Source organism: Balaenoptera musculus, chromosome 19 (assembly GCF_009873245.2).
Source record: "Balaenoptera musculus isolate JJ_BM4_2016_0621 chromosome 19, mBalMus1.pri.v3, whole genome shotgun sequence".
In the NCBI taxonomy this organism is placed as follows: Eukaryota; Metazoa; Chordata; class Mammalia; order Artiodactyla; family Balaenopteridae; genus Balaenoptera; species Balaenoptera musculus.
In genome coordinates this window covers 9,726,805-9,852,045 of record NC_045803.1, presented here as the reverse complement: position 1 = coordinate 9,852,045, position 125,241 = coordinate 9,726,805, and the positions used below count along the sequence as shown (strand labels likewise).

Below are 125,241 nucleotides of genomic sequence, written 5' to 3'. Positions count from 1 at the left end.
CTGCAAAGAACACAGACAGGGCAGAAGAAGAAGGAAAAGTCGAGGGACACTTCGAGGCAAGATAAGAATCAATAGATTTCGACTCTGCAGTTCCCACAGCCTCTCACCCACTCACTTGTGCTGCTCGGCCCTTGATCGTCTAGACTGAGATCTGGCTCCCATATTTGAATGGGGCCCGCCACAGGGCTATACCCTGAGTGCCACAGCCCCGCTTGGCCCTGGTCCCACATAACTACCCCTCATGTGCAACCCCACCTCCCGATCTTCTCTTTATTTTTATTTTACTTGATTTATTTATTTGTGGCGTGCGGTGTCTTATTTCCCCGACCAGGAATCGAACCCATGCCCCCTGCAATGGAAACTCAGAGTCTTAACCACTGGACCTTCAGGGAAGTCCCCTGATCTTCTCTTTAGCTCAGTTCTGAGCCAAGCCGCACCTGCATCCAACCCCCTTCTGGAACCATCTAATGAAGAATGACTTGAAACGGTGTCCAAATCCACCTGCTCACCCTGGAACCGAACTCCTTCCTCTCTCCTTACACTTACTTCATGGGCCAGTCCCTTCCCTTCCTGGGTCCAGACTTATATAGGGTACTTTTTGTATTGTGAAAGAAATGAAAATTATTTTCTATGTATTAATTTTATTTTAAAACAATTTTATATCAAAATTGCACACAGTAGGGTGATACTCTGCGTCACTGAATTGGGGGTGTCCCAAAACGGGCCTCAGACAATCATGGGCCCCCTTCCCCACTTGCTGTTCTAGACCCTTGGGAAGTGCTGGTGTCATGGGTGTGGCCCTCAGAGGGACCTGGGCTGAAATGACGTTCGGTTGAAGGTTCAAGCACTCCGGATGTTTCCAGGCCCCTCATTGACCAGAGCTGACTCAAGAGGAAGAAGGTCTTACAGATTGTGCACTCTGACCTTTCCCTCTATTTTGTGTTTTACCAAGTTCAGATCTGTCCGTTTCCAGAATCTTATAATGCTGCAAATTTTGGTTTATTCCAAAGAAATCCTTTTGGAGACAAGTAAATTCTTCCTGCGTGAGAGTCCCAAACTCCCACACCACAATTTACTGGCTGGTGGAAAGTCCTAGCCCTGGGCTTGGATTTTCGGGAGAGGCGACTTTTCTCTCTGCGGCGCTGGCGCCTGGGGGCTGGTCCACGCTCAGAGCCGCCCGGCCCCTCCCTGAGCCCATTGCCCGCCAGGGGGCGCGCCGACCCAACCTCCGTCTTTCGGGGGAGACTGTGCCACACCCTGTCGAGGTCAATGCAAGAAAGCTGAGCCTTGTGACTGAGACGGGTCTTTTATTCAGTGAAACCAGGAGGTCATGGTATCTTGGTATTTGTTCGTATACGGAAAAAATGGGTGTACCTTGCTACCTCTGGAAGCCAGAAAAAGGACTTATGTCCACAGTTTAGGACCATTCCTAACGCTTCAAGCTCCCACCATGACGGTGTATGTAAAGTTGAAAAATTTATAAAGTGCCTTGTGTTTGGCACCTGGTGGAGTGGCGAACATGCGGAAAGGAATGACAGATCTCATGAAGGGTCCCCAGTGGCAGCCTGGGGATTGTGCCTCATGGTGTTGGTCACAGGGGTAATTGTGAGAGGTCAGGGCCCTCGGCACCTCCAACAGCAAAATAATCTCTCGTGATTGTCCAGGGTCACAGAATGGGGACCGGTCACCCTGCTCAGGACAGATTCAGGCTGAATGTTAAGGAGGAGAAAGAATGAGGAGGGAGGATTGAGTCTGAGCATCTCTTGCCCCCAAATACCCACTCTATGTCCCAGATCTAAGGCGACACCACATCTCTCCAGGCTCATTCAGGAAGCAGCACCCAACTGTCTTCTGGTCCCCTGATCCCTTGTCAGCTGACACTGAAGAGAGAGACAGAGAGAGAGAGAGAGCAAGAGAGAGATGGACAGAGACGGAGGGATGAACAGATCGTGGGCAGAGGGGTGGAAAGAAAGACACGGAAGGGCAACAAAGAGGATGAGAGAGAAATAAAAACAAACGGAGAGGGGCTTCCCTGGTGGCGCAGTGGTTGAGAATCTGCCTGCCAATGCAGGGGACACGGGTTCGAGCCCTGGTCTGGGAAGATCCCACATGCTGCGGAGCAGCTGGGCCCGTGAGCCACAATTACTGAGCCTGCGCGTCTGGAGCCTGTGCTCCGCAACAAGAGAGGCCGCGATGGTGAGAGGCCCGCGCACCGCGATGAAGAGTGGCCCCCGCTTGCCACAGCTGGAGAAAGCCCTCGCACAGAAACGAAGACACAACACAGCCAAAAATAAATACATAAATAAATAAATTAAAAAAAAAAAAAAAAACGGAGAAAGAAGCGAGCAGAGAAGAAGGGAGAGGTGGATGGAATACAGCAGGTGGATGTGGACAGAAGGACACTGAGAAGAGCCCTGGGCCGTGGGTGGGGCGGTTGTTGAATCACAGAACAGGCATCCAGACCCTCCCCACTCCCCTGCACCCCCTCCTCCCTTGGAAATGACAGCACCTCACCTGTGACAAACCGTGTCGTCCGAGGATGGGTCCAAGTGACAATTTTGACCTTTCACCTTCACCATGGAGGACTCCTGGGGCCTCTTCACCAACCACGGGCAGCACTGCTTGAAGCAGACCCTGAAGGTGCAGTTTCCACACTTCCGGGTCCTGCCCAAGGGCACCACGGCATCGTCATAGCAACAGTACTGCAGGGGGTCATAGAACTTGTCTCCACATCTCCTGTGTGGCTGGCACAGCATTAGGTGAGTGCCTGTGGGGGACATTGGAGGAAACCGAGATGATGTGGCCCAGGCAGCAGGGCGGGTAAGTCCTAGACTGGGGTCTTCTGTGAGCTGCACCCCACCCCCAAGTTTCCACATCCCTCCTGGGCTCACCTGGGGCTCCGTGTGAGCAGAGGAGCAAAAGGATGCAGACAGCGGCCAAGACAGCGGTGCGAGGGCTTCCCTGGTGGCGCAGTGGTTAAGAATCCGCCTGCTCTACAAACAATAAACGCTGGAGAGGGTGTGGAGAAAAGGGAACCCTCTTGCACTGTTGGTGGGAATGTAAATTGATACAGCCACTATGGAGAACAGTATGGAGGTTCCTTAAAAAACTAAAAATAGAACTACCATACGACCCAGCAATCCCACTACTGGGCATATACCCTGAGAGAACCATAATTCAAAAAGAGTCATGTACCAAAATGTTCATTGCAGCTCTATTTACAACAGCCAGGACATGGAAGCAACCTAAGTGTCCATCAACAGATGAATGGATAAAGAAGATGTGGCACATATATAAATGGAATATTCCTCAGCCATAAAAAGAAACAAAATTGAGTTATTTGTAGTGAAGTGGATGGACCTAGAGACTGTCATACAGAGTGAAGTAAGTCAGAAAGAGAAAAACGAATACCGTATGCTAACACATATATATGGAATCTAAAAAAAAAATTGTTCTGAAGAACCTAGGGGCAGGACAGGTATAAAGATGCAGACGTAGAGAATGGACTTGAAGACACGGGGAGAGGGAAGGGTAAGCTGGAACGAAGTGAGAGAGTGGCATGGACATATATACACTACCAAATGTAAAACCCATAGCTAGTGGGAAGCAGCTGCATAGCACAGGGAGATCAGCTCGGTGCTTTGTGACCACCTAGAGGGGTGGGATAGGGATGGTGGGAGGGAGACGCAAGAGGGAGGAGATATGGGGATATATGTATATGTATAGCTGATTCACTTTGTTATAAAGCAGAAACTAACACACCATTGTAAAGTAATTATACCCCAATAAAGATGTTAAGAAAAAAAAGAATCCGCCTGCCAATGGAGGGGACACAGGCTTGAGCCCTGATCCGGGAAGGTCCCACATGCCGCGGAGCAACTAAGCCCGTGCGCCACGACTACTGAGCCTGCGCCCTAGAGCCCTCGAGCCAAAACTACTGAGTCCATGTGCCACAACTATTGAAGCCCACGTGCCTAGAGCCCATGCTACGCAAGAAGAGAAGCCACTGCAATGAGAAGTCTGCTCAACGCAACTAGAGAAAGCCCACACACAGCAACAAAGACCCACCACAGCCAAAAAAAACTCCCAAAACCAAAACAAAACCAAAAAACAGCTGTGGGAGAAAAAAGGGATGAAGTGAGGCTGATGGGCAGCCACTGGTCCGCCCCAGGGAGCCCAGCCGGGAAGAGAAGAAGGTCTGAGGGGGCGTCTGTCCTGACCGAGGCTCAGGGAAAGGTTGGGGCAGACCTGTGTTAGGTGTCTGGGGGTTATGGGTCTGTGGACGTTGAAGGGATGCAGGCAGGACTCTTAGAAGAAATGGGTTTAGGGTTCTGAGGAATGTGGGTGTTTCCTGGGAGGGAAGAGTTTAGAGTAGGAGGCTCAGCTGGGGTCAGGGTCCAAAGAGGGCTGGGCTGATACTGGTGCCGTGTTACGTACATGACTGATATTAAAATTTAGAAGATGGGGCTTGGAGTGGGAAGCTGGGATATATATGTCATTCGGCATGAGTTTGGAAATTGATCACGGATGTGGATGGGGCCGCTCTGGGGGATATGGAGAGGGTATCGCTATGATTGAGCCACTTGCCTGGCTCGGGGATGGGGAGGAGGAGTAGGGTGAGTTAAGTAAAGATGGGATTGTGGCTGAGATTGGAGATGCGCTCCAAGAGAATCGGGGTTGGATCCTCCTTACCGAGGATGCAGCATCATGGACTCATGGCTCTGTGTTGGTTGCAGTGGAGTCGAAGGAAGTCTGGAAAATCCTGGCAGGTGCTTTTATCCTCCCCCCCGCTCCAGAAATAAGCTTGTGATGTCATCAGCTCTCCTGCCTTCCTGCCTGGCCTGCAGAGACGTGCTGGGCCCTTGGGGCAGGAACAGGTTTCAGATGTGGAGTCTGTCACGTCACTGTCGAACACGATGTCAATCCTTTGAGAGCCAGGAGAAGACCAATGATACACCATCATCCTCTCCCCCAAAAGCCTCCCTCTCACCCCCCCACAGTACAGCCTCTTTCGCAAACAGGAAAGCACAGGATGCTACTTGGGGTCCTTCCCACTCTCCCAGAATGAATCCACCCAACAGCTTTTCCATCAGATCCTACGAGTCTTCTACTTTCTGCACTTTTCTTTTGCTCGTTGCTTACCTTTTACATCCCAACAGGGGGGCCTGTCTGCTCCCTGACTTCACAGCTTCAGGCTAGGACCCCCAATGTAGGAACCGCTCACTAAACCACAGCTCAGGGTATTCAGGTGAAAGAGACTAGTTTTTGCACATTTGGAAATTCCAGATTGAACTAGGTTGGGAAGAGGGGGAAATTCCTCAGAAGGTTGCTGGAGAAGCTCATGAAACAGAAACGTGGAAAAGGCCGTGGAGGACCCCTGGGACTCACACTCTTCTCCCGTCTTCTCTGTCTCTTCATTAATGGTCATTTATTCAGGTGCATCTGAATAATCCACTTAGTGCCTTAGGTGTCCCAGCTTTGTTCAGGCACAGATGACGGAGTGGTGAGTAAGACATTCCAAAGTCATACTTTTCATGGCGTTCCTGAGAAAGAGGGAGAGAAAGACAATGAGAAAGCAAAGAATCATAGTTTGTGTTGTTGTAATCAATGTCACTCTCACTATTTCTTGTCTGCGGGAGAAATTTCACCACCATCAGTAGATTCTCAAAGGCTTTGGCTTAGTGGGCATGTTTAGTGGGAGATGGATGTGTGATTTCATCTGAGAAGAGCTGTCTTGGGGTCAGCATGTGAAGACAGAAGGTGAAGCACCCATTTATCTTCGGCACACTGTGGGGTCAGTTCTGTGGATCCAGGTCACCCTGAGCAGTGAGGACTGGGAGGTCTCTCTCCCAGATCCTGCAGGAATCCACCTCTTGGGGGGACCCCAGACTTCACCCCAGCAAGGACAAGTTTCTCTCCAGAGCTTGGAAGGGTGATCTGTCACATTTGTAGGCAGCTGTGCCCCTCTAGACCCCCTTCCTGCATGTGGACCATCCCTGCCTTCTGTGTCTCTGCTTCCCCGATGGAGCCACCAATGCTGGTTCTTCCAGACTCCCTTCCACCTGGAGCTCAGGCCCAGACTCAGGTTCCTCCTTGAAATGCTCCCATTCCAGACAAAAGCCATGTGAGTGACCCGGTGAAGCAGGAATAGAGCGTTTCCTGCATGATGAGCCGGGAACCGCGTCTGTGTCCAGACCCAGCAGAAGCAGAGGAGAGGGAAATATCCGGGTCAGCTTCAAAGCTTGTCCCCGGGCAAGTTCTGGTGTCTCTCAGGTGCAGGTAGAGGTGTCCTCTTCAGCCCAGCACTAGAGGGTGGATGTGGGGTGGGCACTAGTGCTCACAGGTCAGGGTTCCTGTTGGGAAATTGACTTTTCCTCTCTGATCCTCAGTTTTCCTTCCCTGTAAAACGGAGATGATCAGCCCCAGTTGATCCATTGTTTTTTGGTCTGAAAGAGATCACAGACACATTTAAGAGCCTGGCAATAAAGATTCGCTGAGGGCGAGCTGTGTGCCGAGCCCTGTGTTAGAGGTCGCTGGGGACGCAGTGATGACTCAGTAGAAGGTCCTGTCCCATCGTAGGGGGCTACAGACCATCCTTAGACCACGATGGCTCAGAGAGGTCAGGTTTGGGAAGGGGAAACCTAGTGGCTGTGGAAGCCCAGATCTGGGGGGAGGTCATCACGTGCCTTGGGAGTTCAGGGAGGGCTTCCTGGAAGAGGGGATACGTGAGCTAAGATTTCAAGCATGAGCCAGAACTGTATTTCAGGAAGGCTGAGCCCAGAGAGGGTGGAGGACAGGCGAGGCGGAGGGAGATGGAGGGAGTGGCGGACAGGGTCGGTCCCTTGTGAGCCTAGAGGAGGACTCAGGACTTTTTTTTTTTACAAATACTGCACAGTCAAATATTTTATTTATTTATTTGTTTGTTTATTTTTGGCTGATTTGGGTCTTTGTTGCTGCGCACGAGCTTTCTCTAGTTGCAGCGAGTGGGGGCTACTCTTCATTGCGGTGCACAGGCTTCTCATCGCGGTGGCTTCTCTTGTTGCGGAGCACGGGCTCTAGGCGCGTGGGCTTCAGTAGTTGTGGCACATGGGCTGAGTTGCTCTGCGGCATGTGGGATCTTCCTGGACCAGGGTTCAAACCCGTGTCCCCTGCATTGGCAGACGGATTCTTAACCACTGCACCACCAGGGAAGTCCCAGGACTCAGGACTTTATCCTCAGGACACTGGGCACCATGGCCAGGTCCCGAGCACGGAAGGAAAGTATTCAGATTTGTGTCTGTGCTGGGAGGAGGGTGGGCAGGAAGGTTGAGACTAGAGTTAGGAGTCCAGGGAAGATCCTGCTGTAGCAGAAATATTTGTGCAATTACCAGAGTCCTAAATGTTTTCTTTCACCCATGGGGGCAGGGATACAGCATGCTCCCCTCCCAACCCCACATCACCCTCTGGTCTCTGGCGTCCTTTCTCCTGCAGCCACTGAGTAGCTCCAAACAGCAGATTGCAACATTTTAGTAGGTTAGATAACCACTCGAGTTGGTCATAAGCTATATTATTTTTGAATTGAAAATATATAGATTAGGGAATGGATTTCAACAATTAAACATTGTGTCCTGAAACTTGCCCTCAAGGATGTTGGAAGCCAGGTAATGATGTAATATTTATTTTTTCCCAGAGAGTTGCAGCCTATTGATTAATAAAGTCTTGAATGGAGGAGGCTCGAGGCAAGGGTGGATTCCTCCTTTGATGAGTGCTACAAACTTAGCTGCCCCGTCATGTTTTACAGGTTGGGGCACATTGCTCATGACCTTGATTCCATTCACTTCCTGTGATGGCTCCAGGCAGGACAGGAGCCAGGTCTGGTTGCCTCTGCTTAAATCTGGAGTGCAGTAGATGCCTGGACGGCAACCAGGGTGAGGGAGAAAGGATGTTTTCTAGGGCAGGGTTAGGATTCCGTCTCTGAAGAGGGACTGCACTCCAGGGCCTGGAGCCTTGTGTCTCAGGAGAGCTGAGTCAATAACGGGCAGGAGAGTGAAAGGAGATCAGGACAGGGTAGGGGGGCCTGGGTGCTGATGGGAGAGCAGTGCCGGTTCTGAGATCTGTAGATACCAAGAGCCACTAACTCAACAGCGTTGAGACTTTGGGATGAGATAGCCCTGGGTTCACATCCTGCCTTGGCCCCTTTCTCAAGGTAACAAAAAAGCCTTTGCACAAAGTCCTGTCCAATCCTACCACCAGCGCCCTCGGAGACTCCCATCCTACTGTGCCCACCATGGGACCTCCCTGTCTGGGGACAGCTCTGTCTTCTGCAAGAGGACCCAGATCTGGGAGGGACCTGACCTGTGTTGGTTGAGCCATCATTTGGGGTCGGGACCTGCCTCTACTTACGGCTAGAGAAAGTTCTCCTTCTCTTGGCAGTGAGTGTAAGATCCTGACTTCAAACAGCCACTTGTTTTATTCTCTCATTCTGTTCCCTGAATCCAAGGAAGACACTGACCTGAGGTCTTACTGCTGGTCAGTGACTCAGGCTGGACTAGATCCCAGGTCTCCTGAACCCCAGTCCGGGGGCGTCCAAACATCCCTGGCCCAGCCCATCTAGGAAGGACAGACTCTGCTCATAGACAACCCTGGGGAAGACCCAGGTTAACGTTCCCATGTGTCCCTTCTTGGGGCTGGCAGAGCTGGGCTCCTGGATGTGAAACCCAGGGTGATGCTGTCAGTTCCTGCTCTCCCTGGATTTCCCACTGGCTTCCTTGTTGCCCCAGGAATAAATAGACTTGACCTTCCTCCTGGCAGTATCTGGGTGTTATTTCCATCTGGCCTTAGGGAGCCCCTCCCAGGAAACAAGCAGGAATGAGGTAGACTTTCAGGTGTATGGAGAGCAGGTCAGGTATGCAGGAGAAGGGGCTGGGGCTCCCCAGAGCCAGGAGGTTCCTCCTCTGCTGGCTGATGGGGAGGCTGCGTCAACCCTTTGCACCAGCCATATCCCTGGGATTACAGAAACAGACCCCTGCTCCCTGCAAAGTGACTTCAAGTGATGAAAGAACGGGTGACCTGGCTTGACCCAGCCCTGGCTGGATCCTCCACATGATATAGTGAATTAAGAGCCTACGTGTCATAGGAGTGCTGGAGGAACAGGCTCTAGGCTGTGTCTCCATGAATGATACCCAGGACAGAACTCCTGAGCTGTGATCCAGGATCTGGATGCCCTTGTTTCTGCTCAACGGCTTTTCAGCACCTCAAAGCTATTGCCTAAACTCACGGTTGCTGCTGGGGAAACACCTGGTGACTCCATGGCTGTGATGCCCAGAGCTTCAAATACATCCAGAATCCCAGCTGCAAGGCCATGTGGGAAAGGCAGTCTGAAGCTTCCCAGCCTCTGCAGACAAGGAGGCCCTCAGTGGAGGGCAATGATGCCAATTGTCTTGCCCATTCCTCATGGTTCCCCCTTGCCCCCGACTTATTATAACTGCTCATTACAACCCAAAATGTCTCCCATGGCTCAACCGCCAAGTCCTCAGCTGTATGCCTCACCACTCTCTTCCCTCTTCCTGGGCCTCAGCATCAGTGTCTGTGCCCCCCACATCCACAGGTTCCAGGGTTCATGCATGATGGTTTCTGTCTGACCCTCTCCCCACTCTCTTCATGTGCATTCTATTCACTGCCCCTGCCCCCACCCTGCACCAGCTTTCAGTTGAAATGTTGCCCTCATGAAATATCCCTGAACTCTGAGGATGAGGTCTGTAACCTCATTACATCCTGATAGCACCTTGGATGTCTTCTCTTGAGCACTTTTCACAGCTTTTTTGTGTGTGTGACTTTGTTGTCAAGGAAGACACTTGAGAATTAGGGCCAGCTGTACTTCTGATCCTCAGTGAGAAGGGAAGGAGTTGTTTCTGGGACCAAACAGATCAAGGGTTTCAGATTTAGGGGAACCACACCAACCTTCGCTCTGCACGAGCAGTTGGGAATCAAAATCACACTATAAAGGGAAGATACTCAGAGAAAGTATCATTCCAGAAACAGATCGAATTGGTCAGCACTAGAGGTGTGGACAGTTCCTTCTGTTCTTTGGACACACACCCCCCATTCAAATGTTTTTACTTTTCTTTTTTAGGTGTGTGGAAAAATACACCTAACATAAAATTTACTGTTTTAACCCTTGTAAATTGTACAGTTCAGTGACATTTTGTACATTCAAGATGTTGTATAACCATCACCAGAATATTTTCATCACCCCAAAAGGAAAATCTCATACTCATTAAGCAATCACTGCCCATTCCACTGTCCTCCCAGCCCCTATAAACCACTGATCTGCTTTCTGTCTCATATTCACCTACTTTGAAGTTTTCATATAAATGATGAAAGATGTGGTGGTTTGTGTCTGGCTTCGTTCACTCATCACAATGTTTTCAAGGTTCATCCATGTTGCAGCACGTATCAGCACGTCATTTCTTAAGAGAAATAATATTTCATTGTATGGGCATACCACATCTTTTTATCCATTCATCATTTGGTGGACATTTGTGATGTTTCCACCTTTTGACTCTTGTGAAAAATGCTACTATGAACATTTATGTACAAGTGATTGTTTGAACATCTGTTTCAATTCTTTTGGTTATAATCCAGGAGCAGATTTGTTTGTTCACATGTTTAATTTAGTGAGAAACGAACAGTTTTCCACAGTAGTTGCACCATTTTGCATTTTCACGAGCAAAGTGTGCGGTTTGCAATTTCTACATACCCTTGTGAACACACTTTTTTTTTATCATTTAAAAAGTACCACCATTCTAGTGGCTATAAAGTGGTAATTCCTAGTAATTTTGATTTGAATTTCCCTTAAAACATGACTTTGATCATGTTATCATGTGCTTATTGGATATTTGGATATCTTTTTGGAGAGATATCTATTAAGTCCTTTGCCAATTTTAAAATTGTATTATTTATCTTTTTGTTATTCAGTTGGAGTTCTTTATATATTCTGGAGACTATATTCCAGATCGTTATTAGCTATATGATTTTCAATATTTTCTTTTATTCTGTGAGTTGTATTTTCACTTTCTTGACAGTATCCTTTGATACCCAAAACTTTAAAAAATTTTAAAGTCCAATATATGCTGGGTTTTTTTTCCCCTTTGCCTCTATGCTTTTTTTTTTTTTTTAGAATTTTATTTATTTATCTATTTATTTATTTATTTATTTATGGCTGTGTTGGGTCTTCGTTTCTGTGCAAGGGCTTTCTCCAGTTGCGGCGAGCGGGGGCCACTCTTCATCGCGGTGCGCGGGCCTCTCACTATCGCGGTCTCTCTTGCTGCAGAGCACAGGCTCCAGACGCGCAGGCTCAGTAATTGTGGCTCACGGGCCCAGCTGCTCCGCAGCATGTGGGATCCTCCCAGACCAGGGCTCAAACCCGTGTACCCTGCATTGGCAGACAGACTCTCAACCACTGCGCCACCAGGGAAGCCCCTGTCTCTATGCTTTTGGTGTCATATCTAAGAAACCGTTCTGAAATCCAAGGTCATGAAGGCTTACTCCTATGTTTTCTCCTAGGACTTTTCTAGTTTTAACTCTTACATTTAGGCCTTTCATCAACTTTGATTTAGTTTTGTTTATGGTGTGAGGTAGAGGTCCAACTTCATCCTTTTGCCTGTGGATATGCATTTGACCCAGTCTGCCACATGTTGAAAACTTCCTCCCACTTTGTATGGTCTTGGGACCCTCATTAAAAATCAATTGTCCAGGGGCTTCCCTGGTGGCGCAGTGGTTGGGAGTCTGCCTGCCAATGCAGGGGACACGGGTTCGAGCCCTGGTCTGGGAGGATCCCACATGCTGCGGAGCAGCTGGGCCCGTGAGCCACAATTACTGAGCCTGCGCGTCTGGAGCCTGTGCTCTGCAGCAAGAGAGACCGCGATAGTGAGAGGCCCGCGCACCGCGATGAAGAGTGGCCCCCGCTCGCCGCAACTGGAGAAAGCCCTTGCACACAAACGAAGACCCAACACAGCCATAAATAAATAAATAAACAAATACTTAAAAAAAAAAATTGTCCAGGACTTCCCTGGTGGCGCAGTGGTTTAGAATCCACCTGCCAATGCAGGGGACACTGGTTCGAGCCCTGGTCTGGGAAGATCCCACATGCTGCGGAGCAACTAAGCCCGTGTGCCACAACTACTGAAGCCCATGCGCCTAGAGCCTGTGAGCCACAACTACTGAGCCCACGTGCCACAACTACTGAAGCCCGCACACCTAGAGCCCGTGCTCCGCAACAAGACAAGCCACCGCAATGAGAAGCCCACGCACCGCAGCAAAGAGTAGCCCCGCTCGCCACAACAAAGACCCAGCGCAGCCAAAAATGAATGTAAATATATAAATTTATATATATAAAAAAAATCAATTGGCCAAAGTCCATTTCTCCATCAGTCTGGAAGGACATTGTTGTTGAACTGTCAAGGCGAAAAACTACCATGGCTTCCAGTTCTTTGACAAAACCCTCAGATGTGTGACGTTCTGGCCAAGAATCTGTGATTTCATATTGTTGGAGCATTCATTGTCTCCCTGAGAGTTGCAAATGCAGATTTCTACAGAAATTATTTTTTAAAAAGAGACTCTTTTTTAAAAAATTAATTAATTTATTTATTTGGCTGTGTCAGGTCTTAGTTGCGGCACATGGGCTCTTTGTTGCGGTGCTCGGGCTTCTCTCTAGTTGTGGCACGCAGGCTCTAGAGTGCGCGGGCTCAACAGTTGTGGTGCGTGGGCTTAGTTGCCCCACGGCATGTGGGATCTTAGTTCTCCAACCAGGGATTGAGCTCGCGTCCCCCGCATTGGGAGGCGGATTCTTAACCACTGGACCACCAGGGAAGTCTGTCTACAGAAATTATGATTCTATAAAAGATTTTGAGGAGATGAGGAAGGCTGGTATCTTTCAGAGTGCAAAGTGATTTTGGAATGCAAAGAATTTCTTTGGGTTGAGTTCTGTGGAAGTTTGTCACTTACCTGTGTTTCTGAACTATGAAACTATGAACTATGAATATCTGGGCTAAGGAATAGCTTCTCTTGATAAATAAAGAATTAACAAAAAAATCAATTGGCCATAAATGCATGAGTTTATTTCTGGAAACTCAATTCCATTCCATTGATCTATATGTCTATCATTATGCTGGTACCACACTGTTTTGATTACTGTAGCTTTATAGTAAGTTTAAAATTGGGACTTGTGTGTCTACCAAGAGTGTTCTTTTAAGGATTCTTTGAGGTATTCAGAGTCCCTTGCAATTCCATATGAATTTGAGAAGGCGCTTTCACATTACTGGAAGAAGGAAAAATGTCATTGGGGTTTTGCAAAGGATTGCATTGAATCTGTTGATTGCTTTGGGAATAATCTAAACAATATAAATGATAACTGATTTGGGAGATGTGAAGAATATGAATGAGAGAATGGGAGAAATTGTGCTGGGTACTTGGTAAGCAATAGATGACTTTAGAGGTGATTGATGTGACCAAGATAGTTACCATACTTTTATTTGTTTTGTTGCCATTCTGGACAAAAAATCCACACCAGATTTTAAATAGATCTGAGGGAGAGGGGAGTAGTTTTTCCTCTGAGAGAAGCCAGTTGGGATCAGAAGATGAAAGAGCCGCTCCCCTGAGGGAGGCTGACAGTGCACATTTTTGCCTATACTTATTTTTTTAAAAAATTTATTTATTTTTGGCTGCATTGGGTCTTCGTTGCTGCACGTGGGCTGCTCATTGTGGTGGCTTTTCTTGTTGTGGAGCACAGGCTCTAGGTGCGCTGGCTTCAGTAGTTGTGGCTTGCGGGGTCTAGAGCGCAGGCTCAGTAGTTGTGGCGCACGGGCTTAGTTGCTCTGTGGCATGTGGGATCTTCCCAGACCAGGACTCGAACCCCCGTCCCCTGCATTGGCAGGTGGATTCTTAACCACTGAGCCACTAGGGAAGCCACTTGCCTATACTTCTTTTCGCTTTTTTTGAGACGCATGATGCATGTATCTCAAAGATGCATTATGATGTAATGTCTATTTTTCCTAATAGATGCAGCCAGGCAATCAGTAAACTCAAGAATAGAGAAGATTCTGAGCCCCATCCCAACTTGCTCACTCCTGGCAGGGCCCTGATGCTGTTGGTAGCCTGGGTTTCCAGCCCCCAACACAGGGTTGAGTCCTATGTTTGTGGGGTGGGGAAGCAGGGGAGAGATGGCTGGGAGGGAGGTCCTTCTGCAAAAAGGGACCCTGAGGCCTTCCCCAGTGTATGAGATCCCACCGGGCCTTGCTGAGGAACAGTATTACAGGGAGGACAAGAGGGATGTCTGGAGAGAGGGAGAGGTTTGAACTTCAGGTGCCAGTTCTCAGTATGTCAGTATGTCACAAAGACGTGTTGAGTTACATACACTCTGAACACATTTTATTCCTTCATCCATTTATGATTTCATTCATTCATTCATGCATTCTTTCAATATTCCCTGAGCACCTGCTCTGCCACCAGCCTTGTGCTATCTGATGATGGGGACACAGTGGTGACTTAGTCCCAGACCCTTTCCTTCTGACTCCCATGTCCAGTTGGGGCACAGACAATAATGAACCAGAGTGAGCAGGTCTGGGAAGAAAGGCCAAGGGTGATAGGGAGGGCTTCCTGGAGGAGGGCACATCTGAGCTGTGATTTTAAGAATGAGCAAGAATTGTGACTATTTCAGAGGGGGCTCAGCCCTGGGAGGGCAGAGGGCAGGACAGGGCCAGTCACCCTGTGGGCCTTGGTGAGGATTCTGGCTTAATCTGAGTGCACTGTGAGCCAAGAACACATCCTAAACAAGGAATGAAAGTGGTGAGATTTGGGTCTGTGGGAAATCCTAGTGTCTGTCTCCTGTGAGGGGGGTGGACAGAAGGGTGGACAGACAGGAAGCAGGAAACCAGAGAGGATGCTTCTGGAGCAGAAATAATCATGCAATTACCAGAGTTCTAAATGTCTGCCCTCTCTCAAGGGGGTGGGATATATAGCACACTCGTTTCCCAGAACCATTTCTTCCCCTGTTCTTCAGACCTCCCCTCCTCCTACAGCTGCAGGGTAGAAAAGTGTTCTCCAAACTGTGGTTTGTGATGCTGTTTCAGGTTGTAAAACCAATGAATTTATCTTAATGAGTTCTTTTAAAATGAAAAGAGAATTGATGGAAGATAGAATAGTGTGCACTGCAGAGAATCTTAACTCACATGAGGATGTAATATCTATCTTTCCCAGTGAGTCACATACAATGGTTAATAAACACACACGATTGGAAAGACTCCAGACACAGGCTTGTCTTCTGCTTTCCTAAGAGCCAGTGACTTAGCTGTCCCATCACGTCTTCCCCAAAAATGGGTTCAGCTCTCACATCCTCCATCCCAGATGCTTCCTGGGATGGCTGAAGGTAGGCTTGGCACCCAGCCTGGCATCTCTACCGAAAAGAGGGGCGAGATAGGTCTGAATACCTGCCAGTTCCAGAGAGAAGCTGGTTGCCCAGGGCAGGCTTGGGGTTGGCATCCCTTGAGAGGAGCCCAGCCCCCTCCCCTCCCCCCATCTGGAGCCTCATCTCTCCAGGGGGCTGAGTCAGGACCTGGGTGGAAAAGTGAGAGGAGATCAGGGCAGGGCTAGAGGGTGGGTCTCAGAGCCTGTACTGGTGGGAGGACATTGAGGGCCAGGCCAGGGCTCCATGGACACTGAGAACACCAGACTCAACAGTGATGAGGCTTCAGGGTCAGAGAGCCTTGGGTTTGAATTGCTATACTTTCTCAAACGGCCGAATAGGCCATTTACAGGTAACACTATTCATGTCCTTGTATAAGAGGAGGACTTGCTTTCTCATATTTGACTCTGACAGTTTTTTTTTTTTTTTTTTTTGGCTGCTTCGGGTCTTAGCTGTGGCATGTGGGATCTTCATTGAGGCATGTAGGATCTTTCGCTGTGGCGCGTGGGCTCCTCTCTAGTTGTGGCACACCGGCTCCAGAGCAGGTGGACTCTGTAGTTTGTGGCACGTGAGCTCTCTAGTTGAGGCGCCTGGGCTCAGTAGTTGTGGCTCGTGGGCTTAGTTTCCCCGTGGCATGTGGGATCTTAGTTCCCTGACCAGGGATCAAACCCGTGTCCCCTGCGTTGGAAGGTGGTTTCTTTACCACTGGACCACCAGGGAAGTTCCTGAGCTGTTTTGCAGGTACTGAAAGCCCCACCACGTGGAAGAAGTTAACTGTTTGCTGACCAGAAGCACATAGATCCCAGACCAGTTGGAACCAGAAGGTTGATGATGTTGACTCCTGATTACCTCACCACCTACCAATCAGAAGAATGCCCACGAGCTGATCACGCACCCTACAACCCCCCTTCCTCACCCTGTCTTTAAAAATCTTTCCCTGAAAGCCATTGGGGAGTTTGGGTCTTTTAAGCACTAGCTGCCCATTCTCCTTGCTTGGCGCCCTGCAGTAAATTCTGCACTTTCCTTCATCACAACCTGGTGTCAGTAGATTGGCTTTACTGCACACAGGCGAGCAGGCCCAAGTTTGGTTCTGTAACACTAGGTGATGTGAGGACACAGTGCCAACTCAGTAGCAGATCCTGTGCCATCACTGGGGACACAGATCCAGCCTCTGACTCAGGGAGGTCAGGGCTGGTTGGGAAGCCATAGGTGGGGAAGACCAAGTCCTACCTGGAGAAAGTCTGCGATGATGATACTGGAGAAGTGGCATCTTCCCTGAGATTTCAAGGATGAGCTAGAATTGTGGCTGATTCAGTGAATCTGGAGCCTCTAAGAGCAGAGGGTGGGGCCAGGAGAGGGGCTGGAGGTGGCAGGGCTGGTCATCTCGTGAGGCTTTCAGATACTCTGGGTTTGATCCTGAGCTCACGGGGCACTGTGGAGGGATCATAAGCAGGGGATGAAGGTGGTCAAATCTGTGTCTGTGGAACTTCCCTGTGTCTGTCTGCTGTGAGGAAGGTGGACAGGAGAGTTAGTAGAAGCAGGAGACCAGGGAGAAGGCTTCTGAAGCAGAAATCACGACCTTATAGCAGAGAACTGACCACCCCCTTTCTCCTGACAGAAGATGCAGTAATTCCACATCCTCTTGCGGGACCATTTCCCCATCTGCTCTTCTGGCCCCATCCCTTACAGCAGCAGGTAGAACAATATTTCCCAAGGAAAAGACTGGGGGATCCTGGTAGGATGTAAAACCAATTCACTTGGGCATAAACAATAGTATGTTTTACTTGAATAAGAATAGACTAGAATACAGGAGAGTGTGCTCTGAACAGAATGCTGTGCTATACTGTTTAATGCACTTTCTCCTGTGACTGTGTATAAACCACATAATGATGTAATATCTATTTTCCCCAGTGAGTCACAGACAAGTGGTTAGAACACTTGAGAATAGAGAAGGTTTGGGGATCACCTCCTCTTTTCCTAAGAATCACTAACGGACTTCCCTGGTGGTGCAGTGGTTAAGAATCCGCCTGCTAGTGCAGGGGACACGGGTTCAAGCCCTGGTCCGGGAAGATCTCACATGCCGCGAAGCAACTAAGCCCGTGCGCCACAACTACTGAGCCTGCGCTCTAGAACCCACGAGCCACAACTACTGAAGCCCACGTGCCTAGAGCCCGTGCTCTGCAACAAAAGAAGCCACCACAGTGAGAAGCCCACGCACCGCAACGAAGACCCAACGCAGCCAAAATAAAATTAAATAAATAAATAAACTTTAAAAAAAGAAAAAAAAGAAGAATCACTAACTTATCTGCTCCATCTAATAAAGGGGTTCGGGAATTCCCTGGGGGTCCAGTGTTTAGGTCTCCGTGGTTTCTACTGCAGGGGGCGCAGGTTCCATCCCCGGTCAGGGAACTAGGATCCTGCGTGCTGCGCTGCATGGTCTAAATAAATAAATAAATAAATAAAGGGGTTCATCTCTTTGGTCCTCAGTGTCAGGATTTTCCTGGAGGAATGCAAACCTGGTGTCTCGACCAAAAAGAGAAGTTAGGCCAGGACTGGATCCCAGCCAGGGTGAGAGAGAGAAGCTCAGTCCCCAGGCCAGGGTCGGGGTTAGCATCTCTGTGGAGCGAGGAGTCCAGCCCACCCTCCCTGGCCTGGAGTCTGATCTCTCAGAGCAGCTGAGTCAGGCCCTGGGGTAGGAAAGTGGAGAGAGATCCTGACACTGCAGGGGAGACTCAGAGGCTGTGCTGTTAGGAGGGCAGCGGGGACCAGGCCAGGGCTCGATGGACACTGAGAGCCCCTGATTTGACAGTGATGAGGCTTTGTGCTGGCAACCTGCTTGTATCCCTTCTCCAGTGTCATAAAAGCCATTACACACAGCACTGTCCGATCTCACCACCAGCTCCCTCAGAGGCCCCATCCTATTCTGCCCACCTGGGTCCTCTCTGTGTGGGAGCGGCTCTGTCTTCTGCTCCTGAGCCCGGCTTTGGGAGGCAGGGCCGAGGCTGCAGAGTGGAAGCTGTCTCAGGTGCTGGGACTCTCTGCCTCCACCATGTCTAAAGGATTCTGGGTTTCTGGACAGTAAGGGTGAGATCAATTGGCCATTTATTGAATTCTCTCAACCTGCTCCCTGGATTCAAGCAAGACAGTGACCTGAGGTCCCATGCTGGTCAGTGATACAGGCTGGAATAGCTTTCAGGTCTCCTGAATCCCAGTCCAAGAGCCTCCAAACCCCCTAGGAAGGACAGGCTGGACCTGGTCAGACACCCCTGAACAAGACCTGGCTTGTCCTTCCCACAGCTCTTAGTCAAGGATGGCGGAGCTGGGTTCCTGGATGTGAAACCCAGGAAGATGCTGTCAGTTCCTGTTTTTTTAAAAAAAGATATTTATTTATCTATCTATCTATCTGCGCCAGGTCTTAGTTGCGGCATGCAGGATCTAGTCCCCTGACCAGGGATCAAACCTGGGTCCCTTGCGTTGGGAGTGCAGAGTCTTAACCACTGGACAAGCAGAGAAGTCCCCACCAGTTCCTGTCTTCACCTGCTTCTTCGCTGGATTCCCCTTTGCCCCAAGAATAAATTTACTGAATCTTCCTCCTGGAAGCATCTAGGTGTTATTTTTATCTGGCCACAGGGAACCTCTCTCAGGAAACAGGCAGGAAAGAGGTGGACTTCTAGGAGTACAGAGAGAATGTCAGGTATGCAGGAGGAGGGGCTGGGGGTAGGAAAATGACCTAGAGAAAGGCACTTGTTTTCTAGGACTTACAAAGGTCTTTGAATGCTTTTGTTTGTTTGTTTATTTATGGTCGCGTTGGGTCTTTGTCTCTGCGCCTGGGCTTTCTCTAGTTGCGACCAGCTGGGGCTACTCTTCCTTGTAGATGGGCTTAGTTGCTCCACGGCATGTGGGATCTTCCCGGACCAGGGCTCGAATCCACGTCCCCTGCATTGGCAGGCGGATTCTTAACCACTGCACCACCAGGGAAGTCCCCCTTTGAATGCTTTTGTTTGTGTGTCAATACGAGACACAGAATTTTCTTTCTTTCTTTTTGCTGTATACTTCCTATTTTTAAAAAATTTTATTGAAGTATAGTTGATTTACAATGTTGTGTTAATTTCTGCTCTTCAGCAAAGTGACTCAGTTATACACATATATATTCTTTTTCATATTTTTTTCCATTATGGTTTATTACAGGATATTGAAGATAATTCCCTGCGCTATACAACAGGACCTTGTTTTTTATCCATCCTATCTATGATAGTTTGCATCTGCTAACCCCAAACTCCCAGTCCTTCCCTCCCCCACCCCTCCTCCACACGTCTGTTCTCTATGTCTGTGAGTCTGTTTCTGTTTCCTAGATATGTTCATTTGAACACAGAAATTTCTTAAAATAATTCTTATCATTACTACACCAGCTGGGCAGGGCTTATCGCTCTTAGTATCCTACTGTGCTTCTGTTACTTTAAACAATGCTGAGACTCAATCTTGTTCATCGATTCACACCCCCATTCCCATTCCCACTAATGTTTTGAGCCACGATCATTTACCCCTTTTAGGTGCCTCTCCAGCCCCCAGATGGCCGAGGAGGAGACAACGACTCTCCCCAGCCGGGAGCTCAGGTGTGGGTCCTGGACGAGGGCAGCAAATGCATGAAGGACCCTGGGCTTCAGCCTCCTTCGCTGTCTGATGTGATTCACTCCAATCACCCAGGGCTTCTTTGGAGATGAAGATGATCCCTGGGAGGAAATGGGGTGACTGGGGGGCAGGGTCACCTCAGCAATTGTGCCTCATCCTCACATTTGTTCAGACACAGACTCACGCTCTCAGCCCCACCAGACACAACCAATAAATGCCCGACATTCCTTTAAACTTGGTCGACATGTCCATGCTCTTTCGTCCTTTTCCAATTCAGTTTATTTTGTGTGTGTGTTTATTTATTTATTTATTCTTAATTGAAGTGTAGTTGGTTTACAATGTTGTGTTAATTACTGCTGTACAGCAAAGTGACTCAGTTATATATATATATTTTTCTTTTCCTTATTCTTTTCCATTATGGTTTATCACAGGATTTTTTAAAAAATAAATAAATTTATTTATTTATGGCTGCATTGGGTCTTCGTTGCTGTGCACAGGCTTTCTCTAGTTGCGGCGAACGGGGGCTACTCTTCCTTGCGGTGCACGGGCTTCTCATTGCGGTGGCTTCTCTTGTTGCGCAGCACGGGCTCTAGGCATGCGGGCTTCAGTAGTTGTGGCATGCAGGGTCGGTAGTTGTGGCTTGCGGGCTCTAGAGCGCAGGCTCAGTAGTTGTGGCACATGGGCTTAGTTGCTCCGCGGCATGTGGGATCTTCTCAGACTAGGGCTTGAACACGTGTCCCCTGCATTGGCAGGTGGATTCTTAACCACTGCACCACCAGGGAAGTCCCTATCATAGGATACTGAATATAGTTCCCTGTGCTATACAGTAGGACCTTGTTGTTTATCCATTCTATATATACCAGTTTGCATCTGCTAATCACAAACTCCCAATCCATCCCTCTCCCACCCTCCTCCCGCTTGGCAGCCACAAGTCTGTTCTCTATGTCCTTGATTCTGTTTCTGTTTCATAGATAGGTTCATTTGTGTCGTATTTTAGATTCCACATGTAAGTGATATCATATGGTATTTGTCTTTCTCTTTCTGACTTACTTCACTTAGTATGATAGTCTCTAGTTGCAGCCATGTTGCTGCAAATGGCGTTATTTTGTTCTTTTTTATGGCTGACTAGTATTCCATTGTATATATGTACCACATCTTCTTTATCCATTCATCTGTTGATGGACCTTTAGGTTGTTTCCATGTCTTGGCTATTGTGAATAGTGCTGCTATGAACACAGGGGTGCATGTATCTTTTTGAATTATAGTTTTGTCTGGATATATGCCCAAGAGTGGGATTGCTGGATCATATGGCAACTCTACTTTTAGTTTCTTTGAGTACCCTCCATACTGTTTTCCACAGTGGCTGCACCAGTTTACATTCCCACCAACAGTGTAGGAGGGTTCCCTTTTCTCCACACCCTCTCCAGCATTTGTTATTTGTAGACTTTTTAATGATGGCCATTCTGACAAGTGGGAGGTGGTACCTCATTGTAGTTTTGATTTGCATTTCTCTAATAATTAGTGATGTTGATCAGTTCATCTTTTACAAGCAGAACTAGTGATTCTGTGAGGGAGGGATTTCTGTCCTTGAGGGCATGCCCCTCAAGTGCTGTGTGTTCAACTTCCAAACTTGTCTAAGTCACCTCTGATTTGGTGTTGAGTCATCCATGGAATATACATGTCCCTCATGCTGTAAAGACCGATTGCTTAATGAGAATACACAGCATCTCTGTGTGTCTCAACAGACCTACTCTCCCCCTCTCACATCACCTTATACCCTGTCAAAACCTTCACCCTGCTGCCCTGCTTCCTTTACCCACTGATCGGATATCCCAAGATGGTGCCCCCAACATCAGATTATTATCTGGTCCTAGATTAGATTTATCAGAAATCCCTCTTCTCCAAGTTGATCTTACTCTTTATGTCCAAGGCTCTTACCTTCAAGAAGAGTTGGAATTTTCCAGGTGGGATACACCATCCCTAATCAACACAACCTCTTGAATATCGAGCCCTCCCATATGCTAAATGAGCTCAGGTGGGTGAATGATTCACTCTCTCTCCAAATCGCATAAGGGCAGAGGAATGAAGGTTAACATCTATACTGACAGTCTCTATGCCTTTGGGGTATTAAAGGACTTTGGTATGTTATGGAAACAGACAGGATTTATGACAGCACCTGGTACCCCCTCTATCTGCTAGATTGGATACTACTGAATTCATGAATATTTGAATAAAGCCAATAAGGTCTTTAAAATGTACTCAGTTGAATTTTGTTTTTTAACACTTCTTCCCTCCAGGGACAGGAAAGGAAAATACAAGCCCTCTTTCTGTTACAGGATCAGGGAACCAGGTCACTATTATGAAAATTGGTCCCCCCACCCCAAAAAAAAGAAGAAGAAGAAGAATCAAACATTTATCTTGCCTTTCACATAAGATCTGGACCTCAGGGCGTACAGTTAATTGAGAAAGAATTTTTGCTTTATAGAAGTAATCCAAATTAAAAAGGTAGGAAAAAAGGGCAGAATTACATTATTACCATTTTGTGACTCAAATGAATGAATGTGTCTAAGCAGTAACCATCAATGAATGGCTGCCAACAGGGTAACTTGGGAGAGAACTGGATGTTATGTGCTCCTGGTGGAAGCACAGAACACACACACACACACACACACACACACACACACACACACACATCCCAAAATTATACACGAGGATCCTATTCACGCTGGCTATTTTGTCTTCTAAAAATGTCCCATTGATTTTTGAGAACATCTCTATTCTTTGCATTAACAAGATATGCCAGACTCACTTGGTACTTTACTTACCTAGACCTGGAATCAGCCATTTCCCCAAGGAGCCTGGGATCCTCGGATCCTCATGTGAGGGATGGTCTTTTGAAACCAGTAGAGATCTCCAGTTCTCATCCACTGCCCCAGCATTCTTTCCTCAACCATCCATATTTCTGACTTTATCCTTTCATAGAGAAAACCACAGTACTTCATAACACATCAATTGACCTCATAATGTTTTCAGTTCTACACACAAAATATGAAGATACTTACTTTGGATAGAATCTGATTCATAAATCTTTCTCATATATACCTTTATAAGGCATTACTTATCAACCTGTTTAAGCTTATTTGTCTATATTTTTTTTCTAATAATGTTGTGGCTTTTCTTTGTTATATACCATTCTTTCCCCTATCACTTTATGATTTTATGAGGGCTGTGAAGTTGGCATCTAACTAATTTTTTTCAAATTAGTAGGCATGTCAGATGCTATTTTAAAATACTCCATTTATCTCCATTGATTTGAATTTTATCTTCACCACATAATAAATGCACAATATAAATTAACCAGCTTTTTACTTGGCTTCAGCTCACCTCATATGCATCTGTTTACCTGTGAAATCATCACCCTGCTTTTAATTAACATAGATTTACGCCATGCTTTGATTTGATATTAGCATTGCAAGTCATTCTTGCCTATTTTCCCAATCCTACTTTCTCTGCCTATCTTTGAGAATATTTTTTTCCCCAAAAATTCACAGTTTGATTTTCAAATTGTATGAAAAACTGGTTAGAATGGCACTAGATATGTTTTTATATGTTGCAGCATTTTATTTTTTTATTTTTATGTTAACAAGGAAGTGATATTTTATTTTTTTATTTTTATTTTTTTTAACATCTTTATTGGAGTATAATTACTTTACAATGTTCTCTTAGCTTCTGCTGTGTAACAAAGTGAATCAGCTATATGTATACATATATCCCCATATCCCCTCCCTCTCACCCTCCCTATCTCACCCCTCTAGGTGGTCACAAAGCACCAAGCTGATCTCCCTGTGCTATGCGGTTGCTTCCCACTAGCTATCTATTTTACATTTGGTAGTGTATATATGTCCATGCTACTCTCTCACTTCGTCCCAGCTTACCCTTCCCCCTCCCCGTGTCCTCAAGTCCATTCTCTACGTCCAGTGCAGCATTTTAAAAAGAAATTCTTCCCATCCAGGAGTATGATCTATTTTACAATATTTGGTAAGTATCTTCCTCAGGGGAGTATTATGTGGTGTTGTCTATGGAAGATAAAGTAACAATTGTCTGTCTTTACTTCTGGATTTACACAGAGGACTTTTTAAGAAAGAACTTAATTTGCATAGACATTCCACACCAATGTATGAAAGTAATATCATTTTTTAATCTTTGTATTTTTTTAATTTAAATTTTATTTTATACTGGAGTATAGCTGATTTAGAATATTGTGTTTGTTTCAGGTGTACGGCAAAGTGATTCAGTTATACATATACTTATATCCATTCTTTTTCAGATTCTTTTCTTTCTTTTTTAAAAAAATATTTATTTATTTATTTGGTTGCACTGTATCTTAGTTGCGGTGGGCTCCTTAGTTGCAGCTCCAGGGCTCCTTAGTTGTGGCAGGTGAGCTCCTTAGTTGTGGCATGCGAACTCTTAATTGCGGCATGCGTGTGGGATCTAGTTCCCTGACCAGGGATGGAACCTGGGCCCCCTGTACTGGGAGCGTGGAGTCTTATCTTCTTATCTGGGAAGTCCCCAGATTCTTTTCCCATATAGGTTATTACAGAATACTGAGGGACTTCCCTGGTCCAGTGGTTAAGACCTTGTCTTCCAGTGCAGAGGGTGAGGGTTCGATCCCTGGTTGAGGAGCTGAGATCCCACATGCCTCGAGGCCAAAAAACCAAAACATAAAATAGAAACAAATATAAAATAGTAACAAATTCAATAAAGACTTTAAAAATGGTCCACATCAAAAAAAAATCTTTTAAAAAAAGGAATATTGAGTAGAGTTCCCTATAGTATACAGTAGGTCCTTGTTGGTTATTTATTTTATATTTAGTAGTGTGCATATGTTAATACCAAACTCCTAATTTATCCCTCCTCCCCACATTTCCCCAGTAATATCATTTTGAAGTCAAGTGAGGGGTATTAATAGGCTCAAATTATTAAAAGTGATCAAAGTTAATTTCATGGATAATGAGACAAATCATAATCACATGTCACCGGAAAGGATGCAATAAGAAGACTGAATCCCTTGTGCGGCATTCCTACCAGAGGTGTACATCCTGTAGTGAATGATGAGAAAACATCAGACAAACCCAAATCGAGGGATGTTCTACAAAATAACTGGCCTGGGACTTCCCTGGTGGTCCAGTGGTTAGGACTCCGTGCGTCCACTTCAGGGGACGTGGGATCGATTCCTGGTCGGGGAACTAAGATCCCACATCCTGCGCGGTGCAGCCAAAAAATAGAATAATAATAATAAAATAAATAATAATTGGCCTGCAAGCTTCAAAAGGGTGAAGGTCATGAAAGTCAAATAAGACATGACAATTAAATGTAGTGGGTGGTTCTGACTTGGGCCCTGTTGTTATAAAGGGGGACAATTTGTAAAACCTGAATGCAGTCTGAGGCTTAAAATGTAGTGATGTATCATGTGAATTTCCTGATATTGAAGGTAGTTATGTAGGAAAAGCGGCCCTTGTTTGCAATAATTACACACAAAATATTCAAAGGTGAGGTGATGAGGCATTATGTCGGCCACTTACTCTCAGTGGCTCTGGAAACCGAAGCGAGGTAATAATATTTATGTTATAGGATAGATGTGAGGATTAAATGATATGATGTGAAATCTTGTAACGTTCCTTGGCACATAATATTTCACGAAATTGAAGGTGTTCTTATTATGTAAAATCAAAACACTAAAAATATGTAATCAATGTGACCTTTACCTGTAGCTATTTCTTCACAAACACACACGCACACACTTTTTAGGTATGTATGTTTGAGTGTGTATATCATCACATCCACCAGGGGGCGCGTCAGGCTTAGGTTACGGCTTCATTGTTTTTCAGTTTAGGTAGACCACTTGTTCTCATGTGCTTTGGTCTCAGAACGTCTTTATACTCTTAAAAAATGTTGAGGGGGGCTTCCCTGGTGGCGCAGTGGTTGAGAATCTGCCTGCCAATGCAGGGGACACGGGTTCGAGCCCTGGTCTGGGAAGATGCCACATGCCGCGGAGCAACTAGGCCCCTGAGCCACAATTACTGAGCCTGCGCGTCTGGAGCCTGTGCTCCACAACAAGAGAGGCCGCGATAGTAAGAGGCCTGCGCACCGCGATGAAGAGTGGCCCCCGCTCTCCGCAACTGGAGAAAGCCCTCGCACAGAAACGAAGACCCAACACAGCAATCAATCAATCAATCAATCAATCAATCAATAAATCATACAACATACATCATACATACATCCATCCATACATCCATCCATACATCCATCCATACATACATCCATACAAGTTAAAAATACATCCATACATACATCCATACAAGTTAAAAAAAAAAATGTTGAGGACCCCCAGAGAGTCTTTGCTTGTGTGGGTAATACACAATATGGTGTACTGTTCAACCAGCCTTCTGAAAAAAATCCATGATATAATGTTTCTATGGTGTAAATACTTCACCATGGCCCATTTCATGCTATCAAAGTTTTAACAACTGGTACACATGATCGTAAATTTAACAATTCACTCTCCCAAGCCAGTAAGGGCTGGCACCAGCACACCACAGGGTAGTTATTCATATTTACCTTATATAAATTTAAACTGATAATTTTTAAAGATTTATTTATTCATTGAAAAGTAGCAATGATAAATCCATTACATGTTAATATCAGAGCAATGATATCATCAGACATCACATAGCTTCTGGAAAACTTTACCTTATAGTAGGAAGAAGAGGAAAGCCAATAACATCTTAGTAGTCTTATGAGAATAGTTTTGACCTTGTGGAGCTCGTAAAAGGATCTCAGAGACTCCAAGGGGTCTGCAGACCATACTTGGGAATCACTGGCTTAGTAATATAATATAATAATCTTAAATCTATTCAATCCAGTACCCCCTTTAAAAATAATAGATTTTTATAGTATTCCTTTTATTACCAGGAAACAAGTTTCATGTACAGCATAACTTATTTGTACATATAATTTCTAACTTAAAATTATTGCAATACGTTATCTGTAGTTTAGAAAAGAAACAAAAGAAAAATACACTCTACAATCCTTTACTAGACATGTGTGTTTAGGAACGAAGCATGTGTTTGGTTTTTAGAAAGGTGGCTTGTGTATATGGCATATATGAGGTCAGCCCAGCTAGGTTCAGGGTGGCTCCTGGAATCAAACAGATCAATATTTCCACAGTGAAATGTGGGCTGTTTATCCCACCACAGTGGGATAAATATAGATTACCAAAATGGCCCGGGTCGGGTCAGGTTTTTCTGTCAAGTACACTAGACAACAATCTCTCCTTTTCAGAGCTATTTGGATCTTGGAATTGTGGATGACTGATGGTGAGCCTGTAATCTATGATTAAATAAGAAGTGTTCCATTAGGTCAATGTTCTCAGACATTACAGGGCCCGATGTTCCTGCTTTTGATGAATTATAAGTTTAGATTTAAGGTGAAGAAGACAAGATTCAAATTTTTATCTTTATATTTGACATTTTGAAATAAGGGCTAAATAAAAAACAGTCATATGTCTATGAAGAGAGAAACCAAAACAGAGTGACCAGCTAGATTGTCTGGGATTCAAATACCCTAAAGACGGAGAATGTCAGTGATATGATTCTCTGACATGGTGAGCACTCCTAATACCAACTTTTGCCCCAAACAGGGTATGATCTTCCCTTGATGCACATGTAGTTGCTTTCCTGGAAAATTCAGAGTATATTAAAATAGTGTAAAGTTTTTGCTGTTTATATGTAAAATGGGAGCCGCTGTAGCTTAAGATGATCCTTAACAGATTCTTCCTGCACCTACGAAACTCGGGCAGGAACCCAGGAAACCCCTCCTGGTCTGGGCTGCACAGTGCATTGCAAGAATCTGGGTTCCCTGGCCCTGGCCACCAAATACCAGAAGCCCTACAGATTGACATACATCTCCCGGGACTGCCCCAGCTACTGATGTGCCAGTGAGGTGGGGGACTCAGGGCACTGGGAGGGGCCTCCTGGCCTCCCAGAGTCGAGTGAGAGATTGTCCTGTAGGGGGCGCCAAAGCGCTGAGCACGCGAGCAGGGGACTCCAGCCACAGTGCAGATGCGGGGCAGTTACCTGCATCTACACCAACATACACATCAGCGTCTGAATAGGGAACCATGACATGCAAGATTTTACATGTGTGTGATTATAGTCGTGCGTGTGTTTCACATGTTTTATTGATGACAGGTGCCCTTATTTACAGAACCCAGATATATGTCACTATCTGTGTGTGCAACTACAAGCATCCACGTGCTAACGTCGACAAGCAGGCTCACATCAAGGCATGCCTAAGGCCAAGACATATATCTTTTTTTTTTTATATAAGTTTATTTATTTTTGGCTGTGTTGGGTCTTCATTGCTGCGCGAGGGCTTTCTCTAGTTGCGGTGAGAGGGGTTACTCTTCGCTGCGGTGGGTGAGCTTCTCATTGCGGTGGCTTCTCTTGTTGCAGAGCACGGGCTCTAGGTGCACAGGCTTCAGTAGCTGTGGCTCATGGGCTCTAGGGCGCAGGCTCAGTAGTTGTGATGCACCGGCTTAGTTGCTCCGCGGCATGTGGGATCTTCCCAGGGCTCGAACCTGTGTCCCCTGCATTGGCAGGCGGATTCTTAACCACTGCACCACCAGGGAAGCCCCAAGACATATATCTTGACCATGGTATGTACTGACACGTCTACTTGTCAGAATCCACGTGTTGCTACTGACTTGTGTGTTAATGGCAACCTGTTACATGACACCTATGTGTGTGACATCAAAATGCACATGGACATGTATGCCTGTGGACATGTGGGTAGTGACCGTGCCTGTCTGAGCCTTGTCTGTCCACCCTCCAGGATGGAGCCCCTTGGCTAGCAGGGGAGTGGAGATTTGGAAACAATAATGCAATCTACCACAGGGTATATTATTTTTTTATTAAATGCATTATTCAGAAATGACTCTCGGGCTTCCCTGGTGGCACACTGGTTAAGAATCCACCTGCCAATGCAGAGGACATGGGTTCAAGCCCTGGGCCGGGAAGATCCCACATGCTGCGGAGCAACTAAGCCCGTGCACCACAACTGCTGAGCCTGCTGCGCTCTAGAGCCCACGAGCCACAACTACTGAGCCTGCGTGCCACAACTACTGAAGCCCACGCACCTAGAGCCCGTACTCCGCAACAAGAGAAGCCACCGCAATGAGAAGCCTGCGCACCGCAACGAAGAGTAGCCCCCGCTCGCCACAACTAGAGAAAGCCCGCGCGCAGCAACAGAGACCCAACTCAACCAATAAATAAATAATAAAACTTAAAAAAAAAAAAAGAAAAAAGAAATGACTCTCTGAGTCACAGAGAAGTTAAATAACATGGTCAAGGTCACACAGCTGGCAAGTGATGGAGCCAAAAGCCTGTCTCTAGAACCATATACTGAAACCACTAAACTACAGGAAAATAATGGAGCCCACTTAATGGGGCTGTCGTGATGTTCCAGTCAAAGCAGAATAGCACTGGGCACAGAACCCTCGCCCTACTTACATCCATCATCTGATTCCAGGTTGGCCTTGGCTTGAGTTTGGAGGGATTTTCTGCCCCTGGCAGTGTTCCAGGAATGCCAGCTGACCTTTATAAACCCATACTATGAGGAGTCAGAGCCAGGGGAAGGGAGAGCAGAGAGAAAATCAGATCACAAGAGGCAGCCGTAGAGAGGTTAGGAGCAATTCCCCCCAGTCTTGGGCAGTAGGGAGAGTGAGTCTTACAGAGGTGAACATCAGCAAGTGAAATATCTGAGCAGATGTACAGAAAACAGTAGCCAGAGATGCTGACTTGTCAGATTGGGTGTGTGCCTGGTTCTGGGGTTTTGTTGCTGAACCCTATTTCCCTGTCAATAAATCAAGCACTTTTTTCTCCAATATCCCAAAGCCTAAGACTCTACCTCCATGGTGCTGCTCATAGGCAGAGCTCCAAGATAATGTTCTATAAAGAATGTGGCAGATATTTCTCCAAAATGGCCACAGTAATATTTCCAGTTCCACATGCTCTTCCTGTGGAAGCTTGACCTTTCCCATCAAGAAGTAGAGTCTGGGGACTTCCCTGGCGTTCCAGTGGTTAAGACCCCATGCTTCCAATGCAGGGGGCCTGGGTTTGATCCCTGGTCAGGGAATTAGATCCTGCATGCCTCAACTAAAGATCCTGCATGCTACAACGAAGATCCCGTGTGCCACAACTAAACCCGGTGCAACCTAATTAATTAATTAATTTTTAAAAAAATGAAGTAGAGTCTATTTCCCTCCACTGGGCAGGACTTTGTGATTGCCTTGATGAAAAGAATTGACACTGCATGACTCCCAAGGCTAGGTCATAAAGGAGACACAGCTTCTGCCTGTCTCCTCACTCACTCTCCCTCTCCCTTGGGGCTTGGCTGCCATGATGTGAGGAAGCCCAAGCAGCTACATGGAAAGGTCACATGTAGATGTTCCAGCCACAGCGCCCAGGTGAGGTCTCAGCTGACAGGCAGCATCAACCACCTGGCATGTGAGTGAGGAAGCATCAGATCATTCCTGCCGACAGTCTTTAAGCTGCCCCAGCTGATGCCAAGTGGAGCAGAGATGAGTTGTCCCCACTGAGCCTTGCCCAGATTGCAGATTCATGAGCAAAATAAATCTCGTTTGGGTGGTTTGTTTTGTAAACAAGAGAGCTTCCAGTTCTTTCCAACTTGTGGGGAAAGAGGACTTCATTCAGACTTAACTCAGATGTCACTTTCCTGCTCAAAAGCCTTCTATGTTTCTATCTCCCTCAGAGTGAAAGCCAACACATAACCTAAAAAAATTCACCCTACATGATCTTTCCACATCACTGTCCACTTCCTCCCCACATCATCTCTCTGATCTCATCTCCCAATCGTCCCATCCATCCCTGTGCTCTAGCCACACTGGTCTCCTTGCTGATCCCTGAACTTACCAGGCAAATCCCACCTCAGCACATTTACACTTTTTTTTTCCCACCGTAGATTAGCCTTGCCCATTCTGGAACTTCATGGAATTGAAATCACATAGTAATTCTCTTTTGTGTCTGTCTTCTTTCATTCTGCATAATGATTTTGAGAATCATCTGTGTTGTATGTGTATCAATAGTTCATTCTTTTTTCTTACTGAGTAGTATTCATTGTATGGGTGTACCACAGTTTGTTTATCCATATTAGTATATTAATATGTTGATGTATGGGTGAACCTCAATATCTTTTCAATCTGTCTCCTCTCCTTTACTTCCATTGCCCCTTCTCTGGCCCAGGCGTCTCTTCTTTACACCCAGATCTGCACCCCAGCCTCCTTCCTGTTTTCTGACCTTCAGTCTCACTCCTGTTATCCACTCTCCACATAGCAACCAGAGGAATCTTTATAAGGCACACATTGTGTTCCTGTCCTGCTCAAAACTCTGCCATGGCTCCCCAGTGCTACCAGGATATTGCCCAAACTTCTTTCATGGCTTTCAGGTCTGGTTTGATCTCACCTGCATGCACCATTCCACCATCACTGCCTACCTCCTCTCTTTACACTCCACGTTGTAGCCACAGGTACCTTTCAAATATCTCAAGGTCCCAAGCTCTTTTTTTGCCTCCAAGCCACTGCATTCTCTTCCCTCTGCCCAGAATACTTTCTCTCTCCCTTTCTCTCTCTTTTTTTATAAATTTTTATTTTATTTATTTATTTTTGGCTGTGTTGGGTCTTCGTTGTGCGGGCTTTCTCTAGTTGCCGCCAGCGGGGGCTACTCTTCCTTGCACTGCGCGGGCTTCTCATTGCGGCGGCTTCTCTTGTTGCAGAGCACGAGCTCTAGGCGTACAGGCTTCAGTAGTTGTGGCACTCAGGCTCAGTAGTTGTGGCGCACGGGCTTAGTTGTTCCACGGCATGTGGGATCTTCTCAGATGAGGGCTTAAACCTGTGTCCCCTGCATTGGCAGGCGGATTCGTAACCACTGCGCCACCAGGGAAGCCCTCTCTCCCCCTCTCTTTACCTTCTTCACTCTTATTCATCCTTCAAGTCTCTGTTCAGAGGTCTCCTCCTTAGGAAACCTTCTTGACAATCCCCCCAGGCTGGGTGAGGTGTCTCCACCGAGCTCCCATAGTTCCTGGTGGCTCGGATCACTCTGCATTTTAATAATGAAAAGCTCTCCCCTAAGCTTCAGCTCAGAAACAAAACTTGTCTCTCCAGACAAACAAGAACATATCCTTTTTTAAAAAAATTAATTAATTTATTTAGTTTTGGCTGTGTTGGGTCTTCGTTACTGTGCGCGGGCTTTCTCTAGTTGCAGCGAGCGGGGACTACTCTTCGTTGCGGTGCGCGGGCTTCTCATTGTGGTGGCTTCTCTTGTTGCAGAGCACAGGCTCTAGGTGTGCGGGCTCAGGAGTTGTGGCTCGTGGGCTGTAGAGCGCAGGCTCAGTAGTTGTGGCGCACTGGGCTTAGTTGCTCCGCGGCATGTGGGATCTTCCTGGACCAGGGCTTGTACCCGTGTCCCCTGCATTGGCAGGAGGATTCTTAACCACTGCACCACCAGGGAAGCCCCAAACAAGAACATATCCTTTTAGCAAAAATTGGAAACCGTTTCGAAAAACACATTTTCCATATCACCTTTGTTGCCAGGAACCATCAAGTGAAGTTTAACACTAACCTAGATCATAGACGCCTGGCACATCTGTGTATATAAGTTTTAGTCCTGTTTTAATGTTTGTTTAACAAATGCCAGTTTTCCTTGGGCACCATAAATCCTCAGATTGGCTATATGCTATGACTCAGATAGCCTCTGCTTCCTCGGATAGGACCTGCTTCTCCTGCAGCCCTTCCTAATTTTGACCTCTCATTCACATGTCTCTGTACTGAGGCTCAGGAGATATTCTCTCAGTTTATCAAGATTCTTTTAGGGGTAAGCAGCTGAAATCAACTCAACTAATCTAAGCACAAAGTAAATGAATAAAACAATATTTATCAACAACAGCAACAACCAAAAAACCCATAATGGTTCTAAGATTAAAACGGACTTCAGGTATGGCTGGATCCAGGCACCTAAGTGCTAGCGTTAGGACTGTCTTTCACAAACTTTCATTTCTGCTTTCCTCTGCATTGACATTCAGCATAAAGCCTCTTCTTTCATGGTAACGGAGTCCCATGAGCTCCAGGCTCACATCCCACCAGCTTGGCAACTCCAGTAGAAAGAGAACCTCTTTTGTGATAGTTGCAGCAAATGTCTCAGGGTTGGTTCTCACTGGACTAGATTAGGTCACATGCCTTCCCTGAACCAATCACTGTGATCAGGAAAACAGAATAAACTGGCTAGGTCTAGTCCCTGGAGCTGGTGAGCGGAGGGTTATGGCCAGCCCTATTCAAATTAAATAGACTGAGAGGGGAGAGAAGTGGTTCCCCAAAAGAAAACTGAGTGGGACACTAGGGTGGGCAAAAACCACAGACTTCTGCTATAGTGTCCTCTTCCCTGTCCAAAGCTGCAGCCTGAACATTGGTCTGCTGTGGATTAGAACCCAACCACCACCAACACACACACACACACACACACACACACACACACACACACACACACACACACACACACACCCTGTTCCTTATCCAATTGTAACACTTTCACCACTCCTTGGTGACCTTGCGCCTCTCCCTTCTTACTTCACTGGTAGAAAGATCATTTCTCCGCTCTTTTGAAAAGTGGGTGTGATTGAGTTTTACATATTTACTTGACATAAACTTGATCACTCACCAGTGAGAACCTGAAAAGGGAGTTAGAGAGGCAAGGAGGTGGGGCTGGGGTAGAGAGGGTGCCAGACCGGAGGAGTGGGGAGCTGAGGGATTGGGCACGGGATGGAGGGGTGAAGGTGGAAGGAAGGGGCAGGGGACTGAGAGGGAACGATGGGGTACAGAGCGGGGAGGGATTGTAGAACTGGGGTGGGGTCGGGAGTTGGGGGCGGAGAGGAAAAGCGGAGGACTCAGTGGATAGGGAAAGAGAGGAGGCGGAGCTGGGCGACTCAGGAGGCAGGGCTGGGCCACTGGAGGGGGTGGGATTGGAGGTCGGAGGGGCCCACCCGGGGGTAGGAAATGGAGGAGTGAGCCGGGGGTGCGAGTTAGAGGGTGGAGGCTGGAGTGAACTAGGTGGGTTCAGAAGAGTACTGGTGTCGGAACTTGGCGGGAGATACTGGGCCAGAAGGCGCGGCCAGCCGACCTTGCTTGCACCGTGCTGGCGACACTGCTGAGAAGTCCGCGGCAAGGAGTATGGCTGGGGGGGGGTGTATTCCACGGCACCCGCCCCCCTCTACACACACACACACACACACACACACACACACACACACACACCTCTCTCTCTCTCTCTGCCCCCCACCCCGCCCCCCCGGCATTCCAAGTCTTCGTCTCTTGTCCCGCCTCTTTCATGGAAGTGACAGACCGGTCAACCAACCAGAGTCGCGGGCCGGGCGCTGCGCAGCCAACCGCTCGGCGGGGGGAGGAGCTGGGGAGGGGGCTCGCAGGGCAGGGGAGGGGGCTAGGGGCCTCGAAGGGCTCCGGAGCGGCGACTGGCGAGTCATGGCGCTGGGGCTACAGCGCGTAAGGTACTGGGCTTTGGGGGCAGGAATGATAAGAACTGGGGGGGCTCCTCTTCCAGCGACCCCTGAGCCGGGTGAGGAAGGCGCGGGTGCAAGCCTAGGGCCCCTCGGACTCGCAGTTGGAGACACATCCCCGCCGCACCCTCCACCCTAGGGGACTGCAGGGGTGGGGGCATTTCCCCAAGTCCAGGCTGCCACGCCCCTCTAGCCAGGAGCGACATCGGGGTCGTGATCCCAGATTTCCTGCTGTTCCGGGTTCGCTTCCCCTCCTGACTGGGGGTGAAACTCGGGGTCCCCACGGAATTGGGGGTGGTTGCGTTTGAGCAGTTCCCAGGCTTCTGCGGGAGGCATTCTCCCCTCACATACTGACCCTTCTGGCCTCCGAGCCCCCAGAATTGAGGTTGTTCTTTGACACCAGACCCCTAGGGTCCTAGGGGATCTGGGGTACCCCCACATTGAGCCTTCCCAGATATAGGGAGTCCCTTGGAATGGGGAGTCAGCTTCTGAGTTCAAGAGAAGAGAGATCCTCTTTAACTGGACCCTCCCTGACAGTCTCCCAAACCTTGAGTTGCCTAGAAATAGGCAGAGATGGTCACCTTTCAGAAACCACCCTGGGACCCTTCCCAGGGGCCTTCTGGAAGGTAGGGTCACCCCCTTTAAGAACAAGAAAACAGCCTGACCCACTTCCCAAAGTCTAGCCTCTTATCTCCTCCACTCCCACCCACTCCCTGTGACAGTGGGAAGGGGCACCCAAGCCTTATTTGGGGAAGACTCCAGAGAGGGTGCTGTGCCTGGTTCAGTGCAAGCTGTGGGAAGCGCCCCCTGCCGCAGTGCCCAGCTGGGGTCATCCTGGGCAGGTGGTGGGTTTCTGTGTTCCCTTCCCAGCAGGTGCAGATCTGCTGGGGCAGCACAGGGAACTCGTGCTCTGGGTCCACTGCCAGGGGGTCCTATCTGCCCATGTTTTCATGGGACCCCGGAAAATATCCCACGCCCTTGGTTTCTCCTGTCCAATCTGAGGCGTCCAGGAAGCCTCACCCCCTTCCCTCCTCCCTGGCTTCGCAGGTCTGATTGGATCCTTCCACACCCCCATGTTTTCACCCCCCCCCCACTTATACACCCCCCCAATTCTATTCTAGTCTCTGGCTCTGGGCCTGCCAGGGAACTCTATCCCACCCCTTCTAGGCCAGCCCTGGCCTAGCCCCTCCCAGCACCCCTTCCTGGCTAGGTGGGGGCCCCTCTTGGCTGAGCTGGGGCGCTCCCCCCTCCCCATCCAAGGCCAGCCCTCTCCTGTGGTGTCATCCGAGCCCATGCACCACCCACTCATAACTCGCACCCAGATCCCGGCCACGCTCCATCCCCTCCTGCACCCCTAGGATGGCGCTAGGGCCAAAGAGGGTCAGGGTGATGGTGAGTGGGCCCCCCATACTCCCTTACCCCCTTCCCTTCTTCCATCCTTGCCATCCCACCCCAGGCAAGGATGATTCTTGGGAAGTCCCTGATGGGCACTCAGCCCAGGGTGCCCCTCCGGTCAGAGGGTTCCCAGAGAATATAGGGCTTTGGGTACAGGCACCCCACTGGATTATCATGTCCTTAGGAATGAGCAGAGTCAGGGGTAGAGAGACTCCCACCGACCCCCACCCGAAGTCCCTTCTCAAACCCAAACCCTCTTAGGCCACCTTGGGGCAATGCCAAGAGGAATCCCTGCATGGATTCAACCTAAGCCCCTGCCCAAATCGTCTACACTTTTTGCAAGACCCCCAGTACCCAGCTGAATATCAGGAGAGAGAGGCCCAGGAGCAGCCTGAATGTGGGGAAAGGTGTCCCCACTTCTCCATGCCTTTGCTCTCGGGTGGCAAGTTCTTCAGGGCAGGGAAGAGGTGGGCTTCTCCCTCTCCTGGTTGGGGGGGGGCACCAAGCCCTAGTCCCCGTTCCCAGGCCTTACCCTGGGGCCTCCCAGCCTGGCTCCACCCCCGTTCTCTACTGGAACACAGAGGAAGGGTGGCAGGGTTCCAGCTGCACGTCCCAACCTGGGCACAGTGCCAAGGGGACGGACCAGGGCTGGGCATGGGGCCAGCTGGGGAGACTGGCCAGCTGGGGAAATCCGGAGGCAGCAGTGGTGGGACAAGGGGAAGGGACTGGGGCCAATGGACAGAAGAGGGGCAGGACAGGGGTCTGTTGGGTGGCACGCCCACTAAGGCATGGCATTTAAGAGCACAGGCCCCCAAATCAGGGTTCAAATTGCAGCTCACCCGCTTCCTGGCTGTGTGGCTTTGTGCCAGCAACTGCTCTCTGAGCCTTAGTTTTGTAGCCTGGAAAATGAGGGTTATCCCTCCCCTCCCCTGCACCCGCTCAAGATGAGAAGCGGTGAGGGGACAGATCTTCGGGGCAGGATACCCGATAGGTGAGCAATAAACTGTGTTCAAGTCAGACAGGGTTCTGGGTAGAAGCAGATACGTGGTCAGACTAACAGAAGCGTTGAGCATGGTTGCGCACTGGTGGAGGGCCCTGGGATTACCAGCTCGGTTCCTTGGGTGGGTGATGCAATTGCTCAGAGCCTTGGTTTCTGACTCTGTAAAAGGGAGATCACTTTTCCAGGTTCTTAGGGTTTGTTGAAAGGATTTAATGGGGTCTGTAAGCTCATGAGTGTTTGACCCACCAAAGCTATCATTATTATTAGTATCACTATGATTTAGTCTTCTTCCCAAGGTGTTGTGTAAGTCACGTGTGTACTTGCACACATACACACACCGCACCATGGCGTTACCACTGAAGCCCGAGGGTTTCTCCAGTGCCTACGACGCTCCTAAGCCTTCCATCCCTGATGTGGACAAAGGGGGAATAATAAAAGTTGAACCTTTATATAGTGCCGACCAATTGCCAGGCCCGGTTCTAAGCCCTTGACATATATTAACTCATTTAATCTTCACAACAGCCCCATGAGTTTGTGTTGTTCTTAGGCTCAGGGAGGCTGTGCAACTTGTCCAGAGTCACACAGCTAATAAGTAATGGAGTTGAGATTGGAACCCTGCACCAGAGGAACTAGCCCTGACTCTGTTTAAAGGGAAAGGCCAGAGACCAGGCATCTGTGGAGCAAGTGAGAGGCCATACTTCCTGTCAGAACATCCGGAGAACAGGCTGGGAGCTAGAAGGAGGGTCCCGCTGTAGCCACCAGCTAGCTTCTTCTATGGAGGGAGGAGTCATTTGGCCACAGAGAGGATTATAGAGCCCAGCTGCCCGGGAGGTGGGGGGGCCAACCCCACCCTCCAGCCCCGTTCCTGTCCCTGCTCCCTGTTCCCTCTGTCTGGGCCCCCAGCTCAGTGAGGCCTGCCCACCCCCACCCTCTGGGCAGGAAGACAAACAGGGCTGGAACAGAACGGGACAGGAGGACGGAATGTCCCCTGGGCAGAGCAGGACTGGAGGCCCCTGCCCCCCATCAGCCAGGAGGGAGGGGATGAGGGCAACTGCTGGCTCCCTCCACCCAGCTGCCCCCTTCTGTGCCTCCCACCCACTTGCACTGAGGAGTTCTTTCCCATCTGGAGAGTCAGGAGAGTCCGCTCCCCTCCCTCCATCATGCCTGTGGGTGGGGCTGCAGGTCTCCTGCTTGGGGGTGAGGTTGACGCCCCAGAAGTGGCCTCTGGCTTTTAGGAAGGGGCAGCTTCCCCTCCTAGAGTTTTGCGTCCGTGGAGGTTGGCGGGGACATCACAAGAAAGGAATTAGAAGAATAAAGGCTTTGGAACTTCACTGCCTGACTTCACATCCCAGCTCCACCACTTAATGGCTTTGTGACTTTTGGGGCAAAGGACTTCACTTTTCAGAGCCTCAGTTTCCCCTTTGTGAAATGGAGGTTTAAAGTGCTCTCTGCCTAGGGCTTTCTTAGGATTGAATGAGTACACATAGGCTGAGTCCTTACTTAGTGCAATGCCAGACCCATAAATGCTTAGCAACTTAGAGCTGCTTATTAATGGTTTTATCAATAGTATCAGTATAGATAAGATTACATATACTATACTATATGTAACATACTCTATAATTTTTTTCCCCAAAACTATAATTTGGATTCAGACAGACCTGGAGTTTGACTTTTTTAATTTTTTTTTTTTTTAGTTTATTTTTATTTATTTATTTTTGGCTGCATTGGGTCTTCGTGGCTGTGCACGGGCTTTCCCTAGTTGTGGCAAGCGGGGGCTGCTCAGCAGTTGTGGCGCAGGGGCTCAGCCGCTCCACAGCATGTGGGATCCTCCCAGGCCAGGGCTCGAACCCGTGTCCCCAGCACTGGCAGGCAGATTCCTAACCACTGCGCCACCAGGGAAGTCCCTGGAGTTTGACTTTTAAGACAGTGGCAGAGACAGGGAGAAGTACTAAAATCTGGAGATAAACCCAGGGCCATACAACAGAGGAAACTGAAGAGTTCAGGAAGACCAGCATTCAAACCCTGGCTTCACTCCTTGTGGGCAAGCACTGCACCTCTCTGTGCCTGGGCTTCATCTGTTCAATGGGGAAAATGTTACTACCTTCCTTCTAGGGATGTCTGAGCTAAACGGGTTAATGTAAGTTACACACTTGGCACAGGGTCTGACCTAATAGTAAAAGCTGGATAAGTGGCAGATATTTCTGAAAAAAAATGACACTCATCCTTCTCCTCCCAACCCCACATGCAGAATTCAGGCATTTGAAGTGGATTAAAGGGCAGGGATGAGTGGTTAGCCATTGGCCCTGGGGTTGGTTTGCTGTGTCACCCTGGCAGGGCCCCTTTTGGTGGGTCGTTGGACTTTGAGATCTGTACTCCAAGATTCTGAGGACTCAGCTCAGCTGAGGAGGGGAAAGGGCAGAAGAGGGGGTTCTGGGAGGCTGTAGGGCAGGGGGCCTGGGGGGCTGCAGGCATCTTCTTGCGCCCTCCCTTCCCTGGCTCCTGGCCAGCTCTGCCAGCCCCCTCCCAGCCGGAGGCCTCCCTGTTCCCCAGGCTTCCCAAGCCCGGAGAATAAACAGCAGATAAGTCAGGGAGGGGACAGAGCGGCCCTGGGCACGCCTCGGAGAGGAGTGAAGTACCGGAGGGCGGCATGGGCTGGCGCGGGGACAGATAAAACCTGAGGCAAGGAGCGACTCCGCAGTATAATCCACCCAGGCCCAGAGAGCTCCGGCAACTCGCCAGGGCCACACTGCGAGGCCAGCACAGTCGCGGCTCTGCCCTCCCTCTCTGAACCCGAGCCCCATGTGGCAGCAACCCACGTGCTTGTCCCATTCAACTCTTTCCCTTCCCGGGGCGCCGCCAGTGAACGCTGCCCATGCCCGCAGGTCGAGCACGGAGCTGCGCAAGGAGAAGTCCCGGGATGCGGCCCGCAGCCGGCGCAGCCAGGAGACCGAGGTGCTGTACCAGCTGGCGCACACGCTGCCCTTCGCGCGCGGGGTGAGCGCCCACCTGGACAAGGCCTCCATCATGCGCCTCACCATCAGCTACCTGCGCATGCACCAACTCTGCGCCGCAGGTGAGGCCCGCCCCCGGGAATTCCCACCTCAGCAAGACCCCGCCCTCGGAAAGGTACATCCCAGGGAGGCCCCTCCTCCGGGAAGCCTCATCTCCACAAGGCCCCGCCCCCCGATGTCTTCCCGGCGAAGCCCCACCCCTCTGGAATCTACTTAGTGGGAGAGGCCCCGCCCCCTTCAAGTTCTGGGCCAATCGGAACCCAGTTTCTTAGGAATCCCCGCCCCCTTAGAAGTCTATCATTTGTGAGGCCCCGCCCGTTGGAATGCGCCCTTAGGAAGCTCCCTCTCCTTAGAGTTAGAACCCTAGGGAATAGGAGGCCGGCTAACTCCCTAAGGCATCTGGACCCTTAGGATTTGGTCTCCTGGGAGATCTTCTGGGCTAGGCTTCCTTCCCTTATAATCAATATACCCAGGAGGCTTCACTGCCCAATATTTAATTACTTGAGAGAGTCCCGCTTCACCTCCTCAGGTCCCTAGTTCTATTGCTTGTCCCCTTAGTAGCCATCCCCTTGAATTCCCTCCCTGTTAGAATTCTCTGTAGGACGCCTTCACACACACAGACACACACACACACACACACACACACACACACACACACACACACACACACACACACACACACACACACACACACACACCCTTGGAATCCCAGGACCCTGAAAAGCTTTTATTATGGGGAAAGTGGACTCATCCTCTGGCAGGCTCTGCCCATTAGATTAGAATTCTGCCTCCTTAGAATTCTGTTGCTTGGGAGTCCCTGCTTCTTTAGAATCCCGCCGATCTGGAAGGTCCTGCCCCAAGAATTCTGAACCCCTGGGAAGGTTGGCCCCCTTGGAATTCTGACTCCTCCTAGAATTTTGACCCCTGGAAATTTCATCCCCTTAAGATTCTGCCCTCCTTAGAGTTCTATTCCCTTAGGAAACCCCTATCTCCTTAGAATTCTGTACCCCTGGGAGGCTCTGCTCCCTTAGAATTCCAGTCCTTGGTGGTCCTGCCCTCTTCCTTGGACTCCAAGCCACTGGGATGTGCCCCACTCACCTGGAGGTACCTATAAGTTCCTCTGAGTGAAGGAAAGCAGAGGGAGGCTAGCCAGGGTGGGCTTACCGCTGACTAGAGATGCCCCATCCATCCTGGTCCGGACACCAGGGGAGTGGAACCAGGTGGGAGCAGGGGGCGAGCCACTGGATGCCTGCTACCTGAAGGCCCTGGAGGGCTTCGTTATGGTGCTCACCGCCGAGGGAGACATGGCTTACTTGTCAGAGAATGTCAGCAAACACCTGGGCCTCAGTCAGGTAAGAGGAGCTGCCTGCTTTGGGCAGGTGATGCTGGGATACAGAGGTGACCAGAACCACCTTAGCCCTATTTTTACAAGGCCCACAGTGCAGAGGGGAGACAAATATGTCACCAGACAGGAAGATTCAGAATGGTCAGGGCTGGGGTGCGGCAGCCTAGGGGGCTGTACAAGCCGGGGGTGGAGGGTGGTACCTGACCCAGCCTGGGTGGGAATTGAGGGCTTCCTGGAGGAGAAGACATCTGAGCTGAAACCTGAAGGGCTTAGCCAGTCAAAGGGTATGGCGAATGGTTGGGACCAGAGAAGACTGGCAATGTACATGGCCAAGGGAACAGAATATGCAAAGACACAGATGTGAGATAAAACAGAGCATTTGGGGGAAATAAAGACGTTGATCCAAGCTAGGTGCAGAGTGCAATGAGAGAAAGTGAGAGAGAAAAGGCTAGAGAGGACATAATTTAGGACCAAAAGAGAAGGTTTATCTCTAGGGCACTGGGGAGCCATGGAAAGATTTTAAGCAGGGGAGAGGTTGTGTCAGAAAGGTGGAATCAGAATTTTATTTTATTTAGAAAGATCCCTCTAGGTACTTCACAGAGATAGAATTAGAGGGAGCGAGACTAGCGACTGGAAAATCCATAAGGAAGTGGATGCAGGGCCCCAAGTGGGAGAAAAGAAGTAGAATTAGGGACCTGGGGATGGGAAGACAAACAAGAGACACTTAGAGAGTAGAACTAATTTCAGCTGATCCTTACAGCAATACCATTCTTCTTCTTAGCTCACATAAATGGGCTCCACAGTTGGCATCCATTCCTTTCCCCTGCCTTGTTATCCCACTCTTGGTACCAATTTCTCCGTTAGTTTGAGCTCTTGGGCTCAGACAGGTGAATGTCTCAAGATCCCAAAGCTAGGAAGTGGCAGAGCTCAGATTCAAATCCAACTACAAGGTCTCACTCCTCCCCGATTCAGCATGAGCTCTGGACTGTGAGCTCTGTGGGTCCCCTTTCATCTGTGTCACCTCCTCCCAGCACCAGGCTCATTTCCTGAATTGAAATAAGGAGTTGGGTCTTCGGCTTGCACAACAAATGGAATTGGAATAGGGTCTCACCTCAGGGCCTTTGCACTTGCTGTTCCCTCTTTCCGGAACACTCTACTCCAGAGAGCCACCTCACTGGCTTTGTTCAGCAATTTGTGTAAATGTCACTTCTTCAAGAAACTGTCCCTGACTACTGCCTCTAAGATAGCATCCCATCATTTCATCATCTTACCTTGCTTTAGTTTTCTTCATATCACTTAGTATATTGTTTTATGCATGTGTGTTGTTTTGTTTGTTCATTGGCTGTCTCCCGCCACTAGCCAGTAAGCTCTGAGAGGCAGGGATTTTGTCTTCGTAGCCACTGCTGTGCCCGTACCATGTAGAAGGGTGCCCAGCAAATTATATGCCGAAGAAAGGAATGAATGAATGAATGAATGAATGAATGAATAAGGAGAATGGGGAAATGATCCAGACTCATGAATTAGGACAGGATGATGAGGGTGGGAGGGAGGAGATGGGTCAGAGGCCCTGGTAAAAATGCTTTTCCTCTAAGACACCCCCTGCCTCCCTCCCTCCCAGCTTGAGCTGATCGGACACAGTATCTTTGATTTTATCCATCCCTGTGACCAAGAGGAGCTTCAGGACGCCCTGACCCCCCGGCAGAGTGAGTCCTTGGAGATCTCTGCCCCCAAATTACAGAAACTGAGGCTCCACCCTTCCTTCAGCATATCTCCTCCCCCTCTGAAATACTGGACTGAGAAAAATGGGATGAAGAGGACGTGGCCCTGCCCCAGGGGAATACAGGGACATGGCTCCACCCTGGGGGTCTAAAGGAGCATAGCATACCCCGTGGAGACCCTCTGTGGGTCGGAAGTCTCAATTTGGGGGATGAGGCTGGGGAGAGTTTAGTAACCAGGGTGCTGGAGGGACTGGGCCCTGTCCCAAGCTGCCCGGTGACCTGCTTCTCCCCTCCCCCTCCCCGCTCCCATGGCCCTCCTCAGGCCTGTCCAGAAAGAAGCCGGAGGCCCCCACCGAGCGGTGCTTCTCCTTGCGCATGAAGAGCACCCTCACCAGCCGCGGGCGCACCCTCAACCTCAAGGCGGCCACCTGGAAGGTGGGCAGGGCCTGGCCTGGAGGAGGGCGAGGGACCTGCTGGGGCTGGACCTGAGCGCTGAAGTTCTCACAGTGGCTTGGAGTCCGGGAGTCTCCTGGGCCAGGGATCCAGTGGGGCATTCTCAGGCTGGGTCTAGTGCATCCTTTGGGTACCTAGCAGGTTGGGCATCTGGGGGTCCTTGTATCCTTTCTTAGTCTGGGTCTCTGTGGGTCTGGGGCTGGGGGTCCTCAGCGTCCTGGGCCTGGAGTCTCCATGGGGTTGGAATCTGGGGTCCTCAGAGCTCCCTGAGTCTTAAGAATCTAGAGATTGTCAGAAGCTTCTTAGGTTGGGTCTCTGTGGGGTTGGGGCTGGGGGTCCTCAGCGTCCTGGGCCTGGAGTCTCCATGGGGTTGGAATCTGGGGTCCTCAGAGCTCCCTGAGTCTTAAGAATCTCGAGATTGTCAGAAGCTTCTTAGGTTGGGTCTCTGTGGGGTTGGGGTCTGGGGGTCCTCAGAGCTCCCTGAGCTGGGTCTCTAGAATCCTCAGGGGTTTCTACTTCTCAGCTTCCTGAGGGGAGGGGCCCGCAGGGATATACCTCCCAGCCCCTTGGGTAGCCCTAGGCCCAGGTGTATCATTGCCTCGCTCCCTGCCCACCAGGTACTGCACTGTTCTGGACACATGAGGGCCTACAAGCCCCCTGCACAGTCTTCCCCGGCCGGGAGCCCCAACTTGGAGCCCCCCCTGCAATGCCTGGTGCTAATCTGTGAAGCCATCCCCCACCCTGGCAGCTTGGAGCCCCCGTTGGGCCGGGGGGCCTTCCTCAGCCGCCACAGCCTGGACATGAAGTTCACCTACTGTGACGAGAGGTGGGCAGGAGCCAGGGGCCCACCCACCACCTGCCAGCCTGGCTCCTCCTCTTCCTTTCTGCCCAAGTTCATTCACGTCTCCTCTCCTACCCCCCAGCTTCTCTCTCTCCTCTGTTTCTATCTCTCTGACTCCATCTATCTCTGTCTTTGTGTATCTCTCTGTCTCTGAATTGTCTGTGGGTCTTCGTATCTGGGTTCAGACTGCTTGGGTTCAAATGCTGGCTGTGCACCCTTGGCCAAATGACTTCACCTCTCTGTGCCACACTTTCCTCATCCGTCTTATGGGGTGATAGCAGAACCTACTTTGAACAGTTGTTCTGAGCATTCAGTGAGTTGCCTGGTACAAAGCACTCTAGAAGTGCCTATTTTTTAAAATCATTATCATCGTGATTACTTTTTATTTCTATTCATTCTTTTTTATCTTTCTTTTTGTGACTTTCTTTCTTTCTCTTCCCGCCTCCTTTTTCTTTCACGTTCTTTTTTGTCTTTTGTTTTTGTGGTTCTTTTAATATTTATTTCTTTATCTTTGGGCTGCCTCAGGTCCTAGTTGTGGCACGCGGGATCTTTCATTGCGGTGCGTGGGCTTCTCTCTAGTTGTGGCACGCGGGCTCCAGAGTGCGTGGGCTCTGTGGTTGCGGCATGCAGGCTCTTTAGCTGTGGCACACAGGCTTAGTTGTTCCACGCATGTGGGATCCTAGTTCCCCGACCAGGGATCGAACCTGCGTCCCCTGCATTGGAAGGAGGATTCTTAACCACTGGACCACCAGGGAAGTCCCCTTTTTTGTCTTTCTTTTCATCACTCTTCCCATTTTTACCTTCTCTCTCCCCCCCTATTAGCTTCCTATGGCTGCTGTATCATGTTACCACAAACGTAGTGGCTCAGAACAATACAAATTCTCTATCTCAGTGTTCTGGAGGTGAGAAGTCTGAAATGAGTCTTATGAGGCTGAAATCGAGGGCTATGTTCCTTCTGGAGGCTCCAGGGAGGAATCTGTGTCCTTGCCACGAGAACTTTTGGAGACCTCCTACATTCCTTGGCTCGTGGCCCCTCTCTCTACCTTCACAGCGCATCACTTCGGCCTCTGCCTCCATCGTCACATCTAGTCTCACTCTGATCACCTACTCCCCTCCTACAAGGACTCCTGTGATTACGCTGGGCCCACCCAGATAATCCAGGATCATCTCCACATCTCAAGATGCTTAACTTCATCACACCTGCAAAGTCCCTTTTGCCATGTAAGGTAGCATATGCACAGGTTCCGGGAATTAGGACGGAGACATCTCCAGGGGCCATTCTTCAACCGGCCACACCCCTTTTTCTATTTCTTACTCCCCCTTTTCTCTCTGTTGCAACCCTGTCTCTCTCTGTCTCGCTGGCTTCATCCCCGTGTCCCCCTCTCCTTCCTTTCACCCACCCTCCACTTTCGCCAGTTGAACTGACCGGGCTCCACTGCACCCACTTCAGGATTGCGGAGGTTGCTGGCTACAGCCCTGATGACCTGATTGGCTGTTCTGCCTATGAGTACATCCATGCGCTGGACTCAGATGCAGTCGGCCAGAGCGTCCATACCTGTACGTGTTCAGGTTCCGTTTCCAGTGCTGCATGGCCCCAGCCAACACCAGCCGCCTGCCTCCCCAAGTCCCAAGGAACCTTCTCTTCCCTGGCCCCTTCATACCCAGCACCCTGCTCCCACGGCCTTCTCTCCCCAGTTGCCCTAACCCCTCCCCATGCCCCTCCCCAGTGCTGAGCAAGGGCCAGGCAGTAACGGGGCAGTACCGCTTCCTGGCCCGGAGTGGTGGCTACCTGTGGACCCAGACCCAGGCCACAGTGGTGTCGGGGGGCCGGGGCCCCCAGTCTGAGAGTATCGTCTGCGTCCATTTCCTGATCAGGTAAGCGGGAAGGAGGTGGGGTGACTGTGTGTGTGGTTCTCGTCTGGTCTGCATATGTGTGAACAGGTGTGTGTGTGTGTGTGTATATGCACAGGTGTGCATGTGTATGGTGCACACGTGTGTGAGAGGGAATGTGCACAGGTACACATATGTCGAACACGTGTGACTGGCCACACACGTATCTGCATGTAGACACAAATGTGTGTGAGCGTGTAATTTAAACTAAAAGGATTCTATATTCAAGTTAAAGTAAGAAATCTAGCTGAATCTTGGGGGCTTTTTTTGCTTTTTAAAAATTGATGTGTAATTTACATAGAGAAGTTTCATTCTTTTTGGTATACGCTTCTATGAGTTTCGACAAATGCGTGGAATCGTGTAACCCCGACCATAATCAAGCTATAGAGTAGGGAATTCCCTGGCGATCCAGTGGTTATGACTCCGTACTCTCACTGCCAGGGGCCTGGGTTCAATCCCTGGTCAGGGAACTAAGATCCTACAAGCCACGCAGTGTGGCCCCCCAAAAAAGCTATAGAGTAGTTTCATCACCCAAAAAAATTCTTTCACAGTGAACCCCACTCCACACCCCCAGTCATCTCTGGCAACCACTGATCTGTTCTCTGACTCTAGAATTTTGCCTTTTCCAGAATGTCATGTACACGAAATTCTATAGTATGTAGGCTTTGAGCCTGGCTTCTTTCACTTAGCCTAATATATTTAAAATTTATCTATGTTGAGGTGTGTATCAATACGTTCCTTTTTGATGCTAGGTAATCTTCTATGGTATGAATATGTATGGACCACGGTTTATCCATTCGCCAGTTGGAGGATATTTGGACTGTTGCCTATTTTGGGCAATTATGAAAAAAGCTACTGTAAACATTCTCATCCAGGATTTTGTGAGATCATATGTTTTTGTTTCTCTTGGGCAAACACCTAAGAATAAAATGGATGGGTCATATGGTCAGTGTATGTTTAACTTCCTAAGAAACTGCCAAACTGCTTTCCAGAGTGGCTGTGCCCTCTTGCATTCCCATCAGCAACGCGTGAGGGTTCCAGTTCCTCCACATCTTTGCCAGCATTTGTATTGTCTGTTTTTGTCTTGTTTTGTCTTCATTGGGTGACATTCTAATGGGTGTGTAGTGGTGAATCATAGTCTTTCCCCCGCTTCCATCATGCATCTTAGAAGTTTTTCACCATGACAACATTGTGACGAGGGCAGCAAATTATTACCTAAGACCGAGACTTACAGCTATTCTTTGAAGATTATCTTCCAGGACATGGCATTCATTTCTAAAGCCATAGGAGTTTCCCTGGGTGTTTTTGATCAAGAACAGATTCTATTAGAAAAGAGAGGTTGGGAACAGGAATATTCATATAAGTTTTCATACACAAGAAAACAAGGCTGATCATCTTTGGAATGTTCTCTCCTTAACACCCTTTCAAATCAGAATCTTTGAATAACTTGTTGCCTTGGGAAGAAGTCTCCTCACTGTCAGAGCTAAGGAGAGCGGACCCACCCCCATCTCTTCCGGCAAGCTCCTTTTATTCATTATGAAGACTTGCCTTTTGATGGCCAGGCCCTGGAATTTCAATCTGGCGAGTTCAGTTTTACTGGCAGAAAATGGGTGAAGAAAGAATAGGTGTTTACTTAGTAACAGTGAGATAAGAAGCATATGGTATGAATCATGCTTAGTGCTGTGTACATACTGTGTGGCGTGCAGCTGCGTGGCTCTTTGTGCGTGCCCAGGTGCTGACACTTTGTAGAATCCATCCCTCCTTCCACACCTAAGCCTCCTTCCGTTGCAGTGAGCACCTGCTCCATAAAAATACAACTCACTTGCACGGGGCACTTACAACATTCCAGGCCCTGGGCTTTGTGCTCACAACCACCCCATGAGGTATAGCAATTATTTCGATCCCCATTTTTGAGGAGAGAAAACTGAGGACCAGAGAGGGGAAGTCATTTGCCTGATGTCACACAGCTAGTAAATGTCAGAGCTGGGTTTTGACCCAAGGTTGGTCAGGAGGCTACGCTAATAACTACCAAACCACACAACCTTATTTGCTCAAGCCAGAAACCTAGAAGTCTCTCCTGCATCCTTTTTCTCATCCCCTCCTATCCCCATCCACTCTATCCGCCTCTGGGATAGATCTTGAGTTTGTTTCCCTTCTCTCTGTCTCCATGGCCACCACCATCTCACACCTTATTTATAGCATTAACCTCCTAACTGAGATCTAAAGCTGGTTTGGATTCCACTGATCACACAACTGCCGAGGTCAGGGGGCAGGTTCTGAAATACAAATTGGTTCATGTCTCTCCCCTGCTCAAAGCCCTTCTGTGGTTCTCCAGTATCCAGGAGAGAAAGCCCAAGAACCTTAACTTTGGCTCATCTGGCCCCGTGTGACCTGACTCCTGCATGCCTCCCCTTGTCACTGCAAACTTCAGGACCTTTGCACATGCGGTTTCCTCTGCCAGCATGCTCCTCCCCCTTCCCGCCTCCTCTTTCTCCTGAATGACGCCCCCTCATCCTTCTGGTTTCAGCTCAGACATTACTTACTGAGAGACCCTTTCCTGAACCCCTACAGGAGGTCGTATCTCCCCATTTTCCCTCCTGGTCCTGTCCTTTTGCTTCAGAGCAGTGAAAACCATTTGTAATTATTTATTTGTGTGTTTAACCAGGCCTTCTTCCTTGATTGCCCTTTTCAAAATTGCATATCTCCTTCTCCGCCTTTTTTTCCCCTAATACTTACTGTCCTATAAAAGGGTGACATGGGAATTCCCTGGTGGTCCAGTGGTTAGGACTCTGCACTTTCACTGCTGAGGGCCTGGGTTTGATCCCAGATCAGGAAAGTAAAATCCCTCAAGCCAGCCCCACAGAAAAAAAAAAAAAAAAGTGTGACATGAGCCACATATATTATTTTGAATTTTCTAATAGCCATTAAAAAAGTAAAAAGGGGGAAAGTGGGGGGTGAGGGGTGGGGGATGGGATGAATTGGGAGATTGGGATTGACATCTATACACTAATATGTATAAAATAGATAACTAATAAGAACCTGCTGTATAGCACAGGGAACTCTACGTCACTTCGCTGTGCAGTAGAAACTAACACAACATTGTAAAACAACTATACCCGCCCCCCCAAAAAAAGTAAAAAGAAACAGGTGAAATTAGTTTCAATAATACTTTATTAAATACAATAATATATCACATCAATAATACATTGTTAAATCAGTAATACATTATTAATTAATGTAATTAATAATACACTATTCAGTGTATTATACATTGTAATATAGGTATATGTGCGTGTATTCTAATACATCCAAAAATGTCATTTCAACATGTAATCAATATTAAAAATTATTAATGAGATATTTTAGATTCTTTTTCATACTCAATTTTTTCAATCTGGGGTGTATTTTATACTGACAGTACATCTCAATTCCAACCAGCCATGTTTCAAGTGCTTCATTAGTGGAAATATACATTTTGTAACTAGATAGATACATTTACCAACAAATAATATCTTTTATTGAAGGTCTGTCTTTTCCCAATAGCATTTAAGCCCCATGAGAGCAGGAAGTTTTGTCTGTCTTGTGCGCTGCTGAATCTCCAGCGCCTAGAACAGTGTCTGGCACACAGTAGTTGCTCAATAAACAATAATGGCAAATACTTACATAGAGCTCACCCCGTGCCAGGCACGGTTCTATGCATTTGACATACACTAACTCATTTAGGCCTCACGACAACCTGGGGAGGAGGTACTATTATTATTCCCTCTTTACAGAAGAGGAAAATGAGGCCCAGAGAGGTTCAGCCATATGCTCAAGGTCACACAGCTCATAAGTGGCAGAGCTGGAACTTGAACCCAGGCTGCTGGCTGCAGAGCCCTTGCTCTTAACCACTAAGTATTACTGGTTGTGTAGGAAATGTCTGTGGAATGAATGAACGCGTGCATTTCATGTGGCATGTATGCATATGTGTGAGCCCAAGTGTATAGAGCATGTGTGCATATCTGATGTATACACTTGGGCGTATATGGGAGTTCCTGTTTGTGCCTGTAAGTGCCGAGGGTGCATACACGTGTGACTGTGTGACCTTATGTTTTTCAAGAGGGGTGGGGTGGCTTTGGATCCAGCCTAAATTGGAATGTTTCCAGCTCAGAAGGGGTGGGTGAGGATGGGGAAGGGTCACAGCTTCTCAAAGAGCTGGTAGAAGGACCACCCACATTCTGACCTGGATATTGTTCTGCAAATGAGATGCAAATGAAGGTCTGGTCCTCCACCCCAGACCCATTCTCCAGAAGCCAATTTGCAGAGAGAACATTTGAGTTGCTTCTGCAGCTACAGACTGGGGAGGGAGGGGGCGGCAGGAAGGCGCGAGGGACATAAGGATGTATTTATAAATTCGTTCCCTTGAATGTGACAAATGCCTATGAATAGAAACGTCATAAATAAAATCTCTTATTCATAAAAATATATCCCCATAAATTCTTCATATTTGGCAACATAAGAATATAGTAAGTACGTATTCCTCATCAATACATTTATAAGAATGTATTTATAAGTAAATATCTATAAAGAGAATATTTAGTTCTCATGCCTTTCACTCTCCCTGCTCTCTGCCCCTCATGGCCCCTCAGTCTCTCCTCTCTCTCTCTCTCTCCCCAGGCTGTGCTAAATGCCAACTCTTTTTTTCTGCCTTTCCTTCCACAGAGGGAGCTTGGGAAGACACACTTCACTTTCTTTTCAATGCTATTATAATAAAAAGCATTCAACAAAATTTAAATCTTTAAAACAAGTCAATGTGGCAAAGTATTTTCTGCACAATGCCCACCAGCCCCCGGATGAGACTGCCCTCTTCTAACGGGACATCATATGTGGGGGCTGCTACCTGACTCCCACTCCCCTTTCTGCCCTGTACCCCAGCCGGGTGGAAGAGACCGAAGTGGTGCTGTCCCTGGAGCAAACGGAGCGACACTCTCGCAGACACGTTCAGCGGGGCACCCCCTCTCAGAAGGATGCCCCTAATCCTGGTGACAGCCTTGGTATGGGGCAGGGCTGGGGCTGGGAGGGGTTGTGTCCCCAGGATGCTCGGAAGAAAGCCCAAGTGCCTTAATGCCACTCGCTTGGCCCTGTGTGACCTGCTTCCCTCCCCTTCTTACTCTCTGAGCCACACCAGCTTCCTTAGTGCTCTGGGAACAAACCAAACTCTTTCATGCCTCAGGGCCTTTGCACATGTAGTTTCCTCCGCCCAGAACGCCCTTCTCTCTTCCCTCCTCCCTCTTCTCCTCTGTCCCCAGGATGATTGCTTCAGTCTTGTTGCTCTCTGCTCTGAATCCTGCTGTGGCTTCCAATCGCCCCCACTTTCCATTTGTTCCGTGCTCCCACTTCACTGTTCTTTGGCTTCCGGTAATCTTGACCCTTCCACGTCTGGCTCCTTTCTACCTCTTCCTTCTCCTCTGCTTAACACCCCACCCCCTCCAATCCTGGATGGATGAGTTTCCCTCCCTGTTTGTTCTTCAGGGCCTCACCGTCTCCAAACTGGTGCTGGCAACCCATGCTCCTGGGTGTGGTAATGAGGTCCCCCATATCCTTTCCTTTTCTGGCTTAGAACTGGCTCGGGGCCACATCTTGACCTCCAGGGACCTTAGAATCTCCTTGAGGATCATGGGCCAGTCTTTTCTCCTAACATGACAGCCCCCCAGGCTGAATGTTATTCTGTGCCACCGGAGAACCGGGTCAGTCACGTGCCATGGTCCAGCCATGTCAATTTTAAATATTAGAACATTTCCCCACCATTGGGCAACTGCTACAGTCTCCAGCCTACTGTGTGCCCTCACCCCATGTTAGCCCCTCCAGGGCAACTGAAGGGACAGCAGGAGTTCTCCAGGATTCAGCAGCACTGTGAACGGGGTCTACGCTGATGACCTAGTCAGCTATGCTCCCGGGGGTTGACAGAGGGCTCTGCCCCTCCGCCCTGGGTGACCATCCTGTGTCCTCCCCATCTTGATGTGTCCTGCAGACACCTCTGGTCCCCGGATCCTAGCCTTCCTGCACCCCCCTGCCCTGAGTGAGGCCGCCCTGGCCGCTGACCCCCGTCGTTTCTGTAGCCCTGACCTCCGTCGCCTCCTGGCACCGATCCTGGATGGGACTTCAGTAGCCGCTACCCCCAGCGCACCCCCAGCCCCACGACGCCCCCGAAGTCCTCTTCCGGTAAGCAGTCCCCTCCACTTCAGCCCTCAGGATCTAGGCTGTTTTGGCCTTTGGCTTGAACCTTGCTATTCTCTGGGCCTCAGTTTCTCCATCTATGTAGTGGAAAGGCTGGGATGAGATGAGTCTGGGGTTCCTTCAAGACCTAGACTCCAGATTCTTCAGCTGTTATCTGGACCAAAACCTAGGATGTTTGGGACTGGCATGGGTGACCCCCTCATTGCTTGTGACCAAGCATCCAGGTTTTCTGAAGTTTGAATTCAGAGAGTCCAGAATGTCTAATGTCTTAAACTGCACAAACCTGGATTCAAATCCTGACTCTGCCATTTATAGCTGTGTTACCCTGGACACGTGGGGCCTCGGTTTCTTCACCTGCAAAATTCAGATAACAGCAAGTAGCCACCTCATTGGTTATTGTGAGGGTTCAACGAAATCATTCATGAGAAGCACTTAGTAAAGGCTTCAAGAGACCTTAACGGTTACTGTTTTTACTTAAGGGTCCAGACAGTCTGACCTTTGACTCAGGGGTCCATATTATCTGGTCTTGACTTTCCTTATTGCCACCTTTGTGACCCCCCCCCCAAAATATCTTCTCTCCACCGGAGAAATAGACTGTGACATTTGACCTCACCCTTTACCCTTGGGAAGCTGGACTGGGCATTGTTTTCCTCCAGACTCCAAGACATTTAACCCCAGAGGGCCAGAATATCTTGGCCTCAGGCTTTGGTCTTTCGAACCTTTGATGTTTGCTCTGTCAATCTACACCCAGAGGGACTTCCCTGGTAGCGCAGTGGTTAAGAATCCACCTGCCAATGCAGGGGACACTGGTTCGAGCCCTGGTCCAGGAAGATCCCACATGCCACAGAGCAGCTAAGCCTGTGCGCCACAACTACTGAGCCTGTGCTCTAGAGCCCCTGCACCACAACTACTGAGCCCGCGTGCTGCAACTACTGAAGCCCGCGCGCCTAGAGCCCGCGCTCCACAACAAGAGAAGCCACCACAATGAGAAGCCCGCGCACCGCAATGAAGTGTAGCCCCCGCTCACCGCAACTAGAGAAAGCCCGCATGCAGCAACGAAGACCCAACATAGCCAAAAATAAATAAAATAAGATAAATAAATTTATGTATAAAAAAAATTTATGCCCAGGCACTCAGACTTTTGAACACCCAGGTGCAGAAACTCACATTTGCTATTTGACCCCTTTGGTGTCCCAGCTGTCTGACATTTGACCCTCACTTCTACTCCTGAGCTCAAATGTTTAAACTGCCTTACTGCTTAACATCTCCCAGGCTCAAGATTTCCTTAAGTCTCTATTCTCTCTCCCCACAGGCTGATCTCCCTGATGAACTACTTGTGGATGTGGAGAATGCACACAAACTCTTTGCCTCTGGGAAAGACCTTGAGGCAGTGGAGACAGATCTAGATATAGCTCAGGTAAGGGCTGGCATGGAAGGAACAGTCTTTACCTCTGGGTTCTGGGTGACATATCTAAGTTTTAGAGAAGGATGGTGGAATGGTTAAGGGGATGAGTGGATGGATGGATAGATGGGTCATTGAATTCACTAGGTGGATGATGGTAGAGAGATGGATGGATAATGCTTAGGTATTTGGATGGATGGATGGATGGATGATGTATGTTTGGATGGGTAGCTGGATAGATAGACCGTTGGATGGATGATAGATGGATAATGTTTGGATGATTGATGGTCTGGAGAGATAAATGACAGTGGCATGGATGTATTAGCTATATATCACTGTGTAACAAATTACCCCAAAACTCAGTACCTTCAAACAAACATTTATGGGACTTCCCTGGCAGTCCAGTAGTTGAGACTTCACCTTCCAATGCAGGGGGTGCAGGTTCAATCCCTGGTCGGAGAGCTAAGATCCCACATGCCTCAGGGCCAAAAAACCAAAACATAAAACAGATGCAATATTGCTACATATTCAATAAAGACTTTAAAAATGGTCCACATCAAAAAAAAAAAAAAACTTAAAAAAAAACCCCAAACATTTATTATGTCACACAATTTCTGAGAATCAGGAATCTGGGAGCAGCTTAGCTGGATGGTTTTTTCTGAGTCTCTCATGAGGTTGAAGTCAAGCTCTCAGGCAGGGCCATAGTCATCTGGGGCTAGAGGATTCAATTCCAAACTCACACACATGGTTGTTGGCAGGCCTCAGTCCCGCACTGGCTTTGGCTGGAGGCCTCAGTTCCTCACCATGCGGGCCTGCATAGAGGCTGCCTAAGCATTCTCACAACATGGCAGCTGGCTTCCCCCAAGGCAAGTAATCCAAGAGACAGAGAGTGAACCTAAGACAGAAGATGCAGTCTTTTATAACCTAATCTCAGAAGTGACATACCATCACTTTTGCTGTATTGTATTGGTCCTACAGACCAACCCTGGTACAATGTGGAAGGCAGCCACAAACAAGTGGGAACACCAAAAGGCAAGGACCATTGGGATTTATGTCTCTCCTTCACACAAAACTCACTCACCCCCTCCCGAGTCCCCTAAAGTCTCTTCCCACTACACCATCAACTTTAAGTCCAGAATCTCGTCACCTCAGTCAGGTCTGGGTGTGGCAAAGCACCTCAAATACAGTTCCTCTCAATCTGTTGGTCTGTGAACTAAAGAGACAAGTTGTCTGCCACCCACATACCCAACATCCAGTGATGGAACAGGCAGAGAATAACTGCCAAAAACACTCCTATTCAAAAAAAAGGGGAAAGGAGAGCACACAGGTATCACTGGTCCACAGCAGTTTTGAAATCCAGTTGGGCAAATATCAAAAGTTCCTTGGTCAGAACCCATTCTGACTCAAAAACATCCCAGTTTTTCTCCATGGTTCTTAGCTCCACCCTCTGGGCTCTTGGCAATTCACTCTGAGTCATCCTTCCTTTTTCATAAAAAGGTAACATGTATTTGCAGCTGAGTGGTTTTCATAACCTGCTTCCTGCTTTTAGAACTTTGATGGCCCAAAGGCCTCTTTTCATTTTGTACCATCTTTGTCGCTTTCAGGCCAAGCTGGCAATGCTTCTGTGCATATAAGTCTCTTAAAAAAACAAAAAACAAAAAACTTTGTATGTCTTAAATGAACCTCTTTGGAGTTCACTCCATTAGACAAAAGCCATACCCACAAATCTCTGAGATAAACCCTTCCCTACCTCGGGCTTCCGTTGAGATGGCTGAGTGACAGTGCCCTGAGGTTTAATAGAAGCCCTATTGTTTGATTGAGAAGACCTATGAGGCACATCCTTAAACCCTAGAGTACCTTTTGTCTGACTGAGGATATTCTAGGCACCACCTTTTGTCTTTCTGAGGTCTTAACAAGGAATTTTATAAACGCACCCTGGGCTTAATCTTTAGACCATGCTTTCCCGAGAGTGCCCTTCTTTGCTCAGAAACTATTTCTTAATTTTAGCATCACTTGCCATCTGGGGAATTCCCAGAGTCAGCCAAACCCAAGGGGAGGGGCACAATCCTCCAGACTGTCAAGTCTGCCCAAGACTTCTGACGTCAGCCACAAGTTTGGGGGTCCCCAGGGCTACCCTCACTTCAGAGCAGCTGCCTACAAATTCAGAGATTCTCATGGGCTCCCTCAGGTTTTATAATTTACTAGAACTAGTCATAAAACTAAGGAAAGCACTGTATTTATGATTACAGTCTTATTATAGCAAAAGAATATTATAGCCAAAGGAAGAAATTCATAGGGTGGAATCTGGGGCTGGGAAAGTCCCAAGTTCAAAGCTTTCATGTCCCCAGGGATGGTATTACCCTCCTGGCATTGATGTGTGGAAACATGCCTATGGAATACTGCCAGTCCTAGAAGCTCACCCCAGCTTTGGTCTCCAGAGTTTTTATTGAGGTTTCATTGTGTAGGCATGATCAACTGAGTTATTGCCAATGTAGTTGAATTCCACCTCCATCTCCACCTTCCCCAGCACACACACACATTTTCCTTGGAGGTCAGGCTGATTTCACGTGGCCCAAAGCCCCAGCCCTCAAATCCCATGGTTGGCCTTTCGGGCATGGATAGTCCCCGTCCTGAGTTGTCTTGTCAGAATAAACTATCAGGTGTGGTCCAAGGGGTCCATCACGAGTAGCCAAGACACACCCACCTATCACTTGGGAAATTCCAAGGGTTTAGATGTCACCTCCCAGGAGCCAGGACAAAGGCCGAACCTCTTTTTGGGTAAAATTCTTCAGTACACAGGGAGGTTGAGAATTTTCAAGCCCTTCAAGCCCCAGCTCCTTCCTGTTTAACATTTCTTCCTTTATCTTTTCTCTCCCTTTGCCTTTTACTCCAAGTAAGCAAGAAGAAATCAGGCAGCCCCTTCAACACTTTGGCTGGAAATCTCCTTAGCTGGATCACCCAGCTTACTAGTTACATTTTCTACTTTCCACAAAAGTGCAGGTGACAGTGTTGCTAAACTTTCAGCCACTTCCCAGCAAAAACCTTTCCTCCAGCTTCGGATAACGTGTTCCTCACTTGCCTTCAAGCCCTCCGTGGCAGGCTCCTCATGGTTCAAATTTTGACCAATGCCTTGTTCAAGGCAATCTAGGCCTCCTCTAACAGGCCCTTCAAAGTCCTTCCAGCCCTTGCTCACTGCCCAGTGCAAAAGCCACTCTCCCATTTTAGGTTTTTGTTACAGCCACACCCCACACTCCTTATCAAAATCTTATTTGCTATCTATTTCTGGATAACAAATTACTGTAAAACTTCGAAGGTTAATACAAGCGTGTATTACTTCATATACCTTCTGAGGGTCAGGGGTTTGGGAGTCACTTAGCTGGGTGGCTTTTGCTCAGGGTCTCTCATGAGGTTGCAGTCAAGATGTCACGCAGGGTTGCAGTCATCTGAAGGCTTGACTGGGACTAGAAGATCCACTTCCCAGATCCCTCTCTTGGCTGTTGGCAAGAGGTCTGTTTCTTGCCTTGTGGGCCTCTCCAGAGGGCTCCCCTCAAGAGCCAGTGACCTGAGAGAGAGAGAGCACAGCAACAACGGAAGCCACAGTATCGTTACAACCTAATGTTGGAAGTCACACACCATCATCTCCTCAATATCCTATTGTTACCAGGTCAGCCCTAGTCACCATAGTAGGGGACTAAACTAGGGTGTGAAAACCAAGAGGTGAGGATCCTTGGGGGCCATCTTGGCAACTGGCTACCACAGAGTCCTTCTACCCATTTTACAGATGAGGAAACTGAGGCTCAGACTCTTGACCTCAGGCACACAACTCAGAAGTGGTGGAGCTGGGACTCTAGCCCGGGCCCACCCAAGGCCAAGGCTCATGCTCTTAACTCCCTCCTGCCCTCCGCAGGACGTCGATGCTCTGGACTTGGAGATGCTGGCCCCCTACATCTCCATGGATGATGACTTCCAGCTCAACTCCAGTGAGCAGCTACCCAGGGCCTACCACAGACCTCCAGGGGCTGTCCCCCGGCCCCGTGCACGGAGCTTCCACGGCATGTCGCCCCCAACCCCTGAGCCCTCCCTGCTGCCCCGCTGGGGGAGTGACCCCCGGCTGAGCTGTTCCAGCCCCTCCAGAGGGGACCCCTCAGCATCCTCCCCCATGGCTGGGGCTCGGAAGAGGTGAGCCACAGTAGATGTGGGATGTAAAGAAGCGTAGAGGGAATTCCCTGGCAGTCCAGTGGTTAGGACTCCGTGCTTTGACTGCTGAGGGTGTGGGTTCAATCCCTGGTCGGGGAACTAAGATACTGTGAGCAGTGGCGTGGCAAAAAAAAAAAAAAAAAAAAGAAGTATAGAGAAGGTCCCTGGCCCCATCTCTCTCCTGCCTCCTACTTCAGCCTCATCCCTTATTATTCCTTCTACCCTGACGTCTGCTCCAGCCAGGCCCTCAGTGTCCCCAGCACATGTCATGTTTGTTTCAAACTTTATGTCTTTGCCTCGGCTGTGCCTTCCTTCTGGAGTGCCCTCCACTGTTCTCATTGTTTATCCAAATCCCACCAGTCAACCACGGCCCTCTCCTTTAGAATATATTTCTATCTGGCCTAGTAACAATTTTTGTCATAGTGAAGAGGACATCGCCACGGTGTCAGAGAAACTGCCTAGAACTAAGTTCCCTAACACCTTTGAATATCTGTTGAAAGCCATGGACCCTTCCCCAGAAGATTTACACACACATATAGACACATGATTTTGCATATAATTTCAGAGGATCCATGTCCCCCTTCCAAAGATGTTACACTACTAATACTCAAGTTTTTGCTCTCCAAATTGTAGGCATGTGCCCATTTAGTCTCCAGGATGGTCTCGTTACTATCCTTATAAGGCTTTCATGGATACATCTCATTATTTTCCAAGGCTTTCAGTTTGGAGTTGGATATACAGTGGGTGCCTAATAACGATTTGTGAAGTGAGAGAGGGAGGAAATTAGTGAATATAGTAGTTGGATGGATGGATGGATGGATGGATGGATGGGGGAGTGGGTGGCTGAGTGGATGGATAGATAGGTGGACGAATGGAAGGATAGACGGACGGTGGTTGTATAGGTGGGTGGGTGATGGATCACTGGGGAGATGAATGGGAAGATGGATTTGCAGATGGATGAGTGGATGGATTGGTGGCTGTATGAGTAAAGGAATAAATAGGTGCTTGGGGGAGTGAATGAACGCTCATCACCTGCTCACACTGGTGCCCACACCTGCCCAGGTTTGCTGGGTTCTGAGATTCTTGCCTGTCTTCCTCCAGGGCCCTGGCCCAGAGCTCAGAGGACGAGGCAGAGGGGGTGGAGCTGCTGGGAGTGAGACCCCCCAAACGGTCCCCCAGCCCAGAACCCGGAAACTTCCTGCTGCCTCCCCTCAGCCTGGTATGTGTGGGGATTCGTGGGATTCTCTGGCCCTCAGAACCCAGCAGGCTTAAACCTAGTTTTTATAGATGGAAAAACAAGAGAGGCGGGGCCTGGCTGAAGGTCAAATGGACGGTCAGCCATCCAGCTAGGGCTAGGACCTTGATCTGCTGGTTCAGGCAACAGGTATCGAAGGGCTTTGCAAATAGACGTAAGTTGGTGGTAAGTGCTAAGAAGAAAAAATAAGCAGGGTAAGGGGAGAAATGACAAGGGTGAATATCTCTAGGAATCTTCTCTGCTCCCATGGAACACTCCCTCCCAAACCTAGCACAGGTCTTGGCCTTGGATTATTAGTGTAGCTCTAAGAGTACAGACACTAGAGTCAGACTGACTTGGGTTCGAGTCCCAGGTCCGTCACTCAGTAACTGTGAGACCTTGGGTGGGTGACGTCACCACTCTCAGCCTCAGTCTCCTCATCTGGGAAGTAGCAGATAGTTACATTTCATAGGACTGGCCTGAGACGTAATGAAATCAGGCCCTTAGCTGCTCCTTAGTGGGCTACTGATAAATGGGCGTATAAAAGCCAACCAAACAAGAGAGCACCTCGGGCTCCTCACTCTGAACAGGGCTGTTTGAACATGAGAGTATGGTTGGTAATATCAACAGCTCTTATTTATTGAGTGCCTACCACGTGCCAGACGCTGACTGCACAAAGTGCCTTGCATGATTATTCAATCCCTACAGCCACTCTTGAAATATTATCATTATTATTATTATTATTCACATTTACATACAAGAGGGTAAGCAACTGCATCAGTCAGAGACTGGACAGGAAACAGAGAACATGTTCAAATGGGGTGTTGAGGAGAATTTAGTAACAGGACTGTTGGCAAAGGTGTAGGCATCACCCCGGGGTTAGCAACACCATCCCTAGCCTAAAGGCACAGGGCAGGGTGGTGCTCACTGGATCCTGGAGAGAGTAGGGTCCACCTTGTAAGAGCTGAAACCTTCCGTGGCGGGACACAGCCAACCCAAGATGACCCAGCAGGGAAGCAGCTAGAAGATCAAATACCCCTTGTCTTCCTCCTCCCACCTGCTGGTATCTCCCATCATGTGAACCTCAAAGGAACACACAGAGCAAGGTTGCATGTTGATGGAGTCAACATGTGACACGCACAGGTCAGCCCGCTGGGGCACCGAAGAAGGGGAGAACAAGGCTCTGGAGGGACCCATGGAGGACGTCTGGGACAGTGACTCACCCAAATTCACAGCCAATAAGCGGCCACTGAACACCACAGTGCCCGTAACCACTGCCCCATCCTGCCTCCTTGGATGTGGTGGTGATGATGATGATGGTGATGATGGTGATGATTATGATGATGATGGCGGCTTTGTCTGTGTCCCCTAGAGTTTCCTTCTGACAGGAGGACCAGCCCCAGGGAGCCAGCAGGATCCCAGCACCCACCTCCTAGAACTGAATGAGCCCCTGGGTGAGTAGCAACCTGGGTAGACAGAGAGGCTCTGGGTCCCCATCTCCTGTGGGAGGTGCCTTAGGTGGCTGAGAGAGGGTGGGGTGATTCTGAGGCTGGTGGGGGGCTGTCCGTGCCTGGACATGACCTTAGTGGAAACAGGCAGCCCCTCCCTCTTCTCAGGGACACCGTGGGAGGAAAGAGAGGCCCTGAGGGAGGCAGGGGCTGGCCAAAGCTGTCCCTTGAGGTGGAAGCCGAGCCCGGGCCCGAGTCTAGGTCTCCCCAAGCCTGTGTCTGATTGTCCCTTGGTCATTCCCAGCTGTGTGGCTTTGGGAGATAGTTTCTGCTTCTAGAGTCTCGGTTTCCCCATTCTTGTCAGTGGGGCGCCTATTTTCTGTAAGGAAAAACCCCAATGAACTTTTTGGCCCACCCAATATAAGAGTTCATACTTTAAGGAGATGTTTTGAGGACTTGTGGAGATGCCGCCCAGGAAGAGCTTAGCACGAGACCTGCTTCACAATAAACGCTCAAGAAGTGTCGCCCTTGAGGTGATGCTGGTCCCAGAAAACCTCCCCCCCCGCCCCACAACCCCGCAGAGTATGAGACAAGCTGCTTTGTCTGTGCTGCTGTCATCACCTTCCAGCACAACTATGAACAGCCATAGCTCCACCTGAAACCCGCAGGCATTGGCCATGAGGGAGCTTTCCAAAGCACGAATCTGACCCTGGCCTTCCTCTGCTCAGAGCTCTTCTATGCCTCCCTAGCGCCCTTCAGAGAAAGATCAAGCCCCTCATCTTGGACTCCAGTCTCTGCGGGGTCTGACTGTTGCCTCGTCTCACACTGCACTCCGCTTCACATCCTCCATTTCAGCCACAGTCACTAGCCTTTAATTCATTCTTTCCATCATGTGTGTAGCAAATATTCACTAAACACACAGTAAGTGCCAGGCACTGTCCTAAGAGCTGAAGACAAAACTGGGAACAAAACACACGGAATACCCCTGCCCTCACAGAGCTGACATGCTAGTGAGGGAGATAGTCCAGAACAAAGAAACAAATGCAGTAAAGAGTACATGTGATGAAAAATAGTGCTACTTGGGAAAATAATGTGTGCAGAGGAAAAAGGAGTTCTGCGGTGGGGGGATTTCCATTTTAGACAGTATGATTAGGGGTGGTCTCATGGAGAAGGTGCCATTTGAACAAAGACCTGAAGGAGGTGAGGGAGTGAGTTGTGACAATTTCTGGGGGAAGAGCATCCCAGGCAGAGGGAACAGCAAATGCAAAGGTCCTGAGGTAGGAGTGTATCTGTCTTCTATGGGGAAAAATCAGGCCAGTGTGGCTAAAGCACAGAGAAGAGAGGAGAGAAGCAGATTCCACAGGGCCACTGTGGGGCATTGTGAGGACTGTGAAGTCATCTTGCTTGAGGAGCCTGCCTCAGGGCCTTTGCATATGCTGATCCCTCTGCCTGGAATGCTTTTCCCTCCAATCTTTGTCTAATTACCACATCCTTTAGATCTCAGATCAAATACAACTCCCTCCACAGAGCCGTCCCTCATTTCCCAAGCTATGGTTTGAAACACTCATCACAATCTACATTCACATAGGAGTTTGTAACATTATTTTATTACTGTCTGTCTACTCCTCACAGGGCAGAGGCCTGGCCTGTCTTGGTCATTGTGCTTCACCGTGTGTGCAAGGCTGGGCAGTGGCTGGGCACAGAGCAGGGCCTCAGTACATATTTGTAAATGAAGAGCTAACGTTTATCTAGAGCTCATTCTGTGCCAAGCTTTGTGCTAAATCTGTTATGTACATGATCCAACTGACGCCCCTCACTGGAATGTCAGCCCCACGAGGGCAGGAAGTTTCATTTGTCCTGTTCACTACTGTGTCCCCAGTGCCTGGCACACAGTAGGTGCTCAACAAATATTTTTTGAATGAGTGAATTCTCATGAATGAAGTAGGTCTAAGTATCCCTGTTTCCCAGATGACCACAGCTCACTGGGCGCTGTTCAAAGCACTTTACGTGGATTCACTCATTTACTCCTCACTGACAGCCCTGTGGGAGGCAGGGGAGGTATTGTTGTTAGCCCATTTTACAGATGAGGTAACTGAGGCACAGAGAGGTAAAGTCACCTGTCCCAGTTCATACAGCAAGCAAATAGCAGAGCCTGGATTCAAACTCAGGTGGCATCTGGCTCCAGGCTTCTTAACATCTGGACACCCGAGATTCAGAGAACAGCACTTGCCCAAGATTTCATTCCTATTTGAATCTGGGCACGACTGCCTCACCAGCCATGCTTTTAACTGTCTGAAGACGGGTTGGGGTGATAACTCCCCACTGGTTTACCTTCCATCTTCCCCCACAGGCCTGGGCCCCTCCCTGCTCTCTCTCTACCCGGACGAGGACACCACCCAGCCCAGGAGCCACTTTCAGCCAGCGGCAGGCTTGGCCCAGGCCAACTGAGCCAGGTCCTCTTCCCATCTCCCTTCTCCCCCCCGCCAAGAAAGGACGTCAATCATACTCCAAGCCGGCAGCCAATGCACAGGATGGAGGTGCCGGGAGAGGGGTTCCCTCTCTCCTCTCGGTGACCCCCGCCCGCCTCAGGCCTACCTCAGTCCCCACCCCTCTGCCCCACCCCCACTGTCTGGGGGTGCTCCGGGGTGGTCTCAGCTCAGTGACCTCTGGGAGGGGGTCCCTGGCCCTCTCCTGCTTCTCTCAGGACTTCCCTTGGGGTTCTCAGTACCGGTTACCTCATCCTTTTCTCCAATTCTCTTGGCTTTATTTTCGGTAATTAGGGGTGGGGGAGTTTGGGGCTCAGATCTGCATTTCTGGGCTTGGGGGAGTATTGATAACCATAAGCACCTTGCTTTCTATCCATCTTTCTTTCATTCTTATTTTTATTTTTGTTGCTTTCATGATATGTTCTTCATCGCTACAAACTGCCTGGGGTCCATAAGAATGTGGGACTCTGATCTCCCCACCAACTCAGGTGTCAATGGGGACGGGAGGCCTCTGGGCCAGACCTCACCCCCGGCGACTCCTGATTGAGCCCTTAGCCTCCCAAGCGGCCACCCAGCTCTGCCCACCCCTCCGCTCTGGACTTCTGCTGGCTCCTGCCTGACCTGGACCCCGACTCCATAGGTGGTCTTCCTATCCCAGGTGTAGCTTCCAGACCATACCACCTCCACCCCTTTCTGGTTCTAGACCACACAGCTTTCGACCTACTCTGGTTCTAGACTGTGCCACTCCCGGCCTTCTCTGGTTCTAGGCTGCAAAACCCCCAACGTGGTCTGGTTTAGACCTTGCATCCTCCAAACTGCTGAGATTCCAGATCTCACCGTCTTCAGCTTTTTCTCCTTCTGGACCTCACAATCTCCAACTCTATCTTTCTACTTCACGCTCTCCAAAGTTGTCTGGTTCTAGGCCTCACAACCTCCAACTCTCTCAGGCCTAGGACCACCAGAATCCTCTGGCTCTAGAACTCACTCTCTGCCTTCCTCTGGTTCTAGGGCTCTCCCCACAGATCTCCCTTGTTCTCAGTGGCGCACTTTCCCACTCCTGCTGATTCCAGCTCTTACAACCAGATTTCTTCTGATGTTGGAACCCCACATCCCCAAGCTTGGAATTGGTTCTAGTCTTCCTGATCTGTAATGCATTTCGTTCCAAATCTAGACTTTGTAATGTCTCAATCATTTTGATTCATGATGCCCAGCTCATCCCTTTTCAACTCTACACTCGAGACTTGCTTCTCCCGTCAAAAAGAAGTAAAATGGGTTTCATGTCTTGACCTTATAACCAGTACTTTCAGAACCAGACACAATGTTCCAGTTCTCTTTTGCTCTCGACCTCATCATCGCTACCACTGACTGGTCCTGGACTATACAACCTTTACACTTTGCAATTTCCAGGGCCCTCTGATTCCAGATCTGATGATCTCCCTTTCTTCTGGTTCTAGTAATGGGCTTCAAATGTCTTCTGATTCCAGACCTCGTCCTATAAATTTCCTTGGTTCTAGACCTCACAATCTCCAATTCCCCCTTATTCCACATCTTATGACTCCAAACTACCGTGCATCTAGAACTCAGCCTTCAAACATCTTCTGATTACAGACCTTGCCTTATAAATTTTTCTGGTTCTAGACCTTACAGCTTTAAATTCCTGATTTTAGACCTTACAACTCCCAAATCCCTCTGGTGCTAGAACTTGGTCTTCAGACTTTTTCAAATTCTAGTCCTTACTCTGTATCTCTGGTTCTAGACCTCACAGCGTCCAAGTGCCTCTGATTTCAGATCCAAATTCTTCTGGCTCTAGAACTCAGCCTCCAAAGGCTTCTGATTTTAGAATCTGGACCTTGCCCTGTAGGTTCCTCTAGGTCTGAACCTTAAGACCTCTGACTCCCTCACTCCAGACCCCACCCTCCTAACTCTATTCTGGGCTTCCCGCCCAACTCAACTTGCTCTAATTACTACTCTCTGCCTTAAGTCTTCCCATTCCAGATCCCTACCCTCCAGGTCCTTGAGCTAATGGACTTCATGCTCAAGCCTCTCCATTCTCAGTCTCATATCCCTAAAAGTTCTCTGTCCTAGAACCCCCTCCCTCCCCACCTCAGCCCTCCAGATATGTACTTACTTTTACTTAACCCCAGGTATCTGGGGAACCTGGGGCTCCCTCACAATCCAGGTGACTTCCCCAGCCGCACAGGCACACGCACAGCCCTATCTGCATATCATGGGGTGGGGAGAGAGACCAGGACTCCTCAGTACTCCACCACCACCTATGTGTCCCCGTCCCCTTCCCCCAACCTTCTTTCGACGATGGTGCTATTCTTGGTCTCCCACAGGAAAAGGCCTCCCTCTCTCAACCCAATTCACCCCCTTTATGGAAGGCACTTCTCACTGTTTTGTAAAGGGATGGCCTGTCCAGATCGGTGCTATGAGGGGAAGGGTCTGACCCCTCCCTCTCTCAGGGGGTGACCTAGGCCCTCTATGGAGGGAACTGTGTGGGCTGGGGGAGGGGAGGGGACTGGACCAGCCATGCTGGCTCTGACACCCACTGATCTCTAAACCCCCATAAAGATCTCACCTTGGTAGGCACCAGAGCTCTGTGTGTTGACTCATCTGTGGGGTCGCTTCATGGGGTGTGGGTGCACCGGATGACTGGGTGTCCACGTCACTTTGTGATATAGGTCTATGTAACGTTGTGTGGCTGGTGATGTTTTCGTTCTGTGTGGGTCATTGTGACATAATTCTGTGAACCTGTGTATGGGGAGGGTTGTAATTCCTCCTACATGTGTTAGCGTCTGGGTGAAATGATTCAGCCTTATGTGTGTTTCTCATTACTTTGGATTTCTGTGTTCCTGAGTGTAGGAGGCATTGCGATTTTTCTTTTTTTTTTGGTACCTGTGTGTTGTTTGTGTGGTGGTGTGATTCTGGATGCACGTATGGGGCTGTTTGACAGTATAATTCTGTGTACTGATGTCTGTCTGTGTGACATGATTCTCTGTACTTGAGTGTGTGTGTGTGTGCACGCACACGTGCAAAAGAGAGATTTTGTGTCTACAGATTCATGTGTGGACGGGTGTGCTGTTCTGTCATGTCACCCTCATAACCCCTCTCCTATGTTCCACAAAATAATCTTTTCAAAGGAAGAAAACCACTTTTAGGGATTCCCTGGTGGTCCAGTGGTTAGGACTTGGCACTTTCACTGCCATTGCCCGGGTTCAATCCCTGCTTGGGGTGAACTAAGATCCCGCAAGCCACAAGGTGTGGCAAAAAATAAATAAATAAATAAAAATTTAAAAAAAGAAAAGAAAGCCACTTTTAAGCCTTCGCACTTGCTGTTCCTTCTGCCTTAAATGCCTTTTTCTCTTCTCCCCTCTCTTCACCTGATTATCTCCTACTCATACGTTAGATCTTGGTTCAGACATCCCCTCCTCCAAGAAGTCTTTCCTGCCTACCTCAGCTGGGTGAGGTCCTCCCACAACCTCCTGAGAGCTGCCCGCACCCCCGCCCCCACCGCATCAGCTCTAGGTACTCTGTCCCACTTTGAGTACTTATAACGGAGTGGATATAAAAAGTACTTACACTGTGTCAGGCCCTCTGTCACTTTACTTACGTGATCTTATCAAACTCTCCTCTCATCCTATACAATAGACAGTTATTATCCCCATTTTGCAGAGAATGAAACTGAGGTTCCAAGAGGACGATCCCTTGCCCGAGGTCACACAGCAGGGAAGGGCTGTGCTGGACTGGAATCCAGGATTCAAATCCATTATGGCATTCTTCCCACACACACCAAAAAAAAAAAAAAAAAATCTCAAAAATCTAACCCACAGCGTAGGCTCTGGAGCATACAGGAACAGTAGACTAGGAATTAAGAGCACAGGAATTAGGTGGGACAGGTTCAAGTTCTGGCTCTGCCACTTTCTTATTGTATGACCTTGGGCAAATACGTTGACCTCTGCAAATCTCAGTGTCCTTATCTGTAAAATGGAGATGATACTAGTATTTACCTTCTCGGGTGATTGTTGGATGTGGTAGGGTCAGATTGCCAGGACAAGAAGTTTTGGGGGTGGGATAGCTCGTGCTATCCCCAGGAGGGGCGCCAGAGCGGAGCCTTAAAGGATTTAGTGCTACAGTTCGGTATTGAGTAGCGGCTGTGGGTTTAGGAAGGATAGTCTGGAACGGTGTACAGTGAATGAAGATTGGGGATGGGAGTGGCATCTGGAGATGTTGCCTGAGGCTAAACTATTCAGGGTCTCTTAGGTCATCAGAAAAAGTCTGGGTTTTCTCCTAAGGGCACTGAGGAGCCATGGAAGGCTGGTGACTGGGGGGTGAGGAAGGAGAAAGGAAATGGTGCAACAAACTTCTAACCCTAGCTCAGGGCTAGGGGATCCAGGGCACCTTTAATTAATAACTTAGAAACACTGGCCCTTTCTGGTGTTGGTTTGAGAAACCGCCCATTTTTCAGAGAGGGGTAAGTGAGGCCCTAGAGAGGAAGGGAAGATTTCTTTGTTTAAGGTCACGCAGGTAAAGTGACAGAAGGGCTGGACCCCCGGCTCCGGTTCCGCGTTGGGCATGGTGCTGCCTCGCAGAAAAGCCACACCCACCAGCAGCATTCGCAACCCACCTACCAACGGGAGAAGACGGCAGGGAAATCCCACTTTAAGACCCCGAGAAACTTCTGCAGCTCGGAACACGGAACTTTGGGAGCCGGAGCCACGCCGGGCCTTTTTTGCCCGCGCGCCCCTTTTCGCCTTCCCCATTGGCTCATGCTAGGAAGGGCGCCGTCAGGGGGCCCTCTGGTCACCTTCTCCGCGCGCTCTACGGCTAAAGCGCCCTGCGCAGGCGCGCGAAGGGAGCCTTCAGGGCCCGCGCTTTACGACACTTGTGCAGCAGCGGCAGCGGCAACTCGGCACTCCTTCGCGACGATTCGGCCGGGTGCCGCTGGCCGCGGTTGCCAGGGTGGGGGGTCGCTTTGCGGCATGGCGATGGCGGAGGGCGAGCGGACTGAGTGTGCTGAGCCCCCCCGGGATGAGCCCCCGGCTGATGGCGCTCTGAAGCGGGCAGAGGAGCTCAAGACACAGGCCAACGACTACTTCAAAGGTGCGCCCGCCCTGGAGGGAGCGAAGGAGGGTGGAGAGCGGCCCAGGTCATGGGGTGCCGGGCCCGCGCGGAACCATGGCAACGAGGAGCGGCAGCCTGGGCGCGGGGCAGGCACTACCAAGTGACTGGGCGTGGGGAGGCCGAGGATGGCGCTACCAAGGGGCGACAGAGGGGCCTTCTGAGAGAAGGGATGACACCTAGAAGTGGCGTACGGAGCGGGTGCTAAGTGGGGAGACTGAGGAAGGCGCTTCCAAGTGTGAAACGGGAGGGGGACGGGAATGAGGGCACTACCAAATGTGAGACCCCAGAGGTGCCAGCTTATGGTGAGACCTGAAGAGGGCGCTACCAAGTAGTGACATGGGGCGGAGCAGTGATGGCGCTACCAAGTGGAGAGACACCAAGTGGGGGGGAGGGGGGAACTGTCCCAATAGAGCAGGAAATCATGGGAGTGGAGAATAGATCATTAGATGGGAGGGCAAGGAAGTAGGAGATTTGGGGTTACACCAGGAGAAGGGAGGTTCTGGGAGTAGAGGTGAGGCAATCCCAAGAATAGTATGACTTAGGATCTTGGGAAAGAAAGATGTGGGGGCACCCATTCATTCATTAATTCATTACGTTTATTGAGCATCTGCTATGTGCTAAGGACCATGCTCGACTTTAGGGATGTAGCAGCAGATGAGACAGATGTAGCCCTGCCCTTATATAGCTTGTAATTTAGCAGAAGAATCAGACATTGAGTAAACACACATAAATAACAAAATATTTAGAAGCTGTGATGAGTCCTTTGGAAAAACCCCAACGGAGTGTGAAGTAGAGAATAAGGATTAGAGGCTACTACTTTAGAGAGGGCGGTCAAGGAAGATCGTACTGAGAAGGCATTTAAGTTGAGAAGGAGAATTGGGAAGGAGTGGCCCAGGTGGGTGGAGCTGCCTGTGCAAAGGCCCTGAGATCGGGAATGAAAAGAGACTGGCTGGCTTAGCTGGAACTTTAACGAGTTAGTAGGGAAACAGGTACAAGGTAAGCTTAGGACAGGGGCCGGATCACGTAGGGTGTCACAAGTCACTGCATAGACTAGTGTGAATTTGACTCTGCTATCCAAGAGGAGACACTGAGTAGGTAGACGGGCCAGTCTGGAACTCTTTGGAGAGGAATTCGGGCATGATCAGACTATGCGCGGACTGGAACACCCTGGAAATGGGTGAGGTCTCCTCAGAAGAGAAGGGGCCTAGTACGGAACCTCAAGGGATTCTAAGATTTAGAACAGAAGAGGCTGAGTAGGAGTGGTCAGTGAGGTGGAAGGAAAATCAGGAAAACTGAGAGAAGAGAGTGCTTCTAGAAGGAGGGGCTGTACCTGAGGTCGGATGCTGCCAAAGCGAGCACCGAGCATTGACCGTTGGATTTGCCTCCATAACATGTTGGTGGGAGCCTTGACCAGAGCGGTTTCTAGGGGATGATGGCGATGGTAGCCAGAGGGAAGGGCGCTGAAGAGTGAATGGGAAAGGAGGAAGTGGAGACAGCAAGTGTTGACAAGGGTTTTGAGAATTTTGGTTCTGAGAGGGAGTGGAGAAATGGGGGGGGAGGGTGCCTTTTTTTAAGAATAGAAGAGACTAAGAGTATGGTCCTATAGAGAGAGAGTTGATCCTGCAGGAGAGAGAGGAGAGCTACAGCAGCAGAGCCCTGGAGGAGGGGTGGGGCACGGGAGGAATCCAGAGCATTAGTGGAGAGCTGTCCTCTGGTGGGAGCACGAACAGATTTTAAGAGTGGGAAAGTCAGGTCAGGCCGGAGCAGCGAGAAGGAGGTGGGACTGGTGAGAGGTGAGGCTGGAAGGTAGAGCCCTGGAGGCAGGTCAGGGACGTGATCCCGAGGGTGGTAGGAAGCCAAGGAAGGTTTGAAGGGAGGAGCGACACAGTCTGATTAGCGCGTTTGAAGGCGATCCCTCAGCGGCCTTGCAGAGACTGGATCCGAGGGCAAGGCTGGAGACCAGGAAGGAGACTAGAATGGTGGACAGGTGAGTGGGGAGGGGGGTGCTGCCCACTAGGCTGGAGAGACGGAAATCGACTCAAGAAATGTTTCAGAGGGAGAATGACAGCGGCCACCTGGAGAGAGGGAGGAGGGAACCCCAGGCAGGAAGAGCTGGATGACAAAGGCACAGAGGTGAGCCTGGCACCAAGGAAGTGAGTGGGGCTGGAGTGTAAGAGGCCAGAGGAGTTTACTGTGAGGCTGCAGGCAGGAGCCTGAGCTTTCCGCTTGAGGACTCGAGGAGCCGTGGATGGTTCTGAGTGGGGAAGGACTGGATTGGGTTTGTGCTTCAGGAAGACCCCTCTGGAGGGGCAGGAGGGGGCATACGCTGGGAGAGCTGGGAGGAGGCTGGGCAGGAGAGGATGAAGGCCGGACCAGGGCAGAGAGGGGTTCTCGGCTTGGAAGTGAGAGAATAGATTTGAGAGATGTTCTGGAGGCTGACTTGACAGGACAGGGTGACTGCCTGGCTTTGGGGCTTGAGGGATCAGGTGTCCAGGACAGGGTCCAGTCTCCAGCTGGCGGAGGTGTGGAAGGTGGGGCTGTTCCTGAAATGGGGATCGAGAGGGGCAGCAAGTATGGGGGTGATGCTGTAGCGAGGGAAGAATTCTGGGAAACAGTGGGCCATCGGGAAGGGCTCCTTGCCCTCCAGGACCTGGGATCTGAGCTCTTAGGAGGCCTGAGACTGGGCAGGTAGCCAGGGGTCCTGGCATTGAGCTGGAACGGAGGGGAATGCCCCTTCTGGTCCAGGTCCCTTGCTGTTTGGCAGGCAGCTGCAGGCACAGAGCCCCAGTCTCCAGGGCTGGGGGAATAACAATAAAAAGAATAATTACAGCTCGCCTTAATTGAGCCCCCATGGTGGCCAGGTACACCACTTTGTTTAATCCTCCCCCGAGCACTAGGTGGGAGCGGGCCTGTTTGTTTTATAGAGGAAGCTGAGGCTCTGAGAAGTGAAACCGCTTGCCCAAGGTCAGAGTGTGTGAGCGGCACAGCCCGGATATCCCCCTTCCTCACCACGTGCTTGGCGCCCACGTTCAGAGTCCTTACCCACAGCCTCACCTGGAGCTGTCCTGGCCCCAGTGGGAGAAGAGGGGCCCCAGGGGCTCAACATGGTGGGAGAAGAGGGGCCCCAGGGGCTCAACGTGGTGGGAGAAGAGGGGCCCCAGGCCCCCTGCCCCCGCCAGCATGGCTGGATCACTTCTGTGAACTCAGGCCCATTCCAGAGGCCCTGGTGGGGCAGAGCCTGATCCCCAATGTCGTTCAGCTCTCTTCCCCTCTTTCTGGGCCTCATTGACCCCCACCCCCTTCTGTAAAAAGAGAGGGGTTCTATTTGACCCCCCAGGAGGCCTCTGAGTCTAAGAGTTTGTAGACAGGCTTAAGAGCTCCGGCTGCCTGGGTTCAAATCTTGTTTCTTCCTCTTACCTGCTGTGTGACCCCTGGGCAAACCTTAACTTCTCTGTGCCTCAGTTTCCCCTTCTAAAATGGGGCCTCTCTTGAGGATTAAATGCGCTCATATTTGTCGAGCACATAGAGCAGGGCTGGGATCTGGTGCCACTGGGTAGCTGTGTGAAGCACAGGCCCCTCCTGTTTCCTCTGCTCTAGTCTCTTCCTTTCATTTAGTCATTTATTCACTTCTTTTACAAGCCTCTGCTGACCTCTTTCTCTGCTGTAGCCACATTTCATCCAGGAGTTCCTTTAACCCTCACAAGCAACCCATGAGGCAGGGCCGACTGTGGTTCCCGCAGTTCAGATGAGCAAGCTGAGGCTGAGAGAGGGGAGGCTGTCTGCCCAAGGTCTCGTGGTTGGGATCCTCAGAGCCAGATGTCAGGCTCCGAGACACCAGGCTCCCCACCCCATGCCGAACGGCCCGGCAAGAGCGCTGGCCAGTCGGCCTCTGGAGCCCAGCCGGGAGGCTGGAAGGAGCCCTCGAAGGTGTTGGTGTTCCAGGGAGGGTCAGTCAGACTCGGGCTGCCTGGTTCTGCCCTTGCGTGTTTCTGGGAAGTCCTGGGCCTGCCCTCCAGCGCTCACCATCCTGGGGGACACACCCATCGCCTAACGGTGACTACCCAGAGGGGGCAGGGCTGGGATAGGGGAGCCCAGGGGCCGAGGCAGCCGGAGAGGTGCCTGACCCAGCCTGGGTGTCAAGGAAGGCTTCCCAAAGGAGGTGACATCCGGGCCATTTGAAAGATTGCCAGACATTAGCCTGCAGAAGGAATCGCTGTTATATTGTTCCTGGCATCTCCCAGCACCTGGCTTCTTTCTCTAGTGTAGGTGTGTCCTGTCTTTCTCTTTCTTTCATTCCTTCCTTCCTTCATTCAGGAACCATTCATGGAGCCTGGAATCCTCTTCTTCCATTCTTTTCACCTGACTCACTCTTCCTCCTCCTCCAGGTCTCAGCTCCAGCATCCCCTCTGGGTTGCCCCAGCTGTAAACACTCTGGGGGTGGATCTGTGTGTGCTGTGTCACTCCCACCCCCCAGTTGGACTGTGCGCCCCAGGAGGGCAGGGCTGGGGGCTGCTGTGTCCTCAGACAGGGCAAGGGTTCAAAGAAGTAAGACAAACAGGGCCCCTGCCCTTATGGGGCTTAGGTTCAAATTGCGACGATGGATTATAAGCAAACAAAACAAAGGAAAGCCATGGTTTATCAGATGGCTCTGGAGAAAAGAATAGTGGGAGTTAGGGCAGGAATTTTCATTTTAGGCTCAGTGTCTGGAGGACTCTCTGAAACTTTAGACCAGAGTGGGCACGTAAGTTGCCCAAGGACACACAGCTAGTAAGGAGTGGAGCCAGGGATTGGGCCCAGGCTACCTGCCCCTGTGTCTGTGCCTGTCTCTATGCCAGGCTCCCACTGAGAGGCCACCTGGTACGGAGGATGAGAGTGGGAGCATTTGGGTCTTGGCCTGGCTCAGAATTCCTGCCTGCCACTTTGTGTGATGGGGTTTCCCTCTTAGAGCCTCGTCTGGAGAATGGGGCTAAAGCAGCTGTCCTCAGGGTTGCCATGAGGGTTCAGTGAGGCGACTCAGGTACCAAGAGCCCCACGTGGCACCTGGCACATCATGGCCCCCGCAGTTCGGGCACACCTCCTAGCTTTGGTCTCCTGCCTGTTGAATGGCCACATGGGCGGGGCCCAAGACAGCTCTGCAGATACAAACTGAGTGTTTGACCTTGAACAAGACCTCTGTGGCTTGCTGTAAAGTGAGCACCAGGCGGTGCTTATGCCGTGGGGATGTGAGGATTCCACGGGCCGAGATGTAACGTGCAAGGCATGGCCGTAGCTCATTTCAAATAAAATTGACCTTTCCCCTTGGCCAGATGTCACCTCCTGTCACTCCACACTTAGAACATTGATGTCCACACCCAGCTCTGGCTGTGGTCTTTGGGATCTGTCCTGCCAGCCTCCCTGCCCTCATCTCCTGCCCTCCCCCAGCTCACTCCACCCCAGCCACACCACCCCCTTGCTGGTCCTGGAAATAATACTCTGTCACCCCTTCCCCCGCCCCCCCCCCCAGGGCCTTTGCACCTGCTGTTCCTTCTGTTGGGAAAGCTCTTCCTCTGGTCTGGTTTGTCACTTCCTTTGGGTATCTGCTGAAATGTCCCCTTCTTGAGACCTAAGTAGGTTCCTTTTCCTTTCCCACTTCCTATTCTCCTACTAGAACCTCTCTTCGGGCTTGTTTACTTGCTTTGGGGGGCTGGACAACCAAGGGGCTCAGGGCAGACTCACATTTGCTGGTTCACAGCTCAGGTCTGGCACTCAGTAACATATCCTCTCCAGGCCATGGGGAACGTTCAGTAAGACCCTCCTGAAGTCCTGGAAGAAGTATTGTCCACCTGGGGCCTTGTGGGGGGTGATGGTTGGGTGGATGGGTGTGTGGAAGTGATTTGGGGTCTTAGGGATTTGGGCCTGAGGAGACAAGGCCTGTGCTAGGGTGGGACAAGTCAGGACAGGGAAGGGGGGTGGGCTGAAGAGACGTTTCTGAGCTCAGCTGTGGACCTCAGTTTCCCCATCTGTAAATTGGGGGACTGGGCGAGTACCCAGCCTAGGGGCCTCTTCTGGCTGGGCGGTGGCAGCCTTGCCTCATGCGTCTCCTCCTCCATCTTCACAGCCAAGGACTACGAGAACGCGATCAAGTTCTACAGCCAGGCCATCGAGCTGAGCCCCAGCAATGCCATCTACTATGGCAACCGCAGCCTGGCCTACCTGCGCACTGAGTGCTATGGCTACGCGCTGGCCGACGCCACGCGGGCCATCGAGATGGACAAGAGGTACATCAAGGGCTACTACCGCCGGGCCGCCAGCAACATGGCACTGGGCAAGTTCCGGGCCGCCCTGCGCGACTATGAGACGGTGAGCCGGGCCTCGGGGGGCGAGCCAGCTTGCAGCTTCTGAGCCGGGCGGGTGCTGAGGGCCGGGCGGGGCGGGCTGGGGGAGGACGGCCTCTGGGTGTGCGGCTGGACTAGATGGGGAAGGTCTGCGGAGGCCATTCACACGTTTACTCACCGCCTGCTCATCCAACAGATGCCAGCCGGGCTTGTAGCCCAGCTCTGCCATCGTTGCCTGGTGACCTGGGACAAGTTGCCTGGCCTCTCTGTGCCTTCTTTCCCACATCTGTGAAATGGGAGGACAGTAAGACCTACCTCTCAGGGTTGCCGTGAAGAATAAATGAGCCTCTGCTTTCCAAGTGTTTAGAACAGCCCCTAGCATGTAGTCATGCTAGGGGCTGTTCTGTAATAATTAAGTATTATGATAATTGTTGCTGTTATTGTTGGTGAACAAGAGGCACACAGCTCTTCTGGTGGAGCTTATAATTCGGAGGAGGGCAAAAAACAAACCCGTCATTGTGAGGGTACACAGAATCGTTGCAGGTGAGGATATGGGCCTGGGAGAAAATAGACTAGGGTGATATGCTGTAGAGGGACAGCAAACGGGGGGTGTGTTTTAACGAGGTGACAAGGGAGGGGACCCAGAGGACGGCAAGAATTCACCAGTTCACTCGCTCATCTGCCACCCCATCACTGTAAGTGCTCTGATGATAGCCCTAGTGGTAAGGACCCCCAGAGCACACGCCTTCGTGCCAGGCATGCGCTATATGCTTCTCGTCAGCTGGCCGAGTGACTTGCGCGGCAGCCCTGCGAGGTGGGAACTGTGATTACTCCTATCGTACAGATGGGGTGACTGAGGCCCAGACGGCTCAAGTCCCCTGCCACCAGCACGCAGCAGGCGAGCGGCAGAGCTGGGGTCTGAACGCAGGCAGCCCAGCCCTCCGGCCTGCGTCTTTCCCACTCGAGAGAGTCGCTCCTCGAGAGTAGGGGTTTTGTTTATTCTGGTCATTGGCTTGGTGCTTGGCATCCAACAGGGGCTTAGTGTTCGTTGAATGAATGATCATTCTGCCCCCCTCCCCGCAACGCACCCGGCACTCCCTCCTTTCATGTCATTCGTCACGCACTCTGAGCGGCTTCTGTTGTGTCGGGAGAGGCGACAGGGGAGGCTGAGAGCCACAGGCTGCAGATGGAGGGAGCCAGGTCAGACGGCTGGGGCTGGCTGCTGGCCCCGAGAGGAGGGCGGCTGTCAGGCCAAGTGCAGGCTCGAGCCAGGCGCTGGGCCAGGGGCACCTGTGTCAGGGTGGGGCAGAGGCCTGGAGGAGGAGATAATTCAGAGACTGAGGGGCGGAATGGAGGAGGGGGCTGGGGTGACCCCCCGGGAGGAGGAGGGAGGAAGGAGCAGCGGAACAGAGCCCTTACAAGCGTGGGCTCCCAGGCCGTTCCCCAGCCAAGCCTCTCCCTTGTCCCTTGGCGTCCTCATTTGGAGAATGGTGACAAGAGGAGTGGCCACCTCCTGGGCGGCTGTTGGGCTCTGGTGAAGTGGTGTGCGTAAAGATCATAGGGCTGGAGGGCTCAGTAATGAGTAACTCGGAAGACAGGTGGGGTTGGATGGGGGCAGGGCTTTCCTGCAGGTCCCCAAATGGGGGGAGGGGCCTGGAGGAGATGGGAGGGGGCAGGAGATGAGAGGAACCCCAAGCACAGGTCTGCGGCACAGCTCTGGCCCAGACTGGGGCCTCGCCCCGCATATTCCATGAGGCTGAGAGGTCACTTGCAGCCGTCTTGTGGACATACTGCTTCTGAGTTTTCTCCCGGGCCTTGCAGATGCCCTGGGGGCTGGGTCACGGCCCATTTCCCTGTGAGGGCTCTGCCAGCAGCCCTGGGGAGCCCCTGCACGAGCCTGAGATCCTTGCCCGCCTGGGCCAGCTGCCTGCCTGCAGGCCGTCCTTTCTGACATGTTTCGTCAGACTCTGGGTGCAGGGCAGAGGGGCTGGGCCCTGGGGTGACTCCCCATCCAGAGTCTCTACCTCCAGGGCTATCTTGTGACATGCTGGAGTTTCACGGAGGATGTGCCAGGCCCCCTCTTAAATCATGGCATCCTTGGAGGCGGAACCAAGATGTGACCTTGGTTAAACAAAGAGCCTGAGGCTCTGTCTCACAGCAGCCTGGGCCCTCAGGTGAAGGACCTTTCTTTTCTCAGCCTCAGTTTCCTCACCTGCCTACTCACTGTGGGCCTAGCTCTGCTGTGAGCTCTTGACGTACTTTTTACAAGAAGGAAAATGCGTTCAATCCACTTTACAAGAAGGAAAAAGAGGTCTAGAGAGAGGAAGTCCCTCCTCCAAGGTCACCCAGCAGCGAAGTGGCAGGGCTGAGACTTGAACCCATAGTCCATGCTTGTAATGGTTAGTGGGCCGTGAAGTCAGTGTAACAGTTGGAGACCAGCACTTTTGTCTTCATCAAATAGAATAGAGAAGAAGACAGCAGTTCATTGTTTGGAGGAAGTACGTATATATTTGTGAAAGTATTTTTCATTTATGTGAATACGGATGTGTATTAGATTTGATAAAATATCTATTTCTTACTGTGAGTCATAGTCTCAGGTTCCGAAGGTCACTCATGCAGGGGCTGGAGGCACCGGCTCCACGGTCAGGACGCCCGGCTATGAGCTGTGTATCTCTGAGAGCTTTGGATCTTCGGCCTCAGTGTCCTCATCTGTAAACGGAAGAGAACAGCAGAGCCTGCCTCAGTGGCCTTGTGAGGATTCGGCAAGAGTAGTACGTTCAGAGTAGGGCCTGCCCCTGCTCAGTACTGGGTGCGCTTTCTCCTGGGGGTGTCTGGGGAAGAGCCTGCGGCCCCCAGGAAGGGCTGTGTGCAGGCACAGGGCCTTGTTAGGGGGCGGGGGGGTGGGGGCATCTCTCTTCTGCTCTCCCTCCAGGGCAGGAGCTGATCTCCCCTTTCCATGGGTCCATGTTGAATCCCCCCCACCAACGCCCCTCATCTCCAAGCTCATCCTTTCCGGGAGACTCTGGCTCCAGGATTCCCCGCCCCCTTATTGGGTCCTCTTCTCAGAAGATTCCACCTGTGTTCTTTCCCGTCTGTGGCTGGAACTCAGGTGGTGAGTCACACGGGCCCGGGCCGGATCTGGGGGACTCCTTCAGCACTCCTCACCCTCTCCTGGGATTTTTGGGGTTTGGTTTGTAATATGGTTTGCGTTTGGGTTTCTTCTTACAGCATAGCCCAACACAGTCAGTTAGCAATGCGTTTTGCCTCGCTAGCCTGTACGAATGCCCGTCCCGCTAAGGTATGGACGTATGATAGTAACAGGAACGGTCACAGCTGACACCTGACACGGCGCTCTCAGGGGCCGGGCGCGCTGGTGACCTTCGTGCTGTGGTAACTCATGTGATCTTCATGACAACCCTACGCAGTGGGGACTCTTACTATCCCTGATTTACAGGTGAGAAGACCGAGGCCCAGAGAGTAGTCACTGCCCCAAGGTCCCGCAGCCAGGAAGGGACAGCCTGGTCCCAGACTTGTTGACATAATCATCGCCCTTAGCTCAGGCAGCGTACTCCGATGGTCTCACTCTGATTTATTATGGAAGGAATGTTGGTGTGACCTCCTAGATGAATTCACTGGAGGGTCTCGACCCGTGGGGTGAAAACGCTAGTGTCCTGCTTCCCACTGCCTCCCCCAGACCCCTGGCTTCTTTGGTTGCCCGTGTGCCACGGGCAGGCACGGCCTCTCTCTGGGCTGCATCCCATCACCTCTGCATTGGAAATAATCGTAATGGCCCGCCACACGTTGTCATGTGGGTCCCCTGAAGTCAGCTTTTGCTCCCAGACTGCAGTCCTTCACCTCAGTTCTAAACCCAAGCCGTTGTGAAAAATAGTCTGGTAAGTTTGGGCAACTCATTTGGTGGCAAAATCTGACCTGAACTAATAGGCCGTTGATGGTCTTGTTTGCCCCCATGTAGTGCGACTAGAAGTTTCACTGCAGAAACGGGAGTGTGTGTGGTTACCAGGTGCCACCCGGACTTGCTGGAGGTGTCCTGTAACATACAGCACGCGGGTGCACTGTGTCACCTTTCTAAAATCCGAAGAGTTCCCAATTCCCAAACACGCGCAGCCCCCATGGCTTCACGTGGGGATCACAAGCCTATGTTATCGTTTCATTGATTCGAGTCATTGTAGTTACTGCCTGTGAATACTCCCAGCTGAAAATACCACTTTTTAAAAGCAGCTTTTTATTTTGAGAGCGTTGTAGCTTCACACGCAGCCGTAAGAAGTAATACAGAGATCCCACTCTCCCAGTTTTCCCAGTGACATATCTGGCATCACTATCAGAATCTGGATACTGACACGGATACAACCCAGATCCCACTTGTTAAAGAAAAGTCCAGCATTCGGTTCTGACCCAACAGGCCTTGGGACCCACTAGGCCCCTCCAACCTGGAGCAAACGACCTTCCCCAGGAGCAGGAGCCTGGCAGGGTCACTTCCCTTTCCCAGCCAGGCAGCCAGTTATAGGAGCAGTCGCAGCAGCCCCAGGCCCTGGAACAGGCACTCGCTCGCTGCTGGGCCCTGCGATGGGCCTGATGTTAAATTCTCACAGCCACCCTCCACCTCTCCAACCTCCCTCGCTTTCTAGAAGCTGAGGGAGGCTGGAGAGGTAGGGCTGCCTGCCCTGGAAGGCCTGGATGCAGACCCTGGAGGCCTGGCCCCAGAGCCTGCACTCGTGACCACGACGGTGTGTCCCTGGAGGGCGTGCGGGGCACTGTGGGGACGGTGGCAGCGGAGGGGGGGGAGCACATCCCAGCGTGCCTAGGGGAGCAGGACCTTAAGCAGGGAGAGAACTGAATCCTGTCTTCTCGGGTCAGTGCCCTCACCTCTCTGGGCCTCAGTTTCCTAATCTGTCACATGGAGATGTGATAACATCACACAGAGCTGCGCTAAGGATACAGTGAGCCAGGTAATCGCTTACAGCGCCAGGCACACGGTGAGTGCTGGAACGCTTAGCTGTGTGCTGTCGCTGCTGCCGCCCCTTTGTTCCCGGGTCGTCGGTGTCTGCCTGCATCCCGCACCCCAGCCTGTGAGCTCTCCCAGAGCAGGGTGGTGGCTCAGAGGGGGTGCTTAGTGGGGCATCCATCCACTCCGGGCATTCGTTCACAGCTGGGACACGGCCTCAGCCCTGCCCTCATGGCCATGGCGGCCTTCCAGTGGGGAGGCAGACCGTCTCCAGCAGTGCTCAGGGCTGGGGCGGGCGGGGGGAGCCCAGGGCCCTGTGTGAGCCCAGAGGGGGTGCCTGACCCAGCCTGGGGGAGAGGGGAAAGGGGAGCTGAGACCTGGAGGAGGAGGAGGGGCTAGAAAGTCGCTGGAGGTAGAAATGAGGTGTTCTGGGCCGGGGGCAGCCTGTACAAGGCCTGGAGGTGAGAAGGAGCTGGCGCACTTGGGGACTTGGGAGTTTGGTCTGGCTGGTAGTGCTGGGCAAACAGGGAACGTGGAGGGGTGGGCGGGCCTCTGTGGGCCAGGCCCAGTGGTGGTTTGGACTTCGTCCTGGGGTGTGGACTCGTAAGGTCTCCTTGGTGGGGAGGACTCCAGGGAAGGTCTGGTGCTGCCTTTCTCCCAAGCCTGGCACCGCACCCCTACCCCGGGTGGAGCTGCCTGGCAGGGTGCCTTAGCCTGAGCCTGCCCTGAACCAGCTTCCTGCCCCACCGCCTGGCCTGCACACCCATTCTCAGGGGCGTGAGCCACACCGACCCTCAGGGGTTATTAGCAGATGCCTTTTCCCAGGCTTCTGACTCACTCTGCCAGGCTTTCCACCGGGGGGCATCCCTGCCCTTGAGGGCCAGTCCTGGCACCCCCCTTTCTGCCCCCCAGCACAGGAGCTGTGGGAGTCCGCTCCTGGGGAGGCCAACAGAGTGCGCAGGTCAGGCAGGGTCCACTAATAATTACAGGAACAGTTACAGATAACTAAACTGAGGCTCAGAGGGGTGAATTCACTTGCCCAGGGTCACCCAGCAAGTAAGTAGCAGAGCTGGGATCTGAATGCAGCCCTGCCTGCCTCTCAGCTTGGAGGATCGGAGTTTGTAGGAAGCGGGATAGAAGGTAGGGAGAGCGGAGAGGACAGGCTCCTTTTCCTGAGAACTAAGTGTGTCCCAAAGCCGTGTGCCTGCTGCTTCCTCCATACGAGCTCGTTTAATGAATGCAGCAGCCCACGAAAGGGGGCCGTGAAGAGCAGCCTGCGCTAATGTGGACTTGACTCCCGCCTGGCACCGCTGCACACGCCTCACAAGTGTTCACTTGTTTAGTCCTCCCGGCCCCCTAGGGTAGATGCACTGTCACCTCTACCTTACACAGGAGGAAACTGAGGGAACTCACTTGTCCTGGGTCTCCCCAGCGCCCAAGGTTGAACAAGGGCCACGTCACCACTAGGTGCCCCCTGCTGCCCGCGGAGCCCAGGCTGCATGCCAGGCCCTGTGTATCACCCCCAACAGCCCTGGCAGGTGGAGCCTGTCATCTCCCCCATCTTGCAGATGAGAAAACTTAGGCTCAGCGAGGCCGGGTTATCCAGCAAGTCATTGCCTCTTCAGATGAGTCTGGGCTGTAAATTAGGACTTTGGATCCGGCCCACCCTTTCCTGTCAATCCCACCCCCCTTGGCATTGACTGTAACGGTATCAGTAAAGTGCACCTCAGCCCGCTCTGATTCCAATGAGGAAGCTGAAGCGGGGCCAGTTTTATTTTGATGATGGTCAGAGCTACGATTTATTAAGAGCATCTGCGTGGGTTAGCACGTTTACCCACCCGGCAGCCCTGTGTGGGCAGCTCTGTCAGGCCCAGTTTGGGGATGCAGAGGCCGAGGCCTAGAGGTGAGGCGAGCCCAGGCTTGCACCCCTAGTGCACCCGGCGCGGCTGCTCTGCTCAGCAGTCGTGAAGCCCCGGGCCAGGCAGGCCGAGGGCAGCCGCGGCGTCCCCGTCTCCCTATGGCTCCTCTGCCCCGACCCCGGCCTGGCTGTTCATGCCTCTTTCCTTCCCTCCCCTCTCACCCACCCATGCACCCAGGTGGTGAAGGTGAAGCCCCACGACAAGGATGCCAAGATGAAATACCAGGAGTGCAACAAGATCGTGAAGCAGAAGGCCTTCGAGCGGGCCATCGCAGGCGACGAGCACAGGCGCTCCGTCGTGGACTCGCTCGACATCGAGAGCATGAGTGAGTCAGGGCGGGGTGCCCCGCTGTGCCCGGCCCAGAGCGTTCCTCGTCTTTGCCTGAGCCCTCCATTCCCAGTGCATGCTGGGGCGCCGGGGGGATGGGGCTCTGGTGCCTCTGGTGCCTGTCCGCACACACTGCCTGTTGCTCCTTCGCCTGCGCTTCTGGGGACTCCACAGTCCAGAGCTGGGGCTGGAGGTCCCGGGTTTGGGCGAGCTTCCCTGCTGTACCACCCACCCTGCCCTCCGCAGTTGCACTCACCCGTCACGGGCCTCCTGTGTCTGGTTTGTCCGTAGGTCCTCTGGGCGCTCAGCTGAGTCTGTCATTCATTCCACAGATGGTTATTGGGCACCTAGTAGGTGCCACTGTTCTAGGCACTGGGGATACAGCTGAGAACAAAACAGTCCCTGCCCTCCTGGAGCTGGTGTCCTAGTGGGGAGAGAGGATTGACTAGTCAGTTAACGGTGTTAAGTGCCGTCAAGTCAAGTCGGGGAGAGGGCCTTTGAGCTGACCTGAACGGAAGGAGCGGGCCATGAGAGGACCCGGCCGGGGAGTGGCATCTTCTCTCACTCCATCCCCCTCTCAACCTGTGTGTCCAGCGCCGTGTCTGCCCCGTGCCTGGGAGCCAGGCCCCACTTCCCGCCCTCACGGTGGCCATGGTCTCTGACTCTCCCCCCACTCACACACCAGCCATCGAGGACGAGTACAGCGGACCCAAGCTTGAGGGCGGCAGAGTGACAGTCACTTTCATGAACGAGCTCATGCAGTGGTACAAGGACCAGAAGAAACTGCACCGGAAATGCGCCTACCAGGTAACGCCCCTGCCGAGGGCTGAACGCGCTTGTGACCCCAGGATAGCATCACAGCCGGGCCTGAACCCCATCACAGGGCGCGAGAGGAGAAGGGTGGTACCGGCAGCGAACACTTGCTGAGCCCGTGGTGTGCCGGGCACCCTGCAAATGAATTCTTTATTTCTAGCATTTCCATTGGGTTATTTTTTTCAATAGCTTTCATCTCTCTTCCCCATATGTTCATGCATGTCATTTACCTTTTCTGCTAGATCCTTTAACACATTTTTTTCATAGTTATTTTAAAGTCTCTGTCTGGATATATTCCACCATCTCTGGGTCTGCTTCTGTTGTGTGCTCTCTGCGTCTTATAATTTTTTATCGTATGCCAGACATTTTGTGTAAAAGAGTAGTAGCGACCGAGACAAAACTTTCCTTCAGGTAACGGCAGGACCTGATTCTGTCGGGCTGCTATTGTGAGGGTCTGTGTCCACCTCATCTGCAGTTTAGGGGCAGGTCTTATTAGACTTAGTTCACCGCCGGTTTCAGATGTTTTCGGAGTGGAATCAGGACTCTCCCATCAGCAGGGCTTGGGATCTTAGTCCTGGCAAAATCCCAGGGATGTCTTTATGCTGTAAAGTCTCCAGCTTTTGGAACTGGAGGAAAGCGCTCTGATTTTCAGCCCTGCTGCCAAGATGGGGTGGCTGGGGAGTTCTCCGCCCTTAGTCTCACCCCCACTTTTGTGCCTCAGATGGCCTCTCTCTACCACGCCGCCTTGCGCCTCGCCTTCTGGGTGGCCGTGGGAGAGAATCCGAGGGCGAGGGCGGAGGCCTTCTGCGGCGGGGCCCCTCGGGGCTCTGTAATGCCAGCCCACGCAGGCACGAGGGTTCTGCCGGCTTCCCCTCTTCTCAGCCTTGAAGGGTCTTGCCCTCCTGGTGCGCTGCCAGGAGGAATGCACTCACGGTCCCTTTCTCCCAGGGAAGGGTTGATTAATTTAGGTTTCTTTGTGTCCTTGCTCTCAGATGTTTCAGGGGTTTTTTTGTTTGTTTGTTTTTGTTTTTGTTTTTGGCTTGTTCTCGTCATTAGGGCAAGAATGACAGTCTTTTACAAACTCTTTACATTCTGACCTGAAGTGGACATCTCCTACTTTTTTTTTTTTTTTTTTTTTCCAGGCCCTGCTGTGCAGCTTGTGGGATTCTTTTTTTTTTTTTTTTTTTTTTTTTTTAGTGTTTCTTTTTTTTTTTTTTTTACATCTTTATTGAAGTATAATTGCCTTACAATGGTGTGTTAGCTTCTGCTTTATAACAAAGTTAATCAGTTATACATATACAATATGTTCCCATATCTCTTCCCTCTTGCATCTCCCTCCCTCCCACCCTCCCCATCCCACCCCTCTAGGTGGTCACAAAGCACCGAGCTGATCTCCCTGTGCTATGCGGCTGCTTCCCACTAGCTATCTATTTTACATTTGGTAGTGTATATATGTCCATGACACTCTCTCACCCTGTCACATCTCACCCCACCCCCTCCCCATATCCTCAAGTCCATTCTCTAGTAGGTCTGTGTCTTTATTCCCGTCTTGCCACTAGGTTCTTCATGGCTTTTTTTCCCCTTAGATTCCGTATATATGTGTTAGCATACTGTATTTGTTTTTCTCTTTCTGACTTACTTCACTCTGTATGACAGACTCTAACTCCATCCACCTCATTACAAATACCTCCATTTCATTTCTTTTTATGGCTGAGTAATATTCCATTGTATATATGTGCCACATCTTCTTTATCCATTCATCTGTCGATGGACATTTAGGTTGCTTCCATGTCCTGGCTATTGTAAATAGAGCTGCAATGAACATTTTGGTACATGACTCTTTTTGAACTATGGTTTTCTCAGGGTATATGCCCAGTAGTGGGATTGCTGGATCGTATGGTAGTTCTATTTGTAGTTTTTTAAGGAACCTCCATACTGTTCTCCATAGTGGCTGTATCAATTTACATTCCCACCAACAGTGCAAGAGAGTTCCCTTTCCTCCACACCCTCTCCAGCATTTATTGTTTCTAGATTTTTTGATGATGGCCATTCTGACCGGTGTGAGATGATATCTCATTGTAGTTTTGATTTGCATTTCTCTAATGATTAATGATGTTGAGCATTCTTTCATGTGTCTGTAGGCCATCTGTATATCTTCTTTGGAGAAATGTCTATTTAGGTCTTCTGCCCATTTTTGGATTGGGTTGTTCGTTTTTTTGTTATTGAGCTGCATGAGCTGCTTGTAAATCTTGGAGATTAATCCTTTGTCAGTTGCTTCATTTGCAAATATTTTCTCCCATTCTGATGGTTGTCTTTTGGTCTTGTTTATGGTTTCCTTTGCTGTGCAAAAGCTTTTAAGTTTCATTAGGTCCCATTTATTTATTTGTGTTCTTATTTCCATTTCTCTGGGAGCTGGGTCAAAAAGAATCTTGCTGTGATATATGTCATAGAGTGTTCTGCCTATGTTTTCCTCTAAGAGTTTAATAGTGTCTGGTCTTACACTTAGGTCTTTAATCCATTTTGAGTTTATTTTTGTGCATGGTGTCAGGGAGTGTTCTAATTTCATACTTTTACATGTACCTGTCCAATTTTCCCAGCACCACTTATTGAAGAGGCTGTCTTTTCTCCACTGTATATGCTTGCCTCCTTTATCAAAGATAAGGTGACCATATGTGCGTGGGTTTATCTCTGGGCTTTCTATCCTGTTCCATTGATCAATATTTCTGTTTTTGTGCCAGTACCAAACTGTCTTGATTACTGTAGCTTTGTAATATAGTCTGAAGTCAGGGAGTCTGATTCCCCCAGCTCCATTTTTCGTTCTCAAGATTGCTTTGGCTATTCGGGGTCTTTTGTGTTTCCATACAAATTGTGAAATTTTTTGTTCTAGTTCTGTGAAAAATGCCAGTGGTAGTTTGATAGGGATTGCATTGAATCTGTAGATTGCTTTGGGTAGTAGAGTCATTTTCACAATGTTGATTCTTCCAATCCAGGAACATGGTATATCTTTCCATCTATTTGTATCATCTTTAATTTCTTTCATCAGTGTCTTATAATTTTCTGCATACAGGTCTTTTGTCTCCTTAGGTAGGTTTATTCCTAGATATTTTATTCTTTTTGTTGCAATGGTAAATGGGAGTGTTTTCTTAATTTCACTTTCAGATTTTTCGTCATTAGTGTATAGAAATGCAAGAGATTTCTGTGCATTAATTTTGTATCCTGCTACTTTACCAAATTCATTGATTAGCTCTAGGAGTTTTCTGGTAGCATCTTTAGGATTCTCTATGTATAGTATCATGTCATCTGCAAACAGTGACAGCTTTACTTCTTCTTTTCCGATTTGGATTCCTTTTATTTCTTTTTCTTCTCTGATTGCTGTGGCTAACACTTCCAAAACTATGTTGAATAATAGTGGTGAGAGTGGGCAACCTTGTCTTGTTCCTGATCTTAGTGGAAATGGTTTCAGTTTTTCACCATTGAGGACAATGTTGGCTGTGGGTTTGTCATATATGGCCTTTATTATGTTGAGGAAAGTTCCCTCTATGCCTACTTTCTGCAGGGCTTTTATCATAAATGGGTGTTGAATTTTGTCGAAAGCTTTCTCTGCATCTATTGAGATGATCATATGGTTTTTCTCCTTCAATTTGTTAATATGGTGTATCACATTGATTGATTTACGTATATTGAAGAATCCTTGCATTCCTGGGATAAACCCCACTTGATCATGGTGTATGATCCTTTTAATGTGCTGTTGGATTCTGTTTGCGAGTATTTTGTTGAGGATTTTTGCATCTATGTTCATCAGTGATATTGGCCTCTAGTTTTCTTTCTTTGTGACATCTTTGTCTGGTTTTGGTATCAGGGTGATGGTGGCCTCGTAGAATGAGTTTGGGAGTGTTCCTCCCTCTGCAATATTTTGGAAGAGTTTGAGAAGGATAGGTGTTAGCTCTTCTCTAAATGTTTGATAGAATTCACCCGTGAAGCCATCTGGTCCTGGGCTTTTGTTTGTTGGAAGGTTTTTAATCACAGTTTCAATTTCAGTGCTTGTGATTGGTCTGTTCATATTTTCTATTTCTTCCTGGTTCAGTCTCGGCAGTTTGTGCATTTCTAAGAATCTGTCCATTTCTTCCAGGTTGTCCATTTTATTGGCGTAGAGTTGCTTGTAGTAATCTCTCATGATCTTTTGTATTTCTGCAGTGTCAGTGGTTACTTCTCCTTTTTCATTTCTAATTCTATTGATTTGAGTCTTCTCCCTTTTTCTCTTGATGAGTCTGGCTAATGGTTTATCAATTTTGTTTATCTTCTCAAAGAACCAGCTTTTAGTTTTATTGATTTTTGCTATTGTTTCCTTCATTTCTTTTTCATTTATTTCTGACCTGATCTTTATGATTTCTTTCCTTCTGCTAGCTTTGGGGTTTTTTTGTTCTTCTTTCTCTAATTGCTTTAGGTGCAAGGTTAGGTTGTTTATTCGAGATGTTTCCTGTTTCTTGAGGTAGGCTTGTATTGCTATAAACTTCCCTCTTAGCACTGCTTTTGCTGCGTCCCATAGGTTTTGGGTCGTCGTATCTCCATTGTCATTTGTTTCTAGGTATTTTTTGATTTCCCCTTTGATTTCTTCAGTGATCACTTCGTTATTAAGTAGTGTATTGTGTAGCCTCCATGTGTTTGTATTTTTTACACATCTTTTCCTGTAATTGATATCTAGTCTCATAGCGTTGTGGTCGGAAAAGATACTTGATACGATTTCAATTTTCTTAAATTTACCAAGGCTTGATTTGTGACCCAAGATATGATCTATCCTGGAGAATGTTCCATGCGCACTTGAGAAAAATGTGTATTCTGTTGTTTTGGGGTGGAATGTCCTATAAATATCAATTAAGTCCATCTTAATTCCCCGACCAGGGATTGAACCCAGGCCCTGGCAGTGAAAGTGCCAAGTCCTAACCACTGGACCACCAGGGAATTCCCTCCTTTTTTCTTTCACACTCTGTTTTCCCAGCTTTGTATTTAGAACATTGTCAAGCCTACAGAAAAGTCAAAAGAACAGTGCGGTTAACATCATACCCCTTTCACCTAGGTTCACCGTTAACATTTTGACACATTCACGTCATCTTTCTATGTATATGGGTGTGTATATACACATACACTTTTTTCTTTTTCCTGAACTATTTGACAGTGAGTTGCATCATAATCTGTATCCCCTAAAAACAGGACGTTCTACGTGACTATGATTTAGTCATCCCACCTTAGTAATTTAGTACCAATACAATAATACTGACTAATGCAAACAGTCCACAGGCTGTCCATAAGATCTGCAGACATTGTCAGGTGTACATGACATTGTCAAGGTCATCTTCAATCTGAAAGAACTAATACTCTGTGTTTCTAGACAAATATTTTAATTTTCCCCAGTTTTTCCCCCCAGACATTCTTTTTAGCTGTTTTAAAAAAAAAAAAAAAAAAAAAAAAAAACCAAAATCTGGGGAATTCCCTGGCAGTCCAGTGGTTAGGACTCTGTGCTTTCACTTCTGTGCCGAGGACCTGTGTTCAATCCCTGGTTGGGGAGCTAAGAATCCCACAAGCTGTGCGGCGTGGCCAAAAATAATAATAATAAAAAAATGAAATCCAGAATCCATTGAAGGATCAATTACTGCATATGACCTGCCTTTTTAACCTTTTTTTCATCTAGCGCAGTCTCAAGCCTTTTTGGGAGATTTTCGTGACATTGACATTTAGACATTTCCAAGCCAGTTGTTTTATAAAATTTTCCACATCTGGCTTCATCCTGTGTGTTTCTTCATGATGCTGATTGATTTTGGTTTTTTTTTAACATCTTTATTGGAGTATAATTGCTTTACAGTAGTGTGTTAGTGTCTGCTTTATAACAAAATGAATCAGCTATACATATATCCCTATATCTCCTCCCTCTTGCGTCTCCCTCCCACCCTCCCCATCCCACCCCTCTAGGTGGTCACAAAGCACGGAGCTGATCTCCCTGTGCTATGCGGCTGCTTCCCACTAGCTATCTATTTTACATTTGGTAGTATATATAAGTCCATGCCACTCTCTCACTTCGTCCCAGCTTACCCTTCCCCCTCCCTGTGTCCTCAGGTCCATTCTCTATGTCTGCATCTTTATTCCTGTCCTGCCCCTAGGTTCTTCAGAACCAATTTTTTTTTTTTTAGATTCCATATATATGTGTTAACATACAGTATTTTTTTTTCTCTTTCTGACTTACTTGACTCTGTATGACAGTCTCTAGGTCCATCCATGCTGACTGTTTTAAGAGAAACCAAGAATGTAGGTTTTCCCATGAAATAATCCTGATGTTTAAATGCCGCATAGGACACGCGGGTCACAGCTTGGGGGCCGCCTCTGTTCCCGGCCAGCACCCGCGCGGCCAGACCTCGCCTGCCCCTTCGTCTCCTCTCCCCGCCTCTCCCTCACCCTCAGCCCAGCAGCGTCTCCTGGCCAGTACAGTCTCTCTGGGGCTGGGGTGGGCGGCAGGCCCTCCAGCTGGCCCCACTCACAGCCTGCCCTGCCTTCCAGATTCTGGTACAGGTCAAAGAGGTCCTCTCCAAGCTGAGCACGCTCGTGGAGACCACGCTTAAAGAGGTGCGCGCTGGGGGCGGTGTGCGGGCGGGCGGGCCGGGGCGGGCGGCTCCCTGGCTGGGGAGGGGCCACGGAGCTCAGAAACTCACAGACCCACCGGGCTTGGTCTGCCTTCTCTCTCCCTGATGTCTGCCCTCCTCCCCCACCCTGTCCCTCTCCTCCTGGCTGTCTCTCTCCTCCCCTCTTCATTTCTGTGCCTTCTGCCTGTGTGTTTTGCATGGTCCTTCTCGGTCTGCTGTGACCTCTCACCCCTCCCCTCCCCCCTGCCCCCTCCCCACATCTCTCTCTGGGCCCCTCCCTCTCCGGTGGCCTCTTTTCTTCCAGACAGAGAAGATTACAGTGTGCGGGGACACCCACGGCCAGTTCTATGACCTCCTCAACATATTTGAGCTCAACGGTTTACCCTCGGACACCAACCCCTACGTATCCTTCCTCGGAAGGGCGGGCCCCTCCCCTGCCCCGCCTCCCGGGTGTGGGGTGCAGGAGGGAGAGGAACCCCTTTCTGGGAGGCAGGCGTGAGCCTGAGAAGGGAGAGGCCTGAGTGCTTGCTCTGGCACTGAGCTGGGGTGGAGCGGCTGGCGGCCTTGCGCTCCGGGCTCTGGGGCCAGACAGGCCAGGGCCAGTCCCCGCCTGCTGTGTGACCTGGGCAGGTGGCCAGGGTGTCCGAGCCCCAGCTTCTCCCCGGCTTGAAACAGGGCTGGATGTGTGTGGTACAGGAGCATATACGTGGGGCGCCTGGCCCTGCCCACACCTGGCTTCCCTCTTGGCTGTGCCGTTTTCCAGCTATGGCTGTGGCAGGTCACTTCACCTCGCAGTTCCTCGGGTTCCTTGTTTGTAAAATGGGGAGAAGAGATAGTGGTAAAGTGGGCTTCCCTCATCGGGCTACTGAGAGGAATAGTGTGTTAATACCTGTGACGTGCTCAGTGGCCCGCGGTCCATGCTGAATAAGTATTTGCTGATGTTATAATTGCCTGATGAATGGCCACTGGGTGGGGCTACCAGGCCTGTGCAGTGTCGGGTGGGAGGGCCTGTGTCCCGTTTGCCCTGTGGCTTTGGGCCTGTATTGGGAGGAGAGCTGAAGCCGGCTGACCACCTGGGGTCTCCCCCTCTGCCATCAGTTTCCCTGAGGAGCAGACGAGGTTGGAGACCTTACTACCACCCCGAGGCTCAGAGAGGCCAAGCTGCTGGGCCAGACCCACACAGTGAGGAGAGACGAAAGCCCAGATGCCCCAAGCCCTGCTGGCATTCTCGACCCCAGGGCAGTGCCGAGAGGATCCGGGGTGTGGAGGGGCTAAGGAGGGAGCACTCCCCCCCACCCTTGTTTTCCTTAGCAGGGCAGATATTTAATGGCGACTTCGTGGACCGCGGCTCCTTCTCTGTAGAAGTGATCCTCACCCTTTTCGGCTTTAAGCTCCTGTACCCTGATCACTTTCACCTACTTCGAGGTGAGCTGGAAGGCAGCAGGGTCTGGGGTCAGTGTGGGGACCTGGGCAGAGCCCTCGCTTTTTCCTCTGTGAGCCTCCCATTTCTTATCTAAGAAGTGGGGATACCAGTTGCAGTTGTGTTTGTTTTGTGTCTTCACTGAGATCATGCACGGGCCTGCCCTGTAAGGTCGGGCAGGTTGTGCACTGTGCAGCGGCATCACGTTAATGGAGCTCTGTGGGCCCCGGTGAGGACTTGGTCATGGGAAGGCTCTGATCAGAGGAGGGTCAGGAGCTCTCTCTGGTGTTAAGAGGATCCCTTGGGCCTCCGTGTGGGGAACAAGCCAAGGGCTGAGAGTGGGAGCAGGGAGACTGGTGGTGGCTGGACCCGGGTGGGAACAGTGGTTGGATTGGGGCTCACTTTTCAAAGAACCCAGAGTGTTTGCCAGTGGGCTGGATGAGGGTGTGAGAGAAAGAAGGGGTCAAAGGGGGAACTCCAAGGTTTTGACTGGAGCATTTGGAGGCCTGTGGCTGCCACTGACGGACGGGGGGGCAGGAGGAGCAGGGTGTGGGCTGGGGGATGGGCAGCTTGGCTCTGGACGTGGCTGTGAGGCTGAGAGGAGCGGTCTGGGGGCGCCCGGGGGGCTGTAAAGTGTGGGTTCCTCAGCGTGCATGTGGTACTGGGCAGGATGAGCTCACCAGGGAGTGAGGGCCGCCGGCGGAGGACCTGCCTCCTGAGAGGTGGGGCGCTGAGCGGGAGATGCAGCCAGGAGAGGACGAGAACCAGGAGGAAGTGAGGGCAGCGGGCTGGGTTGGGGGCTCCTGGGGGCATGAGTGCTGACACCGGGCAGGTTCACAGCCAGGTTCGGGGAGTTCTTGCAGCAGGACCTGGCATGTGGCAGATGCTCAGTGGGGGCCTGGCAGCTTCCTTGTCTCCCCCAAGCCCCAGGAGGGAGGAATGAGGTTGCGGGTGGGAAGATAAGAGCACGGCGTGGGGCTGGCCCACAGCAGGCATTCTGCAGGGGGCCTCTTTTTTGTCAATACCTCCCCCTCCTTGGTACTTCCAGCCGGAAACGTATGGCAAGTCCTTCAAGAAGGAGCCCAAGGCTCACCGGGGCAAGGGACACGCTTCTGGTCACTTGGGGTCAGGGCCAGGGCTGAACCCAGGCCTCACCCACTCCGTGATGATCAGTGCAGGCCTGGGCCTTGTGGCCATGTGCCTTCTCGGCCTGTTTGCCCCTCTAGAAAGGGGACTGAAAACTGTGTCTCCACCCTGCCGGGTTTCTGAGAGGGACCAGTGAGCTGCTGTGTGGGTGCCACTGGCTTGGGGCCACCGGCCTGTCCTCCTCGGCCTTGGCCGGGGTCTGAGCCAGAGGGTGCCCAGCGGTGCTGAGGTTTCTCTTTGTCCTGCTGTCGGCCAGGCAACCATGAGACAGACAACATGAACCAGATCTACGGCTTTGAGGGTGAGGTGAAGGCCAAGTACACAGCCCAGATGTACGAGCTCTTCAGCGAGGTGTTCGAGTGGCTCCCACTGGCCCAGTGTATCAACGGCAAAGTGCTGGTGAGGCAGGCCCGCCCCCGCCGCTGCCGCTGCCGCCGCCATGCGGTGCAGCGAGCCAGAGGGTTGGGGTGTGGCTGGCCCCTGCCCTCACGCTGCTGTTCCCTCCTGAACCCCAGATCATGCACGGGGGCTTGTTCAGTGAAGACGGCGTCACCCTGGACGACATCAGGAAGATCGAGCGGAGTCGGCAGCCCCCAGATTCAGGTGCCTGGGGACAGCCCCTCCCTCCTGGGGCTCGGGGGCTCCAGCCCTGCCCCGATGGGCTTTGCGCCCTCGGCAGGAGACAGCAAGGCTGAGCCTCAGTTTCCTGACCTGTAACTTGGGTCAGTGCACCTCCCTCGTGAGGCAGTGCTGGCCGGGGAGCATGAGTGTCCGCAGCACACAGCGGTCATTTATTTGTGAGTTCACCGGCTGCCCCTGGAGTGACGTGTGGGGACAGACAGCGGAGTGTTAACCGCACACAGCTGTGGGGAGAGGGTGTGGCTGGAGTGGGGAGGTAGCGGGCCGTGGGGGGGCCTCCTGGGGGCACCACGCGAACGCCGACGGGGCGGGAGGAGGAGGTGCCTTCTCGCAGGAGCGCGACCGGGCAAGCGCGGGGCGCGGAGGGGCTGGTGAGGCCAGAGCCTGTCCGGCCTCAGGTCCGGGTGGAGAGCTTGGTCTTTGTTCCTAGGGCAGTGGGAGCCACAGAGGCTTGAGCAACAGAGGGACCTGGTCAGAACTGCAGTGTTTAAAGCTCCCTCCAGGGACTTCCCTGGCCCCAGGGCGCTCCAGTGGTTGGGACTCTGCGCTCCTCTGTAGGGGGCTCGGGTTCCATCCCTGGTGGGGGAGCTATGATCCTGCATGCTGTGTGGTGCGGCTAAAAAAAACAACCAAACAAAAAAAACGCTCCCTCCAGCTTTGAGGCCCTAACCGATTGAATGGGGTCTGTTCCCGGGGGGAGGTCAGCGGGGAGGCGGGCAGCAGCTCAGGGTCCTGTCCCACGTGCCCCATGCCCGCTCCGCGGTGGATGGCCCCTCCCCTGCCCTCCGTCAGGCCCCGACGCTCCCCTCTGCTCCCTTCCAGGTCCCATGTGCGACCTGCTCTGGTCGGACCCGCAGCCGCAGGTCAGTCTGCCCGGGGCCGTGGCCGGCAGGTGCGGGCTGTGGGCAGAGCGGGCGGGCTGGAGGGGCAGCGGGCACCCTGAGCTCCCTGTCTCCCCAGAACGGGCGCTCGGTCAGCAAGCGGGGTGTGAGTTGCCAGTTCGGGCCCGACGTCACCAAGGCCTTCCTGGAGGAGAACAACCTGGACTACATCATCCGTAGCCACGAGGTCAAGGCCGAGGGCTATGAGGTGGCGCACAGCGGCCGCTGCGTCACCGTCTTCTCTGCCCCCAACTACTGGTATGTCCCCGCCTGCCCCACCCATCTGGGCCTGTCTTCTCCGCCCACTGGTGGTTTTCTTTTTTTAACTTTTTGTGATAGAAAATTCCAAGGATACATACGAGTAGATAAAATAGTGTGATGAACGCCCACGTACCTGTCACCCAGGTTCAGCAGTTACCAGCTCTCACCACCCCTACCCCTGCCGTGGGCTATTGTAAAGCAAACCCCAGGCATTCTCTCTTCTGCCCGTTGTTGCCCTAGTGTATTTCTGAAAGAAGGAGCTCTTCTTTTCTGTATGTAACTGTGATACCACTGTCACACCTTGAAAAGAGGTCACCTGAACCCAGCCAGCGTTCCATTTCCCCACGTCTCTCATCAATGTCTCATTTTAGTCGATTTCTTCCAAGCGGGACCCAAACAAGGGCCACGCTTTCAGTCTGCTGATCTTCGAGCTGCCTGTTCTTCTTGCCCTCCCCCTGCTGGGTTTTGGTTGAAGAAACCAGAGTCTCTTGTGCTCTGGCCGTTCCATCCCCAGGTGGCCAGACACCACGTTCCTCTGTCCCCTGTGTTTCCTGTTGACTAGAGCCAGGGCATGGTCAGCCTGGAGACCAGGTTTTGGCAAGAGTCCTGCCTCTGTGGGGCTGCCCGTGCCCTCTGCCCACCCTGTCAGGAAGGCCCTCTGCCAGCCCTGCTCCCTGGGCCCTCTTCTCCCCGCCCCCGGCTCCCACGTGGCCCTCTCTCCCCCTCATCCTCACTCCTTCTGCCTGGGCCCCCTGGGCCCCTCTTCACCTGGATTCCTCTCTCTTGCCTGGTCAGCCTCTCTGTCCGTCTGTGTCCTTGACTCTGTCCAGGGCTCTTCTCCCTCCCTCTCCCTGCTCCTCCTCCTCCTTGATGCCCCAGGCCCACCCAGCCTCTGATGGACCACACCGGCCCCTCTGCCCTTGTCCCCGCAGCGACCAGATGGGGAACAAAGCTGCCTACATCCACCTCCGGGGCTCTGACCTGCGGCCCCAGTTCCACCAGTTCACAGCAGTGGTGAGTCACCCCCTTGGGTCCCCTGCTCTCCCTGGCCTGGGCCCTGGAGGGAAGAGGCTCTTATGAGTGCATAACGGCTCTCAGGGGTAGGGCTGGTTTCTGCATCTGGTGCTCAGAAGACCCTCCTCCACGCGCCGGCCCATTTCTGTCCGTGTCTAACCTGTGTGCCTCTGGTTTCTCAGCCTCATCCCGACGTCAAGCCCATGGCCTACGCCAGCACGCTGCTGCAGTTAGGGATGATGTGAGGCCCACGTGACAGGGCCCCTGCTCCCCATCCGACCCCAGGCCCGGCCCAGGGCAACGTTGGACCCCCCTTTTACTTTGTAAAGTTTGTATTTATTCCCCTTTAGGTTTGCAGAGGGGGTGGGGGGCTGGCCAGATGGTCTGCTCCCTGGACAAAGAAGAAGGAGGTGGAGAGGCGGAGGGTGGGGCACCGAGCGGGCATTCTGGAGGGAGGCCAGCACTGCTGGGTGGGGCGGGGCCCAGAGGCTTCCCCGCCCCCTTGCTTGCGTGGCCCCTCCCCTGCTAAAGCAATAGGTCCCCGCCATAGGAAGACCCCTGGAAGGAGGGTCATCAGGGAGGCCTCACCTGCACCTCACCCGCTCCTGGCAGCCGCAGGGCGGGGCTAGGCTGGGGCTCACCCCCTTCCTGGCTCTTTTATGTCTGTAATTAAATATGTTAAAATAAAGTCATTATTGTAAGTCAGCTTGTCTCCGATGGTGGAGCCTTGGGAGCTGCTGGGGATGGGGGTGACCGCTTCATAAAGTCCCATCCCCTCATCTCTCATCTCCCTGGGGCACCCTGGAGCTGGACAGGCCGGTCTTGGGGCCAGCCAGCCCAGCAGCCCCTTTGCCCATCATAGAGGGCTCCTGAGGGAGAGCTGCTGCCTGGGACAGAGAGTGCCCATCAACGGCTCACGTGCAGCGGGGGAGACCAGGGCAGAGCAAAAGCTAGCAGAAGCTGCTCCTTGCCTCTGCCGATCCCCGTCGGCAAGTGTTCACTGAGGCTGCTCACGGCCCAGCGGGGCAGACCCCTCTTGGGCAGGCCGGCCTCGGTCCTTGCATCACACAGTGAAGCAGACGTCTCCACCCGCCATGGAAGCCTGGAGGTATTTTCTACCACTTCCCCTTTTATTCTCCGTCAGAGGTTACTGTTGCATCCCCTTCAGGCTGCTCTCCCTGGCTTGGGCCACTGGAGAGATGTCTGTTTTTAAGTCTGAGCTCTTTTGGATCCACCTTTTCCAGATGACAGCAGATGGAGGGTGGAGTCCAGTGAGTACCTTGACCCCTCAGGTTGCCCACCCCGTGCCGGGGACAGAAATGAGGCGATCTCAGTCCTGATTCTGTTTGGGCATTCAGAGAGGCCCTGCGGGTAGGTCCTCTTCTCCACGGCAAGTCGGCATTGCAGTGGGTGTGAATGAACCACCTTCCAGGGGTATGCACTGGGCTGGGGAAAATAGGCACGAATCCCAATGTGCCAATTGCATTTCCTTCCCATGGGAAACAGGTGTTCTGAGGAGTCCTTCAGACCTACAGGGGGAATTCCGGCAGGTGAGACGCCCGACATCCTGGGTGTTGTGGTTACTCCTGCTGGTAACCCAGGAGTTCAGGAGTCCCCAGGCCCACCCTCATGTTCAGTCATCTGCTAGAAGAACTCACAGAACCCAGAAAAGCTGTTATACACACGGTTACAGTTTATCACAGCAAGGAAAAAAAAAAATCAGCAAAGAGAAGAGGCACACAGGGCGGAGCCCAGGAGAGACCAGCCACGGGCTCCGGGCTCCGGTTGTCTCTGCCAGTGAAGTCACACGGATGGCGCTGGTTTCTCCCAGCAACCACGTGACAACACGCACAGGGAAGGTCACCTGGGCTTTGGTTTAAAGGGTCTTTACTGGGCTTGGTCACGTTGGCCACCCATCCCACACGGCTGACCTTAGTCCCCAGAGAGACTAGCTGATGCCATGTGGCCCAGGGTCCCCAGCATAAATCTCGGGTATGTATAGGCCACCCAAAGTAAAAAAAGACCCTTATCTGGGAGGATGTTCCCAGGGCTTAGAGCCCCGCCTTGGCCAGACCTTTCTTTGGGCGAGGTGAATCCTTTACTGCACAGCAAACCCTAAGACTCACTTTAAAAACACACACACACACCCATCTTTCTCTGTTTCATGGGTTGACAAGGCGGCCGTGCAGTTCTCACTTGAAGTCTCAGGCATTTGTGGTCAGGTGGCCTCTGGGCCTGGACTCACCTGAAGACTGGCCTGGCTGGACGTCCAGGATGGCTCACTCCCACGCCTGGCGGCCGGGGCGGGCTGCTGGCTGGGAACTGTGGCTGGAGTGCCCACACTGGCCTTCCCTGTGGCCCGGGCTTCTCACAGCGTGGCAGCCGGGACCCACCAGGGAGCATCCTGGATGCCCAGACAGAAGCCACAGGACCTCACGACCTGCTCTCGGAAGTCCCGATGCATCCCCTCCCCCACATCGTGTCCATCGACCAAGTCATATAGACCGACCCAGATTCAAGGGGCTGGGGAAATAGATGGGAGACACTGGACCAGTCCCCTCCCCAGAATGCTGCCTGCCACGCGAGGCCTCACCAAGACCCATGTTGACTGCACATTCAGAGGAAGTTTTTTAATAATTTACTTAAATTTCTGTTTAAAAGTAAATTTATTGGTTGGTCTCAAGTTGCTTAGAATTCACTTTAAGCCCAGAGATGCAATTATTCCTATAGAAAGAGGCGCGTAGCTAGCATTTAATTTGTCAGCTGTTCGGTTTGGCTTTTTATTTTAAGGATGACTCGATTCCAGACTGCATACTGCTGGCAGTCCTCTTAAAATAGCGACGGTTTCTTTTTTTCTTTTTTAACTCTGTATTTGGAAACAACTTTAAACGTAAAAAGTGGCAAGAAAGGTCCGAAGAACACCCCTGTGTACCATTTGCCTGGATTCACCTATTACAAAACATTTTGTTCCATTTGCTTGCACTGGTGTGTGTGTGTGTCTCTGTATGTATCACACACACACTTTTTTCCTGAGTCATTTGAGGGTAAATTGCATGGCATACCTCATGATCCTTTATCCTTATGCACTTCAGTGTGTTTTTCCTAAGATTAAGGATGCTTTCACATAATCACACTACAGTTATCCACTAGTAAATTTAACATTGCTGTGCTATTTGTATTTATCCTACTGACTGTATTCCAGTTGCATCTGTTGACCCGATCAATAATGCCCTGGGTTACATTTAGTTCTCCTGTCTCTTTGGTCTCTAATCGGAAACATTTCCTCAGCCTCTTTATCTTTTATGGTATTGACATTTGTGAAGAAGACAACTCTCCCCATCCTCTTTGTTTAAAGAATGTTTATTTGGGGTCTGTCTCATGTTTTTCTGATGTTTCTTCCTGATCAGACTCTGGTAGTGGATCTCCAGCCAGAACAGTACATAGTGAGGTACTAAAAGGCCCTGTATTTGTCATGTATGTTGCAAATAATTTTCTCCCATTTTTTTTTTCAATACTAGTATTGTGGGAAAAAAAAAAACAAAACCACATCACATAAAATTTACTATATCCCAACCTGTCTTTTATCTTTAGGCTTTGCTTGTGGGGTTTTTGCCATGTAAGAGTTTACTTATTTATTTTTTTATTTTTCACCGTGCAGCTTATGGGATCTTAGTTCCCCAACCAGGGATTGAACCCGGGCCCCCGGCAGTAAAAGTGACAAGCCCTAACCACTGGACCACCAGGGAATTCCCTATTTTTAAGAAATCAAATGTATTGGTTTTTCTTTTATTGCTTCTGGCTTGTGAGTCAGAGTTAGAACGCCTTTCCCTCCACCCAGATTTCAGGGAAATTCCCTCAGGTTTCCTTCTGGTGTTTGCACGATGAGGGTGAGGAAACTGAGGCCACTTGCCCGGAGCACACAGAATAAGCAAGGAGTCAGGATTTGGACCCCCAGGTCTGCCTACATCCAGAGTTAATATGACCACAAGGCTAAAGGCCCAAAGAATGAGGGAGCCAGCTTGAGGAATTGGAGAATGAACATGGGCAGAAGCAGCTGAAGCCTGAGAGTGTCGGGAAGGCTGGCGTGAGCGTGCGTCTCGGGATGACTAAAGGGGCAGCCTCAGGGGGCCTCATGCTTTGCAGCTTGTACTTTAAAATCCAGCAGTCACGGGGACATTGGAACCCTCCCATGTTCATGGTGGGAATGGAAACTTCCACTGCTGCTGTGGCACACCGTTTAGTAGTTCCTCAAGAGGTTAAACAGAAATACCATTCCTAGGTACAGTCCTGATGCACAGCAATTCCACCCCTAGGTATATGCCTAAAGGAAGTGAAAACAGGTGTTCAAAGAAAAACTAGTACACGAAGGTTCATAGCAGCATTATTCACTATAGCCAAAAGGCAGAAATTACCCAAATGCCCACCAACAGATGAATGGATTAAAAAATGTGGTCTATTCATACAATGGAATATCAACTCAACCTTAAAAAGGAATGAAGTTCTGATCCATGTTACAACAGAACCCTTGAAAACATGATGCTAACTGAAGAAGCGGGACGCAAAAGGCCACACACTGTACGATTCCATTGATCTGAAATGTCCAGAAGAGGCAAATCCATAGAGACAGAAAGAAGATTAGTGGTTGCCAGGGGCTGGAGGGCAGGGAGAAAGGGGAGTGACTGCATAACAGATACGAGGGTTTTTTAAGGGTGGAAATATTTTGGAACTAGATAGACGTGGAAGTTGCACAACACAGTGAATGTACTAAATGCACTTGAATTGTGCACTTTAAAATGGTTTAAATGGTAAATTGTATGCTATGTATTTTTTCCACAATAAAAAATAAACGCATTCACTTTAAAAACAGGGATGTGGGATGCAAATGTGGGGGGAAAGAAGTCAGGCAGGGCAGGGGTGGGGGGGACACCACCCACCCTGGCCTCGCAGAGACCCTGGGCAGGATAGCAATCTGCCCAGACCTGTGGGCTCTCTCCCACCAACATTGAGTTAGGTCTCGAGAGAAGACCTTCAAGGAAACCCTTGCATCTGTGCAAGCTTCAGTTTCCTCACCTATGAAATGGACACCTTTTCAGGCAACTCATAAAGTAATTGCTACATGGCCGTCTCTAAGGACTTTACATGCATGAACATTTAATTCTTATGCCAACACTATGAATAGACGCACTTTTTAAAAAAATTTATTGAAGTGTAGTTGATTTACAATGTTAATTTCTGCTGTACAGCAAAGTAATTCAGTTATACATAAACATTCTTTTTCATATTCTTTTCCATCATGATTTATCACAGGGTATTGAATATACTTCCCTGTGCTTTGCAGAAGGACCTTGTTTATCCATCCTATATATACTAGTTTGCATCTGCTAATCCCAATCCCAAATCCTTCCCTCTCCCCACCCTTGGCAACCACAAGTCTATTCTCTATGTTTATGAGTCTGTTTCTGTTTCATAGATAAGTTCATTTGTGTGAATAGGCACGCTTTCTGATGCCCATTTTACAGATAAGCAAACTGAAGGACAGAGAGGTTAAGTTATGTGTCCCAGGTCACAGAGCCAGCAAGCAGCAGAGCTGGAATTTGAACGCAGAGCTGGGCTCAAGTCTGTGCCTTTAACCAGTCTGCAGTAATATTGAGCACTCCCTGTGTCAGGCGCATTGCAGGCATGAACACATTGGCTCCTCATAACAAGAATCACCATTTTACAGATGAGGAGACTGAGGCACAGAGTCAGGCAGCAGTTTACCTGAGGACACAACTAGGAAGGGGCAGAGCTTCTTGAATGGGAGATAATGAGACCTTTGACGCTAATGCTAAAAGCAGAACATTTGGGGGAAAGCTTTTGACCCCTTTCAGCAAACAAAACAGACAAACTAAATTTTCACGATGATGAGACACAGAATATGTAAAGATTTAAGTTAAATAAGAATTCATCCCACCTGGATGATCTCTTTCTTTCCTTTTAGGACAGATGGTTTGCAGTCTTACCGCGGATAATAAAGGCTTATAAATCCCTCAGAGCTTTGCAGTTCTCAAAGCATTTTTGTTAACCATCTGTCCTTTCAAGATTTCTCATTAGGTACTTTTGTGACTGTCTATTCTACAGCTCTAGGGGGCGCTGTTAACGTCGTGGTGTTCTATATTCATTACAACACCGTTCCAGCAGATGGCAGTAAAGTACCGGGGTAAAGGGAGTACCTTTTCTCTATTCTGCATTTTTTTCCCTAATCATTTGTATGACACACATATTTCTAATTTGCATCACTTGGTTTCAACTACCAATTTTAACTGATCCTGAATCGAAGTATTTGGCATTTACCCTTTTCTATGTCCCCTCCTATCTGGGCCTGTTTTCCTGTCCCTAAGACAGGGATGTTTAAAGGAGTTTTCTTGGGACCTCTTTCCCAGAGCTGCCCCATGACTCATTCGGAGCTGGATTAAAGGCCCTGGCTGCTGGATCCCCAAGCGGCTTGGTGGGCACTCCCCTCCTGACTTTCCCTAGTGGCCCAGCGCCCCCTCTCTCAGCCCTTTCTAGCTCCCTCCTCTTTCCTGGGCTCCAAACCCCTGTGTCTAACTTGAAGACAGTTATCAGCATGGGAAGGGGAGGCAGACGGCCTTGGACTGCTGTCAGTGCATGAAGGCAAAACAGGATTTATACAAGAAAGATAAGAGAAAGCTTCAGACGGTTTGGGGACGAGTTTTGTTTTTACACTTTGGTGGTGGGGGGCAAAATGATTATCTAGCAACTAGAAAAGAGCAGGCTTTCTGAGGCCATTAAAGAAAGCCATTTCAGATACTTGGGATTCTCCAGAAAACCTTGAGAGTTTGGCTGTGGAGCATTTGTGGGAGGCTGTGTCTGTGACATCTGCGGCGACCTCCCTCTGGCAGTGCCCCATGGTTAGCCCAGGTTGGCTCCATTCCTGTATCAGGGTTTCCTCAAGATCTGTGTTATCTCTGTCTGTAGGTTTCCGTCTAAGTACATCTGCATCCATATCTACACTGACAGCTGTATCCTTATCTAGAGCTACAGCCGTATCTACAGCTGCGTCCTTATCTGTATGTATATCTACAATGATATCCAGATCCAATCTATGTCCAGATTTGTGTTAGTTTCCTAAGGCTGCCGTAACAAATCCCCACAAACTGGGTGGCTTAAAACAACAGAAATGTATTCTCTCACAATTCTGGAGGCCGGAAGTTTGAAATGAAGATGTCAGCAGGGCTCTAGGGGAGACTTCATCCTCGCCTCTTCCAGCTTCTCTCTCGTGGCATTTCTTGGCTCCAATCTCTGCCTCCATCTTTACATGGGCTTCTCTTCTTTCTCTCATAATAACACTTGTCATTGGATTTAGGGCCCACTTGGATAATTCAGGATGATCTCATCCCTTTTTTTTTAATATGGAATATGGTTTTATTTTTTTATTGAAGTATAGTTGATTTACAATGTGTTAGTTTCAGGTGTACAGCAAAGTGATTCAGTTATACATATATTCTTTTTCAGATTCTTTTCCATTATAGGTTATTACAAGTTATTGAATATAGTTCCCTGTGCTATGCAGTAGATCCTTGTTGTTTATCTCAGGATGATCTCATCTTGAGATCTTTAATTACATTTGCAAAGACCTTTTTTCCAAATGAAGTCACAATCGCAGATTCCAGGGGTTGGGTTAGGATGTGGACATATATTTTTTGGGGGGGGTTACCATTCAACTCACTATAATATATATCTGTCTATGTCTGTATCTAAGTCTATATCCATACCTATAACCATATCCTTATCTATGTCCATATCTATAGCTGCATCCTTATCTACATCTATATCCATATGTATATCCTTATTTACATTTATATCTATATCATTATCTATATCTATGTAACAGAGGTTATAAGTATACAACCAAAGAACAATAGGAATTATTTTTTGGTTGAAGAATCCTAGCTCATTGTGTGTGTGTGTGTGTGTGTGTGAGATTTTATATTTATCCAAATTCTTTCCATTAGCCTATATTACTTTTGTAATAAAAAACAAATCTATTACCATATTGAGGAAGACAGGTAAACCTTCACTATGTCTAAAACTGACCCAATCATCCTCTCATCCCAAGCCTCCTCCTCCTCCTCCTCTTCTGCCCCATCTCAGGGGCGGCTACCCCGCTCTCTCTGTCATCCAGGGCATGATCCTGGCCTTGCCCTGGCTCCTCCCCTCCCCTCAGCCCCTCCCACACAGCTCTAGGCAGTGACCCTCCCATCTTCCCCACGTTTGCCCCATTTGGGGCTCAGCACCTGTCACCCTGGCCGAGGTTTCTTGCCAAGACGGAGCGTTGATGATGCCCTTCCCCGTTCTAAGCAATTCCATAGCCCCCAGTGTTCCCAGGATAAAACCCCTAGCAGAGCCCACAAGGACCAGGACAGTCTGGCCTCACTTTGCCACAAAGCCCTCACCCCGATTAAACCTAAATTGAAGAATTTGAGTCTTATATATCTAAATAGATTATTTCATTTTTAGACTTAAAAACACCCTCTATACCACATGCTCTGTCTGTATGCATGCATTTGGATATAAATATTAAATATGAGGGAGAGGGGGTGCATGGAATTCATCAAATTAAAAATGAAACCAACCTGAGCATTAAAAAATAGTACATGGTAACTGGAGAAATGAATAAGGACAAAAAGATAAACCTGAGGTAGCAAGAGTGGCCCAACATCACTGATCTGAAATACCTGTAAAAACTCAAATAAGTGTTTGGAGATTCAAGCAAGAAAATCATCTGCTCTGACTTGGTCAGACTTCCCAGAGTTCCTGCTGAGTCTCAGCCCAGGAGCCAGCACTCACACAGCAACTTGTAAATCCTCTTCCACACTCAAGCATGTCTTCTGGTGAACACTGGAAAGGCTGCCCTCTGGAGAGGCACTTGCAGTGCATTTTTCTGTGTGTGGAGCAAAAGATTCCACAGTCATTGCCATTTTTCTGTTGTGGAATACACTTTGTAACATCAGTCTGCCAACCCTGGAAAAATTCAGATCTTTTTCCTCTGGCTTCAGACAGCAAGTACTTTCTTATATTCTCTACACAAAAGTTAAAATGAATGCCTTGGGAGTCATCAAATGAAATAATTTGATTAGAGAGTGTCACAGGAATGACAGATCATGGACTTCTAGGTGAATGGAATCAACAGAGGACTCCTTTTAAACAAATCCACCTTTTACGGTCCATCTTTTTGCTCCATGATATCCTTTGGTTACCAGCTGTCTATGAAAAAAAAGTTGTTGAAGTGACCATGGTTCCCAGAAGATTCTGTTCCAAATTTTCCTTACAGGGACTTCCCTGGCGGTCCAGTGGTTAAGACTCCGCGCTTCCACTGCAGCGAGCGCGGGTTCCATCCCTGGTCAGGGAACTAAGATCCTGTATGCCGCGCAGTGCGACCAAAAAAAAAAGAATGACCTTACGGCTGTGGCCTGTAGTCAGAACTCTTCTCTCTACAGATTCTTATTCAAGCCAACATCTTCCCACAATTTATTACCTGCCCGTGACAGATGCTCACACTGGGGTCAGGAAGGTGGAGTTAGTCGTGTCCACTCTGGAGCGGGGCAAACAGACTCCGGCTTCTTCTCTGCCAGCCGCCGCCAGAGGGCGCACTGCGGAGAATTGTCTCCAAAATGGCCAGTGTCAATTCTTTCCCTCCCTGTCTATGCCTGGTATTTCTCCCATCGAGAGGTGGAGTCTGTTTCCCCTCCGCTTGAATCTGGCCTTATGTCCTGGTTTGACTAACAAGTCAAGTCCAGTCAATCACTCCCTTCCCCAAACCCTTTAATGGCTTCCAATGTCAATTAAGGTCAAAGCCACAGACCTTATGGTGCTCTAGACCTGCTCTGTCCAATAGTGTAACCAATGGCCACAAGGTGCAATTTAAATGTAATTAAAATTAAAGAAGATTGAACGTCCATTTCCTCAGCCATACCAGCCACATTACACGTGCTCAAGAGCCACACACGTGGCCATGGCTACCATACCAGGCAAGTATAGAAAGTTCTCTTGGACAGCACTGGTCTACTCACTCTGTCCCTATGTCCCCTCTCTGCTTCATTGTCCACCACTCGCACGTGATTTCAGCCACCCAGGTATCCATGCTGTTCAGGGGACACGCCAGGCATATTCCTGCCTCAGAGCCTTTGCACTTGCTCTTCCCGCTGCCTGGAGTGCCCTTCCCCAGGATATTTGCAGGGCTCTGTCCTTCACTTTGTGTGGGTCTTTCTTCGAATGTCACATTTCTAGGAGGGCTTCCCTGACCACCCTGTTAAAAATGTAACCCTCCCCGCACATCCCCACTTTATTTCAGACCTCTGATTGCCACTTGGCACACTTATTTGTTTCTAAACAGTGCACTGACTGTGTTTGTCTGGTGGGTTAATAGAGGGCATTGGGGACACGGGTATTGGAGGCAAAGAGCAAAAAGGGGAAGGTCAGGTTGCCCAAAGAAGCGCAGCCGCTGCTCCCGGAGGCCCTGTCCCACGTCACTGCTGCTGCCACCACAGCCTGAGTCCCCCTCCTCCCGCTCCCAAGTGCCACCAGTGTTCATGGGCCAGCAGCGGCGGCGCAGCGGGCAGAGGACTCGGGACGGTGGCTGAGGCCGAGGGGCCTCTGCGAGGGGGGAAGGGCAGCAGAGCCGCTCAGGCTCCGCGCGGCGGGCAGGGCGGCTCTGAGGTCCGTCGGGTCCCCCACCCCCGGCCCCTGCCGCGTCTCCAGCGCCGTCACAGTGCCCGCCCACGTGGCCGCGCAGATTCTAGTTGTTGAGTGACTGACGGAGTGAACCGCGCGGACTTGGCAACCCGAGCCCAGATGCGCCGGGCGAGGAGGGTGGTAGAACGCTACGCGGGGGTGGGAGCCAGCCGAGGGGGCGCGGGGAGGAGCGTCTCCCGCCGTCTCCGCGCGTCGAAGTCCTACGATCCCGCCTGGACAGCGCGGCGCGCGGAGCCCGCAGAGGCCCTGCAGCAGCGGGTTGGGCCCCGAGAGGGAAGCCCCGGCGCTGCCGCGGGCCCCGAGGAGGACGGAGGAGACGCGGCGGCCTCGGGCGGGAAAAGAAGGCGGCGTCCCGGGAAAGGCCCGAGGGAGCCGCGGATCCAGGCCCCGCCGGGGCTGTGGCAGGAAGCGGGACGGACAAGCGCAGACCCTCGCGGAGCATCATCGGGGGACAAATCATAAGCTTCCTAGACAAGTACAAGCTTCTCCCCTGTGCTGTGGTGACTGCAGAGCAGAAAATTCAGGAGGGCAGGGGCCTGAGGAGGCTGGGGCGGGAGAGGGTTCGCGGTCATCACCTAGTTATGGTTGTTCAGAGAAGCCCTCACTAAAAATGTAGGTGGCTTCTGAGAAAAGACCCGAAGGAGGGGAGGGGTGAGGCCGGAGGATGCAGGAGGGAATCGCACTCAGGAGGCAGGAACAGCTGGTGCAAAAGGCCCGAGCCGGGGCTGTGGTGATCGGGGTTTATTCGCATGTAACCCCTGACCCCTTTGGTGCCAGGATTCCTTGCTTGCAGAGGTCTCTGGGGTAGGGGGCAGGTCGCGGCGTGCAGATAGGCCGGGAGCGTGCCCCAGGCTCGGACCTCGAGGAGGCACTGTCCCGACCCTTGACCGGATCAAACAGACGGGGGCGCCCTGAGACTCCCAGGGATGTGACTTGGTCCTAGAAGAGCCGGAGTGAGAAGCCAGGACTCCAGGAACAGAAAAGAACCCCCCTTTCCCGCCATCAGGTTCCCCAAAGCCTTATGCCCACAAGGCCCCGCCTTCCTCATTGCTGGCCCCGCCCCTCACACAGGACGCCCCGCCCCTCCTTCGTCTAAGCCTGCAGAGATGGTGTCAACTCAGGCAAGTTGCCGTAGCCCATTTATCCACCAGGTGGCGCTTCAAGACCGATGGTTAAAATCGCGTCAGCGGTGTCTCTCAGGGTGCGCCCACGGTCTCCACCAGGAGGCGCTCTAGGACTGACGGTTAAAATCATGAGGTTGACGGCGTTTCCTGAGCGTTCAAGGTGTGCGGGGCCCTGGCCCGCCGTCTTAAGCTCCAAAGCTCCGCCTGTGTTTTGTTTTGTTAATAAATTTATTTATTTATTTATTTTTTGGCTGTGTTGGGTCTTCGTTGCTGTGCGCAGGCGGGGGTTACTCTTTGTTGCGGAGCACAGGCTCTAGGCACAGGGGATTCAGTAGTTGTGGCATGCAGCTCAGTAGTTGTGGCTCGCAGGCTCTAGAGCGCAGGCTCAGTAGTTGTGGCACATGAGCTTAGTTGCTCTGGGGCATGTGGGATCTTCTCGGCTCAAACCCGAGAAGATCGGGTTTGTCCCCTCGGCCCTGTCCCCTTCGTTGGCAGGCGGATTCTTAACCACTGCACCCCAGGGAAGTCCCTCTGCCTGTGTTTTGAACGCCAGGCTGCAGAAAGTGGACTTTCCTCTAGGGCAGTGGTTCTCAAAGTAAGATCCTGAGATCAGCTGCATCAACTTAGAAATGCATATTCTCGGGCCCACCTCCAACCTACAGAATCAGAAACTCTGAGGGAGGTGCCCAACAATCTGTGTTTTAAAAGGCTCTCCAGGTGATTCTGACGCATGACCTGTTTGAGAACGCCTGCTGTGGGGTCTGAATCTCCCCTGGAGCCCTAGGGTAGCGGTTCTCAGCCCCTGGTACACTGACACATTATCTTCTTCAATCCTTACATCTGAACTGAGAGGAAAGCTCTATTATGATCCCCCTTTCAGATGAGTAAGTGGAGGCCCAGAGAGGTTAAGTAGCAGCCCAGGGTCACACAGCTTATAAGTGGCAGTGCCAGGGTGAGCCAGGCTCCAAATCTCTCTTCCAGAAATCCCTCTTCATCTTATCCCCCCAACGATTTCCTCTTTTCCTGTCACACCACCATGGGCCCTGGGGTGGGGGACTCAGGAAGTCTTCACCTGTCACAGGGTGGTATCTATCCCCTCCACGTCTGTGACTCGCTGTTTTTCTCCGTGGTGATGGTTGAATGGCGGCTAGGCCAGTCCAGATAAGCGCTGGTTTGGAGTCAAAACTCCAGTTCTGGGGTTTCTGCCCTGAAAATCTTGGCACATTTGAAACCACAGCCTGGAAGGCACCAACAGGCTGAATTTGGGGACTGGGTCCTGCTGGTGCCATTTGAAGCCCCCTTGGATTAAAAGTAATAGTGAACGCCCTGTCTCAGGTTACCCAAGGGACCTCCCACCTTGGGGGCCTCACTGGATCCTCATGCTGGGGACCCTGAGGATGGCAGGGCAGAGAAGCCTGTGTCCACTCAAAGGAGGGACAGAGATTCAGTAAGGGACAAATTTGTCCAGAGTCTCAGGGCCACTCAGAAGGGGTGTGAAGATGAGAACCTTGTGTGTGAGTTGACAAGTGTGTCTCTGAGTGTGTGTGTGTGTTTGCACATGTTGGTGGTGGGTGAAACTGCATGTGCATACATCAGTGCCCCAGTGTGGATGCCAGCGTGTGTTTGTGTCTCAACCATTAGGTGTATGTGGGTGCATGTGTCCATGTGAATGTGTGTTTGTGAGTGTGTGTATGAGTGGGTGTGTATGTCTACCCACAGAATTGTGTGGGTGTATGTATAAATCTGTGTTGATTGTAGGCTCGTGTGTGTGTGTGCATGTGTGTGTGTGTGTGTGTGTGTGTGTCTGGGCTGACAGGTGTTGGTGCATGGTATATTATTTCATTTCATTTCATTTTTTATTTTATTTTATTTTATTCTATTCCATTTTATTTTTCTTCAACCTGATAAAGGGCATCTGATAAAAAAAAATACTACATCATAAACTTCATCATACTTGATTGAAGTGTTTCCTCCTAGGATTGTGAACAAGGCGAGGATGCCCAATCTCCCCATATCTATTTAACATCATATTGAAAGTCCTAGCAGGTGCATGGTGTTTTTTTGTTTTTGTTTTTGTTTTTTTAAATTAATTAATTTATTTATTTTTGGCTGTGTTGGGTCTTCGTTTCTGTGCGAGGGCTTTCTCTAGTTGTGGCGAGTGCGGGCTACTCTTCATCACGGTGCGCGGGCCTCTCACTGTCACAGCCTCTCTTGTTGCGGAGCACGGGCTCCAGTCGCGCAGGCTCAGTAGTTGTGGCTCACGGGCCCAGTTGCTCCGCGGCGTGTGGGATCTTCCCAGACCAGGGCACGAACCCGTGTCCCCTGCATTGGCAGGCAGATTCTCAACCACTGCGCCACCAGGGAAGCCCCTGTATGGTGTTTTAAAAGGTGGGTAATGATTTGTGTGTTTGTAAATGAGTCTTGGTGCCTCCGTGTGTGTCTGCATGTCTGTGGCTGTGTGAATGCCTGTGTGTGTCTGTGGCTGTGTGAATGCCTGTGTGTATGTGTGTGATTGTGGGTGTGTGTGTGTGATTGTGGGTGTGTGTGTGTGATTGTGGGTGTGTGGGTGTGAGGGAGGGAGTGAACAATTTCCTCAGGGAGAACGGTTTCAAGATTAACAAGGGTGGGTCCGTTCATGTGACCAAGGCACAGAAGGACACTCAGCTGGCTTTGAGCAGGGTTTACCGGAAACTGCCATAGCATGAGTTCCTCTCTGAGCTCCTTGGGGCGGCGGTCCCCCCTCCCAGCTCCCTGAACTCCTCCCAGGGTCTCTCCCCATCTCTGCTTCTCCCACACCCTCCCACCTTGCAGATTCCCAAATAGGTGAGGCCCCCTGAGTCTGTGGCCAGCACCTCCCCTCCCCCCAATCCTGGCACTCAAGCCTCCTCTCTGTGGGCCCCAGAGATGGTCCCTGTGCTGTAAGGGGTTAACTCAGTGGGCTTGGCCCCTGCACATTCAAAAAAAAGAACTGGCCTCCTGGGAGGGAACCTCTAAGCCCTTGGAATGTACTGCCTGATAAGAATGTCTTTGTTTCCCCGGGGCCTTGGGGCAGAGAGTCTATGCTAACAATTCGATTTATGCTGAATGCCTGTGTTTGTTCATGGGGCGGTCTTGGGTCAGGCTGCTGAGTTTGATCTCTGGAGGGGCTGGAGACTGAGTAACCGGGCTTACGTGACCAACCCCTAATAAAAACTACAGACACCAAGGCTCAGGCAAGCTCTTCAGGATACCTCTGACCCCCTAGAAAAGTCAGGATCACGTCCCAGTTTTTAAAAAGTCCCCTAGTTCATTAAAAAATGAAGATGTGTTGGGGAGTTCCCTGGTGGCCTAGTGGTTAGGATTCGGCACTTTCACTGCCATGGCCAAGGTTCAGTCCCTGGTGGGGGAACTGAGATCCCACAAATTGTGCGGCCAAAAAAAAAAAAAGAAGATGTGTCGAAATATTCTGAGCACACCACTAAACAGTGGTCTAATTTGACCAGTTGCATTTAAGGAAGGAAGACTTGAGTACACACTACAAATAAAGACAATCACTGCTGTGCACAAGACAATTAGCGGGCTCAGAAAAAAGTGAGGTTTTCTAGTGCAATGCAGGCTGGCCTGGGGCTTGGGTTTCAAGCCTCAGGGTGGCTTACCTGCGTGGGCAGAACATCAGAAACACCGGAAATGCCATTGCTGGGAGAGTGGCTGAAAATGATGGTGCAACACCACGCTGGTGTCTTATGCACCCGGAATGTATGGACTGGGGTCCTTTGGAGTAAGTGCAGAGAGAGGCAAGAAAAGTTGTATGTCATAGGATCTCCTTTTTTTTTTTTTTTGTCAAAAATAAAATACTCCAAATAACCTCTGTATCTCTATGAGTCCATGAACAATGAGAAAATGTGAACGACTGTGTCAGGCTATAGAGGTGAGGGTTACAGCGTAGCCAAATCTTGGCTCTGTGACTTGTGTGACCTCAGATGACCTCTCTGGGCCTCAGTTTCCTCATCTGTAAAATGGAGATAATAGTATCTGCCTTGCAGGGCGACTGGGAGACATGTAAAGGGCTTCTAGTAGCTCCTGGCCCACAGTAAGTGCTCAATAAGTACAGAAGTTACTAGTTAACCTGCTTATGCAGGGAAAAGGGGGCATTTATAGGGGAATGGGGTGGGGTGGGGGGTGGATCTAAACCACAAAGGGCACGAAGGATCACCACCTATGCGATCACGTTTATCCAGTCATGTAAAGTGATGTGTGTGCAGAAGGAAATTAAGCAGAACTACTTTTTAAAAGAAAAATTGTAAGATGATCCTCTTCTTTTCAAGCTGTCAGAGTCTCTCTGAGCCCACTTCTGAAACTTCCAAAAAAGCCTTTTCTGCTTAAGGCGGTGTATTGGATTGAAGAGTGTCTTTTAAAAATTCAGGTCCAGGGAGTTCCCTGGCGGTCCAGTGGTTAGGGCTCTGAGGTTTCACTGCTGAGGGTTCGATCCCTGGTCGGGAAACTAAGATCCTGCAAGCCACGCAGCGCGGCCAAGGAAAAAAAATTCAGGGTCACCCAGTACCTTGGAGTGCAATGTTATTTGGAAATAGGGTGTTTGTGGATGTAATTCTTTTTTTTTTTTTCATTTATTTATTTATGGCTGCGTTGGGTCTTCGTTGCTGCGTGCGGGCTTTCTCTAGCTGCAGCGAGCGGGGGCTACTCTTTGTTGCGGTGCACGGGCTTCTTATTGCGGTGGCTTCTCTTGTGGAGCATGCGCTCTAGGTGCACGGGCTTCAGTAGTTGTGGCACATAGGCTCAGTAGTTGTGGCTCGTGGGCTCTAGAGCACAGGATCAGTAGTCGTGGCACACTGGCCTAGTTGCTCCGCGGCAAGTGGGATCTTCCTGGACCAGGGCTTGAACCTGTGAACCCTGCATTGGCAGGCGGATTCTTAACCACTGTGCCACTAGGGAAGCCCTGAGGATGTAATTCTTTAAGGATCTCTAGATGGGCTCCAAATCCAATGTGACTGCTGTCTTTATAAAGGGAGGAGACGGGAATTTGGGCACAGTGAGACACAGAGGAGACAGCCACGTGAAGACAGAGGCAGAGATGGGGTGATGCTGCCACAAGCCCAGGACCACCTGGGGCCACCAGAAGCAGGTGTGCTGATCACAGCCAATCAGAGAAACAACGGGCTCTGGCCACCTGCCATAAACTGGGGGGCTTAAGACAACAGAAATGTATTCTCTTACAGTTCTGGAGGCTGGAAGTCTGAAATCAAGATGTTGTCAGGGCCACGCTCCATCCAAAGGTTCTAGGGAGGGGTCCTTCCTTGCCTCTTCCAACTTCCAGTGTTTGCAGGTAATCCTGGGCTTTACTTAGTTTATATTATAGCTGAGTCACTCCCATCTCCGCCTCTGTCATCACGTGGCCTTCTTCCTTTTGTATCTGTGTGTCTCTCCTCTTATCAGGACACCACTCTGAATTTATTTATTAATTATTATTATTATATGATTGTTATTATTTTGGCTGCGCGGTGTGCGGGGTCCTAGTTCTCTGACCAGGGATCGAACCCATGCCCCCTGCAGTAGAAGCACAGAGTCTTAACCACTGGATCACCAGGGAAGTCCCTCATCATGGTTTTAATATTCATGTCCCTGACAAGGAATGATGTTGAGGATCTTTTCATGTGCTTTGGATGAATAGCTATATTTTAAATCTTGTCTTAGTTTGTAATTACAAAAAAATAAAGAAAAAGATATGAGACTCTTACATCCCCAAATCAAAACATTTTCCTTAACAATGAAAACAGCTAAATTTTACAGAGAGCCAATGAAGTGTCCCGAGTTGTAGGAGACTTTTGCACGAATCTGTTTGTATGAATTAACTCATTGCATCGCTAACAACAGCCTTACATTGTTAATTATAGCACATGCTTATTGAGCATTTATGATGGGCCATTCTCAGAGTTTTACTTGAATTAACTCCTCTAATTCTCATTTCCTTGTTGGGTACTAGTCTTATAATTCTTATTTTATAGATGAGGAAACTGAGGCACAGAGAAGTTAATTGCTCATCCAAAATCACCCATCCAGGAAGTATTGACACTCAGAGAATCTAACTTCAGAGATGGTACTCCTAATTACTATGCTCTACTGCCTTAAAAAATTGGGATGGATACATGGATAGATGATAGAACTAAAGTATTGTTTACTGAAAATAGCAGGTGTAGAACAGTGCTTGCCATCTCCCTTGGCATCATCTGGGAGCTGGTTAAACAACAGGCGCCAGCCTAGAACTACTGCCTCAGGATCTGCGTTTTAACCAGGCACCGAGGCGATCTGGATGCACGTTACCATTTGTGCATTACCATCTGAATTACCAAAAAAAGAGAAAATATGTGTATGGATGAACAAAGGATTTTGTTTTCATTGTGTTCCTGTAAAAAAAAGAGAACAGCACATGGGACTTCCCCGGTGGCGCAGTGGTTAAGAACCTGCCTTCCAATGCAGGGGACACGGGTTCGAGCCCTGGTCTGGGAAGATCCCACATGCCGCGGAGCAACTAAGCCCGTGAGCCACAACTACTGAGCCCACATGCCACAACTACTGAAGCCCACGCGCCTAGAGCCCATGCTCCGCAACAAGAGAAGCCACCGCACTGAGAAGCCCTCACACCGCAACGAAGAGTAGCCCCTGCTCACCGCAACTAGAGAAAGCCCGGGCGCAGCAATGAAGACCCAACACAGCCAAAAATAAATTAATTAATTTAAAAAAAAAAGAGAGAACAGCACGAGTGGCCAAGAGTGTAATCTCTGGAGGCTTGATCTGGGTTCAAGTGCTAAGCTCCCCACTCCTAGGCTGTGTGAACTTAGACAAGTCATTCAGCTCCATGGGCCTCAGCTTCCACATCTGAAAATGGGGCGATGCTGGATGCAGCCCCTTCCCCGCTGGTCGCTGTGAAGTTTTAGTCCTCAGCACAGAGGACTCGGAACAGTACCCAGCCCAGAGCAAGGTCTGCCCATTCCTTGTGCCGCTTACATTTTGTAATCATGTATAAATGTACTCACAATGTAACACCTCTGTAATAAAGGGGCCAACTCCCCACCACCCACTTGGCCAGGCCACGCGCTTGTGTGGGATCTTAGTTCCCCAACCAGGGGTCCACCCAGGCCCTCCGCAGTGAAAGTGTGGAGTCCTAATCACTGGACCGCCAGGGAAGTCCCCCGACTTTCTTTTTGAGGTTTGACCATGCACAGCGTTTAGATCGCCCGCCCCATGTCTGGGAAAGCTCATAGAAAAGCCAACTCCCTCCTGTCCTTGGCAATGGTGTGAAGGTCAAGGCTTACAACCCCCAGGCCCACCTACCGTAAAGACCCAACCCACTCACTCCAATTCTGTTCAAGCCACCAGACTGCCTTGTGCCTGCCCTGGACTCTCCAGAAAGATCCAGCATGTAAGTAAGAAATCTTTTCATACACTCTTGGGGCTTGTGGTATCATAAGTCTCGACATCCCAACTGATTCGGGGTGAGCGTTTGATCCACCCAACCACAAAACCACCTTTTATAGGGCAACCACAAAAGGACTCCACTATTAAAAACGTGTTGTCATCCAGGAATCATTTTATTTTTTTTTATTTTTATTTTTTTTTAAGAAATTCACGTTCTTTTATTTATTTATTTATGACTGTGTTGAGTCTTCGTTTCTGTGCGAGGGCTTTCTCTAGTTGCGGCAAGTGGGGACCACTCTTCATCACGGTGTGCGGGCCTCTCACCATCGCGGCCTCTCTTGTTGCGGAGCACAGGCTCCAGACGCGCAGGCTCAGTAATTGTGGCTCACGGGCTTAGTTGCTCCACGGCATGTGGGATCTTCCCAGACCAGGGCTCGAACCCGTGTCCCCTGCATTGGCAGGCAGACTCTCAACCACTGCGCCACCAGGGAAGCCCTAATCATTTTATTTTAATTGACATATATTTGATTTACAATGTCATGTTCATTTCTGCTGTACAGCAAAGTGACTCAGTTATACATATATATGTATTCTATTCCATATTCTTTTCCATTATGTTTTATCGCAAGATACTGAATATAGTTCCCTGTGCTATACAGCAGGACCTTGTTGTTTATCCATCCTATATAAACTAGTTTGCATCTGCTAATCCCAGACTCCCAGTCCTTCTCGGTTTTGCTTATAATGACCAGAGACTCATAAACTCGTAGGATGTCGCAGCAGGGAGAGAGTTAACTGACATCTACGGCAGTGATTCTCACGGTGTGTTCCTCGGAGCAGCTGCAGCAGCCTGGGTCCTTTCTACCCTGGAAACTACAGACTCAGAACCCCAGATAAAGGATGATTTAAAGATGTTGATGGTGATTCTTTTTATTTATTTATTTATTTATTTTTGGCGGCACCGTGTGGCTTGTGGGAATCTCAGTTTCCCAACCAGGCAGGGACTGAACCCGGGCCACAGCAGTGAAAGCCCGGAATCCTACCCACTAGGCCACCAGAGAACTCCCAGGATGGTGATTCTTAACCTTGGCTACTCATTGGAATTCCCTGGGGAGCATGTTAAAAATTGGAATGCCCTGGCCACACCCCCAGAGAGTTTGAACCTGTTGGTCTGGGATGGGGCGTAGGCATCACAATTGGAAAAGCTCTCCAGGTGACTCTAACGTGTGACCAGGGCTTCGAACCATTTCTACTGCAATCCTCCAATTTCAGAGGCAAAAAGCTGAAGCCAGATAAGGGAAGGATCTTGCTAAGGTCACAGGGCAAGTTGGTGACAGAACAGCAGCAGAACGCAGGAGTCCTGATTGCCGCTCAAAGCTTCCTTTCATTCTATATGGCGGCCCTGGGCCCTGTCGGTGGTGGTGTTGTTTTAAAAGTGATAATAATTATTATTATGTGCCATGGGAAGACTGATATGGCTTACTTTGAAGGCTTCTACATTCTTTTTTTTTTTTTAAGATTTTTTTTTTGATGTGGACCATTTTCAAAGTCTTTATTGAATCTGTTACAATGTTGCTTCTGTTTTATGTTTTGGTTTTTCAGCCCTGAGGCATGTGGGATCTTAGCTCCCCTACCAGGGCTCGAACCCACACCTCCTGCATTGGAAGGCAAAGTCTTAACCACTGGACTGCCAGGGAAGTCCCCAAAAGGCTTCTACATTCTTTGAGTTAAAACCAATAATCTAACTTTAATAAGCAAAATGTTCTACAGCAAAATGTTTAAATGGTGTGTATGTGGCAAAACGATGGCTAATTTTTCCATGTTTATCGAGGTTTTTCTGTAGTAATCATATATTACTTACATCGTTAGATAAAGAATGTCTATATAAATGACACTGGGGATAAAAAAACAAAAACAAGTAACTAGGGTGAGGCGGCCACGGAGCATTTTAATGGAAACGCCAGCTCTAGCCAGGAAAAAAAAAAAGAAAGATGTACAAATGATTCATTTTTCCCTTCAACCTCTAAGCTCAAAACCTTCTTGGTGTGTGAGTGGGTGGCCCTGGAGGGTGGCCTCATTCCTGCATAAACCTTATTTCAGTTGGAATAAAATCTCTCTAGTCGTCGGTCAGATGTATGTTCCTCATTACCACGACCCCTCTCCTAATGTCCTCCTCCGTAGCCCAATTCCTTGCATTTAGGGCTTAAATATGTCATTTTTAAAAACCATTTTTAATTAAAGTATAGCTAATTTACAATGTTGTGTTAGCTTCAGGTGTACAGCAAAGTGATTCAGATATATATATATATATTTTTTTCCATTGTAGGTTATTGCAAGACATTGGATATAGTTCCCTGTGCTGTACAGTAGGTCTTTGTCGTTTATCTCTTTTATACATAGTAGTGTGTATATGTTAATCCCAAACTCTTAATTTATCTCCTCCTCCCACCTCCCGCTATCCCCCCTGGTAACCCTAAGTTTGTTTTCTATGTCTGTAAGTCTATTTCTATTTTGTAAATAAGTTTATTTATATCATTTTTTTTAGATTCCACATATAAATGATATCTTATGATATTTGTCTTTCTCTGTCTCACATACTTCACTTGATATGATAATCTCTAGGTCCATCCATTTTGCTGCAAATAGCATTCTTTTTATGGCTGAGTAATATTACGTTGTATATATATATCTTCTTTATCCATTCATCTGTTGATGGACATTTAGGTTGCTTCCACATCTTGGCTATTGTAAATAGTGCTGCTATGAACACTGGGGTGCATGTATTTTTTCGAATTAGAGTTTTCTCCAGATATATGCCCAAGGGTGGGATTGCTGGATCATATGGCAACTCTATTTTTTGTTTTTTAAGGAACTTCCATACTGTTATCTATAGTGGCTGCACCAATTTACATTCCCAGCAACAGTGTAGGAGGACACACCCAAAGATGTGTGATTTTTCCCTCCACGTGATATCTTTCAAGCCCACAAGGGAATATGATCTACCTCTCTTCATGTTGTTTATTAAATTTGGCTTACCAGTTGTCTTTCTGCTGTGTTGCCATCTTCAAGTAGACATTTATAATGTTTGGCAAACGTAAACATAATTTAGTATTCAAAGAATTTGAAGACAACAATACACATCTTCTTTCAGAAAAATAAGTAAAATAGTTTATTCTCTTCTGTCCTTTAGTTAAGGACTTCAGACAAGAAAGCAGGATTAGTCACCAGCCAAGACTATTCTCACCACGTGACACTTTCCAGACACCAGGAAGAAATATGAGCAGCCTCCACAACATAAACGAGAGAAGCTTCACCTGACTGTTTTGTGCATTTGGTCTTTTTAAAATGCGCACTTGTACCGCTGGGTTCAGATTTTCATCCGTGGAACGTTCTAGAAAATAGACATAACGTTCATTCCATTGCTGTACCCGAATGAGTAGCTGCTTGTAAAAAACATTTTTAAAAGTCATGGAATATGTATCATGCATACAGACATGTGCCCCAAACACAGTTTAACAAAAAACATGGCAAATTCCATGATACTATGACCCATCAAGAAACGGTCAATTCAGAAGCCCCACGTGTCCTACTCATCACAAACTCCTCCCTCCCCCCAGGGTAAATCATACCCCGCTTTGTGATAAACACTTCCTTGCTTTTCTATAGATATGTATGTTTATTACCAAGCTACGCATCTCTCAACACTATAGATTTGACTATTTTTGAATGTTATATTCATGCAATCTTACTGTATAGATTATTTTGCCATGTGGCTGTTTTTCAGGAAAAATAAATTAAGCAAAGAAAAAGAACATGGGGCCTCCCAGTTTCCTGGCCATGTTTCCTCCCTTGGAACCTTGTTCCTTCCCTTTAGAGAATGGAGACAGCTGCTGGGTATTTTTTTGTCAGGAGAAAGTTCAGGGCCTGCAGCTGGTGGCTGTAACCTGAGCCCCAGCTCAGATGAGAACACCTCTCTCCCCCCAACACATAATCCTAAGGTTTTGTCGATTATTTCCAGAGAGGAAGAGAGCGAGAACTCAGAATGGCCCTGGGAGGGGATAGAGTTGCCAGTTCCGTGGTACTGAAGCATGAGGCTGTATTTTATTTTATTTTTAAAGTTTGGTGTTTTTTTTTGATGTGGACCATTTTTAAAGTTTTTATTGAATTTGTTACAATATTGCTTCTGTTTTATGTTTTGGTTTTTTGGCCCCGAGGCGTGTGGGATCTTAGCTCCCCAACCAGGGATCGAACCCTCATCCCCTGCATTGGAAGGCGAAGTCTTAACCACTGGACCACCAGGGAAGTCCTAAGGCTGTATTTTAGATTCCTGTTCCATGCAATGAAAATGTACAAACCAGATGCAGTGTCTTTGGAAAAGCATCATCGTTTCAAACAAGTTGAAAAGTCACATCTGATTTCAAGCAACGTAGAAACAAAACCTACCCAGTGACTCTGCTCAGCCCTCCATTTGAAATAGCAAAAAAATCAGCAAAAAACACCCTACGTATCCATCCATAGGGGAGTAGCTAATTAACCTATGTCAGTGGCTGTCACACGTCGCTGACCATGATCCATGGTAAGAAATGCATTTTACTGTGACCCAGAAAACACACACACACACACACATGCCCCATAGAAAACAAAGCTTCCTAAAACATATTACTACACAAGATGAATTCAGATATTTTGTATTCTGTTGTTTCTGTTGGGAAAAATTGTGCAAGACCTTGAAATGTATTAAAAAGCTGACTGGTGTCTTTGCCGGAAAATTCAGGGTTTTCTGGCACCCCTTTTTGGGTTTTTAGATTCCATGGGGTCGCCGAATCTTTGAGCGCTTTACTCCTCTGTAAATTGCAAATGATTGTTGCCCAAAGACAGTAAGTGAATTTTGTCTTGGAGAACAAATTATTTCCCTCTCCTGCTGGGGGAAAAGCCAGTTTTCTATATACAAAGGAAGTTCATTTTAGCTTTCCTAATGGCTTACCTGTGTGTCTGCCCTGTGGCTTTTTCCTTTTGAGCCGGTTACTATCTGGTACTGGTACTATCTTACCGAGTCATTTGATGAGTTAAATAAAACATTTGGCGTGTGTCCATTTTATGGTTGTATGAGAGTTGAGATTTTACCTTTAAAAAGATGGTCACGAGGTCTTCCATGCAGCATGAATTTGTGGGAGATTTTTATTGTCCTCTTTTCAGTATGTTCTTTCATAATAGCTATATATTGCTCTTTTTTTGGTGTTCTATAATCAGATTAAGACATTTATTCATACTTGCCCCCCTCACACAAATTCGGAAAAGATAAAATAAGTGCTTGTCCAGAAAATCATTCATTTCCCCATCTTGGATAATAATAGTGATGAAAGCTATGTGCTGAGTGAGTTCTACGTGCCAGGCCCCGAGATCCATATGTATCATCCCCAGAATCCTCCCAACACCCCATTTTGCAAACAGAGAAGCTGAGACTCAGAAAGATGGAGTGATGTGCTCAAGGTTTCCCAGCTCTGAGGTCATGAGCCTGACCCAAGATGACCATCACTTTAAACGTCCTCCCCTCTTGCATTAGTGTCTTTGGAGAATTTATGGCAAATCCATCCAATAAAAATATTCCCCAAGCCTTTCCTCTGTGTCCGGCCTGTGCTGGGGACACAGAGGTGACCAATGACAGCCCCAGCTCTGACCCCCCAGGATTCGCAATCCAGTGGGGGAGACAGACCCATCTCCAGGCAGTGATGACCCAGAGTGTGCAGAGTTGGGACGAAGGAGCCTCAAGGGGGCGCTGGACCCAGCTTGGGCAGTCAGGGAGGGCTTCCTGGAGGAAGCTGAGCCCTGAAGGACAAGAAGGTGTGATCCAGGTCAAGTGTGACCAAGGCTTTGCAGAGAGAAGCCCAGGGCACTGTGAGAGTCCAGAAAAACTTACAGTGAGTGGAGGAATCCAAGCTGAAAAAGAAAGGTAAATTCCAGATCCTCCCCAGAACTGGTCTTGGATAATCACATATCAGGACTGGCCATGAGGTTTGGTCTCTGGTTGGCAGGTGATGGAACAGAGGAGGAGGGTCTCTGATGAGAGCAGCTGGCAGTCTCTGTCAGGCCCAGCCCTACTCAGGGAGCTCTGTGGATCTTTGTTTTCCCAAATCTACTCTGCTCAGTTCCAGAGCCAGGGTCACCAAGCTGCCCTTATCCTCTTTGCTTGGGGTCCAAGTCCCCGGTCAGGGACACAGCAAGCCAGACAGATGTAAGTTCAAATCCTGGCTCCCGGGACTTCTCTGGTGGTCCAGCGGTTAAGACTCTGTGCTTCCACTGCAGGGATCTCAGGTTCGATCTCTGATCTGGGAACTAAGATCCCACATGCCACATGGTGCGGCCAAAAAGTTAAAAAAAAAAATCTCACCAAATCCTGGCTCCCCTACAAGCTGGATGTGTGGTTTCTGAGCCTGAGTGTCCTCATCTATATAATGGGTTGATAATCTCTAGTCCATGTGCCTGTTGTGAGGGTTAAATTCATATCAGATCACACCTCTGCTCAGAACCCCATGGTGTCTCCCATGTTCCTCTGAGAAAAAGCCAAGTCCTCCCAAGACCCCAGTCCTTCTCTGATCACAACTCCCACCTTCTCCCCCTCCCTCCCTCTGCACCAGTCACACTAGCCTCCTTGCTGCTCCTCAAACATCTCACGATCTCCAGCCCCTGGGCTTTTGCACTGGCTGTTTCCTTGTCTGGAAAGACTCTACTCCATCTATGTGCAAGGCTCATGGATTTTATCTGTTTTGTTCACTGCTGTATAAGCAGTACTAGAACCATGCTGAATAATAATAATAGTAATTTTATATTATATTATATTAATATAACAATGATAATAGTGATGATCATAATTATTACAAGAGCCCCTAGGCATATTCACGTGCTCAGCTCCATCCCTGAGGTTACCCTGTTACCAAGTCTAGGCTTGTACTGCTTACTGCATGACAGGTCAATAAGTCGAGAGATGAATTGTTGAAGCAAGGAATAGCAACTTTATTTGGACAGCCAGCAGACGGAGAAGATGGTGGACTAGTGTCCCAAAGAACCATCTTGCCTGGGGTGGATGTTAGTTTCTTCTATAAAACAAAGAGGGGGAGGTAAGGAAGTAAAGTAAAAAAGGTGATAAGTTATTGTATTTCCTGGTTCCAGCCAGATTCCAGAGGGGATGCGTTAATTTCTTCCTTCCTGCAGCCATTCACAGGTAAGTCTGGTCAGGATGTTTCCTGTGAGCTAAACAAAGGTACTTTAGCTTAACGCTCAGGCATGGGAGACAGAGTTCCTGGAGATGGGCTATTATGTATACTTTAAGCTTACAGGCAACATCCCTTTAGTGAATAACTTATAGCAAAAGCAATAAAATACAAAGGTTAAAATAAAAGAAACAGATCCAGTATGGAGTCAGATTTGTTCTTCCTGATTACAACCCCCCTACCTCTGGCCCTCACTTTCTCTGGGTCTCAGCATGCACTATAGCCAGGCCAACAAAGGTTGTCCTAGAAGATGGCTCTCATTGGCTCTGACCATCTGATGATTCTTTTAGCGGGACCAACAAGGAGAGAGAATTCAAGAAATCCACTGGGAAAGCTTGCCAGGATAAAAAGTAAATTTTTGTGGTAAGGCCTGTTAACAAGCAGTGGAGATTTTTGAAAATGTACATGTGAAGAGTAATGGAGGGTGGTGGTGAGAAGGGGACTTGATCTGTGAATACTCCAACCTTGATTTGACTAGGGGGACCTGAGCTTAGAGAGAAGAGGCAGAGAGAGTACAGGTTCAAAAGTTTCCCTGGAATGGCCACCCACAGGATTTATGGCCACCTGGAGTGACTGGCCTCATTGACTGTCATCAAGAAAAAAAATCACCCTCTAAGGCAGGGGAGGGCGGGCGTCTCTCATGTGGAGTTTACTATTTACCTGTCTACACTGATGAATAAGCACTCCTTTGTTCTGGCTCCCTTCCCAGCACTGCAGACAGAGGCAACCCTCTTTGTTTTGTCTTATTTATTTATTTTTAAAGAGAGTGTCTCACTCTCTGGCTTCAGAGTTCCAGTGGTTGTCCAAATGGCCGGCTCCATTTCCAACCCAGGACAGTCAATGGATGCAGTCATTTATTCATTCAACAAAGAATGATCAAATGTCCCTCTATGGCGAACACTGTCTAGATTCTGGGAATCTGATGGTGAAAAAGACAGGGAAGGTGCCTACCCTTGGGGGCTTCTGTTGTCATGGGGAGTACAACTTTAGATACTGTATGTACTATCTTTAAACCACTTTGGGAATTGTTTGTTACGCAGTGATGCTAACTGATACACTAATAAGCCAACGTGATGTGATAGTGATTTTTGTGAGTGTGTGTGAGGGAGAAACTCCTGCAGTTAGGTAGAGTCTGGTAAGGCTTCTTAGAGGAGGTGACATTTGGACCAAGGCTTGAATGACAAGGAGGGAACCACACAGGGAACAGCAAGTACAAACATCCTAAGGTGAGAATAGTGGAAGATCATGGCTGAAAAAGACGTAAATGAACATGGAAATGCTTCAGTTCTTAAGCTGGGGGTGGGGTGGTGGGTAAACTGGCATGCAGGCACTCATTGTATTATTGTGTATACCTTTTTTCATATATCTAAATATTTAATAATGACAGTTTTCTAAAATTATGAGAATAATTATTTAAATAGAGAACAGGTTATATATTTATTTGGTTAAATATTTCAACAAAACAAGGACAGATAGGATGACTCTTTCTAACCAGTTAACAATATGAATTTTACCTTTTAAAAGTTGTAGTACCAGATATTATGAGAACAGTTAGGATTAAAACAATAAAATCCTGTGGGGATGCATTTTACTCTTTCTGTAAACCATGTTAGCAAGAAAAACGAAAAATAAAATACCAAAGACAGAAGACATTTTCTTTCTTTCCTTAAAAAAAAAAATTCATGGAAATTAAAAAATGTAAACGACAGTAGTGAGAATAGTATAATGACCTCCACCTGTAACAATTTTTTTTCAGGGTCAACTCACAGCCAATCTTGTTCCTTCTATCCCCCTACCCTCTTGTTTTTTCTGGAGTATTTTAACAATATTTTTTTTCAAAATATAAATAAATTATGGGTATTTGGAAATAGCCTGTGTATTTTTTTTTTTTTTTTTTTTTTGCCGCACTGCACAGCTTGTGGGATCTTAATTCCCTCTGCAGTGGAAGCGTGGAGACCTAACCAGTGGACCACCAGGGAATTCCCTATAGTCTGTGTATTTTTAATGATTATATGAGATGGAGAAATATATATGCAGACTCACATCAGATGCTGAGGTTAGCAGTCTGGGGGTTAGCGGTGACGGGGAAAGCCATGTCACGGGACCTTTAGAAAGTACAAACTGAAGAAACTCTGGAGCAAGAAGGAGCTCTCATAGCACAAACCGGTTAGAACAAGCCAGATGAGTCACAGAACCACCACGGTGGGTTATTACAACTTACTCAGGAGGGGAAATCTGGGTAGGAGCCCAGAGCCCCTGGACCTTAGTATTCATGGAAATTCTGTGTGTTCTCATTTAAAATACACAAGAAGACAAAATAAAAACCTAAAGGTGAAACAGAGAGGAAGAGGATGCAAAGGTTACCCTAAAGTGCCAAGACGGGTGAAAGTGTTGGGGCTGCATGGACGCGTTGTCATGGAAACTGCAGTTGGAAGTGTTGTCATGGAAACCACAGCCAGGACTCCTACCAAAGTTGCTTCAAAACTATTTTTAGATCCACTGGTAATCATCGGTGGTTCACTGATGGGAGAAGGGGCAGGCAGCTGATTCCACTTACACACACACATACACACTCACACACGTATATATACACATGCATATATACATATGCACAAATATATATTTATAATTACCTATACATATAATTGTATATTGTATATGTAATTATAAATATATATTTGTATGTTCATATATAAATAACAAATTTAAAGTTTTTCTCTCTCACGCATTAATTTATCTCTTTAATATTTTGGAATGCTTAATTAACTCAGAATCTGCTTCTCTGATTGAACCCTGACTGAAACACTCTTAGGCATCCGTGTAGTGAAGAGTTAACTCAACAGGTCTGGGTTGTCCAAACCCCGAACCTTCTAAAGAATCAACTAGCCCTTCTCTGACTCCTGGGTAACCTCTAAGCCTTAGAGGATCCTGTACTAATAATGCAATTTATGGTGGTGGCCTTGTGCCCTGCAGCATCACTTTGACCTCTGGAGATGCTGAAGGCTGAGTGAAGTCAATCACATGTGTGCTCCATGCCTACATGATTGACCCAGAAAAAAAAAAATCCTGGACACTAAGGCTCAGGTGAGCTTCCCTGGTTGGCAATACTCTGTCACACATTGTTGCTGGGAAAAGTAAGTACTGTCCATGTAACTCCACTGGGAGAGGGTAACTGCAAGCTCGCACCTGGTCTCTCCCAGACTCTGCCCTACGCACCTTTTCCCTTTGCTGATTTCAAACTGTATCCTTTTCTTGTAATAAAGTATAATTGTGAGTACAATAATTTTTCTGAGTCCCAGGAAGACTCCCAGCAAATCATTGAAACTGAGGTTGGTCTTGTGACCCTCAACACAGTATCTCAAATTCATCACGGCCCAAACTAAACTTCTGATTCACCCTCTCCCTTCTTTCCCAAGTCTGTTCTCCATCAAACCTTCCCCATATAAAACTAAGTGCCATCATGCTCTTTCTAGTTACTCATTCCAAAACCCTGGGGTCACATTTGCTTAGTTTACCTTGCACCTCACATCTAATCAATCAGCAAAACAGCAAAGACTAGTATGAAATATTTACAGAAAAGTGCACATATCATAGGCATACAACACGTTGAATTTTCACAATCGGAACACACCTATAACCGACAACCAGAACAAGAAACAGATCTTGACTAGCTCTCCCTCCACTCGGAGGGAGACACATTTCAAGTCATTAGACATTCCACAGGAAACAACTCTCCCGACTTCTAAAAACATAGGTTAATTTTGCCTGTTTTTGTACTTCATAGAAATGGTATGATACAGTATGTGCTCTTGTGTATCTGGTTTCTTTTGCTCAAGATTTTGCAGGATTCATTTATATTGTTGTGTGTCATTGTAGATCATTCATTCTAA

At 49.5% G+C, this 125,241-nt stretch overlaps 2 protein-coding genes and 1 long non-coding RNA gene across 4 annotated transcripts; 2 read left to right on the top strand and 1 right to left on the bottom strand.

Moving 5' to 3' along the window:
• The first annotated feature begins 34,673 nt into the window (after positions 1 to 34,673).
• On the top strand, positions 34,674 to 65,474 carry HIF3A (hypoxia inducible factor 3 subunit alpha). 2 transcript variants are annotated; one of them, XM_036833639.1, is made up of 15 exons: positions 34,674 to 34,699; positions 39,986 to 40,176; positions 41,321 to 41,466; positions 43,078 to 43,162; positions 43,500 to 43,612; positions 44,248 to 44,456; positions 45,922 to 46,028; positions 46,199 to 46,346; positions 51,276 to 51,394; positions 52,372 to 52,562; positions 53,890 to 53,994; positions 57,887 to 58,158; positions 59,278 to 59,395; positions 60,783 to 60,864; positions 63,209 to 65,474. In XM_036833639.1, the coding sequence occupies exons 1-15, from the start codon at positions 34,674 to 34,676 to the stop codon at positions 63,304 to 63,306; spliced, it is 2,010 nt and encodes a 669-aa protein (XP_036689534.1). In that variant the 3' UTR covers positions 63,307 to 65,474. The 2 variants fall into 2 exon arrangements, with proteins under 2 accessions (XP_036689534.1, XP_036689533.1); XM_036833638.1 differs by lacking the exon at positions 34,674 to 34,699 and having other exon boundaries at positions 39,580 to 40,176.
• Positions 54,572 to 65,562, bottom strand: LOC118885193. The gene is made up of 3 exons (XR_005017460.1): positions 65,473 to 65,562; positions 57,323 to 57,541; positions 54,572 to 54,874 (listed from the first exon to the last, which is right to left on the bottom strand). It is a non-coding gene; the product is annotated as an uncharacterized LOC118885193 (long non-coding RNA).
• A 2,689-nt stretch (positions 65,563 to 68,251) lies between these two features.
• On the top strand, positions 68,252 to 95,500 carry PPP5C (protein phosphatase 5 catalytic subunit). Its single transcript, XM_036833640.1, has 13 exons — positions 68,252 to 68,447; positions 74,566 to 74,807; positions 81,842 to 81,989; positions 82,677 to 82,798; positions 89,351 to 89,416; positions 89,738 to 89,836; positions 90,753 to 90,858; positions 92,256 to 92,398; positions 92,515 to 92,602; positions 93,461 to 93,501; positions 93,599 to 93,777; positions 94,713 to 94,794; positions 94,977 to 95,500. Exons 1-13 carry the CDS (start codon positions 68,327 to 68,329, stop codon positions 95,037 to 95,039), a joined length of 1,500 nt encoding a protein of 499 aa, XP_036689535.1. The 5' UTR covers positions 68,252 to 68,326; the 3' UTR covers positions 95,040 to 95,500.
• The last annotated feature ends 29,741 nt before the right edge of the window (positions 95,501 to 125,241 follow it).

Excerpts from the sequence above, each read along its gene's own strand:
- HIF3A (XM_036833638.1), top strand. The coding sequence starts at position 39,903 with ATGTGGCAGCAACCCACGTGCTTGTCCCATTCAACTCTTTCCCTTCCC. Across the intron at positions 43,163-43,499 it reads CGCCCTGACCCCCCGGCAGA|GCCTGTCCAGAAAGAAGCCG; the intron begins GTGAGTCCTTGG and ends GGCCCTCCTCAG. Across the intron at positions 60,865-63,208 it reads AGAACTGAATGAGCCCCTGG|GCCTGGGCCCCTCCCTGCTC; the intron begins GTGAGTAGCAAC and ends CTTCCCCCACAG.
- PPP5C (XM_036833640.1), top strand. The coding sequence starts at position 68,327 with ATGGCGATGGCGGAGGGCGAGCGGACTGAGTGTGCTGAGCCCCCCCGG. Across the intron at positions 81,990-82,676 it reads GCTCGACATCGAGAGCATGA|CCATCGAGGACGAGTACAGC; the intron begins GTGAGTCAGGGC and ends CTCACACACCAG. Across the intron at positions 93,778-94,712 it reads TTCTCTGCCCCCAACTACTG|CGACCAGATGGGGAACAAAG; the intron begins GTATGTCCCCGC and ends TTGTCCCCGCAG.